General features: G+C 46.9%; 1 protein-coding gene and 1 long non-coding RNA gene across 2 annotated transcripts; one reads left to right on the top strand and one right to left on the bottom strand.

Moving 5' to 3' along the window:
• Positions 1–24,030: 24,030 nt before the first annotated feature.
• Positions 24,031–124,926, top strand: LOC147117422 (D-ribitol-5-phosphate cytidylyltransferase-like). Its single transcript, XM_085988395.1, has 3 exons — positions 24,031–24,418; positions 57,546–57,825; positions 124,843–124,926. Exons 1-3 carry the CDS (start codon positions 24,198–24,200, stop codon positions 124,864–124,866), a joined length of 525 nt encoding a protein of 174 aa, XP_085844521.1. The 5' UTR covers positions 24,031–24,197; the 3' UTR covers positions 124,867–124,926.
• On the bottom strand, positions 124,532–125,773 carry LOC147117421 (uncharacterized). The gene is made up of 2 exons (XR_015078449.1): positions 125,602–125,773; positions 124,532–125,009 (listed from the first exon to the last, which is right to left on the bottom strand). It is a non-coding gene; the product is annotated as an uncharacterized LOC147117421 (long non-coding RNA).
• Between the last annotated feature and the right edge of the window lie 18,406 nt (positions 125,774–144,179).

The raw sequence follows: 144,179 nt of genomic DNA, 5'->3' as shown, positions 1-144,179 counted from the left end.
GTGTGGATCCAGGGTAGTAATTCCACCCAAATTGAAGGATAGAGTGCTCAATGAGCTTCATGAGGGTCATCTGGGAGGGGTAAAAATGAAGAACTTAGCCAGAGCGTTTGTGTGGTGGCCGGGAATCGATAGAGAAATCGAAGAGATAACCAAGAGCTGTACAGGATGCCAGAAGGTCCAAAATGCCCCACCACAAGCCCCTCTACATCCATGGGAGTGGCCCTCATCTCCATGTCAAAGGGTGCACATTGATTTTGCTGGTCCATTTATGGACTCGATGATTTTAATTGTGGTGGATGCACATTCAAAGTGGCCAGAGGTAATAAAAATGTCCTCAACCACCACAGAAAAAACTATCACAGTCTTACGAACCATATTCGCCAGGAATGGGCTGCCTGAACAGATTTGCTCCGACAATGAACCACAGTTTGTGTCTGAAGAGTTCCGGAGTTTCTTAAAGAACAATGGTGTTAAGCATTACACATCCGCCCCATATCATCCAGCCACTAATGGATTGGCCGAGAGGTTCGTTCAAACATTCAAGAAGGCTATTAAGGCAATGTGTAATGAAGATATACCCCTACAACACAAGGTGGATAACTTCTTGTTTGCCTACCGGAATGCGACACATGCGGTTACCAACCAAACTCCAGCCATGATGTTCTTCAATCGAAGACTACGATGCCGCTTGGATTTGGTTAAGCCAAACATCAGAAGAGATGTGGAGAACAGGCAGTTTCAGAATATGAATGAAAGGCCGACCAGGAGTTTTAAGATAGGTCAACCAGTTTTGGCCCGGGACTACCGCACAGAGAAATGGCAGCCAGGAACGATCTGTACACGGCAAGGACCTCTAATGTATACCGTGGACGTTGGAGAGAGCATTGTAAGACGCCATGCTGACCAGGTTCTAGAGTCACTGGAAAACGTCAACTCCACACAACGATCTGCTACACCTGGCGATGAAACCTAAGTACCAATTGCATCTACCGCAGAATCGGTGATATTGGAAGCAGACGAACCAAACAACGACATTGATCCCGACTCAACTTTGCCAGAAGAACCTGATACCCCAAAGAGGCGTTATCCAGACAGAATCAGAAAGCCTCCTCAAAGACTGGACTTATAATTGCTTAACTTCAACCAATGCATCTAGCAACCGTAATTGTAATTGTAATTAGTTACTATTTAGTTGTTAAATGAATGTTATGTACTGTTTATCTAAAAGGGGAGGAATTGTTGTGTCTGTACCTTTAAGGGAATAACTGGTCTTAGACTGCAGTACCGGCAGTGACCACCCCTGTATAAAAGGCCCTAGCAGGCTTCTGTAGTTTCAGTTTCCAGGTTGTCTCCATTCAGTAAAGACTTGTTATAATCAACTCCTGCAGTCCGTGTCTCAATTATACACGGACATAATACTATCATATTATGGTCACTCTTCCCTAAAGGCGTCTTTACTGCAGGGTTATTAATTAACCCTTTCTCGTTGCACAATACTAGGTCTAAAATAGCCTGTTCCCTAGTTGGTTCCTCAACATACTGATCTAGAAAACTATCTTGCATACATTCCATGAATTCGTCCTCCACACTATTACTGCAAATTTGGTTTGCCCAGTCTATATGTAGATTAAAGTCCCCCATGATCACTGTTTTACCCTTGTTACATACACGTCTAATTTCCTGATTTATACTCTGCCCTACAACTACTGTTTGGGGGCCTATAAATAACTCCCACCAATGTTTTCTGCCCTTTGCTGTTTCTTAGCTCCACACATACTGATTCTACTTCTTGATTTTTGGAGCTAAGATTCTTTCTCTCTAGTGTCTTTATCCCATCTTTTATTATCAGGGCTACCCCTCCTCCTTTTCCATTTTGCCTATGCCTTCTAAAAGTTATGTATCCTGGAATATTTAGTTCCCAACCTTGGCCACTTTGCAACCACGTCTCTGTTATGGCTATTAGATCAAACCTCTTAATTTCTATCTGCGCTATTAATTAATCTATTTTGTCGCATGCTTTGCGCATTCATAGTGCCTTTAGCTTTGACTTATTTCTCTTTTGCCCTGATGTCACCTTAGTCACTGATGCTTTAGTACCTTTGTTACTCTCTCTGTTCCTTCCTGACCCAATCTGCTTATTTTTACCCAAAACTCTACTCTGCTCTAGAGCCTTGACATTTCTCTCACTGCTTTTAAATTTACTCTTTCTTGAATCCTTCCGCCACCCCCCTCACCCCCTTCATTAGCTTAAAACCCTGTCTACTGCCCTAGTTATTCGGTTCGCCAGGACATTGGTCTCAGCCTGGTTTAAGTGGAGCCCGTCCCAACAGAACAGCTCCCTCTTTCCCCAGTACTGGTGTCAGTGCCCCATGAACTGAAACCCCTTCCTCCCACACCACTCTTTGAGCCATTCATTTAAACCTCTAATCTGTTTGTCCCTATGCCAATTTGCACGTGGCTCAGGTAACAATCTAGAGATTATTACCTTTGAGGTTCTGCTTTTTAATTTGGACCCTAGCTCCTTAAACTCCCTCAGCAGAACCTCATTCCTAGTTCTACCTATGTTGTTGGTTCCTACATGGAGCATGACAACTGGATCCTCCCTCTCCCACTCCAAGTTCTTCTCCAGCCATGAGGAGATGTCTTTAACCCTGGCATTGGGCAGGCAACACAACCTTCAGAACTCTCGGTCACGGCAGCAGTGAACAGCATCTATCCCCCTGACTATACAGGTAGACTATCCTTTATCCGAAAACCTCGGGACCAGCTGGGTTTCGGATAAAGGAGAATTTCGGATTTCGGAAGGTGGGTTGGCGGGGGTCCGCGGGGGGGTCGGCGGGGGTCCACGGGGGGGTCGGCGGGGGGTCGTGCGCACGACTTACGCTGATGCTCAGCGTAAGTCAGTCGGGGTCGGCGGGGGTCGGGGCCGGTGGGGTACGCGGGGGGGGGTCGGCGGTTGTCGGGGCCGGCGGGGTCCGCGGGGGGGTCGGCGGTTGTCGGGGCCGGCGGGGTCGGCGGTTGTCGGGGCCGGCGGGGTCGGCGGTTGTCGGGGCCGGCGGGGGGGTCGGCGGTTGTCGGGGCTGGCGGGGTCGGCGGTTGTCGGGGCCGGCGGGGTCCGCGGGGGGGTCGGCGGTTGTCGGGGCTGGCGGGGTCGGCGGTTGTCGGGGCCGGCGGGGGGGTCGTGCGCATGACTTACCCTTTATCCGAACTTCCAAAACTGGAACCCTCTAAAAACCGAAGGTTTTTTCGTTCGTACGCACGACTTACGCTGAATGAAAAAACCTTCGGTTTTTAGAGGGTTTCGGTTTTCGGAAGTCCGGATAAAGGGTAGTCTACCTGTACTGTCCCCCACCACAACTATATTCCCTCTCACTCCCCCTACTTGAATGGCCTCCTGCACCATGGTCAGTCTCCTCATCCATCCTACAGGCTTTTCCCTCATCCACACAGGCAGCAAGAACAATATCTATCCCCCTCAAGGGTAAAGGCTGAGGCTCCACCAGCACTTCACCTGGGGTCCCCTTACCTGCCTGATTTGCAGTCACACCCTCCTGTCCCTGACCACTAACCAGGCCTGTACCACTACCTAATCTAAGGGGTGTGACTGCCTCCTGGATCAAAGTGTCCAGGTAACTCTCCCCATCCCTGATGCCCTGCAATATCTGCACCTGACTCCAGCTCAAAAGCTCTGAGCAGAAGTTCCTCAAGATGCAGGCACTTACTGCAAACGTGGTTGTCCGGGATCACAATGCTCTCCACAAACTCCTACATGCTGCAGTTGCGGCACACCGCCTGCACTGCCATCCCTATATGACCTTGATTTATTTAATTAAATTTGTAATTAGGTCATTTAGTTTACAGTGTAGTGTAGGGGGTTTCTCTTGCTCGTTCCGGTCTCCTACCAGGCTTCGTGCAATAATTACCCTTGAGTGGTTCGACCCACTCTCCCCTACGGTTCTAGACCTTGGACTTAGGTGCAGGGAACTGTAGTGCAGAGAAAAACTCAGTAGACCAGGTTGAATAGCACGAAATGGATGCTTTTATTATTAAACAGTTTGCAGCATTAAGAAATACATGACATAAGCACAGATTAATGTAACTACAAGCATGCACATATCTATAAACTTAACTCTATGGAAATGGGGAACACACGGCACATCGTAAAAGGGGAAACACATTACGATTACCCTTACCCCCTCCCTTAGACCTAGACTAAGTTTCGACTTGAGGAACTTGGAATCATGCTCACCACTTTCAGATTCACAAAAGAGGGGGTTCGCAGCCCTTTTGGCACAGCTTTCCGCCGTCACGTGGATTTGGAATCTTCTGGCGCAGCTTGTTTTTCTTTCTCTCAGGCGATGAGGCAGCGGACACAGCCTCGATGAGCGCTCGTCATGACTGAATCCGTTAAAAGTTGTTGAAGAACTGGATGCACATGGGAAAGTCCATTCCTGGAAAGCTGAGAATGGGATGTTGAGGCACGGGAGTGCTCGGCCCAGAGTGTCCTTTTCCTCCGGCCTGGATCGTCGGTTTTCCTGATGGTCTTCCCCGGGACGGGGCGCTGGTACCGAATTGCTTTCTTTATGCCGTCATAATTATCCTTTGAGGCAGCGCTGGAGGGTGTCTTCTCCTTCGGCCTGGGTCGTCGATGATCTCCCGACAAGAGCACCCGGGCCACCCTCGTCGTCTTCCCGTCGTGGCCGAGCCTTGTCTGGCTGAACACCGACCACGTTCCGAAACCGAAGTGCTTAACCGAAGAGTCCGTCCCGAAGTTTTGAATCGCAATTGCTGAATCGTGTTCCCCAAGCGTGAAGCCTGGATCGTGAAGCGAAGCGTCCTGCTGGACTTTTCAATCCATAGTTATACCCTTTTTGGACAGTCTTATCTCCCGCCAAATCATAGTCCAGTCTTTGTAATATTTTTGGCGGGCAGAAATCTCTGCAGGGGCGCTTTGTCTTGTAACGGGAGCTGGTGATAGCTTAACTGGCCTTCCTGGCCGATAATGTCTTTTACTTTGTCACCGTAACTCGGTTCGCATATTGATCAGTCTGGAGATTGCCCTTGATGGCTGTTAAACGGTCTTTCCTTTGTACAGTAAATGGGTTTAAGTGTTCATTCAATTGTCCGCCCATTTCTTGATGGGCCCCATCCTGTTACCTGAAACTGTCTTGTACTTAGAATCCAATTAATATGTATGCTCAGTTCCCTGAGTTTCGGTTTCCCGATACTGGCTTTCGCGGGCTTACTGTCCTCAATCCACAAGCCTGTCTGGCTTGCAGTAACAGAAATCAAATGGTCCCAGAAACTGATCACGAGGTCCGGCGGCCATTTTGTATGCCCCTTTTTATCAAAGGTTTCCCTGTACAAGCTTTCTCTTGGTCAATAAACTGTCTTATCAACCCTGTTTTGTTGCGTGATTGAATTCCGGAAAATTTCAAATCTTACAGTCCTCCCTGTGATACTGATAGCTTGCTTAAAGTATCAATAATCCTTGGTGAGCAAATTTTCCCTGATTCCTCATGTCCAAACATTCCCGAGAATTAAATATCTATGACACCCACGACACATGCAGTTCCCATTTCAGAAAAAATTACCTTGTGTACAGTTGGACAATCATAGGCAGTATCATCTTAAACTATAACACATTCATCTTTCAGATGTGAAGGGGCCAATGCCCCTTGCACCACCTGCATACACCTTTTATTAATCAAACTAAACAAAACTTCACCAACGGCTATAACATTACAGTATTCACACACTTAAATCATGCAGAGGCTGAAATCCAAAAATGGAGGGCCGCTTTAACTTTTAATACTAGCCGCTTACACTGGGGTGTCCTCTTCCCCCACTCGTACATAGCGTTCTCTCCATTCTCCTGTGTTCTCGTGCCTCTGGAGGTGTTTGCCTCTCTTGCAATGCATGAACAATAAAAATATTACAATTAAAACCTGACACACTACTAGGATGTGGGATGCTATTCTAATCCAGGCCGGGATCTCTATATTGGTGAACAGGTCCCACCATGGTGGGGTGACTATGTCCAATATGTCCTTCCCTATCTCTAATGTCTTCTGCTCCAGTGTGTAGAAATGCTTCTGTGAAACTATAACGGCTTTTAAAATCTTGGTGAGGTGTTCGGGAGAGGGGGAATGACATAACCAAAATGCGCGACGAATCGCTGCAAGTCTGTGAAATTCTCTTTTACAGTGAGGTGAATGGTGGAGGGTGCAGGAATGGGGACAATCCGTTGTTGTGCCACTTGAACTTCAGCCCTGGGTTTGAAACAGAAACTGCTGTCACTGACCGGACACCACTCTTGCTGTCCGTGGTGGTAGTGAGGCGCTGCAGTGGTGACACAGTATGTCCCACCTCCGATATATGCCACCTGCGGGGGCACATGGTCCTTTGCCATTGCCTCCATGGTGCAATTTATCGGCTTCGCGCTAGCGGCTCTGAACCCGCACTGTGGTTTCAAAAAGGCATTCATGTGCTGGGGACACAGGATGATTTGTGCTCCCCGGCTACGACACCCCGAGAGGTTGGTGCCTGTCATCGTACGTTCCCATCTGATGACATAAGGTGGGGCCACTGCGTAATGAATGTGCGCACCCCCCTGAATGACTCCAATGTTCTCCACCCTGTATACCGGGGCGGGCTTTGCTGTGGGACCCAACACCGGCATCCTTACCACTATTCCCATGATAGTGTGATTTGAGCGTCCACAGTCCACTGGGACTGGGTATGCCTCTGCAGCTAGTCTGAGCTGGCACGGGCTTAATGCGTTCTCAAAAGGGTGGAGCGCTTGCAAGTGCCTGTTGCTGATCCAGGACGGGACCAAACCTTGTTTTAAATCCTCCAGATTACTGCGGCCCTCGCCCAGTAACCACACCCCGTATAGCACACAGGCCTCATTCTGCGCAGCCTGATCGGACGCGTTCCGATCCTCCTTAATGAGCGCATTTACCGTTCTAGCGTGTTTCTCCAGCTCAGCAATTATTTCCTTTAAGTGTAGTGTCATGGCTTGGTCCTCATGTAGCTCAGAACCCACTACCTTATTCTCGCTTGTCAGTACGTTCCTTAACTGGGCTTTTAAACCATTGATCTGTGTCTGCAGCTCCACGTTGTCTAGAGCGTTGACAACAGACGTTCCGGTATTAAAAGCAGTGAAAATGTCATTTACAATACCCCTTCTTTGCCTTCCTACCCGATCCAAAACTTCCTGTGGTGTGGTGTATAATTTGGCCTTGTCGATGTCGGCATCAAACTCGTAAAATTGTCTGAACATTCGGGTTAACAGTACCTGGTACAACTGTTCCGTCTCCCTGGGACACCACTCCAGCAATCGTACCTCAGTGAGGTTTAAAATCACTGAGGCCACCGCGTAGTGTACCCCTTGGTACAGCACCTGACCGGTTGGTACCAATACTAGACCGTTCCCGGGTCCCTTTGTGGTGGTGGGGCACCCTTCCTTCTGGGCTAGTGCTACCGGAATCGTGGGCAGGGGCTTTTGTGGGCGGGTGGTGAGTTCAGTGGCGTTTACTGGAATCTGGAAGTATGGGGCTCTGCACGCCCGAGTGCTGACATCCCAACTCATCCCCTTTCCTTCATCTTGCCACTGCCTCTGGAAAAAGATGGATACGCCCTTGGGGCAAACGCGTTTCGAACCCCACATACAGACATATATCCCTTCATCTGGTTCCCACCATTTGTCCCAACACACACGTAATTGTCCGTGAGTCCCCGTAATTGTCCGATGGGTATTGTTACCCAGTCGTTCCCACTCGATGGTAGAGTTCTTCATGTCCTTCCCCAGCTTTCGTAACCATCACCATCTACTTAACGGGACGTTCTCATTACACACCAAACAGATCCTCTTTCCCACGGTAACGCTGACTCTGGGTGCAAGGATCCTCACCTGAGGGCACATTAACGAAGTCTCTTGGTAGGCGAAACCGAAATTGCTGGAGTATTCCGTAGAATTCGTTCCCAGCCAACCTGGCCATCTCCCTTGGTGGAAGTATGTGGCGGTTTCCTCAACCTCTCGCTTCCCCGTCCCATCCGTCGCGATGGGGGCTGTGTCCCCGGAACATCCGAACATGATGACGTCCTTGGTGCGGCCCCGGTAGGCCAGCCCACACCCGATCGCCGTGAGTATCACGAGAATCCTCTCCATCGTATCTCTGGTTTCTGTAATCGATAAGATGATGTAGCCAGGCTCCCAATAGGTGCTGGCTTAATTAAACGGACGCTGGGGTCCCCTGACCCCGCTTCCAAACAACCACACATTCTGGGCAGACTCCAAAAACTACCTTTTAAACATCCCCATCATCTTAAACTTTACACACCTTAAACTATCATTACAATTACCTAACTTAACTCATCATTACCTAAACCTATGTACAGCGCCGCCCTCCTCCGGGCGGCCTACCTAATTCCTGTGAGGGCTGCAGCGTGCCGCTCCCTGTGGCGGGGCTGCACTGACCTTTGGCTTTGATCCCCCGCAGCCTGTCGCTGCTGAACGGGAATCGTGCCTTTCTTGGGCTGCTCTGGACCGAGGTTGGGGAAGATAGGGAGAATTTGGCCATTGCTTTCTGGGCTGGGGTGTTCGAGTCGACCTACGAGGGGCTGCCTTGGGTGAGGCTCCCAGGGCTGACGGACCGGGGGTTGGGACTTTCACCGTCACAGCCTGTGGTTCCACCACAGCTGCCGGCTCCGGCTCCCTTCCCTCAGGCTCCGCCCCCCCGGGGCCGGAATCTGTGGCGTCCGACTCCACCTCACCTGTCCCTACAGGTAGTGAGTCTCCGCCCCCAATCCCTACCTCCCCTAAGCTTGAGTCGAGGGCGGGATCTTCGTCCTCTGACTCATCCTCCTCCGTGATCGGGTCAAGGGCGGGGCCGAGCCGTTCGGGCTCCTCCCCGTCCGAATCCCAAATCAGAGGGGAGACCTCCCACTCCAATGGGATGACTCCTCCCTTCACGCAGGCCACTGTTCCAGCCTGTGTGGTCTGTGACTCTGTCGCAGGCTGAGGATTTTTGTCCTCAGACCTGGCCACTGTTGTTGTGTTGGCCCTTGTGCACCTGACTTAAACAGTTTGCATCGCTTCATGCTAAACCACCTTTTGTGTCGGGACACTTCTACTGTACGAGTGTCGCAGACCAGCGGATTTTGCACCGATTCCGGCTCATCCTCCTGGTCTACAGTTCTCTCGCCCGCGCATAGGGTTAGACCCAAGAATTTTACTTCTCGCCGACCAACCCGCGCCTTCGTAGGGGTTTCCTTAACACCTTCTATCTCCCTCACACTCGCACCCTCTCCCCAGAGACAATGATTTCTCAGGTCCACGTGGATCCCATGGGCTACCAAGAAATCAGACCCCAGGACTCCCGTTCCACCTCCCTCTTCCCACTTCATCAGGATACACTTCCACGTGGTGTGGAGTGGCCCTAAATGAATGGAGAGGGGAAGGGAATGTGCGCCAGCCTGTTCTTCGCCTGTGAAGCGCAACAGACGATATGGGACCCCGGTGGACAGGGGCGAGGTGGTGGGGTTATCTGCGTGGATTAGGGTGCACGATGCTCCCGTGTCCAACAGATAAGTTTCCTTCACCTCCTCCACCTCCATCTCTATGAGGGGTCATCTCCATGCATCGTAGCGGAGCGGACACAGGTAGACGGGCTGCGCCGACTCTAGTCACTTGGGTACAGTGATCGGAGTTTCAGGAGCAGCAAGGCCGGTGGTGACAGCTATTTTCCCCTGCGAGGTCATCAGAGACCGCATTGTCTGTATGATTGACTCAATCGCAGCGGGATCCACAACCGCACCATCTCCTGGTGCCGGGGCTGGGGAAGTTTTTCCCTTTAAATCCTTCCAGGGATTTTTACAGTCTCAGCGCCAATGACCCTCCTTTCCACACCCGTAACAACTGCTCTTGGCTTGGGGGGGCGCGATTCCCTTCCTGATGCCATTCCTTTTTAGCAGGAGCTGCAGGCCTCGCCTCATGCACCTTTCCTTTTGAGGAAGGCACATCCCTACTCTTGTTGTTCCTGTAACTTATCGTGAGCTGATCAAGTACTACGTCCTCCGTGGAGCGGGGGTTAGTGGGGTCAAGCTATGCTTTGGCCTGCTCCCTCACCGGTGGCAAGCAATTGGCGACCAGACACCGGAGCCAATGAGCCCTTTGGTCATCATTTAGCGCGTTCCGGTCCGGTCCTCCCGGGCAGCTGCGCCGGTACACTGGCCACAACCTTCCGGCGAAAACCCGTGGGGGTTCTCCCTCTAGCTGTACCGTCCTTTCCAATCAGAGGAACGGAGTTCCGTCACCCTCCCCTATAATCTCCAGGATCTCATCCCGTATCTCCTCGTACGTCTTTCGCCCTCTTTTGCTCTCGTCAGGGAGACACTGGAGGAGCGAGCTGTCCAGGGAGAACAGCAGCATTTTGGACTGTTCAGCCCCGTCGCAGTCATTAACTGCTGCGGTTTGCTCCACGTCCCTAAAATGGACGGAGGGATCTCCTGACTCGGAGAGTTTTGGGATGTGACTTATCATTGCCCTCAGCTGTTGTGCGCTGTGGGGCATTATGATCTGATTCACGAGAGGTCCGTCATCGCCATTGTCTTCGTTCGGACCGAGCCTCCGGTGTCGAGTTGGACACATCGGCGCCGGCCCCGACTCTACTACCTGGTGTTGCTCTACCTCAAGAACCTCTGTGTCTGACTTCTCCGTTTCCTCCCCCGGAGTCCAAGACTCGGTATAGGCGGGAGGTGCTGAGCGCTCGGGGGTTGGTACCCTAACTGCCTCCTGTGGAATTGGTCCTTTTGATTCCTTGGCTAACAGTAGCTGGCTCGCTGGCGGGTTTATGAGACACACCAAGCCGTTTGCCTTTGCTAGGGCCATTCTCAGGTCCTCTAGCTCCCTGTGGCAAGGGCTATGCTCGGTGTTCTCAGACCTATCCTCCATGGCCATCTTATCAGCTGCCCTAGCCCCCAAGATTCTTTCCTCCTGTGTCGCTATCTGCTTAGCTAGGCGGAAACACTTCTCTTTCATTCTACCTTCACTGGCCTTGGCCTCAATGACTTGACATTCCAAATACTCTATCCTGGTCTCATGGTGGTGAGTTATGGATTGGCTTTCCTGATTCAGCGCGATAAGCGATTGAATCAGTTTCTGACCTCCCGCAACCTTTTCCTCTACTTCTGTAAGCAGCCCTTTGATCTGGGCTGTCTGTGCCACAACGACCTGGTCCAAAAGCTGGACTTGCTTCTTGTAACACGTCAGCCAGACCGCCTTTTCTACCGATTTCTTATGCTCTTTACTTTCTGTCCACTTGATGGCTGTGTCTAGCGGGCGCCTATCTCTCAATAGGTCAGATATCCACTGTTTTGTAAGGTTTACCTTCCCAAAAACATAATCCGCTATTCTCTCATCCATCACATTTCGCTTATTCAAACCTTGATCTAACACACTACATTCCTGCTGCCAAGGTCCTGCCACGGTCGCCATCTCTGTAGGGGGTTTCTCTTGCTCGTTCCGGTCTCCTACCAGGCTTCGTGCAATAATTACCCTTGAGTGGTTCGACCCACTCTCCCCTACGGTTCTAGACCTTGGACTTAGGTGCAGGGAACTGTAGTGCAGAGAAAAACTCAGTAGACCAGGTTGAATAGCACGAAATGGATGCTTTTATTATTAAACAGTTTGCAGCATTAAGAAATACATGTCATAAGCACAGATTAATGTAACTACAAGCATACACATATCTATAAACTTAACTCTATGGAAATGGGGAACACACGGCACATCGTAAAAGGGGAAACACATTACGATTACCCTTACCCCCTCCCTTAGACCTAGACTAAGTTTCGACTTGAGGAACTCGGAATCATGCTCACCACTTTCAGATTCGCAAAAGAGGGGGTTCGCAGCCCTTTTGGCACAGCTTTCCGTCGTCACGTGGATTTGGAATCTTCTGGCGCAGCTTGTTTTTCTTTCTCTCAGGCGATGAGGCAGCGGACACAGCCTCGATGAGCGCTCGTCATGACTGAATCCGTTAAAAGTTGTTGAAGAACTGGATGCACATGGGAAAGTCCATTCCTGGAAAGCTGAGAATGGGATGTTGAGGCACGGGAGTGCTCGGCCCGGAGTGTCCTTTTTCTCCGGCCTGGATCGTCGGTTTTCCTGATGGTCTTCCCCGGGACGGGGCGCTGGTACCGAATTGCTTTCTTTATGCCGTCATAATTATCCTTTGAGGCAGCGCTGGAGGGTGTCTTCTCCTTCGGCCTGGGTCGTCGATGATCTCCCGACAAGAGCACCCGGGCCACCCTCGTCGTCTTCCCGTCGTGGCCGAGCCTTGTCTGGCTGAACACCGACCACGTTCCGAAACTGAAGTGCTTAACCGAAGAGTCCGTCCCGAAGTTTTGAATCGCAATTGCTGAATCGTGTTCCCCAAGCGTGAAGCCTGGATCGTGAAGCAAAGCGTCCTGATGGACTTTTCAATCCATAGTTATACCCTTTTTGGACAGTCTTATCACCCGCCAAATCATAGTCCAGTCTTTGTAATATTTTTGGCGGGCAGAAATCTCTGCAGGGGCGCTTTGTCTTGTAACGGGAGCTGGTGATAGCTTAACTGGCCTTCCTGGCCGATAATGTCTTTTACTTTGTCACCGTAACTCGGTTCGCATATTGATTGGTCTGGAGATTGCCCTTGATGGCTGTTAAACGGTCTTTCCTTTGTACAGTAAATGGGTTTAAGTGTTCATTCAATTGTCCACCCATTTCTTGATGGGCCCCATCCTGTTACCTGAAACTGTCTTGTACTTAGAATCCCTGAGTTTCAGTTTCCCGATACTGGCTTTCGCGGGCTTACTGTCCTCAATCCACAAGCCTGTCTGGCTTGCAGTAACAGAAATCAAATGGTCCCAGAAACTGATCACGAGGTCCGGTGGCCATTTTGTATGCCCCTTTTTATCAAAGGTTTTTCTGTACAAGCTTTCTCTTGGTCAATAAACTGTCTTATCAACCCTGTTTTGTTGTGTGATTGAATTCCGGAAAATTTCAAATCTTACAGTAGTTTCCTGAATATTTACTTGATCTCGATTAAGTTAAGGGTAATGAAATTAAATATCTACCTGTAACACAAAGCACTACAAGTAGTGTAAGCAAAAAGCAACAACTCCTTCCCTCTTCCCCAAATTCCCACTCTTTCCAAATTCCCAACCAAAGCATTCTGTTCAAGTCCACTCCGTTTAATCCTGCTCTGTGCAGATTGCTAATGATTTTTTTTTAAATGACCAGAAATTATCCAAATTCCCCCACATATTCATGGCTTTAATATCCATTTTACCATTGAGCTTGGGATTAAAGGTATGGTTTAAGGGTGTGGTGATGAGAAGCACTGGACTTGGAGATCGAGAACATAGAGATGGCTAGTGCATCATACGCTGTTCTGTGTATATTCTTCAATAATGCAAATGTTCATTGTACTGTTAATAAGAAGACTTTGGATGACATCTTCTGTAAGGCATTACCTGGAGTCCAGGTGTGAGAACACTTGTTTATATATCTAGGGTTCTGTGCTTACCATGATTTTGTTGCAGAGAGGCAAACAGATGTTTCTGAAGCTCCATACCACCAACTGATGCAGTATGGTGTGTGCCTATGCTGTAAAGAGGCGAATGGTGGCAATGCACTCTCACATCTTATGGTGAATTTTGCTGCTCACTGTGTCGCTCATAAAGAGTTCCTGGTACCTGCTGGAGTCGAGGTAGTCCCAAGATAACATGCCTGCTGATGAAAGTTTGGAACCAAGCCACCCACTGTGGCAGACTTGGTAATTCAATACATGGACAGGTTGGAGAAGCTGGATTTGTTTTCATTAGAGCAAAGGAGGTTGAGGGGTGATTTGATAGAGGTGTACAAGATTATGACGGGTTTGGATAGGCTAGACGGGGAAAGGCTGTTCCCACTCGTTGATGGTACAGGACTAGGGGACACAGATTTAAGGTTTTGTGTAAGAGATACAGGGGGGATGTGAGGAAAAACTTTTTACGCGGCGAGTGGTGAGGACCTGGAACTCGCTGCCGGTGGAAGCGGAGACACTCAATGTTTTCAAGGGGAGACTGGGTAGGCACTTGAGGGAAATAAACTTGCAGGTTTACGGGGATAGAGCGGGGGAATGGGACTGACTGGATTGCTCGACAGAGAGCTGGCACGGACTAGATGGGCCGAATGGCCTCCTTCTGTACCATTATGACTTTATGACTGTATGAGCCCGGAAGGGCCGCAGTGCTATGAGACACTGATGATGATTGACTGAGCTGGCCTAGCTCACTAAAGGAGCTTGTAGACCTATCACTGTGGCATGGGTTCTTCACCCAGATAACCCTGAAAGCCACTATCATAATGGGTAGGGTAGTCCTAACTGGAAAAAGCAGCAAGACTGTTGGTGTGCTATGCAATTTTAGCTGGTTAAACTCCAACAGTATCTGCGCACACCTGGGTGTCCCTAAGTTTTGGCTCTGTCAACCTGCCCAAGAGATCTCTGGACTTAGATAAGTGGGTATGTTCCTATGGGGAAAGTACACATTCCACACTGGGCAAGCAGAAACTCTACCTGTGTAGATTTCTAAGTAACTTGGTTGAAACATGGTGATAAGTTTTTGCACATCTCAGATATCCAGCTGACCAAAAAAATACATTAGTCTGTGATGTATTTAAATGGCTTTCTTAGACTATGAGAGAAACCAAAAAAGGAACAATTCTATTGTTGGGTCCTTTTCATAATTTTCAAAGAGGTTTACTATTTCACAGTAATTTGTATAAAAAGCTAGCCTAGAGCTATTGTTCTTTGCAGAAAGGTTTATAGGTTTTGCAGATGTTTCCGATATTTTGTCCAGTAGTATCAATATCACTTCTCTGTTCATGGTCTATGTTGAAATTTGTACATACATTTTTCTAAGTGACATCTACAAAATAAAAAGGTTTTGTTCTGACTGTTCAAAAACAGAAATAGAGATTCAGTCCTGGCAATGAAAGATTCTGAGTGGCTGGCACCATTTTAAAGATGCGATGCAACTAAAGGTTTCAAAATAATGTTCTGTGAACAAATTATACTTAGTAGATTCAATCTACAGTTGCATTCCCCATTTTATTCAAAGCAGACATTAAATCCACTGCAACCCAAATTCTAATGTTCTACTCACCCAACATCAAATAAAGTATTATATTGTCTACCACAGGACTATCTGTGGTACAGCATTTTCTTTGATCGGTGTGGGAGAACATCATATTAACCATCATATTGACTGTGAAGTAGCACTCTTTTTGTTTAAACAACAGGTCAAAAAGAAACACACAAGTATCTAAGGTTGCCCTGCCTTTGTTAGATAAGATCACAGTCCATAATAGAACCCCTATGGGGGATATCTGAAAGCAGCTGCCTTCAATTCGGTTTAGCCAGTGATTTAGGGAGAAGAAATCAGTGGCTTTGGAATCAAGGATCCCAAGCTTATTAACAAATTGTGGATAATTGACCATTCAAACTTCGAATAGAGCTGTCCAAATGAAGCAAAGAGCTGGAACAGACACAACAGGATGATCGGCTGCCTTCTGTGCTGTGAGACTTCTATAGTTCTATGGTTCATTGTCTCAGCCACTTTGATACTCGTAATTTTCTGAATAATTCTTCAGAAGTCCCTCTCAATATTTGTGCAGAATGGTTAGCACCCATTTTAGTTAAATTCGATCTCATTCATTCAGCTACCCATCTTACTATATTTAAGATTTTTTTTTTTATATATACAGGTTATATATTTGGGACATCCTGAGGTCGTGAAAGGCGCTGTATAAATGCAAGTCTTTCTTTTCTTTTATCTTACGACTGCATTTCTCACCTTTTTCAGTAGGTACCTATAGATCGAAGTATCTAATCTAATGAATCTTACTATTTCCTTCTCAAGATATAACCATAGCCCATTAAAAATCCCTTTCCCTCACTCCAATACTTAATTTAACTAAAATAAAATGAAAGAGTTTCTGGACTAAACTACATTAAAAAAAATTAAACCAAACTAAATGTTTCATTCAGTTTTAGCCACCGAACAGATGGCAATACATAATTATACTTGGTCCTTCACACCCACAAATCTTTTATTAACCAGCTGAAGATATTCGACTTCTACTCAAAACAAAGCTGGCGTCGGGGGACCCAAATCATTTTCGGGTTCAGACCTCATTTTAATGTAGCCGGCAAGCCACGGACACCAAATGGGAACTCCCTCTACATTTCACTTGCTGTGTGAGGGTGGGAAATCAGCTGGGTCCAAGGCTGAGCTGGCCAGCAGGCCGGGCTTTGATGCTGGTGGGGTGTGGGTATGATCCCAGAGAAGGTTGTGCACAGAAGCAACAGGCAACAGTTTTTTGGGGAGCCATTAAGGACTGCTCGTTAGGTCACTCACTGCCTGATACAAATGGGGAGAATGTGCACGGCTCACGCTCCATTCATTTGATCCTGAAAATTGCAATCGGGGTTGTACAAATGGCGTCGGACCCTGATTTGCATATTAAAGCAGTGTCCTGCCCAAAACAGTTGGGTGTGTTGCTCTCCCATTTACAGGCCCGCCTGAAAATTGCATCAGGCGGGCTTTGGGTGTTAATAGGGTGGCCGAGGTGCCCCGTCAACTTCCCACTGAGAACTAAGGATACGTTTAGGCTTCATCTAATATCTGTACCTCATGAAGCAGAAAACACAGATGCTGCAAATTTCTCCTTTTCAAGTATATATCAAATTCCCTCTTTTAAAGTTACTATTGAATTTGCTTCCACCACCCTTTCAGGCAGTGCATTCCAGATCATATCACTGTGTTAAAACATTTGTATCCTCATCTCCCTTCTGGTTGTTTTTTGAGTATTCCAATGCACTCCTGGCTGGCCTCCCACGTTCTACCCTACGTAAACTTGCGGTCATCTGTTAGATCCGTGATTTTGAGAGTATGATGTTTTTCAATAACACACGGATGCTGCAACTTAACAATCAACAGGTATTTACTGGAGTAGGGTAGTGTCAAGACTGGGGTACAGAGGCATGCTCAAGGCTTATATACAGGTGTGGTCACTGCCAGTACTACAGTATACAGGAGCTGTAAAAGTAGTTCTCTCTTAAAGGTACATACACTACAATTCCTCCCCTTTTAGATTAGTAGTACCCATAATATTCAAATAACAATTAACACTTTAACATGTACATTAAACGACAATAGTCCATTTATAGATTCAGTCTTTGGGGCGGCTTCCTGATCCTTTCGGGATAGCGCCTTTCCTGAGGTTCTTGTTCTTGGTGCGGAGGCAATTCTGGCCCCTTTTCATCGGTTAGTTCATCGGGTTCCACTGCTACTGGTTCGGAGGTAGATGCTACCAGTATGTCGGGTTCATCCCCAGGTACGCAAGATATGGGGTTGATTCGTTCCTGTGACGCTAAGATCTGATCAACATGGCATCTCACAATGTTCTCCCCGACATCCACTGTGTACATTAATGGCCCCTGCTGATATACCTATCAATTCAGTCCATGAAAAGCGACGAGTTAAGGTAGTAACTATAGGTTTTTATTGGCTAAATAACAGAGCCCACCCTCGTGGGTGATCGGTTCCAACAAGGAAGAATACTAGCCAAGTGGTCACCTTTATACCTGGGCAAGCAGGCGGAGCCATGGGTGGAGTCAGCTGAGGTATGCCTAGGTATAACAGCGTGCGTGGCAAGAGGTAACCTTGTGTAGTGATAACAACAGTGTAAACAGTGATAACAACAGTGTAACAATAGTGAACGGTTGTGAACGGTAACAGTGATTTACCACACCTGCCGTGTGCATATCGTTCCGGGTTGCCATTTCTCTGTTCGGTAGTCACGGGCCTAGACTGGTTGTCCTACATTGAAGCTCCTTGTCGGCTTCTCATTGATGTGCTGGAATTATTTATCCTCAACATTTCTTCGCACATTTGGTCTAAGCAAGTCCAGGCGAGATCGCAACCTTCGGTTAAAGAACATCATGGCCGGGGTCTGGTTGGTAACTGCATGTGTCGCGTTTCGGTAGGCTAATAAGAAATTGTCCACCTTATGCTGTAGTGGAATTTCATCATCGCACATGGCCTTTATCGCCTTCTTAAAGGTTTGTGCGAACCTCTCAGCCAATCCATTTGTGGCTGGATGATACGGGGCGGATGTGTAATGCCTATTTGTAAGGAGGGCATCTTTTAACTGGTTTATGGTAATTTACCTGGCCAGCAGCCTTTGCCTCTGAGCTCTGACCAATTCCAACCTTTTACCTGGTTTATCAGCAGCTTTTTGCTGCTGCACTCTAAGCCAATTTACAAACAGCGGTTTCGAATCGCTACCCCTCCTTCAGTTCTGAGTGGAGGAACTTATAATTAATGATATTAAAACGGACAAGTGGTTTGGATGAGAGAAAAATCAAGTTTTATTACCTAAATAAACTACAATCAAAAGAATAAACTATACCACACGAACACAGTAATTACAGTAAAACTATATAACAGGGGGTTGCAGACGGCGAAAACGAGGGATAAAATGGCTCCAATGTTACTTAAACAATCTTAGCAATTACCCTCAAATCACCACCCCCTAACTCCTGCTAGGTTGCCTTGCCGAGGAGTCAGAACACCCTGCTCACCTGTGGTCCAGCAAAGTAAAAAGAGAGTGATAGCTTCTCAGCAGCTATCTTTTACATCTGGTGAGGTCCTGCCGTTCTGCCATGCAAGAGCTGTGTGCAAAATTCCCCGCCCAAAGGGTCCAATACACAAGAGAAAGCTGTGATTGGCTAACTCAGAGTGGTTGGACTGGGTTAATGTGTCTTCCGGAGCTCCCTGGGCTGAAACAAAAGGCAAATACAACTGCTCTATTGTCCAGAATGCTAGGTGATTTAACACCCATTCAGTTCTTAAACGGATCCCATTCAAGATACAAAAGTCTCTTCTGCAGTTTAGATGTATCCACTCGATATACAAACAAATGCTAATAGCATTCAGTTGCTTTGTAAACAAAGCATTGTCCTTTGTCTCCATTGAACCTTACCTCCAGACACAGAAAGCTGCATTCCAAACCTCTTTGTCTTCGGCCATGTGGTGCGACAGCCATTTTTATCCCTGGAAATTTAAAAGCACAACGCCCAGGGATTCTTTAATCAAAAAAATTAATCTTCAGAACTGTAAATTACTGTGAATTCTTACAATGCCTTACCCCATTCCTTCTCATAAATTTTCAAAACTCTTCGGACACAAACTGTGGTCCATTATCAGAGCAAATCTGCTCTGGCAAGCTGTTTCTGGCAAATATGGTCCATAGGACTGCAATCGTTTTCTCTGTAGTGGTTGAGGACATTTTTATCACCTCAGGCCACTTCGAATGAGCATCCACTGCTATTAAGAACATTGAGTCCATGAATGGACCAGCAAAATCAATATGCACCCGTTGCCATGGAGAGGAGGGCCACTCCCATGTGTGTAGAGGGGCATGTGGTGGTGCATTTTGGACCTTCTGGCATCCTGAGCAGCTCTTGGTTAGGTTTTCAATTTGTTGATCGATTCCTGGCCACCACCCATAAGCCCTAGCAAGGCTTTTCATTTTCACTCCCCCCAGATGACCTTCATGTAGCTCATTTAGCACTCTCTCCCTTACATAGAAACATAGAAAATAGGAGCAGGAGCAGGTGGAATCACCACTCTGGATCCACACATCACTGTCCCCTGGCATACTGACAGCTGTTCTCTTCTGGATGAGAATGCTGGCAACAGTGAGTCGCCATGTGTTGGCCATCCCCTCACCGTCAAATCATATACCCGAGACAGCGTCGGATCATTGCGGGTCTCCTTCTCTATATCTGCGTTCGTTACTGGCAATCGTTCAATTATTGACGAATAAAATATCTCGATCGGGTCCACTGCTGGTGCTTCCTCCACAGTAGGCAGTGGCAGGCGCGATAGCCCATCAGCATTTCCATGCTGTTTCGTGCTTTTATATTCTATTTCATATTGATTCGCCCCTAGAAACAGGGACCATCTTTGTAACCATTGTGCCGTCATTACTGGAATGCCCTTCTTAGGATTAAAGATGGAGACAAGTGGTTGGTGGTCAGTCAGCAAGGTGAACTTCTGCCCATGCAGATAGTGGTTGAATTTTTTTACTCCCCATACTAGGCTGAGGGCCTCCCTGTCAATCTGGGCGTAGTTGCGCTCGGCTGAGGTTAGTGACCGAGACGCAAAGGCTACTGGCCTCTCCAACCCGTCTGGGAATTTGTGCGACAGCACCGCTCCAATACCATAGGGTGATGCATCACATGCCAAACGAATTGGTAGTGCTGGGTTGAAATGGGCCAACACCTCTTTTGATGTGATCAATTCTTTACACTTCTGGAAAGCTCGTCTACGTTCGTCATTCCACTTCCATGGTACCCCTGTTTGCAGTAGGGTGTTCAGTGGGTGTAATGCCGTGGACAAATTTGGTAAGAACTTATGGTAGTAGTTTACCAGCCCGAGGAACGACCTCAGTTGTGACACATTTTCCGGTGCTGGAGCCTTGACTACTGCCTCAATCTTTTCAGGGGACTTATGTAACCCCTCTTCATCGATGACGTGGCCACAATACGAGATCTGCTTCTGGAAAAACTCGCACTTGTGGCGATTACCTCGTAGCCCATATTCCTTTAATCTGGTGAGCACCTTCTCCAAGTTGGCGAGGTGATCACTGTCATTTTCGCCCGTGACCAGGATGTCGTCCAAATAACACTGGGTCCCTGGAATCCCTTGCAGGACTTGATCCATCGCCCTTTGCCATATAGCCGGAGCCGATGCTACCCCGAACACCAGCCGGTTGTATTGATAAAGACCTTTATGAGTGTTAATCGTAAGGTATTGTTTCGAGGCTTCTTCTACCTCCATTTGCAAGTACGCCTGGCCTAGATCAATTTTGGTGAAGCGTTTACCTCCAGATAGTGAGGCGAAAATATCCTCAATTCGTGGAAGCGGATATTGTACCGTGTGAAGGACTGGGTTCACTGTCACCTTAAAATCCCCACAGATGCAGACCTTCTTTGGTTCCCCAGGCATATTACTCAACGACCTCTTCATTACAGGAACGATGGGTGTAGCCCACTCGCTCCAGTCTACTTTGGACAGTACTCCTGAACGTTCCAACCCTTCCAGCTCTGCTTCGACAGCTGGTCTGATCGCATAAGGCACTGGTCTGGCCTTAAGAAACTTTGGGCTTGCATTTTCCTCTATTTTAATCGTTGCTGTTATGCCTTTTAGTGTTCGGAGTCCCTCCTGGAACACTTCTTTTGCGCCAGTTAGCATTTTTGACAGTCGTCCAGGTGTGACATCATCATCCTTTTTGGCCTCCACCTTCAGTGCCTGTATGGAATGCCAATCTAATTGTATCTTCCAGATCCATTCACGTCCTAGCAGTGGTGATCCTCCATCTGGCAATACATATATATCCATTTTAGGTATTTCCTGGCCTTTATATATCACTTTCACCCTTATTTTTCCTTTGGGGTCGACTTTTTGCCCCGTGTACGTCTTCAAGACAATCTCTGTAGCTTTCAAGGGTATATGTGAAAATAACCGCTTGTATTCCCTTTGGTTTATGACTGTTAGGGCTGATCCTGTGTCCAATTCCATTTTCACTTGGACTCCGTCTATCTTGAGTGTAACCCAGATAGTCTGGTGATCCTCCATTTTGGTTTACCTTATGTAGTTTCAGACAACCCAGCTCCTTGCTTCCGGAGTCTGTGTCACTTTTCTGTTCGTCTGAACTACTGTCCATCACCTGGTGTACCTTTTTGTACTTCTCCTGTGGAGAATTCTTACTGTTGGTTTTCTTCCCAGACCTGCAGACTTTTGCTATGTGTCCTGCTTTTCCACACTGTCTGCACACTTGGTCCTTGAACCAACAATCCTTTTGGTCATGTGTTGTTCTGCCGCAGCAATAGCACTTCCCTGTTCCATAGGACATTTCATTGGTGCCATATTCTTGCGGTCTCCGTTGTATCTCTGCAGCGCCCCTTGCGGCTGCTTCGTGTGATACTGCCATACTGAAAGCCTTGTCCAGCGTAAGATCCTTTTCTGATAGAAGCCGTTTCTGGGTTCCTTCACTTTGCAGCCCACACACAAACTTGTCCCTTAATGTATGTGCTAGTCCCACTCCAAACTGGCAGTGTTTCGACAGCTTGCGCAGTTCCGTTAGGTACTCAGCATTGCTTTCGTCTTTGTGTTGGTTCCTTTTATGGAACTTAAATCGTTCTGCTATCAGCAGCGGTGTGGGGTTTAAGTGGTCCTGTAGGATTTCTACTATGCTTTTGAAATTCTTGTTCACAGGCTTCTCTGGGGTTATTAGGTTTCGCAGTAACCCATAGGTTTTTGCACCCATGGAATTTAACAAAACCAGTACTTTCCTAGCATCTGGCACTTCATTTGCCCTGCAGTACACCTCAATACGTTCCACATATGTCGCCCAATCTTCGACTTCATAGTCGAACGTAGAGATACTGCCACTCTTCTGCATCCCTGGGTGTGATTTACTGTCAAAAATGGCGTCTCCCGTGCTTCCCCTTCTTCTCCGCTGGCACAAAATGGCGTCTCCCGTGCTTTCCCTTCTTCTCCCCGCGGACACTGTTCAGCCCTTGAGCCCTGGCTGTGCTCTGCGCGATTTTTTTTGTTTTTTGTGTGCCTTTCCCGTTACCGCCGCTCGGTCCTGAACCCGGCTGTTGCTTTACCCTCTCTCTCTCCGTTTTGTTTTTCCTCGACGCCGCTCGGTTTTCAACCCCCGGCTGCGCCCTGTGCACTTCACCCTCTGTCTTACCCCGTCGACGCTGCTCGGCTTTCTCTCTGCCGTCGGTCGGCTCCAGCCGCCGCTGTCCGGGAAGGGTCTGCGCTGTACCTGTCGTCAGTCTATTGCTGATCGTCGTGGCTGGGGAACCAAGCCCGGCTCTCCACAGCCTCCCCTGCGATGTTCACTCTCTGCCGGACGACTGGGCGGTTGCTCGTGGTTGACGCCCGTGTTTCTGGCCTCGACTTTCTTCCACCGCCCTCCCGGAGTGAATCCTCGAAGGGAAATGCAGAGTTGCAGGTAGATTCGAATCGACACTCGTCGCCACTGTTAGATCCGTGATTTTGAGAGTATGTTGTTTTTCAATAACCACACGGATGCTGTAACTTAACAATCAACAGGTATTTACTGGAGTAGGGTAGTCTCAAGACTGGGGTACAGAGGCATGCTCAAGGCTTATATACAGGTGTGGTCACTGCCGGTACTTACAGTATACAGGAGCTGTAAAAGTAGTTCTCTCTTAAAGGTACATACACAACATCATCCAAAACTCGGCTGCCCATGTCCTAATTTGCACCAAGTCCCGTTCACTCAATAATCCCTGTGCTTGCTGACCTACATTGGCTCCCGGTTAAGCAACGCCTCGATTTCAAAATTCTCATCCTTGTTTTCAAATCCCTCCATGGCCTCGCCCCTCCCTATCTCTGTAATCCAGCCCGACAACCCCCGAGATATCTGCGCTCCTCTAATTCTGGCCTCTTGAGCATCCCTGATTATAATCGCTCAACCATTGGTGGGCATGCCTTCTGTTGCCTCGGCCCTAAGATCTGGAATTCCCTGCCTAAACTTCTCCGTCTCTCTATCCTCCTTTAAGACGCTCCTTAAAACCAACATCTTTGACCAAACTTTTGGTCATCTGCCCATATTTCTCCTTATATGGTTCGGTGTCAAATTTTTATCTTATAACTCTCCTGAGAAGCGCCTTGGGACGTTTTACTACATTAAAGGCGATGTATAAATATAAGTTGTTGTTGTGAGCAGTGCAAGGAAATCAACTAACATAAAAATGTTAAAATGTGTGTATTTGTTTGAAAATTAAAGGTTGCATCCTCCGAAATGAGGCTCAGTTGGAAAGTCTGCAGTATTTTTGATTGCCACGATATCTGTGATGGAAAGGAGCCCTGCACCAACATGGTGTCATCGCTTAATCCATAACCTGCGCGCGCCTGCCGCAGCTGGGATCATCCTCACAGGGGCGCGAAATTTTTTTTGAAGGCTCCCGCAGACAGGCCGCGAAAGCTTTGCCAGGTTTTGGTTACAAAGTCGGTGCATCATTTTATACGGGCGGTTTTTTTTGCACTGCGTTTTGATGGCGGAGGCGGCGAGGGAATCGCAACGGCAGCAGCCTTTGGTTTGCAACCTATCCAGTCAGAGCGAACAGGCCGTTGGGGACCGGGGGCTCGATTTTTCTGTGGCAGCAGTGCTGCCGGCGGGCGGTAGCGGGGAGAGAATGGGTACGGTGACTCCAAAGCAATTCTGTCAACTCCTGCAGAGGCCGCTGATCAGCATTACTCTGGAAACCTTCGAGAGGTGAGCGAGACAGAAGGCAGCTAGCCTGGGGATCGCACAACGTTCCATCCTGACGTCACCATGCTTCAGGTCACTGCAAGGCAAAAGCTTGTGTAAAAAAAAGCTTGCATTTCTCTAGCGCCTTTCACTATCTCAGGGCGTCTCAAAGCGCTATACAACCCATTAAGTACTTTTGTAGTCTAGTCACTGTTGTAATGTAGAAAACACGAATTGCTTAATCGGAACTGGATCTATTGCAGAAAGGGTTGCCAACTCTGGTTGGATGTATTCCTGGAGGTGTCATCACATAATCTCCAACTGCCCCGCCGTCACACTCTTGCCATTGCTCGCCAAACTCATGGCACATCGCCTTCCCTCAGCCAATTGGAAGGTGAACAGACTCATTATCTGATTGGATGATTTTTGACAGTCAGTCAAACAGCCTTTTTACCCACGTCTGATATTTTTATAACTATTAAAAAGTGTTAAAAGAAAATTGAAAAAACCCCACAATTGATAACACCCTAATGATTTTTCTCATGGGTTACTTGCAGCAGTGTCCTGGAAATTAATGGCCCAGAAATTCGGGTCCCCACGCGTGAGTCCGCGCAGAGTACTCAAGCGTAGGCCCAACAAAAGGTTTCGTGCATGCACTGCGTATTATGTCCGTGTATAATTGAGACACGGACTGCAGGAGTTGATTATAACAAGTCTTTACTGAATGGAGTCAACCTGGAAACTGAAACTACAGAAGCCTGCTAGGGCCTTTTATACAGGGGTGGTCACTGCCGGTACTGCAGTCTGACACCAGTTATTCCCTTAAAGGTACATACACAACAATTCCTCCCCTTTTAGATAAACAGTACATAACATTCATTTAACAACTAAATAATAACTAATTACAATTACAATTACGGTTGCTAGATACATTGGTTGAAGTTAAGCAATTATAAGTTCAGTCTTTGAGGAGGCTTCCTGATTCTGTCTGGATAACGCCTCTTTGGGATATCAGGTTCTTCTGGCAAGGTTGAGTTGGGATCAATGTCGTTGTTTGGTTCGTCTGTTTCCAATATCACCGATTCTGCGGTAGATGCAATTGGTACTTCGGTTTCATCGCCAGGTGTATCAGATCGTGGTGTGGAGTTGACGTTTTCCAGTGACTCTAGAATCTGGTCAGCATGGCGTCTTACAATGCTCTCTCCAACGTCCACGGTATACATTAGAGGTCCTTGCCGTGTACAGATCGTTCCTGGCTGCCATTTCTCTGTGCGGTAGTCCCGGGCCAAAACTGGTTGACCTATCTTAAAACTCCTGGTCGGCCTTTCATTCATATTCTGAAACTGCCTGTTCTCCACATCTCTTCTGACGTTTGGCTTAACCAAATCCAAGCGGCATTGTAGTCTTCGATTGAAGAACATCATGGCTGGAGTTTGGTTGGTAACTGCATGTGTCGCATTCCGGTAGGCAAACAAGAAGTTATCCACCTTGTGTTGTAGGGGTATATCTTCATTACACATTGCCTTGATAGCCTTCTTGAATGTTTGAACAAACCTCTCGGCCAATCCATTAGTGGCTGGATGATATGGGGCGGATGTGTAATGCTTAACACCATTGTTCTTTAAGAACCTCCGGAACTCTTCAGACACAAACTGTGGTCCATTGTCAGAGCAAATCTGTTCAGGCAGCCCATTCCTGGCGAATATGGTTCGTAAGACTGTGATAGTTTTTTTCTGTGGTGGTTGAGGACATTTTTATTACCTCTGGCCACTTTGAATGTGCATCCACCGCAATTAAAAACATCGAGTCCATAAAGGGACCAGCAAAATCAATGTGCACCCTTTGCCATGGAGATGAGGGCCACTCCCATGGATGTAGAGGGGCTTGTGGTGGGGCGTTTTGGACCTTCTGGCATCCTGTACAGCTCTTGGTCATCTCTTCGATTTCTCTATCGATTCCCGGCCACCACACAAACGCTCTGGCTAAGTTCTTCATTTTTACCCCTCCCAGATGACCCTCATGAAGCTCATTGAGCACTCTATCCTTCAATTTGGGTGGAATTACTACTCTGGATCCACACATCAAGGTTCCTCTGCACACTGACAGCTGTTCTCTTCTCGGCGAGAATGCTGGCAGCAGTGGTTCGCCATGTGCTGGCCATCCCTTCACCGTTAAATCATAGACCCAGGAGAGTGTCGGGTCATTTCGTGTTTCCTTTTCTATGTTTGCATTCGTCACAGGGAGACATTCGACTATAGTCGAGTGGAATAACTCCACTGGATCCACTGCAAGTTCCCCTTCCACCGTCGGCAACGGTAGGTGCGACAATCCATCAGCATTCCCATGCTGTTTAGTTCCTTTGTACTCGATGTCATATTGGTGTGCCCCTAGGAACAGGGACCACCTCTGTAGCCATTGTGCCGTCATTATCGGTACGCCCTTCTGAGGGTTGAAAATGGAGACGAGAGGTTGATGATCAGTTAGTAGAGTAAATTTCTGACCGTGCAGGTAGTGATTGAACTTCTTCACCCCCACACCAGGCTGAGGGCCTCTCTGTCAATCTGGGTGTAGTTACGCTCGGCTGAAGTTAACGAGCGTGACGCAAAAGCTATCGGCCTCTCTGAACCATCAAGGAGTTTATGTGACAGTACCGCCCCAATGCCGTAGGGAGACGCATCACACGCCAGTCTTATCGGTAGTGATGGGTTGTAGTGAGCCAATACTTCTCTTGAAGTGATTAGGTCCTTACTCTTCTGAAAGGCCCGATAACATTCATCGCTCCATTTCCATGCTACTCCCGTTCGTAGTAGGGCGTTCAGTGGATGCGGAATTGTGGACAAATTCGGCAAAAACTTATGGTAGTAATTCACCAATCCGAGGAATGACCTCAGTTGCAACACATTTTCAGGCGCTGGAGCCTTAACTACCGCTTCAATTTTGTCAGGGGACTTATGCAACCCCTCTTCATCAATCACGTGGCCACAATACGATATCTGTTTCTTAAAAAACTCGCACTTGGGGCGATTGGCTCGTAGCCCATGTTCACGTAGTCTAGTGAGCACCTGCTCTAGGTTGGCAAGGTGTTCACTGTCATCTTCACCTGTCACTTGGATGTCGTCCAAGTAACACTGAGTCCCCGGAATCCCTTGCAGGACTTGTTCCATCGCTCTTTGCCATATCGCAGGAGCTGATGCTACTCCGAATACCAGTCGATTATACTGGTAAAGACCTTTGTGAGTGTTTATCGTGAGATACTTCCTAGAGGATTCTTCAACCTCCATCTGCAAATATGCTTGTGCTAGGTCAATTTTTGTAAAACGCTTCCCTCCAGATGGTGAGGCGAAGATATCTTCTATCCTTGGAAAGGATATTGTACTGTGTGAAGGACTGGGTTCACCGTCACCTTGAAGTCCCCACAGATGCGAACCTTCCTTGGCTCCTCAGACTTATTGTTTAACATTTTCTTCATGACAGGAACGATGGGTGTCGCCCACTCGCTCCAGTCTACCTTAGATAACACGCCTGCATTCTCCAGATTCTCCAGCTCTGCCTCGACGGCTGGGCGAATTGCATATGGTACCGGTCTTGCTTTGAAAAACTTGGGAATTGCATTCTCCTCTATTTTTATCGGGGCGGTTACGCCTTTAAGAGTGCCCAGTTCTTGTTGAAATACCTCTTTGGAGTCAGCTAAGATTGTTGACAATCGTCCAGGAGTGACGTCGTCATCCTTTTTACCAGCCACCGTCAGTGCCTGAATGGAGTGCCAGTCTAAACTTATCTTTCTGATCCATTCACGTCCCAATAATGGTGGGCCACCATCTTGCAGAATGTAGAGATACAATTTCCGTATTTTCTTGCCGTTGTATTCGACAGGCACCCTTAATTTTCCTCTGGGGTATACTTTTTGCCCCGTATACGTCCTCAAGACAATGGATGTCTCTCTCAAGGGTATGTGTGAGAATAGCCGCTCGTAGTCTCGTCGATTCATGACGGTTAGAGCTGATCCTGCATCCAATTCCATTTTGACTTGGGACCCTGCTATCGTGAGGGTGACCCAAATGGTTCGGTGATCCTCTTTTGCGATTACGTTGTGAAGTTTGAGACAGCTTAGTCTCTTGTTCCCGGATTCACTATCGATCATCTGGTCTTCGGAACTACTGTCCGTCATCTTTTGTACTTTCCTGTACGGTTCCTTAGTAGCCTTTTTGTTGTTGTTGGTCTTCTTCCCAGACCTGCAAACTCGTGCAATGTGTCCCATCTTTCCGCATTGCCTGCATATTTTGTCCTTGGACCAGCAGTCCTTCTGGTCATGGTTTGTTCTGCCGCAGCGATAACATTTTGCAAATTCCCGTGTCATTTCGTGGGTGCCGTATTCCTGTGGCTTTTGTTGTATTTCCGCAGCTCCCCTTGCTGCTGCTTCGTACGATACTGCCACGCTGTAAGCCTTATCTAGCGTCAGCTCTTTCTCTGAGAGTAACCTCTTCTGGGTTCCTTCGCTCAGGAGTCCACAGACAAATTTGTCCAGTAAGGTATCTGTCAGTCCAGCTCCGAACTGGCAGTGCTTTGATAGCTTGCGTAGTTCCGTAAGGTAATCAGCATTGCTCTCATTTTTATGCTGATTTCTCCTGTGGAATTTAAATCTTTCTGCTATCAGCAGCGGTGTCGGATTTAGGTGTTCCTGTAGGATAGCAACAATTTCGTTAAAACTCTTCGCCTTCGTTTTGGCTGGAGTAATCAGGTCCCGCAATAGGCCGTACGTTCTTGCGCCCATTAAATTTAGCAATACCGATGCCTTTTTCTCATCGGCTATTTCGTTTGCCTCGCAATATACCTCGACTCTTTCCACATACGTGGTCCAGTCTTCTATTGCATTATCGAAGGCAGTGATATCGCCAGTCTTTGGCATCTTGAAAATCTAAGATGGCGCCTCCCGCGCTTTGCCTTCGTCCCCGATGGATCAAAATGGCGCCTCCCGCGCTTTTCCTTCCCCGCCGAGTTAAGATGGCGCCTCCCACGCTTTCCCACCGCTGCCGCTGCTGCCAACGCTGTTGCTGGCGATTATATTTATTTTACTATCCTGTAATGGTGACGCCCTATGGTCTTCGCGCCTCCCCGATCGCTGCTGCCAACGCTGCTGCCAGCGCCGCGGTATTTTTATTTTTCTATCGCGCTTCAATATTTGCTCCGTTAATTGAAGAACCGTTCCCGTCGTGGAGCGGACCCTCTGGGACACTTCCCTCCCTCTTAGGTCCGAACGCTGCCCGGCTTCGAAGCACCGGCCGCGCCCTGTGTGCTCCACCCTCTCTCTGCCTCTTTGCTTCCCGACTCGCTGCCCAGCCCCGTTGCAGAGCCACCCGATCGAGCTCTAGCCCGCCGCAGCCCAGGAAGGATCAGTGCACTACCTGCCACCAGCCCGATTAGCTGGGAAACCACAGACTGGAGAACAAAGCCTGGCTCTCGACAGTCTCTCCTGCACTTTTCAATTCGATGATTTGGAGGGCGGCTGCCCACGGTCGACGCCCGTTTCTCGAGTTTCTTTGGATTTTTTTTTCTTCTGGCTTCGACCTTCAATAACGTCGTCTGAGGTGCTGCCGAGTTGCAGGTAAGTTCGTTTCTTACTCGTCGCCAGTATTATGTCCGTGTATAATTGAGACACGGACTGCAGGAGTTGATTATAACAAGTCTTTACTGAATGGAGTCAACCTGGAAACTGAAACTACAGAAGCCTGCTAGGGCCTTTTATACAGGGGTGGTCACTGCCGGTACTGCAGTCTGAGACTAGTTATTACCTTATAGGTACATACACAACACTGCGCGTGCGCGGGAAACCGGCACTTCCGTTCCCCTGAAAGAAGGGGTTCAGAGGTGGAACGTGTGCGCCGGAGAGGCAGTGCGTGCGCATTGAACTTACATTGTTTTTCCAGCTTTCTCCGGGAGGGTAAGTCCCCAGGAGTTACACATGTAAAAAGCAGGTGCAAGGTCTGCTTTTAACAAGGTAAGTGGTGAATTAATTAAAATTAAAACATTTTTTCCACAGGTTTATTATTTTTAAATACTTTAAAGAAAGGTAAGTTTATTTTTAGCCCCGTTAGAAAATGTAATTAATTTTTTCAAAAATTTAAATTATTGTTTAAAATAGTTATTTTATGTAATTTATAGTTATTTTAAAAATGTGATGGTTTAAAAAAAAAAATTATTTGAAGTTTTAGTGATGTTTTGGGGCTTATAGTATTTATAGGTTTGACAGCTCTTCCTGTCAATCTTATGAATGGGCATTTCCCTGCTACCATTGGCTCTCCATGGCCCACGTGATCCCAGGGGACGCATTGGCTCTCCATGGCCCACGTGATCCCAGGGGACGCATCGAACTAACTGCGCCCCTGGGATACGCAAGCACTGCGCGCCGGCAGTTGGAGGAGGCCCAGGATCGGAATCCCACAGCACAACGGCCGGCGCGCTAGGTAAGTGCAGGTCAGAGGCCCAGAATTTCTGGGCCAATATTTAATTTTGGAGAATCCAGGATAATTCTGGAGAATTGACAACCCTAGGTTACATCGTAGTATTACATCATATTTACAGCACAGAAACAGGCCATTCTGCCCAACAGGTCTATGCTGATGTTTATGCTCCACGCGAGCGTCATCTCACCCTATCAACATATTCTTCTATTCCTTTCTCCCTCATGTATTAATCTAGCTTCCCCTTAAATGTGTCTATGATCAGGTAATGTTCTGACCACATAACATCTGACCATGTGATAGCTGACCACGTGATATCTGATGACGCGACTTCCACAACTGCTGTTGCATTTACCGCATAAAGTTGGGTCCCCTGTAGTTGAGTATTTTTGCTCGTGGTTTCGTGCCAGCAGTTGTGCGAGTAGTTCCAGGAACCAGGAAACAAACCGAGGGTGGGGAACAAAGGAAACCAAAGGTGGAGGAGTGAATTACATAAGATTACATGGCACAGAAACAGGCCATTCGGCCCAACCAGTCCATGCTGGCATTTATGCTCCACTCGAGCCTCCTCCCGTCTTTCCTCATCTAAATCTATCAGCATAATCCGCTATTCCCTTCTCCCTCATGCTTGTCTAGCCTCCCCTTAAATGCATCTATACTTTTCACTTCAACCACTCCCTGTGGTAGCGAGTTCCACATTCTCACCACTCTTTGGGTAAAGAAGTTTCTCCTGAATTCCCTATTGGATTTCTTGGTGACTGTCTTATATCGATGGCCTCTAGTTTTGCTCTTCCCCACAAGTGGAAACATTCTGTATCCACTTTATCAAAACCTTTCATAATTTTAAAGACCTCTATTAGGTCACCCCTCAGCCTTTTTTTCAAGAGAAAAGAGACCCAGCCTGGTCATCCTTTCCTGATTTGTATACCGTCGTATTTCTGGTATCATCTTTGTAAATCTTCTCTGCACCCTCTCTAGTGCCTCCATATCCTTTTTATAATATGGTGACCAGAACTGTACACAATACTCTGTGTGGTCTAACCAAGGATCGATACAGGTTTAGCATAACTTCCCTACTTTTCAATTCTATCCCTCTAGAAATAAACCCTAGTGCTTGGTTTGCTATTTTTATGGCCTTGCTAACTTGTTTCGCAACTTTTAGTGATTTGTGTATTTGTACTCCTAGATCCCTTTGTTCCTCTACCCCACCAAGGCTCGCACCCTCCAAGTAATAAGTGACCTCCCTATTCTTCTGACCAAAATGTAATACCTCACATTTATCTGTGTTTAACTTTATTTGCCAATTATATGCCCATTCTGCAAGTTTATTAATGTCCTCCTGTAATTTGTTGCAGTCCTCCTCAGTATTGACTATCCCTCCCCCCAATTTGGTGTCATCCCATCTGCAAATTTAGAAATTGTGTTTTTGATTCCAAAGTCTAAATCGTTAATATAAATTGTGAACAACAGTGGTCCCAGCACTGATCCTTGTGGAACACCACGACCCACCTTCTGCCACTGAATAGCTACCCTTTACTCCCACTCTCTGCTTTCTGTCTTGATGCCAGCTAGCTATCCATTCTGCTACTTGTCCCCTGACTCTGCATTCTCTGACCTTGTTCATCAGTCTATTATGGGGTACCTTATCGAAGGCCTTTTGAAAATCTAAATAAATTACATTACTGCATTACCATTGTCTACTCTCTCTGTTACCTCTTCAAAAAATTAAATGAGGTTGGTCAAGCAAGACTTTCCCTTTTGAAATCCATGCTGACCATTCATTACTATGTTTTTGGTTTGTAGATGTTCTTCTATTTTCTCCTTTAGTAGGGATTCCATTATTTTTCCTGCTGCCGATGTTAAGCTGACTGGCCTATAATTCCCTGGACATGTTCTATCCCCCTTCTTAAATATAGATATTGTGTTAGCTATCCACCAGTCCTTTGGCACTACACCTTTTTCTAATGAATTATTAAATATGTATAGTAATGCCTCTGCTATCTCTTCCCTAGATTCTTTTAAAATGCATGGATGCAATCCATCCTGTTTTAGTTTGATTAGTTTATTTAATATAGCCCCTTATTTAATATATCCCCTCTTTTTATTTTAAATGCACTTATCTCATTACTAATCTCATCATCCAATGTCATGTCCACCTGTTCTATCTCCCTGGTAAATACTGAAGCAAAATAATTATTTAATATTTCTGCCATCTCTCTATCATTACCTGTGATATTATCCTGTCTATCCCTTAATGGCCCTATTCCCATCCCAACCTTCCTTTTTTATTGATGTGCCTGTAAAATATTTTACTATTTTGTTTTATGTTCCTTGATAATTTAATTTCGTAGTTCCTCTTTGCCTTCCTAATTGATTTTTCACTACTCTCCTAATCTCTTCGTATTCTCCCTTATCATGCACTCCCCTGCTGTCTATGTACTTAATGTATGCCTCTTTCCCTACCCTCAATTTGTCCGTTATAGCTTTATTCATCCATGGAATTTCATTAGTGTTTAGTTTGTTCTTTCCTTTTAGAGGAATATATTGTTCCTGCACTCTGTTGAACACCATTTTAAATGTTTCCCATTGCTGTTTTACATTGTTGTTTGCCAATATTGTTGCCCATTTTATTTTCCCAAGTTCTAATTCTCAGCCTCTCAAAATCAGCTTTTCTCCAATCTATTACCCTGGTTTTCATCATACTTATGTTCTTCTCAATTATCATCTTAAAGCGTATTATATTATGGTCACTATTGCTTAGATGTTCCTCTACATTTAGTTCTCTTATCTGCTCTGGTTCATTCGCCATTACTAGATCCAGTAGCGAATCATCTCTTGTTGGGCTTTTTACATATTGGGTTAGAAAGGAGTCCTGTACACATTGTAGAAACTCCATTCCCTTATCCCCTTTACTTACCTCTTCTGTCCAATTAATATCAGGGTAGTTGAAATTCTCCATGATTAATATTCAATGTTTTTTACTCATTTCCCTAATTTGTCTGCATATTTCTTCCTCCACCTCCCTTCCACTATTATGTGGTCTGTAGACTACACCTATTAGTGTGATTGATCCTTTATTATCTTTTATCTCTATCCATATGGATTCTATTTTTGTCTTGCTGATAGCTGCATCACTTTTTTCTACTGCCATTATGTTATCCCTAATATGTATAGCTACTCCACGTCCCCTTTTTCCCTCTCTATCTTTTCTAAATGTGTATACACTACAATATTTAATTCCCAGTCCTGATTTTTCTGTAGCCATGTCTCAGTAACTCCTACTATGTCTGGCTCCTCGCAACACATGATTGCTCCAGCTCCCCTGTTTTATTAGGCATTGTGTGCATTGCTGTACAGACAGTTTAACTAATTTTTAGTAGGATTTCCTCCCACTTTATGTTTAACCATCTTTTTAGACTCCTGTTCTATAACTCTATTCCCTTGCCATCAATGTCCTCCCTTACTTTATTCTTTCCTCTACTATCTCTTCCTGTTTTGTTTATATTTAAGCTGGTTACGTTTCTTGTAGATCCCTCCCCCCATCTTACTAGTTTAAAGCCTTTGCCATTCCCCTATTTACCCTTTCTGCTAGGACACTGGTCCCATCCCGGTTCAGATGGAGCCCATCCCATCAGTACAGCTCCTTCCTGTCCCAGAACTGGTGCCAGTGTCCCATGAAAAAGAACCCCTCTTTCCCACACCAGCCCTTTAGCCACGTGTTAATTCTCCTGATCTGTCTGCTCCTATGCCAATTTGCACGTGCCTCAGGCAATAATCCAGAGATTATTACCCTCGATGTCCTGCTTTTTAATTTAGATCCTAACTCCTGATACTCTTTCAGCAGGACCTCTTCCCTGTTCCTACCTATGTCGTTTGTTCCAACATGGACCATGACAACTGGATTTACCCCCTTCCTTTTCCAAGTTCCTCTCCAGCCGCCGTGAAAAATCCCTTACCCTGACACCGGGTAGGCAACACACCCTTCGGGATTCTCGTTCTTGGCTGCAGAGGACGCTATCTATCCCCCTAATTATAGAGTCCCCTATCAATACCACATTTCTATTCTGCTCTCTTCCCCTCCCCCCTCCCCCCCTTGGACAGCCTTTTGAGCCATGGTGCCTTGGTCTGCATTGTGGCTGTCCTCCCTGCAGTCTTTCTCTTTGTCCTCACAGGTAGCGAGTACTTCGTACCTGTGGGACAGGACCAGTGTCTGCGGGACCTCCTTCTCAACCTCTCCTAAATCCCTGTTACCTGTCTTCCTAGCAGTCACACCCTCCCCTTCCTGAACCTGTACTTTCCTCTGGGGTATGACTGTATTGTGGATAATACCTCCCCCTCCCTTATGTGTCAGAGTGTCTCCAACTCGCACTTCAGCTCAATGACTCTGAGCCGGAAAGCTTCGAGATGGAGACATCTACTGCTGACGTGTTCGCTCTGGATACTCTCGCTGTCCACAAACTCCCACATACTGCAGTCCAGACACACAACCTGCCCTGCTATACCTCAGTCTAACCTTATTTAATTTATTTAATTAGTTAAAAGTCTTTATTCAATGATTATTTATAGTTATATTAATTAGTGTAACTAGTTAAGCTATAAATTTACAGGAGACTTTGTTATATCCGGCATCGACGGGACCGAGCTGTTGCCGATCTATCAAAACTGCCGGACATACCAGCGTTAATGTTGAAGCATACAGAGATTTGCAGCTCCGTATCTGGCAACAAACACTGTTGCTTAGCAACAGCTTCTAAACAGTCGGCTGTACCTTAGAAGCGTCCCTGTAGCTTAGCAACAGCTTCAGAGAGACTTTGCAAAGCCTGACTGTTGGGGAAAAAAAAGCCACGAGAAGAAAAAAAACCTAACAAAACGGCTCCTGATTTCTGCCGGTAGATCGAGATTTCTGGACATACAACCTCTGGATAAACCAAAGTTTCCTGTAATACAGTACTTTGTAGTTTCGAGAGAAAAGAGAGAAAAAAATCCTTAATACTCACCAACCAATCACCTACCTGCTGTCCTGTGATGTCACGCCTTGTTTTTTTGGAAATCGTCCAAGGGTGACTGTCTGTGTGGAGTTTGCACATTCTCCCCGTGTTTGCGTGGGTTTCCTCCGGGTGCTCCGGTTTCCTCCCACAGTCCAAAGATGTGCGGGTTAGGTTGATTGGCCATGATAAAAAAAAATTGACCCTTAAGTGTTAGGGGGGATTAAATACGTGGGGTTACGGGGATAGGGCTTGGGTGGGATGGCTGTCGGTGTAGGGACCGGGTGCTAGGGTTTGGATGATCAGCCATGATCTCGTTGAATGGCGGAGCAGGCTCGAAGGGCCGAATGGCCTACTCCTGCTCCTATCTTCTATGTTTCTATGTTCTGCCGCCGCTGATACCGCCTCCAATTAGATTTGTAAAGGGGAAACCAGAGTTGGGAGGGACTTCAATTCTACCAGTAACTAATGGTAACTCACTGAAATTGCACTGATAACTAATAGTAATACTGGTAATGCTCAAATTCCCCTCATAACCAACAGTAATACAATAACTCATTGATAGCCTATGTGCAACTGTTAATAATAGGTGTAATGTCCTGATATCCTACCTGTAACTAATAGTAATCCTATAACCCACTAAAATTCACCCTGGAACCATAGCCAGAAGAAGTCCCCTACACAGCACAAGGTGCGGTCAGACTCTCCAGTTGAAGCCACTCTTAATAGGCCCCATCTCTCTCCCTATCTCCTTGGACTCTGGTTTGGACTCAGATTCTGTGTGAAGGTGACTACTCTGAACTAGGAGTTGATCTGTACTTGGGACTTCACACGTCAAAACTTGCCAGTACAGACCAACCTGAACCAAACCGAGAGATTGCACAAAGGACAGTGGGCTCAGTGTTTGGTGCACTTCTCACAGGGCACATTGCACTAAACAGCTCAGCACCAACATTTCTAAACCACTCCCTGGCTCAGTCTCAAGAAAGGAGAATTTCCTTAGAATTGTAGAAATTACAGCACAGGAGGAGGCCATTTGGCCCCTGGTACTGGCACTCTCTCCTGTAACCCCTTTCCTCCTCAGATCCTTTTATATTCCTCCTTTTCAAATATTTATCCCCATATTTTTTAAATTAAGTTTTAGTCTTCCTAAATAGCTGCATGTGGTGAAGGGTCCCACTGTCTAATCGTCCTCAGTTCAAGAACCTTCCTCCTCCCTTCCCCCTTGGTTCTTCCAGTGAGAATTCTTGGTTTCTGTCCCCTAGTTCCCCATTCGCACACCTGTGGAAACAATCTTTCACTATTTACCTACAGTAAAGTCCGAGGGTTACACTTACCCCTTTACTGGCTGCTCCTCTCTCGATGGCGCTCCCACTTACTGCTGCTGCTCCCGGCGCTGTAGAAAATGCTGGTTTCCATTACAAAGTTAAAATATTTAAGATACGCCCTCTGCCTTAGTGGGTAAATACATTATCAGTAACTGCTATATACAATCCAAGAAGTTCCTAAAATTGAACTCGATGCTTTTGGGCTGTAAAGGGGAAAATATCAACCAGACTTCATGCTACTGTTGCCATATTGAGACCCGTGATTGAAAGTGTGTTTGTGTGTTGGGCAGAATTGTGTCATCTGTGATGTTGATGCTCCCTATCCCAGGTAAAATAGTCTGCTGACACTTGGAGGGGGGGGGAATTCTTTGGGGGCTCAGTGGGCGTGTTTGGTGGTGGGTTGGGTGGGAAAAAAATTTCTTCTGACTGCAGATTGGGAACCCGCTGTCATCCCGCTGCTATGCTACTTTCCCAGATGTCGGGTCTGTCAGGGCTGAACAGACCCGACATGCAGCGGCGTGGGAGGCAATTTAAGTCATTATGACCTTGTTAACAGCCCATTAAACAGTATTTTGAGCTCATCATACCATTTTACGAGGTTGCCCACGGGGTCCACAAAGCTTGAGGATCACGTCAGGTAAGGAGGTCGGGAGTTGTATGACCATGGGATCATCTCATTACTTGACAGCTGCAAATGTGCTATAAAAGCTCCTATCTCACAGCTGTTCACTTTCCAAGCTCAGAAGCTGTTGCTTACTGCATTTGGAAGAGAGATTGAGCTTTATGCAGGTTGCAAGTGTTTGGAGCAAACTCTCCATCCAGTGTCACCTCATTGGAACAACCTCTCTCACCATTGACAGATCGCTTCTGTTATCTCAAGTCCACCTGCCATCTATTACATCAGCATCGGTGCCCTTGAAACTATCTCACCTTGGTCCTCAGAATCCCACCACGACCAGCCCCAACAGCAATAGCACCAGGCACACCAGCAGCACCAACAACAACACCAACCTTCTCCGCAATCAACTGATGCTGCACAGGGCATCAGCACCTGACCACATTGCTGCCCGGAATGCCAGGGATGGCCTCACCATGGCCAGATTTACTTCACTTGGTGCTGTAGACCCTGGCTGCCACATGATGTGCCAGGTTGGCACCACCCCACACCAACACCATGAAGCATCCCTACAATGATCAAGCCATTCCTTTCATACTCATCACCATTGCGGGGGGTACCGTTATGTCTCACCGTTCACTGCAACTCACGAAACCACTTCCAAAGGTGCACACAAATCTGTCCAAGCACGCAAAGTGTTGAAAATAATGGTTTCCATATTTGACACCACATTAACAGAAACTTTACATGAACATTGGCTAAAACATCCAAGTGCCTACCCTTGTGTGTTGTTAGTTGTTATGATTGGACTAGGATGAGGGTGAGTGTGTGGGATGGCTAGTGAGATGGGAATGTGATAATGTAGATAGAGATGGGTGGAGGCGCAAGGTAAGTTGGTGTGAGTAAGGATCTGCAGGAGTAGGGTAGGGAAGGCAGAGTGATGGAGATGTGATGAGAGGCACAGCAGGATGAGGTCGAGTGTGGCTTGGCAGGAACATTTCGTGATCTACTGAGATCATTGAAAGGTTTATGCCACTGCACCCAGGTCCTCCTGACGACATCCCTGCATGTGTCCTTCTGTGCAATGTGCAACCAGGCTGCGTTGGTCTCCTGGGGAGGTGTCTTCCGCCCATGGGAAGGGAAGAGGAACTCCCCACGTGCTGTGACTCCCTCCATATGCATATGGAGGGAGTCGTGGGAGAGCCTGCGTGCAGCTGTGCACCTCTGTGCAGTGATTGTCAGTGTTTGCAGCACCTCAGTGCTGTAGAACACTGACGGCACAACCGTCAAAATCAATTTGCACATTGTCCCTTCTAAGGAAACCGGCTGATGACGCGTCATCAAATGACATCATCAGACCTGCTTTCTTCAATTGGCCGGCAAACGTGCTGGGCGAGCTTAACAAACCCAATCAATGGAAAATCATTCTACAGAGTGGGCTGGAGCCGGCAGCGGGGTCAGGACCTGCCACCGACATCGCCCGCCCCAACCCGCCGAGGTTGGGGAAATCACAATCTCAGTGTGTAGTCTCATGTATAAAGAATAGCAACATTGGTGAGCTATTGGGTGACTGCTGGAGCCAGTGGAATTCACCTTCATGAGACACCACCTTCAGCAGTACAGGGGAGAAAAGAGGATAAAATTGGGGGAAAAAATTATCTAGCCAATTTTCTGTCTTTTTCTCCTGGAAGTGTTGTCTCCTCACTGGGTACCATCCATACTTAAGTTGAGACATTGAGTATAGGATTACTACTAGTGACGTTGCAAGCCCAAACAAAATTAACTGTCATAATTTATAGGTGTACATGGATAAATGTTTCAAAAGCTAATTGAGATTTTGAAGAAGAATGGTTGAGGTTGTATAGAAAGAAAGAAAAGAACTTACATTTATATAACGCCTTTCACAACCTCAGGACTTCCCAAAGCCCTTTACAGCCAATGAAATACTTTTGAAGTGTAATCACTGTTGTAATATAGGATAATCTTATGGACTAGGGAGGTAATGGCTGAATTCAGCTCAAGATATATGGTATGTAAGACAGGATTGAGTGAAAGATGTAACGGTGCAGCACAATCTATAACCTGATATGACTAGAAGCATAGTTATACTGTGCATTGTTTAGCCTGGTTCTTTGTCCTAGCACATTTTGGTTAAATGTCTTGGTGTGGCACTCCTGGGTTAGGCACATGAGCATTACACCTTTAATTGTACACTGATTGTAATTACAACTAGATATGGCTATTGTAACTTTTGAAGTTCTATTCATGGCCCATTATTCATAGAAACATAGAAGATAGGAGCAGGAGTAGGCCATTCGGCCCCTCGAGCCTGCTCCGCCATCCCTTTAGCCTTAAGAAATATATCCAACTCCTTCTTGAATATATTTAATGTATTGGCCTCTACTGCCTTCTGGAGTAGAGAATTCCACAGGTTCACCACTCTCTGGGTGAAGAAATTCCTCCTCATTTCTGTCCTAAGTGGCCTACCCCTTATCCTTAGACTGTGACCCCTGGTTCTGGACTCCCCGACCATCGAGAACATCCTTCCTGCATCTAGTCTGTCCAGTCCTGTCAGAATTTTATAAGTTTCAATGAGATCCCCTCTCATTCTTCTAAACTCCAGCGAATACAAGCCCAATCGTCCCCATCTCTCCTCATACGTCATTCCTGCCATCCCAGGTATCAGCCTGGTGAATCTTCGCTGAACTCCTTCAATGGCAAGAACATCCTTCCTCGGATAAGGTGACCAAAACTGCACACAATACTCAAGGCGTGGTCTCACCAAGGCCCTGTACAACTGCAGCAAGACATCCTTGTTCCTGTACTCAAACCCTCTCGCTACGAAGGCCAACATACCATTTGCCGCCTTAACCGCCTGCGGCACCTGCATGCTTACCTTCAGCGACTGGTGCACAAGGACACCCAGGCCTCGTTGCACTTCCCCTTTTCCCAATCTGTTGCCATTCAGATAATAATCTGCCTTCCTGCTTTTGCCACCAAAGTGGATAACCTCACATTTATCCACATTATATTGCATCTGCCATGCTTCTGCCCAATCACCCAACCTGTCCAAATCATCCTGTAGTTTCTCGGCATCCTCCTCACAGCACACACGCCCACCCAGCTTTGTGTCGTCTGCAAATTTGGAGATATTACATCTAGTTCCCTTGTCTAGATCATTAATATATATTGTGAATAGCTGGGGTCCAAGGACCGATCCCTGCAGTACCCCACTAGTCACTGCCTGCCATTCGGAAAAAGACCCGTTTATTCCAACTCTTTGCTTTCTGTCTGCCAATCAGTTCTCTATCCAAGTCAATACCTTACCCCCAATCCCATGCGCCTTAACTTTACACGCTAATCTCTTATGCAGGACCTTATCGAAAGCCTTCTGAAAGTCCAAATACACCACATCCACTGGTTCTCCCTTATCTATTTTACTAGTTACATCCTCAAAAAATTCCAGTAGATTCAATGCCGATTATACATCCTGCTTTGCCAATGATATTGCTACTGAGAGAATTTTTTCTTGTTGTAGTAGATATGGTTTTGGACGGTTTGGTAAGAGGAAGGATTATCAAGGGGCAACGTTTCCATTGCAGACACCAAGAAAAATCAGAACAACGATGCATAATTTTTGCTGTGGTGGTGTTGTACGCAAGCTACACATTGATGCTTTTGTGATACAGCGTTGTGTTTTGCATCACACAATTGAGTGATTGACAACTGCCACCTTTATGTAAATATATTTAGAGAGTGTTGCAGCACTTGAAATAGCCTACAATGCCTATTGTAAAAATTGCAGTGGGATTTACCGGTTTTCAGTTCTGTATATTTGAGCCAGGTGGTAATAACCAGGCTAATTCCTTTTTTTTTACAATTGTCTCCCTCCTCTCCTGATGGTGGTGACTTATACAGGGATATGTTCCCTCAAGTGTCGGCAATCAGTATCGACCCCCAAGTGGCCAAGCCCAAACTTAACTCCACTTGTCATCTACACGTGCACTTTCCAGCAGGTTTCATTGGATAACATTTAGAAGCAGGAACTCTGATTGATTTCTCTTATTTTTCTCCTCCTCCTTAGACCAGGGTTGCTGTGGCCAATTGCAGTGCCCTAGGTTATCCGCTTACTCTGTACAGCACCAGTGTGAATTTCTGCCGCAACAGTCTCTAACCGGAAGAAGAAATAAGAAATGTAAAAAAAAATTATGGGGAAGGATTGAAAAAAGAATTATGGGGGAAGATTGATTAATATAAAAAGGATCATTAAAAAAAATAATGTAAAGTAGATAAAATTTAAATGATTTACAGAGTAGGTGAAACCTTCCATGTGAGGACAGTTTTGCCACATTTCAAATGAGGATGACACATGTGACAAGGGTCATCTAGTTTTCACTTTTAAAGCTATTTTCAGTTTTCATGATACTTTTGGTGACTTTCATTGATCAATATAAAACTCTCCTGAAGAGCTGTTTCACCTGCTTTAGACATTTGCATAGATGACTTGCCGTGCGTATGGTTAATATATTGTCGCAGAAATTCGGGTCGGGGGCTTCCCGTGGGCGCAAGCCCCCGACCTGCACTTACCTTGCGCGCCAGCTGTTGAGCTGTGGGCCCGCGTGGGATTCCGATCCTGGGCCTGCTCCAACTGCCGGCGCGCAGTGCTTGCGTATCCCATGGGCGCAGTTAGCTCGATGCGTCCCCCGGGATCACGTGGGCCTTGGGGAGCCAATCGGAGCAGGGAATGCTCCGTTCATAAGATTGACAGGAAGACCTGTCAAAAGTTATAAATACTACGTTCCAAAACAGCACTAAATCTTCAAGTACATTTTTAAAAAATCACTTTTTTAAAATAAACTATAAATTACATGAAATAACTATTTTAAACAATAATTAAAATTTTTGAAAAAATTAATTTTATTTTCTAACGGGGCTAAAAATAAACTTACCTTGCTTTAAAGTATTTAAAAATAATAAACCTGTGGAAAAAATGTTTTAATTTTAATTAATTCACCACTTACCTTGTAAAAAGCAGGCCTTACGCCTGCTTTTTACATGTCTAACTTCTGGAGACTTACCCTCCCGGGAAAACCTGCAAAAAAATCCGAAGTTCGATGCGCACGTGCAGCCTCTCCTGTGCACGTGTTCGACCTCTGAACCTCTTCGTTCAGGGGACCGGAAGTGCCGGTTTCCCGCGCATGCGCAGTGCATGCAGGAAACCGGCACTTCCATTGGGCTTACGGGTGAGTACCCCATGCGTACTCACCCGTGGAGACCCGAATTTCTGGGCCAATGTATTAGATTGAACTTGCAGCACAGAAACCGGTCATTCGGCTCAACTAGTCTATGACAGTGTTTATACTCCGCACGAGTCTCCTCCCACGCAAATGATCTCTCCACCCTATCACAATATCCCTCTATTCACTTCTCCCTCGTCAAGCCTCATCATAAATGTGTCAGTGTTATCTGCGTCAACCACTTCACATGGCAGCGAGTTCCACATTCTTACGACGTTCGATGCAAAGAAATGTCTTCTAAATTCTTTATTTAATCTGTTCGTGCCTATCTTATATTTATGCCCCATGTTCTGGATTCTGTGATTACTGCTATTTTTCCGAATACATACAACATGCAGGTATATCTAAATAATACAATGGGACATGGTTCTCAATTATAGATTATGCACAAATGTAAACAAAGGGGGAAAAATTGAGTCACGTCCCCTTTGGGGCGCTAAAAAATTAGCGTCCCCGTGACTGAAATTCATCAGTAGCGCCCCAAGAGGGAAGTGGAGCGCTACTGGAAGCGCCCCGCCTCCCTCTTGGGGTTCTGCGAGGGAATATCACTCTGCGGCACGTCGCGCCAAAGTACTGCAGGCCTTCCTCCCCTTTTTAAAGGGGCGGGGCCTTGCGTAGCGCGACCCGGGGCCCAGCTGGGCCACCAGGGATCGGAGTGCCGGCAAAAGAGCCCGGCACTCAAGAAAAGCGCCGGGCTCACGGAGCGCAGCTGGCACTCCGCGGGGAGGGGGGGCTTCAGCGGAGGCTGGGGACGGCAGAGGGGGCAGGTGCTGGCAGGAGGCAACAAAAATGGTTGCCTGGCACCTCGCCTTTAATTAGCACCGCCCTTGCCGCAGGTAGGCCCCCCTAACCCTGTTGGACATAGCGTCTGGTGGTAAGTCAGGGGGCACTACCGAAGATTGTGAGTGGGGTGCTCGCTGGCGGTGCAGCGCTGCAGGGCACTAATGGTTACCACTGCCGCTAACCTCCCGCTGAATTTTACGGGAGGCGTTGGCGGCGCCGCGCCCAGGTGCTAGTTGCTTTGCGTCCTGTTAGCGCCCTCTTAGGGCGCAAAGCAACCAAATTTTTCCCCCAATGTCTCTTGTCTAGAAATCAGCTTTTAATGAAATAGGTGGAAATAATTTGCAACAACTTATTCTTTTTCTCAAATTCAGTTTCTGTCTATCCCAGTGTATATTTGGCTCTCTCAAGCCACTCTTTGATGTACTTTTGCTGACAGGTGCCTACCCTCCTTGAATTTTTGTCTGCAGGTTATCTGTTTTTATCTGCAACTCAGCACATAACTCATCTATTTTGCTTCTTAGGTGATATGATTTTGTCTTCAGGATATAAATGCGTGCCTCAACACCTTTAATATGCTTTTTTATTTACCTAATTTGGCACTAATCTCCACTTACATTTGTTCCACCGTTTTCCTCTGGACACTGTCCTATATTTATTTTTTGAGTCTGCCTTGGCTTATTGAGTCAGCCTGGGCTTGTTATATGTGCTGTTGAGACTTAATCTGGGATCATTTTGTCAGATTGAAATACTGGAGTCTAGGCTTGTTGTCTCTTTTTTAGATTCTCAGATAGATCTCTTTATATTTGCTGCAGGATCTTAGACTGAGGTTATTGGACCGGTTATATTTGAAAGAAAGACCTGCATTTATATAGCATCTTTCACAACCAGCAGGCGTCCCAAAGTGCTTTACAGCCAATGAGGTACTTTTTGAAGTATAGTCACTGTTGTAATGTAGGAAACGTGACCCATGAACAGCAGTGTGATAATGACCAGATAATCTGTTTTAGTGATGTGGATTGAGGGGTGTTAGCTATTAAATATTAGCTAGGACACTGGGTGCCATAGGATCTTTTACGTCCACCTGAGAGGGCAGACTCATTTAATGTCTCATTCAAAAGACGGCCCCTCCAACAGTGTAGCACTCCCTCAGCACTGCACTGGAGTGTCAGCCTAGATTTTTGTGCTCAAGTCTCTGGAGTGGGACTTGAACCCACAACCTTCTGACTCAAAGGCAAGAGTGCTACCCACTGAGCCACAGCTGAATCTGCACATGAGTTTATTGAATTGAGTGTTGAACCTCAGTTTTCAAGTCTCTTGACATCCAATGAAAAGCATAAGATGAGGGTCCTAGTGGGGCAGGGCTGGGTGACTTTAGAAATACCTGTATGTTTTTTGCATCACCAAAAGTAATATGTGCTAACTGCAGTAATTGCCGCTCACAGTTGGACTTTACTCTGCCACAGCGATGTACAGTTTGCTCTTCTTTATCCATTTTACTAAATGAATTTCACTGACACATACTGCGTACTGACCAAAATCACAATTCTGACAAAATTATGATATGCTTAAATGTACAATGAAGTATTCTTTCAGCAGGTCAACAGTATCCTAACTTGCACCAAGTCCTGTTCACCCATCACCCCTTGCTTGCTGATCTACATTGGTTCCCGGTCTGGAAATGCCTCAATTTTAAAATTCTCATCCTGTTTTTTCAAATCCCTCCATGGCATCATCCCTTCCTATCTCTGTAACCTCCTCCAGCCTGATAACCCTCTAAGATCTCTGCGCTTCTCCAATTCTGGCCTCTTGTGCATCCCCGATTTTCATAGCTCCACCATTGACGGTCGTGCCTTTAGCTATCTCGGCCCTAAATTCTGGAATTCCCTCCCTAAACCTCTCCTCCTTTAACGCTTCTTAAACATGATCTCTGGCCAAGCTTTTGGTTCCCTGTCCTAATATTTCCTTATGTGGCTTGGTGTCAAATTTTGTTTGATAACGTTCTTGTGAAGCGAATGTTTACTGTATTAAAGGCGTAATATATAAATGCAAGTTATCATTATAAGAGGGCAGTCAGAGAAGAGATGTGAACTATAAAAGATACACCGGTTAGAAACACAAGACTGTTAATATTCAGAATGATTATTTTTTTCAAGTATTCACAGGAAGATGTGAGCAATGTGACCTCCCCAGGCAGAGATGACCGAAGAGGAATTGATGACTTGCATCTAAATGAGATGGCAGGTTAAAGAGCGCAAAACAACTAAATCTCCGGGGATAGATGATATTTGTCCTAGAGTATTAAGAGAGACAAAGGAGGAGATTGTGAGGCATTGACAGTCATTGAGGGACTCACTGTACACCAGGGAGGTAGCAATAGATTTGAAACATACATAGTGCCCATATTTAAAAACAGACACCGGCAACTACATACTTCAATATCACATAAAATAATGACAGTGATCATCAGGAGTAAATTTGAGGATTATCTATACAATAATAATCTAGTAAACAGGAGGCAGCATGAATTCAAAGGGAAGATCCTGCCTGACCAATCGCCATAACTTTGTTGAGGACGTGACATTCAAGTGGACTATGAGAAGCCCTACGATGTGGTGTCTCCAGACTTCCAAAAGGCATTTGATAAAAGGTTATCAATTAAGATCAAAGCTGTCCGGATTCAGAATAAATCTTGGGAATGGATAAGAAATTGTCTGGAGGGTAGAAAACAACGAGTAAGTGTTAGAGTTATATTGGGGTGGGGAAGTACTGAGTGTGGTGCCACAGAGCTTGGTGTTGGGACCACTACAGTTTCTAATTGACATCAACAACTTGAATTCAGAAACTAAATGTTAAATCAGCAAATTTGCAGATGATACCAAATGAGGAGGGACAGTGCATTCACAGGAGACAGCTCAGAAATTACAAAATGAGTTGGACAAAATATATAATTGGTAGAACAATAGCTGATGTAATTTCATGTAGACTGATATAAAGTACTGCACATAGGAAGAAAAACAAGCAACACGTGTACTCCATGAGTGATGTTGAAGTAACTAAGGATGAAGCTGAAAGAGACCTAGGAGTTTTCATAGACTTGACTTGTTAGCTGACATTGTTAATGGTTCGCTCTACTCAGGTACTGTCCCCTCTCCTTCAAATCTGCCATCATCACCCCTCTCCTCAAAAAACCAACCCTGACCCCCTCCGTCCTTGCAAACTACCTCCCCATCTCCAAAGTCCTTGAACGTGTTGTTGCCTCCCAAATCCGTGCCCCTCTCTCCCGCAACTCCATGTTTAAATCCCTCCAATCCGGTTTCCGCCCTTGCCACAGTACCGAAACGGCTCTCATCAAAGTCACAAATGACATCTTTTGTGACTGTGACAAAGGTAAACTATCCCTCCTCATCCTTCTCGATCTGCCTGCAGCCTTTGACGCGGTTGTCCACTCCATCCTCCGCCAACACCTCTCCACCATTGTCCAGCTGAGTGGGACTGCACTCGCCTGGTTCCATTCTTACCTATCTAGTCGTAGTCAGAAAATCACCTGCAATGGCTTCTCGTCCCACTCCCGCATCGTTACCTCTGGGGTCCCCCAAGGATCTATACTTGGCCTCCTCCTATTTCTCATCTATATGCTGCTCCTTGGTGACATCATCCGAAAACTCGATGTCAATTTCCACATGTACGCTGACGACACCCAGCTCTACCTCAGCACCACTTCTCTCGACCCCTCCACGGTCTCTAAATTGTCAGACTGCTTGTCCGACATCCAGTACTGGATGAGCAGAAATTTTCTCCAATTAAATATTGGGAAGAGCGAAGCCATTGTCTTCCGGCCCTGCCACAAACTCCGTTCCTGAGCCACCGACTCCATCCCTCTCCCTAGCACCTGTCTGAGGCTGAACCAGACTGTTCACAACCTTGGTGTCATATTTGACCCTGAAATGAGCTTCCGACCACATATCCGTGGCATTACTAAGACCGTCTATTTCCACCTCTGTAACATCTGCTGCTGAAACCCTCATCCATGCCTTTGTTACCTCTAGACTTGACTATTCCAATGCACTGCTGACTGGTCTCCCACATTCTACCCAACGTAAACTTGAGGTCATCCAAAACTCGGCTGCCCGTGTCCTAACCCGTTCACCCATCACCCCTGTGCTCGCTGACCTACATTGGCTCCCAGTTAAGCAACGCCTTGATTTCAAAATTGTCATCCTTATTTTCAAATTCTTCCATAGGCTAATTCCTATCTCTGTAATCTCTTTCAACCCCACAACCCCCCGAGATATCTGCGCTCCTCTAATTCTACCCTCTTGAGCATCCCTGATTATAATCGTTCAACCATAGGTGACCGTGCCTTCAGCTGCATAGGCCCTAAGCTCTGGAACTCCCTCCCTAAACCTCTCCGCCTCTCTACATCGCGTTCCTCCTTTAAAACCTACCTCTTTGGCCAAATTTTGGTCACCTGCCCTAATTTCTTATGTGGCTTGCTGTCAAATTTTTTGTCTTAAATATTCCTGTGAAGCACCTTGAGACGTTTTACTACGTTAAAGGTGCTATAAAAATACAAGTTGTTGTTGTCCCACCATTACAAAGCAGGACTCAACAAAGTAAATGGAATACTGAAGTGAAATTGCCAAAACAATCGGGTACAAATCAAAGGAAGTCATGCTCCAACTGCACAATACTCTGGTCAGACTCCACTGGTCAGTGAAACATTCAAATGCTGTAGACATTACTGATACTTAGGGGGTGAAATTCAGTTGCTTTGCGCCTCCTGTTAGCGCCCCCAGGGGTGCTAACGGGGCGCAAAGCTCCTAGCACCCTGGCGAAGCACCGCAAACGCCTCCTGAGAAATTCAGTGGGAGGTTAGCAGCGGCGGTAGCCGGTAGCGCCCCGTGGCGCTGTGCTGCCGCTGATTATGTCATTGCCGTGCGCAGCGCCCCGCTCACTTCGGTTGCGCCCCCTGACCTATCGCTGGCCGATATGTCTGATGGGTTCAGGGTGGCGTTTTTGTAGCAGCGGCGGTGCAAGTTAAAGGGCAGGTGTCGGGTGGCCATATTTTTTGGGTCGACTGCCAGCACCTGCCCCCTTCCCCTTTTTACTTCGGGGTGCCGGCCGCGATCGTTCAGCCTGGCACTCCTCTAAAAGTAGCACCCCGGCAAAGTTAGCGCCCCAAAGGGGGCGCCATCGAATTTCTGTCCCTTAGTGTTAGAGATCTGAATTATGAAGAAAGATGGGAGAATTCTTTTTAGCCTGAAAAGGAGGTGCTAAGAGGTTATTTTATAGATGTGTTTAAGAAAGAAGGAAAGGACTTGGATTTATATAGCCCTTTCACGTCTTCTGGATATCCCAAAGTGCTTCACAGCCAATTAAGTACATATGAGGTGTCGTCACCATTGTAATATCGGCATTTGTGGCACTCAATTTACGTACAGCAAGGTCCCACAAACAACAATAAAATAAATGACCAGATAATCTGTTTCAGTAGTGTTGGTTGAGGGATAAATGTTGCCAGAACACCGGTAGAACTCTTGTTTGAATAATATCGTGGAATCTTTTATGTTTACCTGAGAGGGTAGACAGGGCCTTGGTTTAACGTCTCATTTGAAAGACAACGGCCCAGAAATTCTGTTTGCAGGCCTCCCGCAGGCGGAGGGCTGCGATCTGGAAAAATCTGCGCCAAGACCGGAGGGCTCCCGGGAAGTGCAGAGTTCCGTTGCTGGGCCTCTCCAAACTGCTGGTGCGCAGGGCACACGTATCCCAGAGGCGCAGGCGGTTCGCAGCGTCCCTGGGATCACGTGGGCCATGGGGAGCCAATCAGAGCAGGGAATCTCCATTCGTAGATTTGACAGGAAGACCTGTCAAATATATGAATAGAGATCACCCCCAAAACATAGTAAAACTTCAAATACTTTTTTTTTAAATCACATTTTTAAAATGACTATATATTACATAATTTAAAAAAATAATTAAAGTTTTTAACAGGGCTAAAAATAAACTTGCCTTTCTTTAAAGTTTTTAAATGATAAATCAGTGGAATTTAAAAAAAAAACTTTTTCAACTCCTGCTTTTACCAGGCGCAAGAATTGTAAGTGTTTTCTGCGGGCGGAGGGTCTCCAGAAAGCGGAACTCTCCACCCGCAGAGGCCCTGCTCCAGGGCAGCTGGAGGATCTGTCAAGAGCTTTCTTGACAGATCGGAAATGCCGGTTTCCAGCGCATGCGCAGTGCATGCCTGAAACCGGCATTTCCGATGTCCCTACGGGTGAGCACACAGCGCGTACTCACCTGTAGGGACCGGAATATCCGGCCCAACATCTTTGACAGTGCAACATTCAGTCAGTGCTACACTGAAATGTCAGCCCAGATTATGTGCTCAAGTCCCTGGAGTGGGGCTTGAACGCTTGACTTTCTGACTCAAAAGTGAAAATGCTACCACTGAGCCAAGGCTGATACCTATGACATTTTTGCAGATGCAAAAGGTAAATCTGGAAAATTACCTCAGATGTAATTGTGAGAATAATACAAGGGACACTGTCTCAAATCAGCAAATGGTAAATTTACAACTGATAACAGGAAGTCCCTTTTCACAGAAAGAGTGATCAGTACATTTAGTGGATTTCAGGATAGTGTAGTGGCTGCGAAAGCCCTAGAACCAATAAAGAAACAATTGGATGCTGCAATGGGATGACTTTTTAGGGTCTTTTTGGATGGATGAACTAATCTGGAAATATCTTATGATTTTGAAAGTACCTCATTGCTGCTGTCAGTGGAGTCTATGCTTGTTACGATTGCCACTGTAATTTTAAAGGTGATCAAAGGGTGATCACTCACGGTTATGTGTGATCAGAACTGGCACTGGTTCATGCATAATGTAGAGTAAATATTGCAGGTCAGTTGAGCAAGCAAAGAGTTGGAGTAGTGACATTTTGTAAAGCTCATTGGATATAAGGTAGTACTAGATGACTGGAAGATTAAGTTGTTTAATTTCTTAGAAAGGCCACATGCATGATCTTGATCATTTATGACCCTTTTATCTTGACATTTGTAGTGGATGAAATTAGAGACTGTTTGTTTTGAACTGTGTTAGTTTTACAAGATTTAGATGTAGGCTGAGAAGAACAGTAATAAGGATGATTTGGGGTTTTACATCAGTGAGCTATGAAAGAGATTAAGGGAACTAAATCAGTTTTTATTAGAAAATAGATTAAGTGGGTCACTAACCTGTTTGCCCCAATTGTTGTCATCAATTCATTGGCAAATGGCACTTTCATGGTCAGCTAAGGATTCATTCGATTGACACTTTGAAGACCGACTTTGATGCAACTAATCTATGATAGGCGGTCAGACATGGGCAACAGATCATACCACAAGGAAAACGACTGTTGTAGTTTTTTCCATAACACCTGACCAAGCTGAAACAGGGTGAAAGAGAAGTTGGGAAGGGAAATGATCCAAGTTACAAAATTATCAAAGTAAATGGATGTGGACAAGTTATTTATGCCAAGCTAAGAGAAATAAGCAATTTAGTTATGAGCTAAGGAAATGTTGAGCTAAATGCAAGATAGCTCACACGTGCGTTGTTAATTGATGAACAGATTGCTGTAACAGGCAGACTTGGTTCAAGCACTTGCCGGGGGGGGGGTGCGGGGGGCAGAAATGGAACAATTCCTGAATTAAAGTGTGAGTAGACAGATATGAGCTTTGTGCAAAGGGAAACAGTAATGGGTTGAGTGAGAGATCTAACAAGCTAGGTGGGCTGACTAGTTTGTCAAAAGTACAATGAGGAGGTGAAATATTTTAGTTCTAAATCTCAGATCTGGCTTTTAAATGGTGAGACACAAAGTCAATACTTAAGTCTAATAACCAAGTGCAGTTGTAAATCAGGTGATTTTAATAAACGAGATGCACAAAATGTAAGACAGAGCATGAGCGGTGTAATGTATATATACCTTTAAGGGAGAGAACTACTTTTTACAGCTCCTGTATACTGTAGTACCGGCAGTGACCACACCTGTATATAAACCCTGAGTAGTGATCTGCATAGTTAGTTCTAGAGTAACCCTCATTCAGTAAACACCTGTTGAATCGTTCCCTGCAGTCTGTTGTCTGATTATTCAAGGACACAACATTAAGATACACGGATATAACATTGGCGACGAGGCAGATTCGAACCTACCTGCAACTCTGCATCACCTCCCAGGGATTCGCTCCTGGAGAACAGTGGAAGAAGGTCGAGTCCAGAAGCACGGGCGTCGATCACGGGCAACCGCCCAGTCATCCAGCGGAGATTTGAGCATCGCAGGGGAGGCTGTTGAGAGCCAGGCTTGGCTTTCCAGTCACGGTGGTCCAGCGAAATGGGCTGGCAACAGGTACTGCGCAGACCCTTCCCAGACAGTGGCGGGCTAGAGCCCGACCGAGCGGCACAGAAAAAGGCCGAGCAGCGTCGACGGGGGAGAGAGAGAGGGCAGAGTGCACAGGGCGCAGCCGATGTTCAGGACCGAGCGGCGTCAACGGGGGAGAGAGACGAGAGAGAGCAGAGCGCAGCCGGTGTTCAAGGGCCAAGCAGCGTCAACGGGGGAGAGAGGCGTGCAGGAAAACGCGAGGCGCTGCCATTGCCACGAGGACCACAGAGAGCGGCGTTGGCAGCAGCGCAGGAGCAGCGCGCAAAACCCACAGGGCGTCGCCATTTGCCACGAGGACTGCCAAGAGCGGCGTTGGCAGCAGCGCGGGAGACGCCATTTTAAGCCGCAGCAGGGAAGAAAGGAAAGCGCAGGAGACGCCATTTTAAGCCGGTCTAACCACACCCAAAAATGCCGAAGAGTGGCAGTATCACAGCGTTCGACAATGAAGTCGAAGATTGGACGACATATGTCGAATGCATAGAAGTATACTGCAAGGCGAATGAAGTGCCAGATGACAAGAAAGCGCTGGTATTGTTGAATTCAATGGGTGCAAAAACGTATGGCTTACTACGAAACCTAGTAACCCCAGAGAAGCCAGTAGAAAAGGATTTTGAAAACATAGTGTCAATCCTACAGGACCACTTAAACCCCACACCGCTGCTGATAGCAGAAAGATTTAAGTTTCACAAAAGGAACCAGCATAAAGATGAAAGTAATGCTGAGTATTTAATGGAACTGCGCAAGCTATCGAACCACTGCCAGTTTGGAACGGGACCAGCAGATACTTTAAGGGACAAGTTTGTGTGTGGGCTTCAAAGTGAAGGAACCCAGAAACGGCTTCTATCAGAAAAGGATCTTACGCTGGACAAGGCTTTCAGCATTGCAGTATCACACGAAGCAGCAGCACGGGGCGCTGCAGAGATACAACGGAGACCGCAAGAATATGGCACAAATGAAATGTCATATGGAACAGTGAAGTGCTATCGCTGCGGCAGAACAACACACGACCATAATGCTTGCTGGTTCAAGGACAAAGTGTGCAGACAGTGTGGAAAGGTAGGACACATAGCAAGAGTCTGCAGGTCGGGAAAGAAAACCAGCAGCAAGAAATCTCCACAGGAGAAGTACAAGAAGGTACATAAGGTGACGGAGAGTAGTTCAGACGAACAGAAGAGTGATACAGACTCCGGAAGCAAGGAGCTGGGTTGTCTGAAACTACATAATGTGATCAAAACGGAGGATCACCAAACTATCTGGGTCACGCTCAAGATAGCAGGAGTCCAAGTGAAAATGGAATTGGACACAGGATCAGCCCTAACAGTCATAAACCGAAGGGACTACAAGCGGCTATTCTCACATATACCCTTGAGAGATACAAAGATTGTCTTGAAGACGTACACGGGGGCAAAAAGTCTACCCCAAAGGAAAAATAAGGGTGAACGTTATATATCACGGCAAGGAAACACCAAAAATGGACCTATATGTATTGCCAGATGGACCACCACTACTAGGACGTGAATGGATCCAGAAGATACAGCTAGATTGGCATTCCATACAAGCACTGACTGTAGATGCCAAAAAGGATGTCGACGTCACACCTGGATGACTGTCAAAAATGCTAACTGACGCACAAGAAGTGTTCCAGCAGGGACTCGGAACACTAAAAGGCATAACAGCGACGATCAAAATAGAGGAAAATGCAAGCCCAAAGCTTTTTAAGGCCAGACCGGTACCTTATGCGATCCGCCCAGCCGTCGAAGCAGAGCTGGAAGGTTTGGAATGTTCAGGAGTACTGTCCAAAGTGGACTGGAGTGAGTGGGCTACACCCATCGTTCCTGTAATGAAGAGGTCGTTGAGTAATACGCCTGGGGAACCAAAGAAGGTTCGCATCTGTGGGGACTTTAAGGTGACAGTCAACCCAATCCTTCACACTGTACAATATCCGCTTCTGCGGATTGAAGATATTTTCGCCTCGCTATCTGGAGGGAAACGCTTCACTAAGATTGATCTGGCCCAGGCGTACCTGCAAATGGAGGTTGAAGAAGCCTCGAAACAGTACCTCACGATCAACACTCATAAAGGCCTCTACCAATACAACCGGCTGGTGTTCGGGGTAGCATCAGCTCCGGCTATTTAGCAAAGGGCAATGGAACAAGTCCTGCAAGGGATTCCAGGGACCCAGTGTTATTTGGACGACATCCTGGTCACGGGCGAAAATGACAGTGATCACCTCGCCAACCTGGAGCAGGTGCTCACTAGATTGAAGGAATATGGGCTCCGAGCCAATCGCCACAAATGCGAGTTTTTCCAGAAGCAGATCTCGTATTGTGGCCACGTTATTGATAAAGAGGGGTTACATAAGTCCCCAGAGAAGATTGAGGCAGTAGTCAAGGCTCCAGCACCGGAAAATGTGTCACAACTGAGGTCGTTCCTCGGGCTGGTGAACTACTACCATAAGTTCTTGCCGAATTTGTCTACAGTACTACACCCACTGAACACCCTACTGCAAACGGGGGTACCATGGAAGTGGAGTGACGAATGTAAACAAGCTTTCCAGAAGAGCAAAGCATTGATCACATCAAAAGAGGTGTTGGCTCATTTCAACCCAGCACTACCAATTCGGTTGGCGTGTGATGCATCACCCTATGGCATTGGAGCGGTGCTGTCGCACAAATTCCCGGACGGCTCGGAGAGGCCAGTAGCCTTTGCGTCTCGGTCACTAACCTCAGCCGAGCGTAACTACGCCCAGATTGACAGGGCGGCCCTCAGCCTAGTGTGTGGAGTGAAAAAGTTCAATCACTATCTGCACGGGCAGAAGTTCACCTTGCTGACTGACCACCAATCACTTGTCTCCATCTTTAATCCAAAGAAGGGCGTTCCGGTGATGACTACGCAACGGCTGCAAAGATGGTCCCTTTTTCTAGGGGCGCACCAATATGAAATCGAGTATAAGGGCACGAAACAGCATGGAAACGCTGATGGGCTATCACGCCTGCCACTGCCTACTGTGGAAGAAGCACCAGCAATGGATCCTGTCGAAATATTTCATTCGACTATAATTGAATGCTTGCCAGTAACTAACGCTGGTATAGAGAAGGAGACCCGAAATGACCTGACACTGTCTCGGGTATATGATTTGACGGTGAAGGGATGGCCAGCACATGGCGACTCACTGTTGCCAGCATTCTCATCCAGAAGAGAACAGCTGTCAGTATGCCAGGGGACCTTGATGTGTGGATCCCGAGTGGTAATTCCACCCAAGTTAAGGGAGAGAGTGCTCAATGAGCTTCACGAAGGTCATCTGGGAGGGGTGAAAATGAAAAGCCTTGCTAGGGCTTATGTGTGGTGGCCAGGGATCAATCAGCAAATCGAGGACCTGACAAAGAGCTGCTCAGTATGCCAGAAGGTCCAAAATGCACCACCACATGCCCCTCTACACCCATGGGAGTGGCCCTCATCTCCATGGCAACGGGTGCGTATTGATTTTGCTGGTCCATTCATGGACTCAATGTTTTTAATAGCTGTGGATGCGCACTCAAAATGGCCTGAGGTGATCAAAATGTCCTCCACCACCACGGAGAAAACTATTGCAGTCCTACGGACCATTTTTGCCAGGAATGGCTTGCCAGAGCAGGTTTGCTCTGATAACGGACCACAGTTTGTGTCCGAAGAGTTTTGAAGATTTATGAAAAGGAATGGGGTAAGGCATTACACATCCGCCCCGTATCATCCAGCCACAAATGGATTGGCTGAGAGGTTCGTACAAACCTTTAAAAAAGCAGTAAAGGCCATGTGCGATGACGACATTCCACTGCAGCATTAGGTGGACAATTTCCTGTTAGCCTACAGAAATGCGACACATGCAGTCACCAACCAGGCCCCGGCCATGATGTTCTTTAACCGAAGGTTGAGATCTCGTCTGGATTTGCTCAGACCAAATGTACGAAGAGATGTTGAGAGTAAGCAATTCCAGCACATCAATGAGAAGCCAACAAGGAGCTTCAATGTAGGGCAACCAGTCTTGGCCCGCGACTACCGAACAGAGAAATGGCAACCAGGAACGATATGCACACGGCAGGGGCCACTATTGCACACAGTGGATGTTGGGGAGAACATTGTGAGACGCCATGCTGACCAGATCCTAGAGTCACAGGAACGAGTCAACCCCATGTCTCGGCCATACGTACCTGGTGAGGAACCCGACGTACAGGTCGCATCTACCTCAGAAACAATAGCATTGGAAGCTGATGAATCAACTGACGACAGGGTGCTAGAATCGCCTCCGCACCAAGAGCGAGACACTCGGGAAAGGCGTTATCCAGAAAGAATCAGGAAGCCTCCCCAGAGACTGAATATATGAATGGACTATTTTCATATAACATTGTATAATAAAAATGTTAATTGTTAAATGAGTGTTATGGTACTGTTAATCTAAAAGGGGAGGAATTGTAATGTATGTAATGTATATATACCTTAAGGGAGAGAACTACTTTTTACAGCTCCTGTATACTGTAGTACCGATAGTGACCACACCTGTATATAAACCCTGAGTAGTGATCTGCATAGTTAGTTCTAGAGTACCCCTCATTCAGTAAACACCTGTTGAATCGTTCCCTGCAGTCTATTGTCTGATTATTGAAGGACACAACATTAATATACACGGAAATAACAAGTGGGATGCTGAGTGAGAAAGTAAAGGAGCCAGTGGGTCAATGGGCAGTGAATGTATGCAGACCCTCATTAGCATGTGTTCCAATTAGGTTTAGCTTTTATTTCCCAGTTTCGTACACCTGTGATTTTGACTTCTGAATTTTATGCAGTTTTTAGAGACAGAGATAATCTTGAAATTGTTCCATTGCTGCATGTATTGACATTTACATTTTAATGTACAATATAGCTAAGATATAGCTGAAGTGTTTTGCTATATCAATAGACTTTGAACACCATTAGTAAGACTCACCGGGATGACATATTTGGAATTATGGATTTTCTGATGTCTGGAAGTAAGCAGATGTTGTGAGCCTCAAGCAACATGCTATGGCAATCTCAGAAACAGTAACTATTGCCAAAAGTGGTTATTTTTGATCTCTACATAAATGTCGCAATAATTGTTGAAAAAAATTGCTTCAAACTTTTTACAAAATTAACCTAGAGTGAACATTGTGGTTGACTTGCGTGATGAGGATTTTTGTGTCCGTGATAATATTAATTTGCTTTATGTTTTTGTGAAATATCTTTGCAGTTTCTTATAAATAAATCTTATTTTTCTTTTGCAGAGTTCACTGGATAAAAGAAATAGTGGTGGTGGTGTCAAAAGAAAACTTTGAATTGATGAATTCTATTATAGACCGTTATGGTTACTCAAAGACAACAGTTGTCGAAGGAGCACTCACTCGTCACCAGTCCATTTTCAATGGGCTAAAAGCATTTGTAGAAGATCGACCGCGTAGGTCATGGCTGGAGAAGCCTGAAGTGGTGATCATCCATGATGCAGTGAGACCCTTTGTGGAGGAAGACATCCTGTTCAGCGTGGCCACTGCAGCGAAGGAATATGGGGTATGTAAAAGTACTGTGATGCCACTGATGGAATATAGGAAGGAACATAGGAACAGGAGTAGGCCATTCAGCCATTCAAATAGATCATGGCTGATCTGTATCTTAACTCCATCCACCCGCCTTGGTTCTGTAATGCTTAATACCCTTGCCTAACAAAAATCTATCAATCTCAGTTTTGTCATTTTCAATTGTCCTAGCCTCTGTAGCTTTCTGGGGTAAGAGAGTTCCAGATTTCCACCACTGTTTGTGTGAAGAAGTGCTTCCTGACATCACTCTTGAATGAGCTAGCTCTAATTCTGCTCCCTTGTTCTGGACTCGCCCACCAGAAGAAATAATTTCTCTATCTACGCTATAAACTCTTTTGCAAAGATCTGTACTAATGGAAAGGTCTGTTCTGTGAAGCACATTGGTACTTTTCCCTCCCTAGATTTCTGCTTTTCTCTCCCGACTGCAGTGACTTGTGTTGGGGTGCAATTCCAGGGTACTGGAAGCCCTCCAGGAGTTCATCCAACTAGCCATTCTTCACATGTGAGCACAAACCTTGAATATTAACAGATTATTTGGCTATGTGAGTCATTACAGCGAAGCTAGATTCTATCCTCGCCCAACATCCACACTTTCCATCATGATCTCAAGGCAGTGACCATGAGCCAAAACCTTCAATGACTCCCCCCTCCCTCCTGAACCATGGGCAGTGAGGCCAACTTTAGCACTTGATGTGCCTTCAATAACCACAAAACTAGAAGTTATAGACTTTAACAAGTTGGCTTTTAATCACTAAGATCAGAGCTAACATCTCAACACACCGACTGGCTCACAGGAATGAGTCATACAGATCCTGGGATCTTTAAGTAAGAGAAGTCAGGGGCGGAGCCAAGAGCCAAGACCTGGAACCTTCCAGGTTAGTCAGGAAAGAGGAAGTGAAACTATACACCGTGTGGGGGAGGGTAATATACATGAGTGCAAAACGAATACAGGTAAGACAAACAGATTTCATTACATTCACCCCTTCTTTAGATTTAGTCCATCGGGGTGATGTTTCTTAAAAGTTGGTATAAGTGAGTCTGTCAGGAGGTTTTGCGGTTCTCAGTGATCGGCGCAAAGCCGGTTGGGGTGCCTCTAGGGGAGTGGATTCTGGTTCCTCCGCTGTCCGGGCCTCCGCAGTGTCTTCCAGGTTATCTGCAGTGTCCTCCAGGTTAAAGTTGGGTATTGATTCCTCTGGGCGTCCTGTCTCTTTTTGGTGTAGGTCTTCCTCGGGTAGTCTCTCATCGTTCTCTCCGCTCCCCGAGGGAGCGAGGTCTTTTATGGAAACAGTGTCCTCTCGCCCATCAGAGTATTCGATATAGGCGTACTGAGGGTTTGCATGGAGGAGCTGTACCTTTTCCACAAGGGGGTCCGTTTTATGGCCTCTCACGTGCTTCCGCAATAGTACTGTCCCCGGAGACGTCAGCCACGCGGGTAGAGATATGCCCGAGGTGGATTTCCGGGGGGAAACGAACATCTTTTCGTGAGGGGTAGCGTTAGTGGCTGTACATAACAGAGACCTTATGGAGTGGAGCACGTCTGGGAGGACTTCCTGCCAGCGGGAGGTCGGAAGGCCTTTTGGCTTTAAGGCTAACGTGACAGCCTTCCAAACAGTAGCATTCTCCCTTTCCACTTGCCCGTTACCCCGGGGGTTGTAGCTAGTGGTTCTGCTAGTGGCTATCCCCTTTGAGAGCAAGAACTGGCGCAGTTCGTCACTCATAAATGACGTCCCCCTATCGCTGTGTATGTAGTTCGGCATGCCAAACATGCAGAATAGATTACAGAGACACTTGATGACCGTGGCACTGGTCATGTCTGGGCAGGGAATGGCAAAGGGGAAGCGGGAATATTCATCGATGATATTGAGGAAGTATACGTTACGGTCGGCAGAGGGAAGGGGTCCCTTGAAGTCCAGACTTAGGCGCTCGAATGGCCGTGTGGCTTTGATAAGGTGTGCACGGTCAGGCCTGTAGAAACGAGGCTTGCATTCCGCACAGATGCGGCAGGCTCTGGTCATTGCCCTGACCTCCTCGATGGAGTGGGGCAGATTGCGGGACTTTATAAAATGGTATAGTCGGGTGACCCCTGGGTGACAGAGGTCGTTGTGGAGACCCTGTAATTTGTCCGTATGAATGCTGGCACACATTCCCCGCGATAGGGCATCTGGGGGTTCATTAAGGGCTCCCGGCCTGTACATAATATCATAGTCGAACGTGGATAGTTCGATCCTCCACCTGAGTATTTTGTCATTCTTGATTTTCCCCCTTTGTTTGTTATTAAACATGAAAGCCACCGACCGCTGGTCGGTGAGCAGGGTGAAACGTTTGCCGGCTAGGTAGTGTCTCCAGTGCCGCACTGCCTCCACTATAGCCTGTGCCTCCTTCTCGACAGAAGAGTGCCTGATTTCAGGTCCCTTAAGGGTTCGGGAGAAGAAGGCCACAGGTCTCCCAGCCTGATTGAGGGTCGCAGCTAAGGCAAAGTCTGACGCATCGCTTTCGACTTGAAAGGGAATGCTTTCGTCCACTGCACACAGTGCAGCCCTTTCAATGTCCTGTTTGATACTGGTGAAAGCCTCCCGAGCTTCAGCTGATAGTGGGAAGGACGTCGATTTAATGAGGGGTCGGGCCTTATCAGAGTAATTGGGCACCCATTGGGCATAATACGAAAAAAATCCCAGGCACCTTTTTAAAGCTTTGGGATTGTGTGGCAGGGGCAGTTCCTTTAGGGGGCGTAATCGGTCAGGGTCCGGTCCAAATACCCCATCTTCCACCACACAGCCGAGGATACAGAGACGGGTTGTGTTGAAGACACATTTGTCTTCGTTGTAGGTTAGATTCAGCTTTAGGGCAGTTTTTAAAAATCTCGCAAGATTTAGATCGTGGTCTTGTTGGTTGTGCCCGCAGATAGTGACATTGTCCAGATAGGGGTAGGTAGCTTGTAGTTTATTCTCGTCAACCATGCGGTCCATCTCACGTTGGAAGACCGAGACCCCATTTGTTACCCCGAAGGGCACTCTGAGAAAATGGTAGAGGTGTCCGTTCGCCTCAAAGGCGGTGTATGGGCGGTCCTCCGTTCTAATGGGGAGCTGGTGATACGCGGATTTGAGGTCGATAGTCGAGAAGACTCGGTATTGCGCAATCTGGTTGACCATTTCTGATATGTGGGGTAAAGGGTAGGCGTCCAGCTGGGTATAAATATTAACAGTCTGGCTGTAGTCAATTACCATCCGTTTCTTTTCGCTATTTTTAACTATGACTACTTGGGCACGCCACGGACTGGGACTGCATTCAATAATGCCTTCCCGCAGGAGTCTGTCCACTTCCGCCTTGATAAAGTGTCTGTCTTCCAGACTGTACCGTCTACTTTTGGTCGCTATGGGCCTACAGTTCGGAGCGAGATTAGCGAATAAAGAGGGCGGGCTGATTTTTAAGGTTGATAGGCCACAGACTGTGAGTGGCGGCTGGGACCCGCCATATGCTAGCGTGACACTTTCGTGGTGGCACTGGAAGTCCAGGCCCAAGATTACATTAACACAGAGTTCTGGCATCACGAGGAGTTTAAAATCCTTGTAGTCCGTGCCTTTTACAGTCAGTGTTACCACACAGTAGCCCAAAATGTCCGAAGTGTGGGGCTTAGCAGCCATAGCAATTCTGCTCCGTGTAGGGGTTACCGTTAATGAGTGCCGCCGTACCAGGCTAGGGTGGATAAAACTCTCGGTACTCCCACAGTCAATTAAACATTTCGTTAAATTCCCGTTTACCTGTATGACCATCATAGATTTTGTCAGTGGGTGTGGCCTGGATTGATCCACCGTGATCGAAGCCACTGTTGGGCCATGGGCGGCCGTTGAGTCGGGAAAAGATGGCGGATCCCAAGATGGCGGCCTCCACGGCACGCACGAGGCGGTGACGGAGTTGGAAATCGGATTCCCCCTGCAGACTTTGCTAAAATGCCCCTTTTTCTTACATTTGAAGCATGTAGCGTCCTTCGCTGGGCATCGTTGTCTGGGGTGCTTGGCCTGGCCGCAGAAGTAGCATTTCGGGCCTCGAGACATTGCCGCTATAGTAGGACTCCTGGGTGAACTTCTGTGTGGGGACTACGGTGGTGTAGAGCTGGTCTGAGACCTGGATGGGGAAGATGGCTGATTCCAAGATGGCGGCCCGCTCGGCGCGCACGAGGCGGTGAGGGCCGCATGGCCGGAAGAATAAGAGTCAGAGTTTTTCTGGGCCACGTCCAGCGATCGCGCAGTGGCCACTGCCTTTTTTAAGTCCAGGACCTCCTTCTCCAGCAGTCTCTGCCGGATATAATTCGATTTGAGGCCCGTGATGAAGGAATCGCGGACCAATTCGTCAGAGTACACGTTGGCTGTCACGGCCTTACAGTTACAGTCCCGGACCAAGTCCTTTAGGCCCTGTAAGAAATCGTCCATTGATTCCTCAGCTCGCTGCCTGCGTGTAGCCAGCAGATGTCTGGCGTACACTTCGTTTACTGGCCTCTGGTATTGGGCCTTCAGGATAGTGATGGCCTCCGTGTAAGAGGTGACGTCCCGGATGAATGAATAAATCCGATGACTAACGCGAGTAGTCAGTAGACTCAGTTTATCTACCTCGCTAGCGGATGAGGCCCTCGCGAAGAGTTCGAAGCATTTGAGCCAGTGTCCAAATTGATTTGATGCTTCAGCAGAACGTGGATCCAAGTTCAGACGCTCTTTTTTTAGGAGTCGATCCATCCTAGTATTCTTTAGTGATTAAAATTGATGTGCCTTCAATAACCACAAAACTAGAAGTTATAGACTTTAACAAGTTGGCTTTTAATCACTAAGATCAGAGCTAACATCTCAACACACCGACTGGCTCACAGGAATGAGTCATACGGATCCTGGGATCTTTAAGTAAGAGAAGTCAGGGGCGGAGCCAAGAGCCAAGACCTGGAACCTTCCAGGTTAGTCAGGAAAGAGGAAGTGAAACTATACACCGTGTGGGGGAGGGTAATATACATGAGTGCAAAACGAATGCAGGTAAGACAAACAGATTTCATTACAGCACTCTTGTTGCAAACCTGGGATGAGGTCAACTAAATTAGCACAGACAAAGGGATTAAGTCTCAGACCTTCCTGACTTGTATGGCTCAGTACAACACTATGATGTCTGTTCATCTGCTAATTTGGGGAGTTACTGTCCTCTTTTGATACAAAAAAACCCAGCCATTCTGTAGTTAATGGCTAGAAAATCAAGGTAAGCACTGAAACTGACCTATAAAGAAGGCTTATAATATGTAAAAATTGCAATAGCTGAAAGAGGTGATGCATTAAATACAATGGCCCTGAATTTCTGTGAGACTTGTCCCGATCTCCATCTTTAAATTTGGTGGGAGATCTGTGAAATCCTGGGAGAAATAGTGTAAAACGGCCATTTATGCTATTTCTCAGAGGGTTCTGTTGAAGTTTTAGTGGACTGGGTTAGGGAGGGTAAAACTGGCCAGAATTCCCACACTAGTGTTCTATCTAGTGATCCTTGATAGAAATGGCTTTATTTGGAGGTCAGGTGCATTTTGAGCTGGACAGCACTAACATGAAGTGCCGATGATCACAGATAAGCCACTGGTACTGATAGTGGTGGATCTATTTGGAGGTAATGATTGAAATGATCACATAAAGAAAACTGCACAACATTCAGGTACGTTGCTTTAAGTGAAAACTGGTGGAGTATTTTACCAATTCACTCATTGGGGTCTTCTGTAGATACTTTCTCTGGTTCAGTCACATTGCCCTATATCTACTTGTATGACAGAGTAGCACGGGGATGTAGCAAAAGCATCCCTTTGTGATCTGGACCGGATAATCATGTATTTTGCATATGTAGGCTCGTGTGAAGCATAAAAATACAGGTCTAGAGCAGTTGGGCCGAATGGCCTGTTTCTGTGCTGTAGACTCTATGTAATTCTTTGAATTACCTGAGCCACGAGCAAATTTGGCTAGGACAAATAAAATTAGAGAGTTAAATGCGTGGCTCAAAGACTGGTGTGGGAGAAATGGGTTTTGCTTCCTGGGACACTGGCACCAGTACTGGGGCAGGAGGGAGCTGTTCCATTGGGACGGGCTTCACTTGGCCAGTGCTAGGACTAGAGTCCTGGCGGATCATATAACTAGGGCTGTAGAGAGGGCTTTAAACTAACTAGTGGGGGGGAGGTTCCTAGAGAGCAAATAATAAAAATGACAACAGAGAAGGTCATAGACTTAGGTAGCAGTGGGGAAATTAAAAAGCAGAGCGTGTCAGGAAGGGGCAGAAGGTATGGAGTAAAAGGTAAAGTTATAAAAAGGGCAGAAGCAGGAACTAAGTGTCACAAAACATCTTTGAAAGTTCTCTATCTGAATGCACATAGCATTCGTAACAAAATAGACGAGTTAATGGCACAAATAACTACATATGGGTATGATCTTGTGGCCATTACAGAAACATGGCTGCAGGGTGATAATGCCTGGGAATTAAACATACCAGGTTATTTAACGATCAGGAAGGACAGGCAGGAAGGAAGGGGAGGTGGGGTGGCTATGTTAATAAAGGAAGGGATCACTGTAATACAGAGAAATGATATTAGAGTCATAGAGCCATAGGCCTAGAAATTCATTGACGCCACTTTTGGGGCGCTAAAGTGGGGCGTCCGCTAAAGTTTGTGGCCGCCGCCAAATCTAGGCCACTTCTCCGATATTCATTAGCTTCGCCCTACTAGTTCGGGCGAGCGCTAAAACTGCTGCTGGACGCCTCTCTTTGGGCGCTAAGCCGGAGGTGGTGATCGATAGCGCCGAGGCCGGGCACAGCGCAGGTGCGGCCATCTCGTGATTGACAGCAGACACCCTGGCGCCAGCCAGCTCTTAAGGGGGAAGGGTTGACTGTGTCTGCTGCCACGCCCTGGATAGTGGAGCCCTCCAGCTAGGCCTGAACACTGCTGCTGGACCCCAATAGCGCCTGAAGACATGGAGAAGGCCCGTGAACGTGCGCAGCGCTTCTCAGAGCGTGATCTGAGTGTGCTGCTTGCTGCTGTGGAGAAGAGGCGCCATGTTTTGTACCCGGACAATGGCAAGAAGGCGACGGTCCGCGTCTACAGGAGAGCCTGGAGGCATGTCGCCAGCAAGCTGTCAGCCAACAGCGACGTCCCCAGGACCGGTGCCCAATGCCGCAAAAAGTTAAATGACCTCACACGCATTGTCAGGGTGAGTACCCTTTCCAATGACCTCCTCATCCTTGCATGTGCACCTCACATTATGGACAAAGGGACCTGAAAGCTCTAATGGCCAGCCCTCATCCAGCAGCTATGGCACAGGCATGAGCATCAATTGCACATTCTGCACTGAACACACTGGCCAAGCTATTCCACCATGGGAGGCAGTGCACACCAGATCATGGCGACACACTGGCCAGGCTATTCCACCATGGGAGGCAGTGCACACCAGATCATGGCGACACACTGGCCAGGCTATTCCACCATGGGAGGCAGTGCACACCAGATCATGGCGACACACTGGCCAGGCTATTCCACCATGGGAGGCAGTGCACACCAGATCATGGCGACACACTGGCCAGGCTATTCCACCATGGGAGGCAGTACACACAAGATCACGGCGACACACTGTACTTAGAGGCCGTCCTTTCTCTTGCAGGCCAAGCTGGCGAATAATCGCAAGAGCCGGACTGCGACCGGGGGAGGACGACCCCATATCCAGCCACTCACCGACCTGCAACATCGCGTGGAGCGCCTCATGGGTGGCCGGGTGATTGGGCCCGTTGGGCCCGTTGCATGTGGAGATGCCGACCCTGTTCTGGGCAGCAATGGTAAGGACATCACCTTTTGCACCTCGTCCCACTTGCGCATCAGATCTACATCCTTTGCCACTGTCCGACCAATGCGCTGAATGCCACCACTCATGCATCCCGCACTGACGCCCTCTCCTCACTCTAAAGCTACTCTTGTGCCTTCCTGCTTTCAGATGGTCAAGAGGAGGTCCCTCAACTTGCCAGTGACAGACCCTCCGAGGAGGAGCAGGAGGAGGAGCAAGAGGAAGGCGGCCCATCAGGGGAACCCTCAACCGTGGTCACCCAGGCCAATGTAGGGGACACGTCTTCCGTGGAGGGCAGCGTGGTGGAAGTGTCGAAGGGGAGGGGAGCTCCTGGGACCTGCGTGCTGCAGAAAGGCGGGAGGGGGGTGGAAGCTCGGCGGCCTTCTCCCCAGAGGGGGAGTACGGCCTCCAGTCAGGAGATGCTCTTCGCCGAGGAGATGGAACGCCTCGAAGACTTGTCCGCGGACTCGGAGCGCCGGCACACGGAGCTCATGGCGGCAGTGGCACGGTTGCCTGAGTCCATCGATTCCCTCTCTCGGAGTGTGGCCGAGTTCGGGCCCTTAGAGGCCACCAGTCGGGCGGAATACCGGGCAGATCTGTCAGCGACTGGCCAGGTGATTAGTGGTGCCGTCCAGTCACTGGCTGCTCTGCTGCGGTCAGTGAACAGGTCAACACGGGCACTCACTGCTGCCACACTCGCTGTGTCAGCCAGGCATCGCCAGGGCACCCGGCGCGCTGCAGCAGCACAGCGGTCTGTCCCTCGGCAGATTGGTGCGCATGCTGCAGTGCTGGCCCGGGCGAGTGCCAGTGTCTCAGGCGACCAGCGAGCGCCTGCCATCCGCCAGCTTGCCGCCATTCCTCCAGCCGCCACTGCCACTCCCCCAGTGGAGCTGCCAGGAGCTGCTGCAGCGACTGATGCTGGCCAGCCACAGCTGCAGCAATCAACAGCCGCCCGCTCGACGGCCAGACCTCGACTAGGCCGACCCCCAAGGGCATCTGCCGTCACGACATGTGCCCCTCAGGAGCCTGCCCCCAGCCTTGCAGCAGCCAATGGCCTTACTTTGAGGCGGAGCAGCAGGGCGGGCAGGGGCCACCCAAAGATGGCCAAGGCATCGCCCTAGCGGGCCAAATAGTCGAATGTGTGGCCATTTGTGTTTGTTTCTTGAGGCCGAGAATTGGATGTTTGTTTTTTGAAGGCCGATGATGTGATGTTTGTTTTTGACGAAGGCCGAGAATGACGGCCATTTTAGTTGCCCTATTTTGTTAATCCTCTCCAGGTTGTGGGAGCGAGTAATGTGTTTGAGTGTTTTTTGGGGGTTTCGTCTGTTTTTGGTTTTCATGTGGGAAGGGCCCAGAGTTTGTACAATAAAGCATTTTATTTATTCACATTGTGCATGTTTGATCTTTGAAGTGTTTGTTGCCTTAACCGACTGAGGGCTTGCGGAGCGGCTGCAATCATGTTCTATCATTGGCCCAAGCCGTTCCCTGACAGGGGGCCTAGAAGTGACGTTCAATAAGCCGCCGACGGGCGGCCCTTGGACCTTGTGCGTCCCTCCTGGGCTGGTACTCCTCCTCGTCGTCCTCATGCTCCTCCTGCTCCTCCTCCTGAGGTGGTGGTCCAACGTGAGGTGGCAGTGCCTGAGTCCTGCGGATAGCCAGGTTGTGCAGCATGCAGCAAACGACGACGAATTGGGAGACTCGATCCTGCGAATACTGGAGGGCTCCCCCGGAGCGATCGAGATAGCGGAACCGTTGCTTGAGCACGCCGATTGTTTGTTCTATGAGGTTCCTCGTCGCTTGATGGCTCTCGTCGTATGCCTCTTCAGCAGGGGTCGTGGGCGCGCGGAGCGGGGTCATGAGCCAGGTACACAAAGGATAGCCTTTGTCCCCGATAAGCCATCCTCTTGGGGGAGGCTGTGCCTGGAACATGTCAGCCACAGTTGTCTGTCGCAGGATAAAGGCATCGTGGCTGCTGCCTGGAAAGCGGGCATTGACAGCTAGGATGCGCTGCCTGTGGTCACACACCAGCTGTACATTGAGGGAATGGTAGCCCTTCCGGTTGCGGTACTCCTCGGCATGCTCAAGAGGTGCCCGCAAAGCCACATGCGTGCAGTCAATGGCGCCCTGCACCATGGGGAAGCCCGCTATTCTTGCAAACCCCACTGCACGCTGCTGCTGCTTGTCCAGGGTCATGGGGAAGGAGATGAATTGATGTCTCCTTCTGAAAAGGGCTTCGGCCACCTGGCGGATGCAGCAATGCACGGCGAACTGGGAGATGTTAGCGATGTCCCCAGTAGCGGATTGGAAGGAGCCGGAGGCATAGAAGTTGAGAGCCACCGTCACCTTCACTGCCACCGACAGAGACGTCCTGCGCATCAGCTGTGGCTGCAGATCTCTCTGAAGCAGCCGGCAGATGTCTGCAACCACCTCCCTTCGGAATCGCAGCCTCCTAACACACATCGTGGTAGACATGGTCAGATAGGAGGTCTGCTGGCGGTATACCCTGCGTGGGTAAGGCCTCAGTTGGCGACGCCTGTTGCCCCCTCTGCGTCTAGCCAGGGCTGCCACTCTCTCACGGCGTCTGTAAGCCCTTCTGGCATAAGGCTGAAATTCTGCGTTGCCACCCAATGCAGCCCCCATTATATGCTGGCAAACACTGAGCTCTGAATGAGGCAAAGATAATTGGTAAGCTCTGGCCTGAGCCAAAAATACCTGTCCAAGTGTTGGTCCAAACCAGTAAACTCTCCTCCTTGGTCTCTGTCCAAAAAACCGTTGCTCAAGAGTGAATGCTGCAAAATGGCTGGCCTTTATACTGCTGGGTAAGTGCCCTTTAATTTGCACTCCCCGCGGCCCGGCTGGCCTGTGTACCGTTCCACTTCACAGTCGCTCGGGCCGCCCGGCGCACAATGGGCCGGCGCGAGTGAAGTTCCGGTTTGGGGCGCACAAAGGGCGTTGCACTATTAAATGACGTCATGATCTGCGCGCGCAGCAGGGCGCGCGCTAAGACTTTGCGCCGGCGCTAAATGTGTCCTGAAGTTGGGGAGAGGCGCAGATCGCGCTGCGCCCGGGCGATAAGCGCATAGCGCTCGAGATCTACTCCCCCCTAAGGCGCTAACGGCTGGCGCGCCCAACTGAATTTCTAGGCCATAGAGTTATACAGCACGGATAGAGGCCCTTCGGCCCATCGTGTCCGTGCCGGCCATCAAGCCCTGTCTAATCTAATCCCATATTCCAGCATTTGGTCCGTAGCCTTGTATGTTATGGCATTTCAAGTGCTCATCCAAATGCTTCTTCAAAGTTGTGAGGGTTCCTGCCTCCACAACCCTTTCAGGCAGTGAGTTCCAGACTCCAACCACCCTCTGGGTGAAAAAGTTCTTTCTCAAATCCCCTCTAAACCTCCCGCCCTTTACCTTGAATCTATGCCCCCTAGTTATTGACCCTTCTACTAAGGGAAAAAGCTCCTCAGTATCCATCCTATCTATGCCCCTCATAATTTTGTACACCTCAATCATGTCCCCCCTCAGCCTCCTCTGCTCCAAGGAAAACAAACCCAATCTGCCCAGTCTTTCTTCATAGCTGAAGCGCTCCAGCCCTGGTAACATCCTGGTGAATCTCCTCTGCACCCTCTCCAAAGCGATCACATCCTTCCTGTAGTGGCGACCAGAACTGCACACAGTATTCCAGCTGTGGCCTAACCAGTATTTTATACAGCTCCATCATAACCTCCTTGCTCTTATATTCTATGCCTCGGCTAATGAAGGCAAGTATCCCATATGCCTTTTTTACCACCTTATCCACCTGTTCCGCCGCCTTCAGGGATCTGTGTACTTGCACACCCAGATCCCTCTGCACCTCCGTCTTGCCTAGGGTCTTACCATTCATTGTGTATTCCCTTGCCTTGTTAGTCCCCCTAAAGTGCATCACCTCGCACTTTTCCGGGTTAAATTCCATTTGCCACTGTTCCGCCCATCTGACCAACCCATCTATATCGTCCTGCAGACTGAGGCTACCCTCCTCGCTATTTACCACCCTACCAATTTTTGTATCATCCGCGAACTTACTGATCATACCTTTTACATTCATATCCAAGTCATTAATGTAGACCACAAACAGCAAGGGACCCAGCACCGATCCCTGTGGCACCCCACTGGCCACAGGCTTCCAGTCACAAAAACAACCTTCGACCATCACCCTCTGCCTTCTGCCACTAAGCCAGTTTTGTATCCAATGTGCCAAGGCACCCTGGATTCCATGGGCTCTTACCTTCTTGACCAGTCTCCTGTGCGGGACTTTATCGAAGGCCTTACTGAAATCCATGTATACCACATCCACTGCGTTACCCTCATCCACACACCTGGTCACCCCCTCAAAAAATTCAATCAAATTAGTCAGACATGATCTTCCCTTGACAAAGCCATGCTGACTATCCCTGATTAATCCTTTTCTCTCCAAGTGGAGACTAATTTTGTCCCTCAGAATTTTTTCCAATAATTTTCCGACCACTGATGTTAGGCTCACTGGCCTGTAGTTCCCCGGTTTTTCCCTACTTCCCTTCTTGAATAATGGTACTACATTAGCGGTTCTCCAGTCCTCTGGCACATCCCCTGTGGCCAGAGAGGTCCTGAATATATGTGTTAGAGCCCCCGCAATCTCTTCCTTTGCCTCACACAGCAGCCTGGGATACATTTCATCCGGGCCTGGGGATTTATCCATTTTTAGGCCTGCTAAAACCGCCAATACCTCCTCCCTCTCGATGTTAATATGGTCGAGCATATCACAGTCCCCCCGCTCTATTTCTATGTCTACATCGTCCTCCTCCATAGTGAAAACAGATGCAAAAAATTCATTGGGTCAAAAGATCAGGATAATGAAACAGTTTGGGTGGAGGTAAGGAATAATAAGGGGAAAAAAACACTAGTGGGCGTAGTCTATAGGCCTCCGAACAGTGGCAACTCTGTTGGACGGAGTATCAATCAGGAAATAGTTGAGGCTTGTAATAAGGGAACATCTATAATTATGGGGGATTTTAACTATCATATTAATTGGACAAATCAAATTGGGCAGGGCTGCCTTGAGGATGAGTTCATTGAGTGTATTAGGGATGGGTTTCTTGAGCAGTATGTAACTGAACCGACCAGGGGGCAAGCAACCTTAGATCTGGTCCTTTGTAACGAGACAGGATTAATTAAAAATGTCCTAGTAAAGGATCCCCTTGGAATGAGTGACCATAACATGGTTGAATTCCATATTCAATTAGAGGGTGAGAAGGTTGGATCTCAAACAAGCGTGCTAAGCTTGAATAAAGGAGACTATGAAGGTATGAGAGCGGAATTGCGTAGAGTGGATTGGGAAAATAGATTAAAGGGTAAGACGCTACATGATCAGTGGTGTACATTTAAGGAGTTATTCTACAACTTCCAAAAAATATATATTCTACTGAGAAGAAAAGGGTGTAAAAGAAAAGACAGCCATCCGTGGCTAAGTAAAGAAATTAAGGATAGTATTCGACTAAAAACAAGGGCATATAGGGTAGCCAAATCTAGTGGGAGGATAGAGGATTGGGAAAACTTTAAAAGACAGCAAAAAATAACAAAAAGATTGATTAAGAAAGGGAAGATAGATTATGAAAGTAAATTAGCAAAAAACATAAAAACAGATAGTAAGAGTTTTTATAGTTATATAAAAAGTAAAAGGGTGGCTAAAGTAAATGTTGGTCACTTTGAGGATGAGACCGGGAAATTAATGGTGGGAAATATGGAGATGGCAAAAACACTGAATGAATATTTTATATCAGTCTTTACAGTAGAAGACACTAAGAATATCCCAACACTGGACAAACAGGGGGCTAAAGGGGGAGAGGAGCTAAACACGATCAAAATCACTAAGGAAGTGGTACTCGGTAAAATAATGGGACTCAAGGCGGATAAATCACCTGGACCTGATGGCTTACATCCTAGGGTCTTGAGGGAAGTGGCGGTAGGGATTGTGGATGCATTGGTAATAATCTTCCAAAACTCCCTGGACTCGGCAAAGGTCCCGGCAGACTGGAAAACTGCTAATGTAACACCCTTATTTAAAAAGGGCAGTAGACAGAAGGCTGGAAACTATAGACCGGCTAGCCTAACATCTGTGGTAGGTAAAATTTGGAGTCCATTATTAAGGAGACAGTAACAGGACATTTGGATAATCATAATTTAATAGGACAAAGTCAGCATGGTTTTATGAAGGGGAAGTCATGTTTGACAAATTTGCTGGTGAGGAAGTAACATATAGGGTGGATAAAGGGGAACCAGTGGACGTAGTGTATTTAGACTTCCAAAAGGCATTTGACAAGGTGCCACACAAAAGATTATTGCTTAAGATAAAAAATCACGGGATTGGGGGTAATATTCTGGCATGGATGGAGGATTGGCTATCTAACAGAAGGCAGAGAGTTGGGATAAATGGTTCATTCTCAGACTGGCAAATCAGTAACTAGCGGTGTTCCGCAGGGGTCAGTGCTGGGTCCCCAACTCTTTACAATCTATATTAACGATTTGGAGGAGGGGACCGAGTGTAACATATCAAAGTTTACAGATGATACTAAGATGGGAGGGAAAGTAGTGAGTGAGGAGGACATAAAAAACCTGCAAGGGGACATGGACAGGCTAAGTAAGTGGGCAGAGATTTGGCAGATGGAATACAATACTAGAAAGTGTGAGGTTATGCACTTTGGCAGGAAAAATTGTAGAGCAAGTTATTATCTTAATGGCAAGAAACTGGAAAATACTGAAGTACAAAGGGATCTGGGGGTCCTGGTGCACAAAACTCAAAAGGTTAGTATGCAGGTGCAGCAAGTGATTAAGAAGGCCAATGGAATGTTGGCTTTCATTGCTAGGGGGATAGAATATAAAAATAGGGAGGTATTGCTTCAGTTGTACAAGGTATTGGTGAGACCGCACCTGGAATACTGCGTACAGTTTTGGTGTCCATACTTAAGAAAGGACATACTTGCTCTCGAGTCAGTACAAAGAAGGTTCACTCGGTTAATCCCGGGGATGAGGGGATGGACATATGAGGAGAGGTTGAGTAGATTGGGACTCTACTCATTGGAGTTCAGAAGAATGAGAGGCGATCTTATTGAAACATATAAGATTGTGAAGGGGTTGGATCGGGTGGATGCGGGGAGGATGTTCCCGATGATGGGTGAAACTAGAACTAGGGTGCATAGTCTTAGAATAAGGGGCTGCTATTTCACAACTGAGATGAGGAGGAACTACTTCACTCAGAGGGTGGTAGGTCCATGGAATATGCTGCCCCAAAAAGCTGTAGAAGCTACATCATTACATAAATTTAAAACAGAAATAGACAGTTTCCTGGAAGTAAAGGGAATTAAGGGTTACGGGGAGCGGGCAGGAATTTGGACATGAGTCTAGGCTCGGATCGGTCATGGCCCTGTGGGAAGCGGAGCGGGCCCAGGGGCCGTGTAGCCTGATCCTGCTCCTATTTCGTGTGTCTAATTCTGTTAGATTCAGGAGATGGTTCTGTGATAGTGGATTGGCGGTTAGGATCAGATCAGCCATGATCTTATTGAATGGCGGAGCAGGCTCGAGGGGCCGATTGGCCTACTCCTGCTCCTATTTCTTATGTTCTTATGTTCTTATAAAAGGTGACCACGGGAAGTGGTGTCACTGCTGTCTCTCACTATCAAGGCTCACACATAACTAATTGTCTGTTGAATGATATTCTGCGGGGTGCATGGTACGCTTGAAACTACTCCACAGGCCCTCAATTCTTCAGAAGGGAAGATGACCGCTGAGAATTAAAAAAAAGAGCAATGAAGCAGTACATATTGACTAACAGGGCTGGGGGAAAATGCAAGTTGTTCTATCGATCACGTTAGTATCTATATACTATAAATGATTCTGCATTAATTTTATACTACAAATTTTTCTGTATATAAATGTTTTCCATTGTTAGTGTTGTTGGAATGTGATTACTTCAGATGCTTTGGACTGATATCAGGGACTTGCAGGGTGAGTTATTGATGTTAGCTGTGTTATATGGACGTGCCAAATAGAAGGAGAAAATTGGAGGGCAAGTCACATGTTCTTCTGCAGCTAAAATTTGCACAGTCAGAATCTTGGAAGTAGATCACCTAGCTGGTTTCTTGGCTGTGGATGTTGCTTGGCGCAAGGAAAGCAGAGAAATGGGAAGGGAAGAAAAAAATATCAAAAAAACAATTTGGACATTCTTGGCTGGGAATGTGGTATATGCGGTGCTACAATTACCCACAATGAGGAGAAGATTTTATCTCTGCACTTTGTGTAACAAAACCCATTCTTTTTAAATGGGTTTATGATTTTGTTACACACAGTGCCCAGAGAAAATCTGTTCCAGTATCCCAAGGCCGTGAATGAAAAGTAAGTCAGCAAAGGTTCCTGCTCTTACCAGGGATGGGGGATTTAAGGTATGTAGAGAGAGTAGCAAAGCTGGGATTGTTCTCCTTCGAGCACAAAAGATTAAAGTCAACCAACTCCATTAAAACAGATTATCTGCTCATTATCACATTGCTGTTGGTGGGTCATTGGCTGCTACGCTTCCTACATTACAACAGTGACTACACTTCAGAAGTACTTCATTAGCAGTGAAGCGCTTTGGGAAGTATTGAGATCGTCAAAGGTGCTATATAAATGGAAGTCTTTTCTTTTAAGGGAAGATTTAATAAGAGATGTTCAAAATTGAGAGGTTTTGATAGAGTAAGTAAGGAGAAACTGTATCTACTGGCAAGAGTGTTGGTAAGCTGAGAACACAGATTTAAGATAATTGGCAAAGAATCAGGGAGAAATGAGGAGATTTTTTTGAGTTGTTTTGCCATGAAATACACTGCCTGAAAGGGTGGTGGAAGCAGATGCATTAGTACCTTGTACCTTTCCAAAGGGAATGGGATATATAGTTGAAAAGGAAAAAATTGCAGGGCTATGGTGAAAGATCAAGGCGGTGGGACTAATTGGATAGCCCTTTTAAGGAGCTGGCACAGGCACGATGGGCTGAACGGCCTCCTGTGCTGCTATGATTCTTGGTTGCTAACCAGTGACCTTTTCTGAAAATCCATGTGTGGATATTAAGCTAGCAGGAGTTTGGGTTTGGCTGTCCCTGTCCTCTGCCCTTGGTGGGCTAATACTGCATTTAGAAAATAGTCTAGCTTGAGACACTTACTTCAGCAGAGAAAGGGTCATGAAAAATTTGAAGGAAGTACAACAAATGAAGTAGGTTAGAGAGATATATGTGGAGAGACTGGAGAAGCTGAGGTTGTTCTCCTTATCAAATAAGTAGGTGAACAGATACCTAAACTATCCTAACTGAACCCCAGCTCTTATTTTGCTTCACAAATTCACACATATTAGCGTTTATCAAGCACCGCTCTCCAGCTGTCAAACAACAAAAACACAGATTGCCACAATGAAAAGAGTACACAGATAGGCTCTACCAAAAAGACTTCTCCAGATTGATCAAACACTCCATTCATGATTTTGAACACCTCTACCAAATCTCCTCGTAACCTTCACTGTGCCTCCAGCACAGGCACATTGGGCCGAATGTGCTGTATCATTCTATGATTCTATGATTTGGAACAAATCATATTTTAAAAATTATATTCTTTGAATAAACTAAAAAGGGATTAATCTTGTTACATTGCTCATTTAGGTACACAATTGCTACTGTAGTCTTAAAATTATAGTTTGAATGCTACAAATGTTCTGTCTATTGCTAGTTTGTTGTGCCACGGAGTGTTTGATCAATCTGGAGAAGACTTTTTGGTCATTTGAAAATCCATTCATACACCATCCACTGCATTCCCTTAATTTATGCATGCTGTGATTTCCTCAAAAAATTGCAATTAATTTGATTAAGCATGACCTGCCTTAACAAATCATTACTGACTGACCTTGATTAGGTCAAGCCTTTCTAGGTGTTCATTAATTTCATCCCATTTCAACCTTTACAGGTTTATCCACAACCGAGGTAAAAATTACTGGTCTTTTCATTTCATTTCTTAACCTTTTCCCCTTTCTTCAATAAGGGCTAACACTTGTCATCCTCCAGGCCTTTGGTACAATTTCCATTTCCAAAGAATTTCAGAAAATATTGGCCTGGATTTTGATGTACTAATAATGGTAAGGCTGTCAGTGCTCGCCGTTATTACAGGGTAAAACTGACAGCAACTTTTGCCGTCTGCACATGCGCAGTTAAACGCAGAAATCCAGAAGTTGCTGTCAGTGATACCCTCCTCCACAGGCTGCGCTGTTGCAGTCTTTTCTGATGGAATCTGCACAGACATCACTGTAATGACGTGAACTTAGGCTAATTACCCATATCCCCGTTCCAAAGACAGACGAAAATGTTAGGGCTTGTACAATAAGAAGTAACTGAGTTTTTAACGGTGTAATACGTGATAATTACTGCTGAACAACCTTTCTATCCCTGTCTGTATTGAAATGTAATAAAAGTGTGGAGTCTCATTCCCTCAAAAGAAAATTAATGTTGCAGATTTTTAAAAAAATTATTATTTTCTTAATAGTTTTTCTGTTTTTCTCTTATGTCTCTCTCGTAATCCCATGCATATGTCCCAATCTTTATTTTGCTTCCTGTACAATGATTTAAATGTAATTTATATTTCCTGTTTTTTACTTCCTGCTTTGCACTCTGCGTGGCTCAGTGAGGATTCCTCAATCTGATTGGTTGAGGAACCTCCCTGTTCCTTGGCCTGCTCATAGATGCCACAGGTCTCCTGTAGAGGGCACTGCACTGGATCAGACAGCAGATGACTGGAAGTCTCCGCTGACAAGCCCGTGAGAAATCTCTGGGCAACTGTACACGAGGTGAATGCCGAAAGCCGATCCTTCGCCGCTTACAGCAAAATCTGGACCTTTGCTCATTTACTCCCCTAGTCCTTCAAAACTTGGCCAGCGGTGGTTCTACCGAGCTACTCGGTGATGGACATTGAAATTCTTCATTTAGAGTACATTCTGTACCCTTGCATTTGTTACAGCTTCCTCCAAGTGATGTTTAATATGGAGGAGCGCTGATTCGTCCGTTGAGAGGCGGGTGGTGATTAGCAAGAGGGTTCCTTGACCTTGTTTGACCTGAATTTCAGTGTCCAGAGCAATGTTCCGTGTAATTTTTTTTTGGCGCTGCGCGGGCCACTCAAATAACTGCACACATTCAAAAGCCGGCAAGCCAGCTGCGCGGGATCCCTGGAGTGCCCACGCAGCTTACAGAGAACATTGGTCCAGAGTCAATGTTGAAGACTCCAAGTGCCACTCACACCTGACCTCTGATGGGACATGACCAGGGATGTTGATGGAGGAGTCTGGTGCGTTAGCTGATGGATATGAATCTGTGAGTATGACAATGTCAGGCTATTGCTTGTCTACTCTGTGGGACAGCTCTCCCATCTTGGGCGTTAGCCACCGAATGTCCATGAGGAGAACTTTGCAGGGTTGACTGTGCTCAGATTGCCTTAGTCATATCCTGGTACCATGCCTGGGAAGTTGTTCATCAGTCCATCCGATCGTCTTTTGTCATTGAACATGTTTACAACGGGGTGACTTTATTTGCCACATCAGATGGTATTAACTATCAACCGTGTAGTGTAGGACTGGAGTCACACTTAGACCTGACCAGGTAGTGGTGGCAGGCTCCCTTCCCTGATGAACATTGGTAAACCAGTCGGGTTTTATGCTTTTTCTAGTGCTAGGCCATAAATTACTAAATTATTGACTTCAGTTTCACAAATTACTGTGGTGGGATTTGAACTCTCAATCCCTGGGGTTTCTAGTCCAGTGCCATAACCACTGGGCTACTATACATGTTGAGTGCACCAGATGACTCCTCAATTGATTTGAGAAACTCACAGGCACTTTAGTTCGGTGCATAACTTTATTGCTCCAAAGTCCACCTGAATGTAGCTAAGCATTACATTCATAGATAGATCTTAATGCTCTGACACTTATTCTATTATAAGCCAGAAGTAAGTACATACTCACGATTCAACACTCCTTATCACAGCATTTTTGGGTGTTTGACATGTTCTGGCCATCTAGCATTGCAATGGCAGCAGAGGGAGCTGCTTAAATTTTCAACGACCTCAAAAGCCTATGCGATCACCCACAGGGCAATTGATTGCATATGCTAGGATACTTTTTAAAAATAAATATAAAACTCTTTGCACCCAGCCTCAAGGCCTCTGGGTGCAAAATATAATACTGCAGAAGGTGACCCAGGTCTGTGGCAGCCATTCTCCAACAGCTCTCTGGTGGACAACTTAGGGGGGGCTGGTGAGGACGACTAAAATCTGAAAAGTGCCCTGACCCTGGTTAATCGGCTGAGTTCAGAGATGCACCATTGTGGTAGATGGATCCAATGACACAACCAACATTTAGGGAGTGTGAGGGCTGCATGGTCGAATAGTTAAGTGAATGTGACCATAGAGAGAGGGAATGGGTAAGGGTGCAGGGATGTAAGGGTCAAGTGGGATGTGGAGGAAGAGGTTGGCAAAGCAGAGTGCTGGTGATGAGAGGCGATGGGGATCAGATTGAGGGTGATGGGAATGTTATACTCACTTTTCCTGTGCGGAGAAGGTCATGAAACCTCTTCCTGAACTGCAGCCAGGTTCTGCTGCATATAGAAATTGCGTTTACCTCTTGGGCCACTTGCAGCCGCACAGCTTTAGTCTGCTGGGGAGGCTTTTTCCTCCCTGAGGAAGGGAAGAGCACCTCCTTATTTGCTCTTGTTCCCTCCACTAGAGCTTGGAGGGAGCCCTCATCGAATCTTGGAGCACACTTTGGTCTACTGGTGGACATAATTGCTGAATGAAGCGATCACAACAATGGGCATAAAGTTTAAAGGCTGCTTGCAGGCCTTAAATCCAGCAGCATTGATGACGTCATCGGAGGCGACTTTCTGTATGAAAAGGCTCATTGGGCCAGGGGTTTCCACACGCTGGAAATCAAGTGCCCAATTAGGGCAAAATCGCACTTTTGTCCCACTTCACATCGGAGTCGGGGTCCTGACACGACGACCACCTGACACGCCCCCAGCCCGCCCCCAATGGCAAAATCGAGCCCAATGTGTCCGTGCATGGTACCCGGCCCAATCAGTGGTTTCGGGTCTGCTGCTCGCCTCTGTTGACGTCTGTCAGCCAGCTGTATTTAAGGGGCTCATGCAGCTTTGTTTCAAATCCTTCCTTTCCTGCTGCTTCTCCTTTTGAAATTGTTGCCACGACTTCTGCAAGAGCTAAGTCCTCTCCTCGCTTTGATGATGACTCCCTCCATGCTCTTGTCTAGGGAGTGAGAGGGCGCCAGGAGGTACTCTTCCCCTCATCCGGACAGAGGAAGCCTCCTCAGCAAAGCAAAGCAGCCTGGCTGCAAATTGCTGAGGAGGTGAGCTCCAGATCTTTGTGTGGTCGCTCCTGGGTGCAGTGCAGAAAAAGGTTTAATGACCTGGTACACTCAGCAAAAGTGAGCATAACATCACACTTGCCTTCAATCTGCTCCCCATCTCCTCTCAACACCAGCACTCTGCATTGTCAACCTACTCCTCCACATCCCACTTTACCCTTGCACCCTTAACCATCCCCCTCTATGTACAGAATCACTTCACTATTCTACTATGCACCCCTCACACTCGCTATCACTGTTATGCAATGACAACAACTAACAACACACAGGGTATTGGCACCTCACTCCATCTTTGTCTCCCTCTAAGCATCTATGCTATGGATTCTCTACACTCACTCCAACTCCACTTGTGTCCCTCATTGCAGGAAAAGTGATCCCACAATAAGAGGGAGAGGGCCAGGACAGGAGGAGGGCCACCTTCCATTGCCCAGCTGACCACCGCTGAGGAGGCTGCTCTGGAGACCATAGGAGGTGCTGAGGATCTGGAAGTGGGAGACGGTCGTAGTAGAGCAAGCTGGTGACAGAATAGATTTGCAGCCCTCTCAGTTACATTGCATGAGTGACTGATATGGCATCTGATGCTCATACAGATTGAGTTATGATCATCGGCACAATTTGATTTGCATGATACGTTAATATCACATGTCTAACTCCTGCCTTTACTCCCCCACAGGACCATCGAGAGCCCCCCTCCTCACTGTCCAGGAGGAAGAGCCGGAAGACTCCTCAGGAAGATGCAACCTCTGAGGGTGCATCATCAGCAGAATTAAGCGCACCCAGCATCATCGCAGATACGCACACCTCGGTGGGTCCTTCGCGAGATACAGTCGTGTTGTCACCTGGTGTATCACAGCTCACAAGTGATCATCAGCAGATGGTGGAGACAGGGACAGCAGTGGAGAGTCCTCGTCGGAGGCCGCAGAGCGCTCCTAGCTCTGCTCAGCTGCATGTGGACCCTGTGCCTCTGGGGCCATCCAGAAAGAGAGCGGTGCTGGAACTCCAGGAGCAGGAGCAGGAGTCTCTGGTAGGTTTTGCATCCAGGGTAACTGCGAGTGTGGAGAGGATGGAGGAGTCCATCTCTAACATGAGCATTGCCTTTGTGGAGGCAATGGCGCATGAACGCACCACCACGGAAAGGATGGCAACCTCCGTGGAAAGGCTGGCTACGGTCATGGAGGAAATAAGTCACCAGAGTCAGGAAAACATGGTGAATGTTCAGAATAGAATGACATCTCTGGAGGAGCGATGGGCAGCTATTGAGCAGAGAGATCAGAACTTCTTTTAAGGAGGACTGCCAGTGCAGATATGGGCTCTCATGGCCACACTGATGTGCAGCAAGGTGCTGTCCAGCCACGTGCTAGCACTGAAGTGCGGTGACCCATGAGAGGGATGTTGGTGGCAGGCAACAAGGAAGTGTGGGCTCCTCTCCAAGTGCTCACACGACCATGCCACTGTGGAGCCCTCGGTCAGAGCCCCACCAGAGTCCTCACCCAACTGAGATGGCCGTCTCAGCCCCTGCACAGCCGCAGGAGGAGCAGACTGTTGTCGAGCCCTCTCAGGCTCGCAAACCCAGAGGATGCCCGCCAAAGGTGTCGAAGCAGGAGCAGCATGAAAGTGAGCAAGGTGCCTCCACATCTGCAGAAGCCACAGGGGAAGCATCACGTAGAAGCACACGAAAGAGAAAGATGAAGCACCTGTAGTCACAGGGTAGTCACTTGGGTGTTTTGATGTAATACATCTTTAATATAATAGAAACATAGAAGATAGCAGCAGGAGTAGGCCATTCGGCCCCTCGAGCCTGCTCCGCCATTCAATGAGATCATGGCTGATCATCCAAATTCAGTACCCTGTCCCTGCCTTCTCCCCATATCCCTTGATCCCTTTAGCCTTAAGAAATATATCCAACTCCTTCTTGAATATATTTAATGAATTGGCCTTTACTGCCTTCTGTGGTAGAGAATTCCACAGGTTCACCACTCTCTGGGTGAAGAAATTCCTCCTCAGTCCTAAATGGCTTACCCCTTATCCTTAGACTATGACCCCTGGTTCTGGACTCCCCGGCCATCGGAAACATCCTTCCTGCATCTAGTCTGTCCAGGTCTGACAGAATTTTATAGGTTTCGATGAGATCCCCTCTCAATCTTCTAAACTCCAGTGAGTATAAGCCCAATCGACACAATCTCTCCTCATACGTCATTCCTGCCATCCCAGGTATCAGCCTGGTGAATCTTCGCTGCACTCCTTCCATGGCAAGAACGCCCTTCCTCAGATAAGGCGACCAAAACTGCATGCATAATCATCGTCATTTCAATGTCAATGAAGAAATGTGATGGCAAACATTCAAAGAGTTGGCCTATGTGTGCCCAGAAATGGAAGTGTCACAGTGAGGTGTCAGGGCGCCTTTCATCTGTAATGATGGTGGTGAGAGTGATAGGAACCCACATTTTATTGTACATTGTGTATAGTGTGTTAAGAAGGTGGCAGCCACATGTGTTTGCTTCGTCAACTTAAGCGAAACTGGCACCGATTAGTGCATCCCTTGCATCACGGGCAGCAATATGCTCGCGTGCTGGTGGAACTGGCGCATCCACCTCCGCAAGTCCTCCTCCTCCTCTTCTTCCTCATCCTCCTCTGAGGAGGAGGCTGTGCGCTGAGCCACTTGTTCCTCAGGCAGCGGTAAGCCACGCTGCTGTGCGATGTTGTGCAGTGCACAGCAGACCCCGATGATCCTGGAGACCCTGGCTGGTGAGAACTGTAGGGCTCCACCTGATCTGTTGAGGCAACTGAATCGCATTTTGAGCAAGCCGATGGTTTGCTCGATGATGGCTCTGGTGGAAATGTGGCTGGCTTTGTAGCGCTCCTCTGCTTCGTTTGATGGCCTCCTTAACGGCGTCATTAGCCATGTCTTCAGAGGATAGCCCTTGTCTCCAAGTAGCCATCTGGAAAGTTGGGGTGGTGGATTGAAGAGCTGAGGCACGGTAGACTGGCGCAGAATGAACGAGAAATGGCAACTGCCAGGGTACTTTGTGCAAACATGCATAATGTTCTTCTTGTGGTTACACACCAGCTGGACATTAAGGGAGTGGAAGCCCTTGCGGTTGACAAATACAGCTGGGTTGTGATGGGGTGCCCTAATAGCCACATGTGTGCAGTCTACGACGCCCAGCACCCTTGGCAAGCCTACCATATTTGCAAAGTCAACCGCACGCGCGGTTACACTTGCTTGATCCGTGGAGAAGTGGATGTAATTGTGCGCTTTGCAAAGAGGCCATCGGTTACCTGCGTGATACAAGTGTGTGCGACTGACTGGGAGATTCTGCTCAGGTCTGCTGATGATCCCTGGAAGGACCCTGAAGCAAAAAAATTGAGGGCGGTGGTGACTTTGACAACCACTGGTAAGGGGTGTCCACCCGCTCCTCTGGGCTCCAGGTGTTGGTGCAGCATTGCATAGATGTCAGCAACTACCTTTCGCAAAAGCCTCAGCCTCCTTTGGCACTGCTGCTCACTCATGTTGAGAAAGCTCATCCTCGGCCTGTAAACCCTGTGTTGGGGGTATCTCCTGCGGCCAGGTGCAGCCCTGGGCTGACGCCCTCTGCCCTGTGCAGCATCAGGTGGGTGAGGAGGAGGTTGCTGCTGCTGTTGTGCCCGGTTCTGCTGCCGCAGCTGCTCTTCCTTCAAATCTGAGGACCAGGATGACGGTATAAATAGTTCCCAATCTGCTGGTATATATGTCAGTTGAGGACTAGATGTTATAAGCGCTCAGTCAATGTGGGGAGAGGGTTTTCCCAGGAGGTCACAGTGGAGATGGATCTCAGCTTCAGCACTTACAAGATCAGTAGACCTGCAAAAAGTGTTCCAACACCTGAAAAGCAAAGTTCTGTCATTTGTAAGTGAGCCATGTTGGAGCTCCGTTTTTATGCTGGAGCTGCAGCTGTCAGGAAGTCAGGCACTTGCTGAACCCGGCACAATCAGCTGGCGTGGTTTGTGAAAGGCGTGGAACACGCTGAAAATGTAATAAAATTGAAATACCCTGTTAAAATCGGCTTATCCAGGCAGTTAACAAGCTGTTAACTGCCTTAGGTGCCTCTTCCGCCGCTTGGTGGCGGGACCGATCGAAACTCCCAAAGTTGGCAAAATGGCATGGAGGTGGGTTGACGGCGGGATCGCAACCCGCTGTCAATCAAAACGATTTTAACCTTTGACCCTCCTCCAAACCCGCCCTCTCAGTGCCAATAAAATCGCGGCCTTCATGTGGGCAAATAGTCTTAATCACATTTACCCACCTTATTCCCAAATTCATTCAACCCCTTTACTTTCATCCACCTAGCCAATCTAATCTTGAACCTTGTCATTGTTTGCATGCGGCAAAAAGACCTGACCTCGGCAACGTGAGGCCCGAAAGCTTTTAACTTAATCGTTTTTTTGCCCAAAACTGGCGGAAAACAACAGCTGGCCAGCAGGCAGGGGTGCAATATTGGGCAGCAGGAGGCTACCACCAGGGACGGAACGAATGGTACCAGGCACACAAGTAAGGTGCGGGGAGGGCCTGCTTCCCCTGGCCCCACAAGGAAAGTAGGAAAAAGTAAGGAGACTTACTTTTTTGGGCTTCTTCTGGCCTCAACTCCTGCTAGGTGTACTTAGTGGTAAAGCAAGAAAGACTTTAGCACCTTTCACAACCTCAGAACGTCCCAAAGCACTTTGCAGCCAGTACTTTTGAAGTGTAGTCACTGTTCTAATATAGGAAACGCGGCAGCCAATTTACGTACAGCATGCTCCCACAAACAGCAATGTGTTAGTAACCAGATAATCTGTTTTAGTGATGTTGATTGAGGGATAAATATTGGCCTAGACACCGGGGATAACTCCCCTGCTCTTCTTCTTAATAGTGCCATGGGATCTTTTATGTCCACCTGAGAGAGCAGACGGGTCCTCGGTTTAACGTCTCATCCGAAAGATGGCACCTCCAACAGTGCAGCACTCCCTCAGTGCTGCACTGAAGTGTCAGCCTAAATATTTGTGCTCAAGTCTCTGGAGTGGGACTTAAACCCACAACCTTCTGACATCAGAGGCGAGAGTGCTACCCAATGAGCCACGGCTGACACGAGTGACTTCATGGCTGAAAGATGCAACAACTTCCCGCTCAGGCCTATGGTTAAAATAGCTTCTAATATTGTCTTCAGTAAGAAATATATCCATAGTTAAATTAACTATTAATGGTGTGACTTGTTAGAAGAATAAATATTAGTGTGCACGAAAGCTTTAGATTTTTAGATCAAATGCAATATTCTGAGTATGAAAAGAATGCTTAATAATTGTGCATTCCAAGCGCACAGGATATGTAAAATATTAAATCAACAGTAACATTGATCGACTAATGACTTTAGTGAATGTTTCAGCATGTTTTAATGATTAAGCATAGACCCTCAAGCTAATGAAGGAACAATGCATAGCTGAGTACTTTGATCAGCTCTCTAGCTTCTTCCAGGATAAAACAAGTAAGAACATTCATTGCAGCTATATTGAATTCTGCATTACAGAATATATGGCACTATACAGATTAAAGGTGAGGAATTAATTTGATACTATTGTATAATTTAAAAAGTGCTCACAACATTCTATTATGGTTGCTATTCACTTGGATTTTGCATGACAACTTTTAACCTGGTGTAAATTGCTACAAACATTCAGCAAAGAACCTATAAACTTGCTTGAAAGTGTTGAATGTTTGTATTCCTTGGCTGTTTGCAAAGTGTCATTTTGTGGCAATTCTATGCTGTGCTTTAATTTGTGGACTACCAGTACAGTACTTATTTGAATAATGCTCATATTGTAAATAAAACACTTAAACGAACTATATCATAATGTAATATAGCATTTGCAATTTGTAAATAAAAACTCTTAGCTGCATAGTTTTTAAATGAATAAAACACTTAAATATTCCAGCTCCCTGTTCATCTTGCAGTTAGGGATAAAAAGGCATAGTTAATAGTTATCAATTGCCATAGTTAACACACTGTTCAAACTGCTGAGATAGGGCGAGCAAAAATTAATTGCAAAGCAAGAGCCTGAGCTATGGAGCAGCTGAGCTGCATCAGAAAAAGCCTGAGCACTGAAATACCTTTCTACAGCTGCTTTTATATTGGTGCCATTTTAATCTGGATTCTGGCTCACTGTGTTTACACAGCTATATCCACCTTTCTTATCCTGGCAGAAGATTATAAACCCATTTAAAAAAAATCTCTTGTACAAAAGCAAAATACTGCAGATGCTGGAAATCTAAAATAAAAACAGAAAATGCTCAGCCGGTCAGGCAGCATCTGTGGAGAGAGAAACAGAATTAACGTTTCAGGTCGATGACCTTTCATGATGCAACACCTGCCCTTTTACCTCCTCCATTCCTACCGCCCAGGGCCCCAAACACTCCTTCCAGGTGAAATAGCGATTTACGTGGTACATTCAGTTGTAGTATTTGAACCCATGTGTTTCACTTCAATCCACTTTGAGTGACTAACAAGTACCAGGAAATAATCATTTGCTTTCTCACAGAAGTCTACATGTAGGCCCTGATTTTCTGGCCGTCGTCAGACGGCTTTTCATGCGGCCGGGGGCCGAAAATCGGTGAAAAAGCGGGTCGGGACCCGCCCCGCCTGATTCCCCGCCCCGTCCGACTTTCGGACTGCCGTTTCCCCGTGCCCCACTTCAGTCCCGGCTGCCGCTGGCGGGACTGGTCGTCGGAGCACTAACAAGCAATTATCTGCTTGTTGAAGTTGATTTTCCCGTGCAGTTGCGACTTTGGGGCTTTCCCCACCTGAAACCCGCCTGCGGGGAACCCCGCTGCTGAGACCTGGCGTGAAGCTTGCTAGCTGTCAGCTGCAGGTAAGGAGAAGCTGCGATTTAAAGGGCCAGCACTTGTATGTTGAAGGACCTTGTTGTTGCAGGTTTGGGGCTACTTCTTCAAGGCTTAGGCACAGCCGTGGAAGGTTGGAGCCTCACACACTTCTCCAATGCAATCTCCTGGGAAGCCCCTCTCGCCACCCTCACTCAGCGCTTCCTCAACGGAGGCATCTACGAGAAGCGTTGGACGCCTTTTTTTCCTTCCCTTCTTGCCATTAGAGGATCTCCAGCAGCAGAGGTGGCAGCAGCAGAACCAGGAACAGCATGATGAGCACCAGGCTGCTGCTCACTCACCTGAAGCTGCACAGGCCAGAAGGGGCCAGCGCTTGGAAGTGGCTTGAGAGCACCTTGCTGCGCTTTAGGGGGCCATGGGGACCCGTATCTGCACTGGCAGTCCTACTCAGAAGGACTTCCATGAGGATCTGGTTTCTCTGTTCAACAGATGGCCAACGCTCCTCAAGAGATGTCATTCTCTTATGTGCACTCACCATGTTTTCCGTACCCTGGCGAGTTATCTCCTCCATGGAGGTTGCCAACCTTTCCATGGTGATGCGTTCTTGCGCCAATAACTCCACAAAGGCTCTGCTCATGGTCGCTTGGGACTCCTCCATTCGCTCCACACTCGCAGCGACCGTGGAGACAAAACCTGCCAGAGACTCCTGCACCTGTGCATGGAGATCCATCACCTCTTCTCTTGCGGATGGACCCAGAGGCAGAGTGTCGACATGCAGCGCAGCTGAGCTGAGCTGGCAGAGTCCTGCGCCCTCCGACGAGCACTCTCCACTGTTGTCCCTGTCGCCAGAATCTGCTGAGGCTCACTTGTGAGCTGTGAAACACCATGTGACAACACTACTCTATGTCCCGAAGATCCCCCCGAGGTGTGAGTGTCTGCACTGGTGCTGGGTGCGCTTACTTCTGCTGACGCTGCGCCCTCAGAGGTTGGAGCTTCCTCTGAGGAGTCTGGCTGCACAGCCTCTTCCTCCTCCACAGTGAGAACGGGGGCTCTGGATGGTACTGTGGGGGAGTAACGGAAGGAGTTAGAGATGTAATGCCAAGGTTCTTCTGGTGACTCCCAGCGAGTTGGCATCTGCTGACAGCTGCATCCATGCAGCATTGGTCTCAGTGGGAGGCCTCTTCCTCCCTGACCTAGGGAAGAGGACCTCCCTGTGGGCCCTAACCCCATCAAATAATGCCTGCAGTGAAGCCTCGTCGAATTTGGAGGCAGCTTGGGGTCTGGCACTGGCCACAGCTGCTGCAGGCTCCTCTGCCATCCTGTGTGGTTCATTTGGAAGCCTTCAGAGGATGCAGTGCTTGCTATGGACCTTGAAAGCACCACAAATGATGACATCATTCTGTGGGGATTTCTGACTCGATTTAGACAATTAGCAAGGCTTCCCACATGCTGGGAATTAATTGGCCAATTGAGGGAAAATTGCGTGGAGCTGGCTGACACTTTTTTACGTGTGTCAGAAACCCCACATTCGGGGAAACCCGACCATTTCCCACACAAGCCGAAAATTGGGGCCGTAATCTCTGCAACGGTCTACTTGGCCATGACCAGGGTTGTAGTGGAGTTTTGGGTGGTTTGTTTCTGCAATTTTGGCAAACGCTGCATTTGCTGACAAGTGATTCAAGATCACTGTCCAATCCAGGCCAGTAAACAAAGCTTCTTGCAATTGATTTCATACTGACGCTCCCTGGATGTTCAGTATGAAGTTCGGCCAGAATTCTATCTCTTAAAGAAGTAGGTACCACCTTTCTGTTTCCCCACTTGATAAAACCTTGCTCACAGGATAATTCAGTATGATGGTTATGGAATGGTTTCAACTCTTGTGTCCAGACACTGATCAGTCCATCCATTCAAGGTGTTTTCATACAGTCCTTTTGAGTCTCGTTTGCAATCTCAGTTGCATTCACGGGAAAGTCTTTGTCAACTGCACCTAGCGTGAAAATCTCACCTTCACTCCTAACACAAGTCTTCATGTGGCAACCTGGACAAGGCATCTGCGATTGCGTTTTGCTTTGAAGTGTGCTATTCAGTCGTGTAGTTATATTGTGACAACAACACTGCCCAATGATGCATTCTTGATGCGGCCATTGCAGGGATGGCAGATTTGGGCCCCAATATTGCTAGGAGCGGTTTGTGATCAGTTATCAGGGTAAACCTTCTGCTGATCAGGAACTGTTGGAATTTGGGTTCTGGCAGAAGATTATAAACCCATTTTAAAAACATTTCTTGATTCTAAACACTATGGTGAGTGCTTCCTTTTCAATTTGCGTGTAGTTTCTTTTGCTCTTTGCGATGTGAATGCGATTGTTTCTCTTCGCCGTCATCCATTATGTGGCTTATGACAGCTCTCACACCATTGCTAGAAGCATCACATGCTAACTTAAGCTCACGCTCTGTGTCATAGTGCACAAGTAGAGCTTCGCTAGACAGACTTCTCTTACAAGCATCGTAAGCAACAACTTCCTGTTGCGCTTTTGTCCACTTCCACTGGACATCCTTCTGAAGGAGCTCGTGCAATGGAGCTAACATGGTTGCTAACCAGGTAAGAAACGCGCGTAGTACTGGACCATTCCAAGGAAAGATCTTAATTCAGACACATTCTGTGGCTTTGGAGCATTGATGACAGCATCAACCTTTTCCTTAACTGGTTGCAAGCTATTTGCATCAACTTTCAGACCAAGGTTCACAACCCTGGGCTGCACAAAAGCACATTTGCTTCTTTTCAATTTGACATTGTGGGCATTCAACCTTTGAAGCACTAAATCTAACACTTCTAAATTTTCTTCCTCGCTGCTTGTTGCGATCAGCACATCGTCTTGATTACATAAGCAATTTGGAATTTCTTGCATAATCTTAACCATCGTAGCCTGGAAGATTTTGGGGGAGGACTTTACACCATATGGCAACTTGGTATATGAGTACAGTCCCTTGTGTGTGTTGATGGTGAGATACTGTTGACTCTCTTTGTCAACATTCACTGAGCACAAGCGGCAACAGGTCAAGCTTCGAGGAAACCTTTGACCCAGAGAGTGCTGCATACAAATCTTGCAATGTAGGTAACGGGTATTGCTCGTCAACTGCTTGGTTGATAGTAACTTTGTAGTCACCGCACAAGCGTACAGTTTTGTCTGCTTTGGGCACTACCACAACCGGGGAAGCCCATTCACTTTTGTCAGTTTTTACTAGCACTCCGTTCTCTCTCAGTTTCTCTAGCTCTTCCTCCACCTGACTTTTCAACGCATAGGGGACCGGCCTTACCTTACAATAGACAGGCTTCGTGTTGGACTTGATGCGGATATGCGCGTCATACCCAGTGATGCCCTCATAACAGTCTGAGAACATGCTTTTATACTTTATACTGTATTCGCTGCTCATGATGTGGTCTCCTCTACATTGGGGAGACCAAACGCAGATCCAGGTAAAACAGCGATTTACTTGTAGTTCTTGCAATTTAGTATACTGTATTCGCTGCTCACGATGCGGTCTCTACATTGGGGAGACCAAACGCAGATCCAGGTAAAACAGCGATTTACTTGTACTTCTTGCAATTTAGTATACTGTATTTGCTGCTCACGATGCGGTCTCTACATTGGGGAGACCAAACGCAGATTGGGTGACTGCTTTGTGGAACACCTCTGTTCAGTCCGTAAGGGTGCCCCCGAGCTTCTGGTCGCCTGTCACTTTAATTCTCCCCTCCACTCCCACTCTGACCTCTCTGTCCTCAGCCTCTTACACTATTCCAATGAAGCTCAACGTAAGCTCGAGGAACAGCACCTCATCTTTCGATTAGGCACTTTACAGCCTTCTGGACTCAACATTGAGTTCAACAATTTCAGACTATAACCCCCCCATTTTTTCAGGCGGCAGCGGTTGATGATTCTGCCATCCCCATTTGCAACATTTTATCTCCCCTCAGTTCAATCCTAGCGCTGATTGTGCCTTTTGTTCTTTCCTCCCCTCCCCCCTTTCCCTGCCTCTGCACTTGCTTAAAACCTGTTACATCTCCAACTTTTTCCAGTTCTGACGAAGGGTCATCGACCTGAAACGTTAACTCTGTTTCTCTCTCCACGGATGCTGCCTGACCTGCTGAGTGTTTCCAGCATTTTCTGTTGTTATTTCATGCTTTTGTACTTGTTCAGCATTGTGTCAAGTCGCTTCTTTGAAGCATCTACACTGAAGATGTTTTTCCAGTCTAGTTTTAACTTTCTCAACCAGTCTTTGCCCATGAGAGTTGGCTTGTTGTTGTAGCTCGCTACAGTAATAGGCAGCTTTACTAACTGGCCATTGTGCTGAACTGTACATTCCATTTGTCCACATGTCTTTAGGATTTCTCCAGAGTAGGTTTTTACCTCTACGGTACTCTTTGTAAGTGGTATTTGATTAAACTTACTCTCATATGTGTCCCTACTCATAAGAGAACAGTCCGCTGCTGTGTCGATACACATATCAAGATATTGGTCATTGATCAAAAGTTTTGTATGGAAGTCTTTCTCACGACTGATGGTGTTGTCACTAGTGGCATAGGTACTGTAGATGCCTAGTTCTTCAACATCAGGTGAGTTCACTTCAATATTGTGAACTCCCTTTTGTTGTCGCTGCTTTGCATTGCCACTAGAATGGTTCTTACTTCCTGTTTTCAATCTAGCTCTGCAAGCTGTTGAAATATGGCCTTGCTTCTGGCAGTGAAAACACTTTGCATTTCTGTATTGGCAGGACTGTGGTGAGTAATTTCCATTGCAGCGATAACAATTCACTGAAATGCTCTCATGTGTGTGGTCAACTTTGCCTCTGACTCCCTGAGCGGTTCGAATCGCTCACACTCCCTTGGTTCTAGACTTTGGACTTATTTGGGGGTTGTAATGAAATTGCAACAGGCAACTGAGTTGGTCAAAAGAACTTGGATTTTTATTTGAGGCAGGAAAATATACAATAAAATAATTTTATTACTCTAAAAGGGGGAACACTTTGGATTTATGTGAGGGAGAATGACAATAGACAAAATACCTTACCCCTCCCAATCCCACTATACTAACTAGGTTAAATTCCAGAGGACCAGGAAATGCTCACCAAACGACTTTCTTGACAGTTGTAGAGGTTCGCGATTTCGGGGTTCTCCTTAGGTGTGGCAGTTGGGGCCTGTCATACCCCGGACGTGGTGGAAGACTTCACCTGTGTTGGCTTTTCAGTCTTCGCGTGTCCGCTGATGCGGTCGGGTGCGTATTTGGATTTATCGGGTAAGTACCCAATTTCCTTTGGTTAGGTATAGGTTTTAGAATCTTTTACATTAAATCTTACCCAGGGGTAAGTCAGGCTCGCTTGTAGAGTGGAAACAAACTTGCGAATCTTCGGTTTCTTCCAGGTTGGTTTCTTGTTGGTCGCGGTGGCCCAATATTATCTAGTTGTTGGTAATATTGTTAGTTGTTGGTTTCTTGGGGCCCTTGGTTGCCGTGATTCCTTTCTCCTTTCGTTTCGTTCTTCTTTCCTCAAGTCTCTGACTCTCCGACTGTGTGCGGTGATGATGATGATGAGTAGTACTCTTCTGAATCGAACTGAACTGAACTCCACTCCTTCTGAACTGTACCTTTTGAACTGCTCTCCTTTCAACTGAACTGCTTTCTGTGTAAAAGCAGGCCTCAATTATACTGTTTTGAGGCCTTGCTTATCTGTCCGCCAAATCTTCTCTGGCTCTTTGTTAATTTTGGCGGGCTCGTTAACTATAATAGTTTTAAATTCTTTATCGAGTTTCGGGCTGGTCCCATCTATTTTTAATTGACCTTTAACTAGTTTTGGGATTGCTTCAAAATCAGTTTAAGTGTACGAAGTGGTTTTGGATGTTTCTCAGAGTGGTTAATCTGTTGTTCGATTGTCTTCTCCTGCTGGGGTCAGGGTCTCTTTTGTTGATTAGTGGCATGTACTGTATTATTCATGTTCTGGATGGCCCTGTAGGTTTTGGCAGGAGATGCTTTTTAGGGCCAATAACATTATTGAGACCGAAGGTGCAGATGAGAATATTCAAGCTCAAAATAAAGTAATTCCTGAACGTAAAAAAGCATTTCTCTAACAGAGATCGGGAACTGTCCTTCTGTAGGCCTATTGCCTTTATGTGGAATGACTGAGACGGTCCAGAACATTCCCAGACAATCTGGCCCATTCCAATACTCAAACTGTTTGTTTTACAGTGCCCAACCCAACTCCTTTTGTTGCAGCCTTCCACAGGCCTGGACATGCCTTTTAAAATAGCCAAAAATCCTGGGGTTTTGATTTTATGCCCCTTTTGGCCCAATATTCTTTTAAACAGTCCATAATCTCTCCTTTTCTTGGTTTTGTGGGAATCTGTAGAATTTTGCAAGCCTTACAACATGCTTTTGACTTGGTGTCACAACTTTAGGTTTGGCGGTGGCTTTGTGACTAGACCTCAGCTGCACTAGTCACTTGAATTGGACAGAGCTCCCTCGCATTCTTAGACACCATCTCCATAGATAGGGGAGTTTTGCAAGCTATGTCAAACGTTAGGTTCGGAGTGCTCAGTAACTTGGACTGTGTACGTCAGCCACCAGACCACACACAAACTTATCTCGCAACGCACAATCGAAAAATGTGCCGAAGTTACAATGCAAAGACAAGTTTTTCAGAGCTACAATGTACACACAGATGGTTCACTTTGTATTTGGTTTCTGGTACCAAACTTATAGCTCTCTGCTATTTCTAATGGCTTTGGGTCGAAATAGTCCTTGAGTTTCTCAGCATTGCCTTCAAACACGCATCCTTCACTTTCCCTGGCGAGAGTAGGCTTGTCAATGATCTGTAGACATTTGGCCCGATCTCTGTTAGAAAAATTGCTTTTTTACGTTCAGGAATTACTTTATTTTGAGCTTGAATATTCTCATCTGTACCTTCGGTCTCAATAATGTTATTGGCCCTAAAAAGCATCTCCGTCCTCTTAATGTCTCTTCACTTCTTTTGTTCTGTCCCAGCCCTGCCTTTCGATCTATTTCATTTCATTTCCTTTCCAGTTTTGAAAAAGGGTTAGACCCGAAACGTCGACTCTAATTTCTCTCCACGGATGTTGCCTGGCCTGCTGAGTTTTTCCAGCATTTTCTGTTGTTAATATAAATACAAGTTGTTGTTGTGTACATACAGAATCAGGTCTCTCTGGTCCTGCACCCCCTTTTAAAATTGTACCATTTAGTTCATATTACCTCTCCTCATTCTTCCTACCAAAATGCATCACTTCACATTTCTCTATGTTAAATTTCATCTGCCACGTGTCAGTCCATTTCACCAGTCGGTCTATGTTCTCCTGAAGTCTGTTACTTTCCGCCTCATTGTTTACTACATTCTCGAGTTTTGTATCAACTGCAAACTTTGAAATTCTGCCCTGTGCATCCAAGTCCAGGTCATTAATATACATCAAAAAGAGCAGTGGTCCTACTACTGACCCCTGGGGAACACCACTGTATAGTTTCCCCCACCCACCCCCCCATCTGAAAAGCAACCGTTCTCCACTACTCTCTGCTTTCTATCCCTTAGCCAGTTTTGTATCCAGGCTGCCACTTTCCCTTTAATCCCATGGGCTTTAATTTTGCTAACAAGTCTATTATGTGGTACTTTGTCAAACTCCTTTGAAAGTCCATATATACAATATATCAACTGCATTACAACAACAACAACTTGTATTTATATAGCACCTTTAACGTAGTAAAATGTACCAAGGCGCTGCACTGGAGTATTTTAAGACAACAAATTTGACACCGATCCACATGAGGATAAATTAGGGCAGGTGACCAAAAGCTTGTTCAAAGAGGTAGGTTTTAAGGAGCGTCTTAAAGGAGGAAAGAGAGGCAGTGAGGCGGACAGGTTTAGGCAGGGAGTTCCAGAGCTTAGGCATTTGGCAGCTGAAGGCACGGCCACTAATGATTGAACAATTAAAATCAGGGATGCTCAAGAGGGCTGAAGGAGATTACAGAGATAGGGAGGGGCAAGGCTATGGATGGATTTGAAAACAAGGATGAGAATTTTGAAATTGAGGCGCTGCTTAACCGGGAGCCGATGTAGGACAGTGAGCACAGGAGTGATGAGCGAATGGGACTTGGTGCGAGTTAAGACATGGGCAGCCGAGTTTTGGATGACTTCAAGTTTACGTAGGGTGGAATGTGGGAGGCCAGCCAGGAGTGTGTTGAAATAGTCAAGTCTAGAGGTAACATAGGCATGGATGAGGGTTTCAGCAGCGGATGAGCTGAGGCAAGGGCGGAGACGGGCGATGTTACGGAGGTGGAAGTAGGCAGTCTTTGTTATGCTGCAGATATGTGGTCAGAAGCTCATTTCAGGATCAAATATGACACCAAGGTTGCGAACAGTGTGGTTCAGCCTCAGACAGATGTTAGGGAGAGGGATGGAGTCAGGGGCTAGGGAACGGAGTTTGTGGCGGGGACCGAAAACAATGGCTTCGGTCTTCCCAATATTTAATCGGAGAACATTTTTGCTCATCCAGAACTGTATGTCGGACAAGCATTCTGACAATTTAGACACTGTGGAGGGGTCGAGAGAAGAGGTAGTGAGGTAGAGCTGGGTGTCGTCAGCGTACATGTGGAAACTGGCGCTGTGTTTTTGGATGATGTCGCCAAAGGGCAACATGTAGATGAGAAATAGGAGAGGGCCAAGGATAGATCCTTGGAGGACATCCAATGATGTCCCGCCACTTTGTGTTGTGTTGCACTTTACCCTGCTGTTTAACAACTTTCTTTTATGTAATGCAGTAACGATGCGAGAGCAGGAAGCGAAGCCGTTGCAGGTGATTCTCTGGTTACGATTAGATAGATAAGAATGGAACCAGGTGAGTGCAGTGCCACCTGGTGGAGAGGCGTTGGAGAAGGATGGAGTAGTCAACCGTGTCAAAGGCTGCTGACAAGTCAAGAAGGACGAGGAGGGATAGTTTACCTTTGTCACAGTTACCCTCATCAACCCTCTATGTTAGTTCATCAAAGAACTTGATCAATTTAGTGAAACACAATTTGCTGTTAACAAATCTCTGCTGACTTTCAGTTATTACCCCATTGCTTTCCAAATGCCAATTAATTTTGCCCCAGATTATTGTGTGTAAAAGTTCCCCCACCATTGACGTTAGGCTGACTGGCTTATAGTTGCTGGGTTTATTCCTCTCCCTTTTTTGAACAGGGTTATAACATTTGCAATCCTCCAGTCCTCTGGCACTACCCCATATCCAAGGAGGATTGGAAGATTGAGGACAGAAGCTCTGCAATTTCCACCTCTACTTCCCTCAATAACCTAGGATGCATCCCATCTGGACCAGGTGACTTTTCTACTTTGAGGACTGCCACCCTTTTAAGTACACCCTCTTTATCTATTTTTATCCTATCCAATATCATTACTGCCTCCTCCTTTGGCAGCATGTTCTTCTCTAGTGAAGACAGATGCAATGTACTTATTTGGTACCTCAGCCATGCCCTCTGCCTCCACAAGAATATCTCCTTTTTGGTTCCTAATCTGCCCCACCCTTCCTTTGACTACCTTTTTACTATTTATGTGTTTATAAAAAACTTTTGGTTTCCCTTTTATGTTGGCCGCTAATTTATTCTCATACTCTTTGCCTCTATTAATCTCTTTTTTAGATTGCCTTTGTACTTTTTATATTCAGTTTGGTTCTCTACTGTATTATGAGCCTTGCAATTGTGATAAACAACCTTTTTCTGTCTCATTTTAACCACTAATATCTTTACTCATCCAGTGAGCTCGAGCTTTGGATGCCTTTCCTTTCCCTTTCATAGGAATGGGTCTACACTGTACCTGAACCATCTCTTCTTTGAAGGTGTTCAGTTACTGTTTTGCCTACCAACCTTTGATTTCAATCCACCTGCACCAGATCCCTTTTCAACTCAATGAAGTTAGCCCTCCTCCAGTTAAGTATTATATTCCTTGTCCTTTTCCATAACTATTCTAATCCTGATGATATGATCACTGTTCCCAAAATCTTCCCTTCTTCTTCTTAGGCAGTCCCTCGGAACCGAGGATGACGTGCTTCCACATTAAAAATGAGTTCGCAGGTGACTAATTAGTCCAATGCGGGACCTACAGTCTTTGTCACAGGTGGGGCAGACGGTGGTTGAAGGGGCGGGTGGGTGGGGTGTTTGGGTTGACATGCGCTCCTTACGCTGCCTGCACTTGGCTTCCACTTGCTCCCGGCGAAGAGACTCGAGGTGTTCGGTGCCTTCCCGGATGCTTCTCCTCCATGTTGTGCAGTCTTGGGCCAGGGATTCCCAGGCGTCGGTGGGGATGTTACACTTGTTCAAGGAGGCTTTGAAGCGTTTCCTCTGCCCACTTGGGGCTCTCTTGCCGTGCCGGAGCTCCGAGTAGAGCGCTTGTTTTGGGAGTCTCGTATCGGGCATGCGGACAATGTGACCCGTCCATCGGAGCTGATTGAGCGTGGTCAAAGCTTCGATGCTGGGGATGTTGGCCTGAGCAAGAACGCTGACGGTGCGCCTATCCTGCCAATGGATTTGCAGGATCTTGCGGAGGCAGCATTGGTGGTACCTCTCCAGTGCTTTGAGGTGCCTGCTGTACATGGTCCATGTCTCTGAGGCATACAGGAGGGCGGGTATCACTGCTGCTCTGTAGACCATGAGCTTAGTGCCGGGTTTGAGGTCCTGGTCTTCAAACACTCTCTTCCTCAGGCAACCGAAGGCTGCACTGGCACACTGAAGGCGGTGTTGGATTTTGTTGTCAACGTCTGCCCTTGTTGACAGTAGGCTCCCCAAAATACTCTCCCACTGAAACATGCTCTACTTCCCCCAATTCATTCCCTAGAACTAGATCCAACACCACTTCCTGCTTTGTTGGACTGGGAACATGCTGATCAAGCGAGTGCTCTTGTACACATTTCAGGAATTCCTCCCCTTCTTTGCCCTTTACACTGTTACTATCCCAGTCTTTTTTAGGATAATTGAAGTCCCCCATTATCAGTACTTTGTAGTTCTTGCATCTTTCTGTAATTCGCCTGCAAATGTATTCTTCTATCTCCTTCCCAATATTTGGTGGCCTATAATATACACCCAGTAGCGTAATAGATTCTCTTAATTCTAACCAAATAGACTCTGTCCTTGGCCCTCAACTACATCAACTCTCTCCAGTGCTATAATAGTTGCTTTGTTCAATACTGCCACCCCTCCTTTTTTTTCTTTCCCTATCTTTCCTGAATACTTTGCAGCCAGCAATATTATGTTCCCAATCATCCCCTTCTTTAAGCCAGGCCTCTGTTATTGCTACTATATCATAGTCCCATGAAGCGCCTTGTGCCTGCACTTCATCAACCTTATTTACCACGCCACGTGCATTTATGCACATGCACTCCAAACCCATTTTAGACTGCTTTGCATTTGCTCCCTCTCTGATCTCTCGTATTTCTGAACTATTCTTTTCTCTACGGCTACTTGCCTCTCTCAGTCCCCTGTGCACCTTGTTTCTCCTCTCTAATGTTTCATCCTGGTGCCCATACCCCTGCCAAATTAGTTTAAACCCTCCCCCACAGTACTAGTTAACCTTCCCACAAGAATATTTGTCCCAGCTCTGTTGAGGTGCAACTCGTCCACCTTGAACAGGTCCCTTCTGCCCCAGAACTGGTCCCAATGCCCACGAATCTGAAGCCGTCCCTCCCACACCATTTCTTCAGCCATGCATTAACCTTTTTTATCCTACTATTCCTATACTCTCTATATTCACTAGCATGTGTCACTGGGAGTAATCCAGAGATTACTCCTTTGGGGGCCCTGCTTTTTAATTTGCTCCCTAGCTCCAGAAACTCTGACTGCAGGACTTCAACCCTTTTGTTTCCTAGATCATTGGTTCCCACATGGACCACGACTTCTGGCTGTTCCCCATCCCCCTCAAAATGTTCTGCACCCTCTCAGTGATGTCCTTTACACTGGCACCAGGGAGGCAACACACCATGCGGGACTCATGTCGTTGGTTGCAGATACGACTGACTGTACCCCTGATTATTGAAACCCCTATGATCACTGCATTGCTACACTTTGCTGTGTCTCCCTGTGCAGTCATTTGCCCCACAGTGCCGTGGATGTGCTCTAGATTGCACTCCCCCAAGGTGTCGTCATCCTCACTGGTACTCAGCACTGAACAGGTTTTAGAGTGCCTCACTCCCAGAGGATTCCTGCACTACCTGCCTTTTCCTACCCTGCCGGATGGCCACCCACTTACTATTCTCCTGAACTCTTTGTAGCTACGGGGTGATCACATCCTGAAACGTGAGCTCCAGGAAATTCTCAGCCTCTTGTAAGCCCTGCAGTGACTCCAGCCGCTCCTCAAGCTCAGAAGACATGAGCTCGAGTTAGTGCAACTGGAGGCGCTTCCTGCACATATGGTTATCCAGGACACATGAAGCGTCCTGCAGTTCCCACATAGCACAGGAATTGCAGGCAACAGGTCTCGGCTGTACCATCATTTTGCTTAAGAAAAAACCCCTTTAGATCCAATTAATTACTCTGAATATTTATATATTTACTGTTGTCCCTTGGTTTTAATTACTTAGCATCTCCTTCCCCCTTTGCACTGATTTCCTGCTCACCAAATTCCCGTTGCCACTCTGTTTAGCAAGCCAGTCACAACAAGTTTTCTGTATTTGAAATATCTGTACCAATACTTGCTGTCAGAAGGAAGGATCTCTGCCCCTTTGTATTGAACTGGGATTTTCAGGGCTTCCCCCAAGTGGGTGGAGCACATGTGTCTGGAGCAGGTGAGCTCATGCAGTGAGGTGAAATGGGCCCAATGGTATCTACCACCTCATTTTCTATTCGCTTTTAGCCAGGCGGGTACCCATTAGGAAGGATGCCAGAAGAATTGGCATTGGGTCCTGCATCCAGCCATGCAGTGATTGGAGAATTTGAGGGGTAGGCAGCAAGGCCAATGAAGCCGATAAAGGGTCAGTGTCATGTCTTTGACAAGGCTAGCAGGAACACTTCTGGCTGCTGTTTTTGGACATTAACTCTCAGGCCTGCAGCAGCGGCTGGATTTCTGCCCTGATTCTGGGTGTAGGCCCCTGCCATTGGGTGGGCTTACTCTCAGGGCATGTTGGGGTCCTGCTAATGACCTGAACACTGAAATACAGATAGATGCACTCCACCTGACTAGCACCCAGATGGAGGGAACAGAAATATCAGGGCCATAATGTTTTGCTTACTGTGCTGGCGGTGTAAAAGGAAACATGCCTTAACAAAAAATAATCTGTTGAATTGAACAGTGTGAATGGGACTTTAGAGTTATTAACTTATTGTTCATGCAAGAAGCACATCCAACAACTTGGCATCAGTCAAGCTAAAGGTCAGGATGATTTAAAAAAACGGCCTAGTTGCCAAGTCCTCTGGAGACAATGCCTCTGCCTAGCTTACTAATCTAATTTTTCACCACATCTTGTTCGCTTTACTTAAAATTGTTAGTTTCACTATGCTGAATAATAATATCACCTACAGCAATCTTGTTAAACAAGGTGCGATCTTTTCAATTTGATGCACACTTTCCAGTGTTCTGATTATAATGTGCCACTTAGGGAATGCTTTCTTCATGTGAATGTGTTTGATCATCTTAATAGTTTTGCCTTTTTAATTAACACAAAGGAATTATTGCTGGATAAAAAGTTTGAAGCTTGTTCCTGTGGATGATGAAAAAGCATTTAATTTCATAGTAGATGTAAGGACTGATTCACCAATTGGATGCTCTCAGCAAGGAGCAGTGCCCACAGGGAGGGCTTCTGAGCACTCACAAGCCTGCAGTCTCTGATTTTCTGTGCATTAATTCAGTGGCCTGAAAATCAAGGTCTGCAGGCCCACAATTTTTCTGACCAGTGATCCTACCATTTGTCACTGGGAGTGCTTGATTGGGGAATCAGAAAGAAAGAGAGAATTAAATAAGAAAGCCTTGCATTTATATTGCGCCTTTGACGATCTTAGTACGATCCTATCATTATCTGGCCATGATCACATTGCTGTTTGTGGGTGCTTACTGTGCGCAAATTGGCTGCCGCGTATCCTACAACAGTGCTTACACTTCAAAAAAAGCACTTTACAGTCTCAAAGCATTTTACAGCCAATTAAGTGTAATCGTTGTTGTAGGAAATGTGTCATGCAATTTGCACACAGCAAGGTCTCACAAACAGAAATGCGATACATGAGCTAAATCTGTTTTTAGGCGTTGATTGAGAGATAAATATTGGCCAGGACATCAGGAGGACTTCCCTGCTCTTCTTTGAATAGTGTCATGGGACATTACCTGAGAGGCCTTGGTTTAACGTTGTATTCAAAAGACAGCACCTCTGACAGTATAGCGCGCCATCAGTACGACACAGAAGTGCCAGCCTAGATTATGTGCTCAAGTCTCTGGAGTGGGGCTTGAACCCATAGCCTTCTGACTTAGAGGCAAGAGTGCTACCACTGAGCCAAGGCTGACATCTCAGCTATTTTGTGTAAAAACGACTCCCTTCTATAGTTATGACTGTGGTCAATCTTTATTTATTTTACCCAAAGAATTGTCAAAGCTGATGCATTTCTCTTTGTTATTCATTCTCATACTGTTTAGTGCTATTTTTCATTGATTTACACTGTGAATCCCTAATGGCACTGAAAGTAGAAAATATTTGCATACCACTGTGATTCCACTGGTTTGTATTAGGAGTGCAACCACTGAGCCAAGGCTATGGCTATAGCCTTGCTATTTTATAAAATAGCTATACTATTTTATAGTTAGAGTATATGAAATTATACAATCTGGCCACCAGGTTTTCACAAACCACTATAATGCTTTCTGAAAATAGTTTTCATCCACCATTTTTCTCACAAACTGAAATATCTAATATCCAAAATTACATACTTCACAATAAAATATGTAATTTTGTAATCCCCAGGGTCCCCCCCCCCCCATTCAAGTCCTCAATGCCTGACTCTCTCTAACTTTTTGCCTTCTCTACTCATATACTGTCCAAGCTTATTTTGCTCCTCTGATTCATGAGATCTAACTCCTGCTCCCGCAACCCAGTTGCCATAAACTGCTGTTTACCCAACTTCCTTTTCAGCCCTTATGCTAAGTGACAATGTAAATTATTCCCCCTCCTCAAGTACTGTCCCCAACCCTTTCAAAACTGCCATCATCACCCCGCTCCCCAAAAAAACCCACCCTTGACCAGTCTGCCATTGCAAACTACTGTCCCATCTCCAACCTTTTTATCTTCAAAGTCCTGGATCATGTTGTCACCTCCCAAATCTCCACCCAGCTTTCCTGCAATCAGGTTTCCGTCTCTTCCAAGCACCAAAACTGCCCTAACCAAAGTCACTAACAGCATTTTCTGTGACTGTGACCATGGTGCATTACCCCTTCTTGACCTCTCTGCAGCCTTTGAAATTCTCATCCAACACCTGTTCTCTGTTGTTCACCTCGGTGGGGCTGCCTTTCTTTGGTTCCACGGTTACCTATCTAATCAATAGGTGCAGTATGCCTAATTGTCCAAGATGCCTCAGTACAGTTCAGTCAGCTCTACTGATGGGATGCATCTTTTTAACATCCTAGCCCTTTCTGCACAGTAGCTTTTCTTCAAATAATTTTGAAAATCAAGAGGACAAATGTCAAATGTTTTACAGAAATAAAATTTATATTGAGTGTATAAATTAGAATCATAGAAATTTATGGCACAGAAGGAGGCCATTTGGCCCATAATGTCGAAGGTAAATGTCGGTCCTTTACAGTCAGAGATGGGAGAATTTATAATGGGGAATGAGGAAATGGCAGAGAAATTAAATAAATACTTTGTTTCTGTCTTCACAGAGGAAGACACAAAAAACCTCCCAGAGATACGAGAAAACCAAGGGTGTGACGAGAATGAGGAACTTAAAGAAATTATTATTAGTAAAAAAACAGTACTAGCAAAATTAATAGGACTAAAAGTCGACAAATCCCAAGGACCGGATGACCTACATCCTAGGGTTTTGAAAGAGGTGGTCATTGGAATAGTGAATGCATTGGTTGTCATCTTCCAAAATTCTATAGATTCTGCAATGGTTCCTGCAGATTGGAGGATAGCAAATGTAACCCTGCTATTTAAGAAAGAAGGGAAGAGAGAAAACGGGGAACTACAGACCTGTTAGCCACACATCAGTAGTTGGGAAAATGCTGGAATCTATTATAAAGGATGCAATAACTGGGCGCTTAGAAACTAATAGTAAGATTGGACAGAGTCAACATGGATATATGAAAGGGAAATCCTGTTTGACAAACCTATTGGAGTTCTTTGAGGATGTAACTAGTGGAGTAGACAAAGGGGAACCGGTAGATGTGGTGTATCTGGATTTTCAGAAGGCCTTCGATAAGGTCCCACACAAGAGGTTGGTGAATGAAATTGGGGTACATGGAATTGGGGGTAATACACTAGCATGGATTGAGAATTGGTTAACAGACAGAAAACAAAGAGTAGGGATAAATGGGTCTTTTTCAGGATGGCTGGCTGACTAGTGGGGTACTGCAAGGATCGGTGCTTGGGCCCCAGCTATTCACAATCTATATCAGTGATTTGGATGAGGGGACTAAATGTAACATTTTCAAATTTGCTGATGATACAAAGCTAGGTGGCAGTGTCAGTTGCGAAGAGGGTGTGAAGAGGCTTCAAGGGGATCTCGACAGGCTCAGTGAGTGGGCGAGAACATGGCAGATGGAATATAATGTGGATAAATGTGAAGTTATCCACTTTGGTAGAAAAAACAGAAAGGCAGAGTATTTCCTAAATGGTGAAAGATTGGGGAATGCAGATGTTCAACGGAACCTGGGTGTCCTTGTACATGAGTCACTGAAAGTGAATGTGCAGGTGCAGCAAGCCATTAGGAAGGCAAATGGTATGCTGGCCTTCATTACAAGAGGATTTGAGTACAGGTGTAAAGAACTCTTACTCCAATTATATAGGGCCTTGGTGAGACCACACCTGGAGTACTGTGTACAATTTTGGTCTCCTTAACTAAGGAAGGATATACTTGCCATAGAGGGAGTGCAACGAAGGTTCATAAGATTGATCCCTGGGATGGCGGGACTGTCATATGAGAAGAGATTGAGTAAACTAGGCCTGTATGCTCTTCAATTCAGAAGAATGAGTGGGGATCTCATTGAAGCATACAAAATTATTACAGGGCTTGATAGGCTGGATGCTGGGAGAATGTTTCCCTTAGCTGGGGAGTCGAGAACCAGGGGGCCACAGCCTCAAGATAAAGGGTAGGCCATTCAGGACTGAGAGGAGAAGAAATTTCTTCACACAGAGGGTGGTGAATCTTTGGAATTCTCTACCCCAGAGGGCTGTGGAGGCTCAGTCATTGGGTGTATTCAAAACAGAAGTCGATAGATTTCTGACTAGTAAGGGCCTCAAGGGATATGGCGATAGGGCCGGTGAATGGATTTGAGGCAGAAGATCAGTCACGGTCTCATTGAATGGCGGAGCAGGCTCGAAGGGCTGAACGGCCTGCTCCTGCTCCTATTTCTTATGTTATGTGTCTGTGCTGACCGAAAAAGAGCTATCCAGCCTAAATCCACTTTCCAGCTCTTGGTCCGTAGCCTTGTAAGTTGTGGCACTACAAGTGCATATGCAAGCACTTTTTAAATGTGATGAGGTTTTCTGCCTCTACCACCCTTTCAGGCAGTGAGTTCCAGACCCCCATCACCCTCTGGATGAAAAAAGTTCTCTTCAACTCCCCTCTAATTCTTCTACCAATTGCTTTAAATCTATGCACCCTAGTAATTGACTGCTCTGCTAAGGGAAATATGTCCTTCCTATCCACTCTATCTAGGCCTCTCATAATTTTATACACCTCAATCAAACCTCCTCTGTTCCAAAGAAAACAACCGCAGCCTATCCAATCTTTCCTCGGAACTAAAATTCTCCATTCTTGGCAACATCTTCGTAAATCTCCTCTGCACCCTCTCTAGTGCAATTGCATCTTTCCTGTAATGTGGTGAACAGACTGTACGCAGTACTCTATTTGTGGCCTAACTAGTGTTTTATACAGTTCAAGCATAACCTCCCTGTTCTTATATTTTATGCCTTGGCTAATAAAAGAAAGTATCCCAATACAAAAGCAAAATACTGCAGATGCTGGAAATCTGAAATAAAAATAGAAAATGCTGGAAGTGCTCAGCAGGCCAGGCAGCATCCATGGCGAGAGAAACAGAATTAACATTTCAGCTCGATGACCTTTCGTCAGAACTAGAAAAAGTTAGAGATCTAACAGATATAACAGATTATAAGCAAGTGCATGGGGCATGGAAAGTGGGGGAGGGGAGAACGAACCAAAGGGAAGGTTTGTGATGGGGTGGAAGGCAGGAGAGATTAAATAACAAAAGGTATGATAGTACAAAGCAAAAGGAGATGGTAACGGCACAAGTAAAGAAAGTATCCTATATGCCTTCGTAACCACCTTATCTACCTGTCCAGCTACCTTCAGGGATCTGTGGACATGCACGCCAAGGTCCCTCTGTTCCTCTACGCTTCTCAGTATCCGACCATTTATTGTGTATTCCCATGTCTTGTTATCCCTCCCCAAATGCATTACCTTACACTTCTTCGGATTGAATTCCATTTTCCACTTTTCTGCCCACCTGACCAGTCCATTGATACCTTCCTGTAGTTTACAGTTTTCTTCCTCAACCATCAACCACATAGCCAATTTTTGTATCATCTGCAAACGTCTTAATCATGTCCCCTACATTGAAGTCTAAATCATTGATATATACCACAAAAAGCAAGGGACCTAGTACAAGAAACTCTCGTTTAAACGGCACCTAAATATCCGGAATTCTCTATTAACTGGCAAAATTCTCACTCCGAAAACAACACCTCAATAACCAGCAATGTTGCCGAGTCCGAGTCTCCCGCGGTGGCCGAGTTAGTCAGTGGGGGCAATTCTCCAAACTGCCACTACTCGGCTTCTTGGCGCTGTCGGAAGTCCGAACACCTCAATAACAGGAGTCTGACTCTTTGTTTGTTAAAAATAGCCTCGGTAGATAACCCTCTCCGTCATCCGGAATTTTTAATCAACCGGCACCATCCCGGTCCCGTCGGTACCGGATACCAAAGAGTTTCCTGTACTGAGCCCTGCGGAACCCCACTGGAAACAGCCTTCCAGTCACAAAAATACCCGTAGACCATTACCCTTTGCTTCCTGCCATCGAGCCAATTTTGGATCTGAGTTGCCACTTGCCCCTGGATCCCATGGGCTTTTACTTTTCTGACCAGTCTGTCATGTGGGACCTTGTCAAAAGTCTTGCTTAAATCCATGTAGACTACATCAAATGTGCTACCCTCATCAACCCTCCTCAAAAAATTCAATCAAGTTAGTCAGACACGACCCTCCCTTAACAAATCTTGATTAATCCGTGCCTTTCTAAGTGACGATTTATACTGTCCCTCATAATTTTTTCCAATAATTTGTCCAAAAATTGAGATAAATTAGTGTTCTGATTACACACCTGTTGGAGCTTTTGTTTTATATATTGTAAATATTAAAAATGTATTAAACTAAGAGAGAGAGAGAAAGTGGGCATATGTACTTTCTTTAGTTAATTTTATTTCAATTTGTAAATAACACCAGTTGAATTTTGAAGCCAACTAGTTATCTCCATCTGACAGAAGAGGTCATTGTTAAATACGTACACCTGTGAGATAGAGATTCTAATTTCTAACATCTAAGAGAGAGAGAGAAAGGTAGATAGGCAGTTCTTTTCCTCATTCTAATTTGATTTATTTTTATGAAAGAAAGGCACAATTTGAAAGCAAACATAGGCTCTTTGAAGGAAACATATAAGAAGAAAGGGAAACTGGTTGAGGGAAAGTATGGAGGGGAATAGGAAGAGAGCTGCCAAGGATCACATTTTTCCTGCAACCACCTATCCCAAATGCAGCTTGCATTCATTGATAACTCCTTTCCCCACCATACCATGCCATACCACCCACAACCTCTCATCCAAAAGGAAAGAAGGAAAGAAAAAGAGAGAGAGAAGCAGAAGAGGAGAGAGAGAGACGCAAAAAGTTAAGGGAAGGAAAGAAAGAGGCGGAAGAGGAGAGACAGAAACAGTAACATGAAGATATCAGAGACAGGTAAGAGATGATGTCTTCATGTTGCTGTTTCTCTCTCTCTCCAACTTGCATGTTGAATGGCACAGGAGTTTGACTAGTGCATTTTTATTTCTTTGAGTATTTTTAGATGTTGATACCATATATAAATTGTTTCAACATTGCTATTAAAAGGTGTAACATTGCTTTTTACTTTGTGCTTACAGTGTTGCAAAATTATCTTAAATTACTTTATTGTGATTAGAATAATAGTTGAACATCTTTTTAACAACAAGAAACACTGTGTTGCTGTCTTAATTAAGAAATTGGAACAAATAATTATTTAATTTGATTTTCTTTTCTGTCGAGCACATTAATCACTCTGTTACGGCATGCTTATTCTTGGCTAGAATTTTTAAAATGTATCTCTGGCACTTTGTGTAGCAACAGAGACAGCTGTGTAATGTTTCTTCAGTGTTGTGTTTTTCAAGACACACTTGTGCAGTTTAAGGAAGAGTGAAGCCTGCGTAGTACATGTAAGGAACCGGCACTTCCATCGGGTCCACGCGTGAGTACCCCGTGCGTACTCACGCGTTGGGACCCGAATTTCTGGGCCATAATCTTATGTTGCCTCTTGCAGTGCATTGTCCAAAGCCAGGATGCTATTTGTAGTATAGTGACCAGTATTGTACACAGCACTCCAGAGCAGTGCTTTGTGCAAGTTCCTTATCACTTCCTGGAACTTGTGTTCTATCCTTTAACCTAAGATCCTGTTTTGTTTATTGTTGCTGCATACCGTGCTGGTAGTTTCGGTGAGCTGTTCATGAGTACATGCAGACTCTTCTCCTATGTTGGTCTGCCTGTTCTCAGTTATTTGCAAAGCCCCTCCGTTCCCTGAAATTTGGTTTCAACCGCAAATTTAGAGAGCTTCTATATTATTTACGTACATTGCAAACAAAAATAGCAAAAGCACTAATCCCCAAGACACTACACTAGTCAGTAGTAGAGCTCCATGTATAACTATCCTCTGTTTCCTCTGAATTAACTATTTTCTGATACACTTCAGGAATTCTCCACCATTCTATCCCTTTCAAACTTTTGGATCAATTTCTTGTGTAGCACTGTATCAAAAGCTTTTTCTAAAATTTAAAATATATAATATCCACTGAGTTCCCCATGTCTTATGTTCTTATGTCTGTTTCTTCAAAGAATGCCAGTAGATTTGTCATGCATGACCATACTCCCTGATTCCTCCTTCTTATTCCTAATTTCTCCAGGTGCTTCATTATTCCTGCATTCAGGATTCCATCTGTTGTTCTACTGGCTCCAGGTTTGTAGTTCCCAAGGTTATCTCAATGCCACTCACTTCCACTAGGAATCCTTGTATAACGGAAGCCGTAGCTGATTTTGGTGTCAGCCGTGGCTCAGTTGGTAGCCTCTGAGTCAGAAGATTGTGGGCTCAAGTCCCACGCCAGAGACTTGAGCACAAAAATCTAAGCTGACACTCCAGTGCAGTGCTGAGGGAGTGCTACACTGTCAGAGGTGCTGTCTTTCAGATGAGACGTTAACAGCTCTCTCAGGTGGACGTAAAAGATCCCATGGCACTATTCCGAAGAAGAGCAGAGGAGTTATCCCCGGTGTTTTGGCCAATATTTATCCCTCAAGCAACATAACCAAGAAACAGATTATCTGGTCATTATCACATTGCTGTTTGTGGGAGCTTTCTGTGCGCAAATTGGCTGCCGCATTTCCTACATTACAACAGTGACTACACTTTAAAAAGTACTTAATTGGCTGTAAAGTGCTTTGGGACATCCAGTGATCGTGAAAGATGCTATATAAATGCAAGTCTTTCTTTTCTTTCGTTTAACCCCTATCATGCATTTTTACCACAATGAAATAAAAGAATGTAGATGCAGCACTGATGTGAGTAACTAAGTTAAGAATGAGTTACATTGTTAACAGGTGCAAGCTTGGCTTTGGTTGAGAGTTATTCACTAGTGACTAATGTAATAAAAAGTTTAATTTTTTTTTTGTACAGCCACAGGAAGATATGATGGATTACATTTTCTGTGTGGTAGTTTTCAGACTTAGTTTAATTATCAACAGAGCTTGTACTATAATACATCCTTTAGAAATCTCTCATTAGTTTGGGTTGGGCTGGCAAGCTTGTACAATCTATGGTGTTCACTTGAATGGGTTATTATTAGGAATTTTGCAATAGTTTTGCTTCTCACATACAGAATTACCTTTTCTTCTGTGCTGAATTTGTGAATGAATTGTGACTGCTGACAGATGAAATGAGAAAGGAAACCACTGATCCATTAAGGACAAAACCATGGGGTTGGGGGTAGGGGGAGGAGGAGGAAACATTATTCTATTCATGTCATTTGTTGGAACCACGTGTTTAGAGACTGAAATAGAAAAATAGGCTGTCTTGCATAGCCCTGAACAAACTTAGGCTAGTTTTATTTTAATGTATGATCTAGGCAAACGAGAAATATAAAGTAATGGCCCAGAAATTCGGGCCGGGGGCTTCCCGCGGGTGCAAGCCCCTGATCTGCACTTACCTTGCGCGCCGGCCGTTGAGCTCTGGGCCCCCGTGGAATTCCGATCCGGGGCCTGCTCCAGCTGCCGGCACGCAGTATCTCAGGGGCGCAGTTAGTTCGAAGTGTCCCTTGGGATCACGTGGGCCATGGAGAGCCAATCGGAGCAGGGAATGCTCCATTCATAAATCTGACAGGAAGTGCTGTCAAGACTGATAAATACTACGGCCCCAAAACAGCACTAAATCTTCAAATACATTTTTTAAAATCACATTTTTTAAATAAACTATAAATTACATGAAATAACTATTTTAAACAATAATTTAAATTTTTGAAAAAAATAATTTTATTTTCTAACGGGGCTAAAAATAAACTTACCTTGCTTTAAAGTATTTAAAAATAATAAACCTGTGGAAAAAATGTTTTAATTTTAATTAATTCACCACTTACCTTGTAAAAAGAAGGCTTTACACCTGCTTTTTACATTTCTAACTTCTGCAGACTTACCCTCCTGGGAAAACCTGTAAAAAAAAACGAAGTTCGATGCGCACACGCAGCCCCTCCCTCGTACGTGTTCAACCTCTGAACCCCTTTGTTCAGCGGAACAGAAGTGCCAATTTCCCGCGCATGCGCAGTGCATGCAAGAAACCGGCACTTCCATTGGGCCTACGGGTGAGTACCCCATGCATACTCACCCGTGGAGACCCGAATTTCAATATTTTTATGCAGGAAGGACTTTGGTGAAATGACGGCTAGAGCAAGTGATTTGGTGCAGTGCGATGCTCTACAAATTCTACATTTACCTCGTCTGACATGATTTGCTGCTCAAGTTCCGCATTTTGATAAAAAGTCCAAGAGGTAATGGGTCTGAATGATAATAAATCATCTGCCACAATACATCCCACGTTCTCAATACATCAGGTGAAACTAATATAATTTGAGTTGCTTAAAATCTACAGGCTTCTTAAGGTCAAGCTGGCATCACATAACCACTGTTTCTTGATTTGCCTCCCTAATTTTCCCTCCTACTCTCTTCAGTTTTTATGGTGCCCATAGGCTTACTACTGTGGTTTCTCAGAAAAATATGGTGAAATTATCCTTGGGATAAATCCTGAACGCAGACTGGATAATATTTTCACAATGTGACTTATCCATCCCATGTGAAGACAGAGTATAAAGTGACATTTTAATATCTTGTCTAACAGCAGTTCATGCAGGTGTATTGATTAATCTTCATATGGAAAACAATATATTGTCCAAGACCTTGTAAGTACATTTAGAATAAAAGGACAGGGAAGGAGTGTCATCAAATATGTTGACCTGCACATTCTATTGGAAATGTGCTCTCTGCCCCGAAAACTGACACTGTACATGTTAATGCCTGTTATCTTTGCATTCCATTGTTAGATCTTTGACTGAATGTTGGCAACGTCCTTAACACTGTCTGAATTGTTCCGCCCTATAAGTAATTTAGTTAATTAGTTGCCAGCAGCTTGGCAGAATTATATACTAGGTACAAAGCTTAGTTCATTGGGGGATTTATTCCCTTCAACAACTGCACACTGCCCCTCCCCATATATTAAGCATGAGGTAGTTTTCTTTCTCCTTTTCAAATGCTTTCCTTACTGGCCTCCCTGCTGCCACCTTTCATAAACTTCAGCTTCTATGAGTTGATCTAATGGCGTGGTATGTTCTGGCTTTCGAAAGAGGTAAATGTGTTGGGCATCCTGTAAGAACACTGGGTTTAGGTATCCTGACATACATATGCCAAAGAACGTAAGTCTTCACAAAAGAATTGTCTGGGGTTTACCACCCAGCTTCGCTCTGGGATTGAATGATGCCTAAATTTGGCTTGCCAAACTGTCTTTCATCATTCAGTTTAGATTGAATATGAAATTACCTCATCATCCCTCAATTAGGGCACCCACAAGCTACTGAGTGAATGATTTTTGCCAAAGCATCAAAGAAGTCAGCCAACAAGTCATGTGCTAACAACTATTTATTGACTATAAGATCATAATAATCTCTACTTAAATTCAATCATTGAGTATACAAACAATGAATAGTTATTATAAATAATTATAGACCGGTTTATCTAACAATTTGAATAACAAATTATTAATAGACAGTTACTTAATAAAATGAATAACAGGTTGTAAAGATAATTCAGTAGTGTCACCCTAATGCAGCATCAACTGGATCACTGATCATCACATTATACTTGAGATCAGTGTCTGAGACTGATATAAATTGGTGAGATTAACCTATGATTGAACTCTGTGGATACCTGACAAATTAACAAGATTAAATAGCCAGTCTGTTGGATAGATTAAACTATATTTGCTAATGGTTAGCAATGTTTCTAGAGCTTATACAACCTCATTCTTATGAGCAATGTGTTGAGTCGATCTTCTTTCTTCCCTGACATGATGGTGTTAGCTTCTGGAAAGTCGAATTAATGTGCTCCTTTCGGTGGCAGGGTTATTTCATCTATCTATCTATCTATATATATACTAGCTGGGGGGGCCCGGCGTTGCCAAGGCTTTTTTGTAAAACAGCAGTTTACAGGGCCGCGCGGTTTACGGCCGGCCGCTGCCGCTCCCCCGCTCTGTGTCTCGGGCCGAGCGGTTGTGAGGCCCGGTCCAAGTGACCCCAACTCTGAGGGGGAGAGAGAGAGACTGGGGGGGAGAGAGAGAGACGGGGGAGAGAGAGTAGAGAGACTGGGGGGAGAGAGAGGAGAGAGACTGGGGAGAGAGAGAGAGAGAGAGAGAATGGGGGGAGAGAGAGAGAGAGAGACTGAGGGGGAGAGAGAGAGAGACTGGAGGAGGGAGTGACTGGAGGAGAGAGAGATGGAGAGAGAGAGAGACTGTAAGAGAGAGACTGGAGGAGGGAGAGTCTGGAGGAGAGAGAGACTGGGAGACTGGGGGAGAGAGACTGGGAGAGAGAGAGAGAGCGCGAGACTGAGGGGTGAGAGAGAGAGAGACGGAGAGAGAGAAACTGGGGGAGAGAGAGAGAGTGACTGGGGGAAGAGATAGAGAGACTGGGAGACAGAGAGAGAGAGACTGGGAGACAGAGAGAGATAAAGAGACGGGGAGAGAGAGAGATTGGGGGGAGAGAGAGGGAGAGGGCTAGAAATTCGGTATCACCCCATTTGGAGAGGGAAGGAGAGAGAGACAGAGAGAGAGAGGGAAGGAGAGAGAGAGAGATCAATGTCTGGCTGGCGAGGTTGAAACAGAAATGCATTTCCTCCTAAAATGCGAAAAATTCAACACATCAAGAAACATATTATTCAACAAGCTAAGCCAAACAACCCCAGATTTCAAGGAATTGGATGATCTGTCAAAATTGAGATTAGTCCTAGGAGAAGGAGACAGACCATACCTTGGGGCCAAATATGTAACAACATGTCACAACCTGAGGACTGTTTAAAATTAAGACTGTTTAAAATTAATATTGAACGTACCAAATGAAGTACAAAGACTGTTTAAAATTAATATTGTTTAAAAGTAATATTGTATGTACCCAACAAATGTCAAATCGATTGACACCTACAGAATGTTGGAAAACTGTACCTTTTTGCTATGTAAGCTTTGGCAATATGGTTCTCTGTAAACTTTCATGCCAATAAAGCATTTTAATTGGAATTGGAATTGGAATTGGAGAAGGAGAGAGAGAGAGGGAAGGAGCGAGAGACAGAGAGAGGGAAGGAGAGAGAGACAGAGAGAGAGAGGGAAGGAGAGAGAGACAGAGAGAGAGACTGGGGGAGAGAGAGAGAGACGGGAGAGAGAAAGAGTAGAGAGACAGTGGAGAGAGGGAGAGAGAGAGATGGGGAGATAGAGAGAGAGAGAGACTGGGGAGATAGAGAGAGAGACTGAGGGGGGAGAGAGAGAGACTGAGGGGGGAGAGAGAGAGCGATTGAGGGGGAGAGAGAGACTGGGGTAGAGAGAGACTGGGGAGAGAGATACTGGGGGAGAGAGAGAGAGACAGACCAGGGGGGAGAGAGGGAGAGAGAGAGACTGGGGGAGAGAGAGACGGGGAGAGAGAGAGAGAGGGAGAGACTGGGGGGGGGGAGAGAGAGAGAGAGACTGGGGAGATAGAGAGAGACTGAGGGGGAGAGAGAGAGCGACTGAGGGAGAGAGACGGGGAGAGAGAGAGAGAGAGTAGAGAGATGGGGGAGAGAGAGGAGAGAGACTGGGGAGAGAGAGAGAGAATGGGGAGATAGAGAGAGAGAGAGAGAGACTGAGGGGAGAGAGAGAGAGACTTGGGGGGAGAGGGAGAGAGTTGGGGAGAGAGAGAGAGACTGGGGGGAGAGGGAGAGAGTTGGGGAGAGAGAGAGAGACTGGGGGGAGAGAGAGACTGGGGGGAGAGAGACTGGGGGGAGAGAGAGAGACGGGGGGAGAGAGACTGGGGGGAGCGAGAGAGACTGGGGGGAGAGAGAGAGACGGGGGGGAGAGAGAGAGACGGGGGGAGAGAGAGAGAGAGACTGGGGGGAGCGAGAGAGACTGGGGGGGAGAGAGAGAGACTGGGGGGAGAGAGAGAGACGGGGGGAGAGAGAGACGGGGGAGAGAGAGACTGGGGAGAGAGACAGACTGGGGGGAGAGAGACAGACTGGGGGGAGAGAGAGACGGGGAGAGAGAGACGGGGGAGAGAGAGAGACTGGGAGAGAGAGAGAAACTGGGGGGAGAGAGAGAAACTGGGGGGAGAGAGAGTGCGACTGAGGGGGGAGAGAGAGAGACGGGGAGAGAGAGAGAGAGACGGGAGAGAGAGAGTAGAGAGACTGGGGGGAGAGAGAGGAGAGAGACGGGAGAGAGAGAGAGACTGGGGGAGAGAGAGAGAGAGACTGGGGGGGAGAGAGAGAGACTGGGGGAGAGAGACTGGGGGAGAGAGAGAGACTGGGGGAGAGAGACGGGGAGAGAGAGAGAGAGAGACTGGGAGACAGAGAGAGATAGGGAGACGGGGAGCGAGAGAGCGATTGGGGGGAGAGAGAGAGAGACTGGAGGAGGGAGAGACTGGAGGAGAGAGAGAGACGGAGAGAGAAGAAATAGAGAAGAGAGGAAGAGGCCCGGCCCGAGTCACCCCAGCTGAGTAGGCTGGGCACAGTGAAAGCATTGATTTCTTTATGACAGCACAAAAACTGCTCTGACATCATAGCAGCTCTTCGACATCATAGTCACTCAATGATAATGAGCGGAATTTTGAACGTTTTTTTGGATACCATCGGCACAAATTTTGTCTCACCGAAACGTAAATACGCTTATGACCGCTCTGGAATGGTAAGCTTTCTTTTGATGTAACACACGTGTAGGTACGCTGTATAACTTTTGTGTATATAGAGAACGGACAGACAGACAGACAGAAGAGGTCTTTTATATATATATAGACTTGCTGGGGGTGCCCGGCGGTGCCGAGGCTTTTTTGAGGACATGTTGTTGGAAGAGAGAGCGGGAGCGACTGGGGGGAAGAGAGAGAGGGAAGGAGAGAGAGAGAGAGGGAAGGAGAGAGAGAGAGAGGGAAGGAGAGAGAGAGAGAGAGATGGAAGGAGAGAGAGAGAGAGGGAAGGAGAGAGAGACTGGGCGTGTGAGAGAGAGATTGGGAGAGTGAGAGAGAGATTGGGAGTGAGAGAGAGATTGGGAGTGTGAGAGAGAGAGATTGGGAGTGAGAGAGATTGGCAATGTGAGAGAGACTGGGAGTGTGAGAGAGAGAGATTGGGAGTGTGAGAGAGAGAGAGACTGGGAGTGTGAGAGAGATTGGGAGTGTGAGAGAGAGAGATTGGTAGTGTGGGAGAGAGAGATTGGGAGTGTGAGAGAGACTGGGAGTGAGAGTGATTAGGAGTGTGAGAGAGAGAGATTGGGAGTGAGAGAGACTGGGAGTGTGAGAGAGTGAGACTGGGAGTGTGAGAGAGAGATTGTGAGTGTGAGAGAGAGAGATTGGGAGTGTGAGAGAGATTGGGAGAGAAAGAGAGATTGGGAGTGTGAGAGATTGGGAGAGAAAGAGATTGGGAGTGAGAGAGATTGGGAGTGAGAGAGAGATTGGGAGTGAGAGAGAGAGATTGGGAGTGAGAGAGAGAGATTGGGAGTGTGAGAGAGAGAGAGATTGGGAGTGTGAGAGAGAGATTGGGAGAGGGAGAGATATTGGGAGTGTGAGAGAGAGAGATTGGGAGTGAGAGAGAGAGAGATTGGGAGTGTGAGAGAGAGAGAGATTGGGAGTGTGAGAGAGAGAGAGATTGGGAGTGTGGGAGAGAGAGAGATTGGGAGTGTGAGAGAGAGAGATTGGGAGTGTGAGAGAGAGAGATTGGGAGTGTGAGAGAGATTGGGCGTGTGAGAGAGAGATTGGGAGTGAGAGAGAGAGAGATTGGGAGTGAGAGAGAGAGAGATTGGGAGTGTGAGAGAGAGAGATTGGGAGTGTGAGAGAGAGAGATTGGGAGTGTGAGAGAGATTGGGCGTGAGAGAGAGAGATTGGGAGTGAGAGAGAGAGAGAGATTGGGAGTGTGAGAGAGAGAGAGATTGGGAGTGTGAGAGAGAGATTGGGAGTGTGAGAGAGAGAGATTGGGAGTGTGAGAGAGATTGGGCGTGTGAGAGAGAGAGAGATTGGGAGTGTGAGAGAGAGAGAGATTGGGAGTGTGAGAGAGAGAGAGATTGGGAGTGTGAGAGAGATTGGGCGTGTGAGAGAGAGAGATTGGGAGTGTGAGAGAGATTGGGAGTGTGAGAGAGAGAGATTGGGAGCGTGAGAGAGAGAGAGAGACTGGGAGTGTGAGAGAGAGAGATTGGGAGAGGGAGAGATATTGGGAGTGTGAGAGAGAGAGATTGGGAGTGAGAGAGAGAGAGAGACTGGGAGTGTGAGAGAGAGATTGGGAGTGTGACAGAGAGAGAGATTGGGAGTGTGAGAGAGAGAGATTGGGAGTGTGTGAGAGAGAGAGATTGGGAGTGTGAGAGAGAGAGATTGGGAGCGTGAGAGAGAGAGATTGGGAGTGTGAGAGAGAGAGAGACTGGGAGTGTGAGAGAGAGAGATTGGGAGTGTGACAGAGAGAGAGATTGGGAGTGTGAGAGAGAGAGAGATTGGGAGTGTGAGAGAGAGAGATTGGGAGCGTGAGAGAGAGAGATTGGGAGTGTGAGAGAGAGAGAGATTGGGAGTGTGAGAGAGAGAGATTGGGAGTGTGAGAGAGAGAGATTGGGAGTGTGAGAGAGAGAGAGAGACTGGGAGTGTGAGAGAGAGAGAGAGAGATTGGGAGTGTGAGAGAGAGAGATTGGGAGTGTGAGAGAGAGAGAGAGACTGGGCCGCAGCGGCCGCTCACCTGATGGCTTTGTGTCGGGCTCTGGTGCGGGGCTGTTGACGCCGCGGGGAAGTTTTGTGCGCGCGGGCTCCCGGTGCGGCCAGTGACCTGGTGGCTTTGGGTCGGGCTCTGGGGCGGGGCTGTTGACGCTGCAGGGATATTTTGTGCGCGGCGGCTCCCGGCACGGCCCGCAACTGAAGGCCCAGGTTTTCCGGGCTGCTAGGCTGCGCCCGGCACCGGCACAGCCGCTCGAAATGGCAGTCAAAGCAGGCGAGCCTCCGGGCAAAGGGCAGGGGATCATTTCATTTCCTACTGTTGCTAAATACAATTTAAAACTCAAATAAATTGTTATTTTCCTTAGTTCCCTAACACATAGAAAGTGTGGGAAAAAAATCGTGAAGAATCAAGATGGCGGCCATTCACCTCGGTTCAGAATGATAAGGCCCGCCCACACATGCACCGATTGGTCAACCGTCAGGTCACTGAACTGTAGGATTGGTCAATCGTCAAGTCACTCAACTGTAGGATGGCCCGCCCGCACGCGCAATGAACCCACTCCCGTGACGCAGCGATTGGTCAACCGTCGGTCAACTGTCAGGTCGCTTGACCGCACGATTGGTCAACCTTCACGTCACGCAATGCAAACGAGCGGAACTTTTCCCATTTAATGAGCGGAATTTTGAACGTTTTTGGGATACCGTTTGCACGATTTTTGTCTGACGGAAAAGTAAATACGCCTATGACCGGTCCGTAATCGTAAGCTTTCTTTTGATGTGACACGCGTGTAGGTACGCTCTATAACTTTCGAACGTATGGAGAATGGACAGACAGAAGAGGTCTTTTATATATATATAGACTAGCTGGGGGTGCCCGGCGGTGCCGAGGGTTTTTTGAGGGCATGTTGTTGTTGGAAGAGAGAGAGGGAGCGACTGGGGGGAAGAGAGAGAGGGAAGGAGAGAGAGAGAGAGATGGAAGGAGAGTGAGGGAAGGAGAGAGAGATGGAAGGAGAGAGAGGGAAGGAGAGAGAGAGAGAGATGGAGAGAGAGAGAGATGGAAGGAGAGAGAGGGAAGGAGAGAGAGAGGGAAGGAGAGAGAGAGAGAAGGAGAGAGAGGGAAGGAGAGGGAGAGAGGGAAAGAGAGGGGGAAGGAGAGAGAGACGGGGTGAGAGAGAGAGAGACTGGAATGTACCAAATGAAGTACAAAGACTGTTTAAAATTAATATTGTTTAAAAGTAATATTGTATGTACCCAACAAATGTCAAATCGATTGACACCTACAAAATGTTGAAAATGTACCTTTTTGCTATGTAAGCTTTGGCAATATGGTTCTCTGTAAACTTTCATGCCAATAAAGCATTTGAATTTGAATTTGACTGGGGAGAGAGAGAGAGAGACTGGGGGGAGAAGAGAGAAAGACTGGGAATGAGAGAGAGAGAGAGACTGGAAGTGTGTGAGAGAGAGACTGGGAGTGTGAGAGAGATTGGGAGTGTGAGAGAGATTGGGAGTGAGAGAGAGAGATTGGGAGTGTGAGAGAGAGAGATTGGGAGTGTGAGAGAGAGATTGGGAGTGTGAGAGAGAGAGATTGGGAGTGTGAGAGAGAGAGATTGGGAGTGTGCGAGAGAGAGAGAGATTGGGAGTGTGCGAGAGAGAGAGATTGGGAGTGTGAGAGAGAGAGATTGGGAGTGAGAGAGAGAGAGATTGGGAGTGTGAGAGAGAGAGATTGGGAGTGTGAGAGAGAGAGATTGGGAGTGTGTGAGAGAGAGAGATTGGGAGTGTGCGAGAGAGAGAGATTGGGAGTGTGAGAGAGAGAGAGATTGGGAGTGTGAGAGAGATAGATTGGGAGTGAGAGAGAGAGACTGGGAGTGAGAGAGAGAGATTGGGAGTGTGAGAGAGAGAGATTGGGAGTGTGAGAGACTGGGAGTGAGAGAGAGAGAGATTGGGAGTGTGAGAGAGAGATTGGGAGTGTGAGAGAGATTGGGAGTGTGAGAGAGAGAGATTGGGAGTGTGAGAGAGAGAGAGACTGGGAGTGTGAGAGAGAGAGAGACTGGGAGTGAGAGAGAGAGAGATTGGGAGTGTGAGAGAGAGATTGGGAGTGTGAGAGAGAGACGGAGTGAGAGAGAGATTGGGAGTGTGAGAGAGAGAGAGATTGGGAGTGTGAGAGAGAGAGATTGGGAGTGTGAGAGAGAGATTGGGAGTGTGCGAGAGAGATTGGGAGTGTGCGAGAGAGAGAGATTGGGAGTGTGAGAGAGAGAGAGATTGGGAGTGTGAGAGAGATAGATTGGGAGTGAGAGAGAGAGACTGGTTCTGCTGTCTCCCACAGAACAGGGATTACAGCAACAACTAGACCTACTCGACAAATACTGCCAAAATTGGGCTCTAACAGTAAATCTAAAGAAAACCAACATCATGATTTTTCAGAAAAGACCCAGATGTCAGGAAAACAAATACCAGTTTACCCTCAGTGATACCACTATAGGACACACTATGAGCTACACCTACCTTGGTCTAACTATTACAGCATCAGGGAGCTTCAGCATAGCAGTGAATGCACTAAAAGGAAAAGCCCGAAGAGCCCTATATGCAATAAAAAGAAAATTCTACAACATCCAAATCCCAATCAAAATCTGGCTCAAAATTTTTGACAGCATAATCCTGCCCATTGCACTGTACGGTAGTGAAGTATGGGGCCCGCTAAATCACCAAAGCTACACTAAATGGGAAAAACACACAATAGAAGCCCTACATGCAGAATTCTGCCGAAGCATCCTTCGCACCCAAAGAAAAACGCCAACAAATGCATGCAGAGCCGAACTAGGCAGATACCCACTGATAATAAACATCCAAAAACGAGCACTAAACTTCCTAAATCACCTCAAATCTAGCTCCCCAGACACCCTTCATTTCAAAGCCTTTCAGACCCAAGAGCTAAACCCAGAAAAGAGTCCCCTGAGTCAGCTGCTACTGAAACTAAGTACTCAGCCGGACCCTGACCAGCCCCAGACCAACACAGCCGTCCAAACACCAATCCGAGTGAACCAAATCATTAAAAAATGCAAAGAAACCTACCTGGAACATTGGAACAAAATAACCGAAAGCCAAAGCAGATTAGAATGTTACCGGGCCCTAAAAAGAGAATATAAACTGGCAGACTACCTCACGACCATCAGAGACACAAAACAGAGACAGACCCTCACCAGGTACAGACTAAGCGACCACCAACTGGAAATTGAAAAAGGCAGATACAAGAAATCCTGGCAGCCTAGAGAGAATAGAATATGCGATCAATGTCTGGCTGGCGAGGTTGAAACAGAAATGCATTTCCTCCTAAAATGCGAAAAATTCAACACATCAAGAAACATATTATTCAACAAGCTAAGCCAAACAACCCCAGATTTCAAGGAATTGGATGATCTGTCAAAATTGAGATTAGTCCTAGGAGAAGGAGACAGACCATACCTTGGGGCTAAATATGTAACAACATGTCACAACCTGAGGACTGTTTAAAAGCAAGACTGTTTAAAATTAATATTGAACGTACCAAATGAAGTAGAAAGACTGTTTAAAATTAATATTGTTTAAAAGTAATATTGTATATACCCAACAAATGTCAAATCGATTGACACCTACAGAATGTTGGAAAACTGTACCTTTTTGCAATGTAAGCTTTGGCAATATGGTTCTCTGTAAACTTTCATGCCAATAAAGCATTTGAACTGACTGGGAGTGTGAGAGAGAGAGATTGGGAGTGTGAGAGAGAGACTGGGAGTGAGAGAGAGAGAGATTGGGAGTGTGAGAGAGAGATTGGGAGTGTGAGAGAGATTGGGAGTGTGAGAGAGAGAGACTGGGAGTGTGAGAGAGAGAGAGACTGGGAGTGAGAGAGAGAGAGATTGGGAGTGTGAGAGAGAGATTGGGAGTGTGAGAGAGAGACTGGGAGTGAGAGAGAGATTGGGAGTGTGAGAGAGAGAGATTGGGAGTGTGAGAGAGAGAGATTGGGAGTGTGAGAGATTGGGAGTGTGAGAGATTGGGAGTATGGGAGAGATTGGGAGTGAGAGAGAGAGATTGGGAGTGAGAGAGAGAGATTGGGAGTGAGAGAGAGATTGGGAGTGAGAGACAGAGAGATTGGGAGTGTGAGAGAGATTGGGAGTGTGAGAGAGAGAGAGACTGGGAGTGTGAGAGAGAGAGACTGGGAGTGTGAGAGAGAGAGATTGGGAGTGTGAGAGAGAGAGATTGGGAGTGAGAGAGAGATTGGGAGTGTGCGAGACAGAGAGAGATTGGGAGTGTGAGAGAGAGAGAGATTGGGAGTGAGAGAGAGATTGGGAGTGAGAGAGAGATTGGGAGTGTGAGAGAGAGAGACTGGGAGTGTGAGAGAGAGAGAGACTGGGAGTGTGAGAGAGAGATTGGGAGTGAGAGAGATTGGGAGTGTGAGAGAGAGAGAGACTGGGAGTGAGAGTGAGAGATTGGGAGTGTGAGAGAGAGAGAGAGAGAGATTGGGAGTGTGAGAGAGAGATTGGGTGTGTGAGAGAGAGAGAGATTGGGAGTGTGTGAGAGATTGGGAGTGTGAGAGACAGATTTTGGGAGTGAGAGAGAGATTGGGAGTGTGAGAGAGAGAGAGATTGGGAGTGTGTGAGAGAGTGAGATTGGGAGTGAGAGAGAGAGAGATTGGGAGTGTAAGAGAGAGAGACGGGGGAGAGGGAGAGAGTGGGGGAGAGAGAGAGACTGGGGGGAGAGAGAGACTGGGGAGAGAGAGACTGGAGGGGAGTGAGAGAGAGACTGGGGGGAGAGAGAGACTGGGGGAGAGAGAGACTGGGGGAGAGAGAGAGAGACTGGGGGGGAGAGAGAGAGACGGGGGGTAGAGAGAGACGGGGAGAGAGAGAGAGAGAAACTGGGGGGAGAGAGAGCGACTGAGGGGGGAGAGAGAGAGACGGAGAGAGAGAGAGACGGGGGAGATAGAGAGACTGAGGGGGGAGAGAGAGAGCGACTGGGGGAGTGAGAGCGAGACGGGAGAGAGAGAGAGAGAAAGTAGAGAGACTGGGGGGAGAGAGGAGAGAGACGAGAGAGAGAGAGAGACGGGGAGAGAGAGCGAGAGTAGAGAGACGGAGGAGAGAGAGGAGAGAGAATGGGGAGAGAGAGAGAGAATGGGGAGATAGAGAGAGAGAGAGACTGAGGGGGAGAGAGAATGACTGAGGGGGGAGAGAGACGGGGAGAGAGAGAGGGAGGGACTGGGGGAGAGAGAGAGATGGGAGATAGATAGAGAGAGACTGAGGGGGGAGAGAGAGCGACTGAGGGAGAGAGAGACGGGGAATCCAAGGTTAAATTCCTCCTCTATGCAGATGACCTGGTTCTGCTGTCACCAACTAAGGAGGGTCTACAGCAGAACCTGGATCTGCTGGAATCAGTCTGTCAGACCTGGGCCCTGACAATAAACCTCCAAAAAACCAAAGTCCTCGTGTTCCAACAAAGATCCAGACATCAGGGACCCAAAATAAATCTCACACTAGGAACAACTAAAATCGAACAAACCACTAACTACACATACTTGGGCATAAAAATCAGCTCTACGGGAAATTTCAAACTGGCTGTGAATGAACTGAAAGAGAAAGCAAGAAGGGCTTTCTACGCCATTAAAAGATCAATCCAAATAGAAATCCCAATTAGCATTTGGCTCAAAATTTTCAAATCAGTAATTGAACCAATTGCACTCTATGGCAGTGAAGTGTGGGGACCGCTAACACAACAAGAATTTGCAAAATGGGACAAACACCCAATTGAGATCCTACATGCAGACTTCTGTAAAAGTATCCTCCGGACTCAAAGGAAAACCGTAAACAATGCATGCAGGGCAGAACTAGGCCAATTTCCACTAATAATTACTATCCAAAAAAGAGCCACCAAATTTTGGAAACACCTAAAAATGAGCAACCCCCACTGCTATCATTACGAAGCCTTGAAATGCGAAGAGAGGACCATAAAAAATAACTCCTTCAGTCAACTAGTCCTGGGACTCAGTGAAGCAACCACTAACACTACTAACAATAACGAGCCCCAGGACAGTGACATCGTAGCAGAGAGAATTTGACCCAACACAATTGTCACTAAACAAAAGGAAAAATACCTGTCATATTGGGCAGAAACAACAAAAACCCAAAGCAAACTCAATTGCTACTTGGCCCTAAACAGACAATACAACATGGCTGAGTACCTGACCATGGTAAAGGATAACAAACTGAGAAAAACCTTGACAAGGTACAGACTTAGCGAACATAGCCTAGCGATCGAAAAAGGCAGACACAGGCAGACCAGGCTGCCAAGAGAGGACAGGATATGCTCTCACTGCAGTCAGAGAGTAGTGGAGACAGAGCTGCACTTCCTCACAGCCTGTGGAAAATATCAGGGCATCAGGGAGAATTTCTACCAAAAATTCTCACAAATATGCCCTGAATTCAGAAATCTGAATGACGACCAAAAACTCCCATACCTACTGGGGGAGGAGAGAAGCTGTGTAGCACTGGCGGCACACTATGTTACAGCTTGCCATGAACAGAGGGACAACCAGTAAACCTAAGAAAAGAGTATATATAAATAATGCGAATGTATATTTATACACTCAGGGATATACCTGTTTATACACTGTATGAATAGAACTGCGTTTATGTGTTCAACCATAAATGTATTTTGATGCTTTGGCAACATAAGATGTACCTTATCATGCCAATAAAGCGATTTGAATTGAATTGAATTGAGTAGAGAGACTGGGGGGAGAGAGAGGAGAGAGACTGGGGAGAGAGAGAAAGAATGGGGAGATAGAGAGAGAGAGAGACTGAGGGGGAGAGAGAGAGAGACTGGGGGAGCGAGACAGGGAGAGAGAGAGAGACTGGGGGAGAGAGAGAGATGTGGGAAGGGAGAGAGAGACTTGGGAGAGAGAGAGAGACTGGGGAGAGAGAGAGAGACTGGGGTGAGAGAGAGAGAGCAAGCGAGAGAGAGACTGGGGGGGAGAGAGAGACCGGGGGGGGAGCTGGGGGGGGAGAGAGAGAGGCATTGAGGGGAGAGAGAGAGAGATGGGGAGAGAGAGAGAGAGAGAGAGACTTGGGGGGAGAGGGAGAGAGTAGAGGAAGAGAGAGAGAGAGAGAGACTGGGGGGAGAGAGAGACTGGGGGGAGAGAGAGACTGGGGGGAGAGAGAGACTGGGGGAGAGAGAGACTGGAGGAGAGAGAGAGACGGGGAGAGAGAGACTGGGGGGGAGAGAGAGAAACTGCGGGGAGGGAGAGAGAGAGACGGGGAGAGAGAGAGAGAGACGGGGAGAGAGAGAGAGAGACGGGGAGAGCGAGAGAGAGAGAGACTGGGGGGAGAGAGACTGGGGGAGAGAGAGACTGGAGGAGAGAGATAGAGACGAGGAGAGAGAGACTGGGGGGAGAGAGAGAAACTGCAGGGAAGGAGAGTGAGAGACGGGGAGAGAGAGAGAGAGAGAGAGACGGGGAGAGCGATAGAGAGAGAGAGACCTGAGGGGGGAGAGAGAGAGCGACTCGGGGAGAGAGAGAGACGGGAGAGAGAGTAGAGAGACTGGGGGGAGAGAGAGGAGAGAGACTGGGGGGAGAGAGAGAGACGGGGAGAGAGAGAGGGGGGAAGGGAGAGAGAGGCTGGGGAGAGAGAGAGATAGAGAGACTGGGAGACAGATAGAGAGACGGGGAGCGAGAGAGATTGGGGGGAGAGAGAGACTGGAGGAGGGAGAGTCTGGAGGCGAGAGAAAGACTGGGGGAGAGAGAGAGACTGGGAGATAGAGAGAGAGAGAGAGACTGAGGGGGAGAGAGAGAGAGACAGGGAGAGAGAGAGAAATTGGGAGAGAGAGAGAAACTGGGGGAGAGAGAGAGAGACTGGGAGACAGAGAGAGAGATAAAGAGACGGAGAGAGAGAGAGGAAGAGGCCCGACCCGAGTCACCCCAGCTGAGTAGGCTGGGCACAGTGAAAGCATTGATTTCATTATGACAGCACAAAAACTGCTCTGACATCATAGCAGCTCTTCGACATCATAGTCACTCAATGCTAATGAGCGGAATTTTGAACGTTTTTTGCATACCGTCGGCACAATTTTTGTCTCACCGAAAAGTAAATACGCTTATGACCGTTCCGGAATCGTAAGCTTTCTTTTGATGGAACACACGTGTAGGTACGCTCTATAACTTTTGCGTGTATAGAGAACGGACAGACAGACAGACAGACAGAAGAGCTCTTTTATAGATATATACTAGCTGGGGGAGTCCGGCGGTGCCGAGGCTTTTTAAGGGCATGTTGTTGTTGGAAGAGAGAGAGGGAGCGAGTTGGGGGGAAGAGAGAGAGAGCGTGAGTTAGGGGGAAGAGAGAGAGCAGGGGAGGCAGGGAGGGGGGGTGCGGGAAGCAGAGAAAGGGATGGGGGGGAAAGCGGTTTGGGAGGGAGGGGGAACTCAAGAACCCTGTGCCATGTTTATAAAGCTGTTTATAAAACTGTTGGGATTGAAGAACTCTTCCCAAGCACCAGGAGTGATATTACATTATTCACAAAGATTCAGTGAATGAGTTGAATAGTGAAATAAAAGATACAATCGCAGACATTTCCAGGTCAGTTTAGAAATCAACAGTGAACATTTATTTCAATAATGTAGAACAATAGAACATTTTACAATATGCTGGAGTTACAACCAAAGACTAAGTGAATACTCCTTCTGGTAAAAGTTTGAAAACCTAATAGGTTTGGTATTGTACAGAGTGTACAGAGTGATTTTATAATCAATAAGAGTTCTGTTGAGTGCTTCAAGTGCCCTCTTGTGGGCCTTTGTACTCATCCCACACAATGAGCTTAAACTTTTGAAGCAGCTAAGCAGCACCAGTTCCTTTGCTAATGTTACACACTGGGTGTTGTTGTCTTGTCAGATCCAGAGGGAGAGCAAAGCTTGAGTGGGCAGTGTGACCTCCTTGGAGAAAAGTTGCAGCGGTTCCTGATGAGGCAACAGCCAGTGCAATGAATCTTGTCAGATCCAGAGGGAGAGCAAAGGTTGAGTGGGCGGTGCGACCACCTTGGAGCAGAGTTGCAGCGATTCCTGATGAGGCAACATTGAATGTTTGATTAAGCAAGGAGAAAATCATACACAAAAAGGGGAAAAATACTTTTAAGGCAGTGAAATTACTTGGTGGGATATATTGGTGTTATTTTACACCTTTCTCTTTAGTTAAAGTTGAGATTAACCGTGCTGGTGTGTGTTAAAGTATATTATCTGCTATATAGCATGCTGTAAAGGATAACACTGCATCTTACCTGAAAGCATTCAGCTTTCTATTTGAGTGGGCAGCGCGACCTCCTTGGAGAAGAGTTGCAGCGATTCCTGATGAGGCAACATTGAATGTTTGATTAAGCAAGGAGAAAATCATACACAAAAAGGGGAAAAATACTTTTAAGGCAGTGAAATTACTTTGTAGGATATTTGTGTACAAACAATTAGTGAGTTTGAGGAATTAGGCTATTTATTTTAAATGGGCTAAGGCATAATTTCAGGTCCCAAAAGTCTACTCTGCGATAATTGGTGTTATTTTTCACCTTTCTCTTTAATTAAAGTTCAGATTAACCATGCTGGTGTGTGTTAAGGTATATTATCTGCTATATAGCATGCTGTACAGAATAACACTGCATCTTACCTGAAAGCATTCAGCTTTCTACTTGAGTGGGCAGTGCGACCTCCTTGGAGAAGAGTTGCAGCGGTTCCTGATGAGGCAACAGCCAGTGCAATGAATCTTGTCAGATCCAGAGGGAGAGCAAAGGTTGAGTGGGCAGTGCAACCTCCTTGGAGAAGAGTTGCAGCGATTTCTGATGAGGAAACATTGAATGTTTGATTAAGGAAGGAGAAAATCATACACAAAAAGGAGAAAAATACTTTTAAGGCAGTGAAATTACTTGGTGGATATATTGGTGTTATTTTACAACTTTCTCTTTAGTTAAAGTTGAGATTAACCGTGCTGGTGTGTGTTAAAGTATATTATCTGCTATATAGCATGCTGTAAAGGATAACACTGCATCTTACCTGAAAGCATCCAGCTTTCTATTTGAGTGGGCAGCGCGACCTCCTTGGAGAAGAGTTGCAGCGATTCCTGATGAGGCAACATTGAATGTTAGATTAAGCAAGGAGAAAATCATATACAAAAAGGGGAAAAATACTTTTAAGGCAGTGAAATTACTTTGTAGGATATTTGTGTACAAACAATTAGTGAGTTTGAGGAATTAGGCTATTTATTTTAAATGGGCTAAGGCATAATTTCAGGTCCCAAAAGTCTACCGAAAGACCACATGCAGTATGTAATAATAAATTACCAGTGACTGAGAATTGGTGTTATTTTTCACCTTTCTCTTTAATTAAAGTTCAGATTAACCGTGCTGGTGTGTGTTAAGGTATATTATCTGCTATATAGCATGCTGTACAGCATAACACTGCATCTTACCTGAAAGCATTCAGCTTTCTACTTGAGGAGAGAGAGCGACTGAGGGGGAGAGAGGGAGACTTGGGGAGAGAGAGAGAGATGGGGAGATAGAGAGAGAGAGAGAGACTGGGGAGATAGAGAGAGAGACTGAGGGGGGAGAGAGAGAGACTGAGGGGGGAGAGAGAGCGACTGAGGTGGAGAGAGACTGGGGTAGAGGGAGACGGGGAGAGAGAGAGAGTAGAGAGACTGGGGGGGGGGGGGGGGGGGGGGGGGGGGGGGGGGGGGGGGGGGAGAGGGAGAGAGTTGGGGAGAGAGAGAGACGGGGGAGAGAGAGACGGGGGAGAGAGAGACTGGGGGGGAGAGAGAGAGAGAGACAGAGAGACTGGGGGGGAGAGAGAGAGAGACTGGGGGGGAGAGAGAGAGAGAGAGCGACTGAGGGGGGAGAGAGACGGGGAGCGAGAGAGAGAGACACTGGGGAGATAGAGATAGAGAGACTGAGGGGGGAGAGAGAGAGCGACTCGGGGAGAGAGCGAGACGGGAGAGAGAGAGAGAGACTGGGGGGGAGAGAGAGAGAGAGACGGGGGGGAGAGAGAGAGAGACTGGGGGAGAGAGAGAGAGAAACACTGGGGAGATAGAGATAGAGTGACTGAGGGGGAGAGAGAGACTGGGGGAGAGAGAGAGAGTAGAGAGACTGGGGGGAGAGAGAGGAGAGAGACTGGGGAGAGAGAGAGAGAATGGGGAGATAGAGAGAGAGAGAGACGGGGAGAGGGAGAGAGTTGGGGAGAGAGAGAGAGACTGGGGGGAGAGGGAGAGAGTTGGGGAGAGAGAGAGAGACTGGGGGGAGAGAGAGATTGGGGGGAGAGAGAGACTGGGGGAGAGAGAGACTGGCGGAGAGAGAGAGACTGGGGGAGAGAGAGAGACTGGGAGAGAGAGCGACTGGGGGGGAGAGAGATAGACGGGGAGAGAGAGAGAGACACTGGGGAGATAGAGATAGAGAGACTGAGGGGGGAGAGAGACTGGGGAGAGAGAGAGAGACTGGGGAGAGAGAGAGAGACTGGGGGGAAGAGAGAGCGACTGGGGGAGGGGGGGAGGGAGGGAGAGGAGAGTGGGGGGGGAGGGAGGGAGAGAGAGGGATGGGGAGATAGAGAGAGAGGGACTGGGGAGATAGAGAGCGACTGAGGGGGGAGAGAGAGAGAGAGGGAGAGACTGAGGGAGAGAGAGACTGAGGAGATAGAGAGAGACTGAGGGGAAGAGAGAGAGCGACTGGGGGGGAAGAAAGAGAGCGACTGGGGGGGAAGAGAGAGAGCGACTGGGGGGAAGAGAGAGCGACTGGGGGGGAAGAGAGAGAGCGACTGGGGGGGAAGAGAGAGAGCGACTGGGGGTGTAGAGAGAGAGCGACTGGGGGGGGAAGAGAGAGAGCGACTGGGGGGGAAGAGACGGGAGAGAGAGAGAGAGAAAGAGTAGAGAGACTGGAGGGAGAGAGAAATAAATAAAAGCGGTAGGGAGGTAGTGCAACTCTGCCGAGCCTTAGGCCTGTACATAGTTAATGGTAGGTTCAGAGGGGACTCCCTAGGGAGACTCACATACTCCTCAACTCTTGGGTCTAGTGTGGTGGACTATACAATCACTGACCTGGACCCCTGCGATATCAACGCATTCACTGTCAGGCAGCAATCCCCCTCTCAGACCATAACCAAATAAATGTGTACCTTAAACTTTCTGCCCAAACTACAGACACAAAAAAGGAACACAGTAAGCTACATAAAATAAACCAGACATACAGATGGGCCCCAGACAGTGGAGATAAATTCATCACAGCACTAAATTCACCTGATCTCACAAGTAAAATTTCAAAATTTAAAGAAAATCTATATGAGATCACCAGAGATGGTGTAAAGACGGCCATAGAGGATATAAATATGATCTTCCATGAGGCAGCTGTAAAAGCCGACCTCGTGAAACAGAAGAGGAAGCATCACAAAAGACAAAATAAAAATATGAAATGGTTTGACCACGAATGCAAAAATGCCAGAAAAGACCTGAGAAAAATATCAAACCAAAAGCATCGGCAACCAAACAATCCGGACCTACGTACTAGATACAATGAAACCCTCAAAAGATATAAACACACCATTAGGAACAAAACACAAAACTATACCCACAAAATACTCGAAGAAATTGAAAACTCCACCAATCCAAAACAATTCTGGGAAATGTGGAATAACCTGAGTACAACACAATTGCAAGCATTACCAATCCAAGATGGCGACATCTGGAGAACACATTTTGAAAACCTCTACAAAGACATCCCAAAAAACAAAACAAACCCAAGTCAACATCAGGTCACAGAAAAACTCCACACATTAGAAGCAACAATTAAAGACAACCAAAACCCTCTAGACTCCCCAATCACATGGAAAGAACTGGCCACAAAAACAAAATCTCTCCACCTAAAGAAAGCCTGTGGCCCAGACAACATCAAAAATGAAATGCTAAAGTTCAGCAATATGGAGATGCAGGGTGCGATACTCAAACTATTCAACATCATATTACGCTCAGGCTGTTTTCCCGATATCTGGTGCCAAGGACTAATCTCCCCCATATATAAAAGTGGAAACAAATCAGACCCAAATAACTACCGCGGCATCTGTGTCAACAGTTGTCTAGGGAAGTTATTCTGCAGTATTCTAAATAGTAGATTACTTGATTTTCTTAACAAACATAATATCCTCAGAAAAAAACAAATAGGCTTTCTTCCAAAACACCGCACCGCCGACCATATCTATACCCTTCACACCCTCATTGAAAAACATAAACACCAAACAAAAAATGGGAAAATATTCGCCTGTTTCATCGACTTCAAGAAAGCCTTTGACTCTATATGGCACGAAGGGCTCTATTATAAACTTCTTCAGTGTGGAATAGGGGGCAAAGTCTATGACCTTATTAAATCAATGTATCTGAAAAACAAATGCGGGGTCAAAATTGGAGACAAACGCACCGATTTCTTCACCCAGAGAAGAGGCGTCCGGCAGGGCTGCAATTTGAGCCCGACCCTGTTCAACATATACATAAATGAATTAGCAGACATGCTGGAGCAAAGCGAGTCACCAGGTCTCCGTCTCCTGGATGGAGAAGTGAAGTCCCTGTTCTATGCGGACGACCTGGTTCTGCTGTCTCCCACAGAACAGGGATTACAGCAACAACTAGACCTACTCGACAAATACTGCCAAAATTGGGCTCTAACAGTAAATCTAAAGAAAACCAACATCATGATTTTTCAGAAAAGACCCAGATGTCAGGAAAACAAATACCAGTTTACCCTCAGTGATACCACTATAGGACACACTATGAGCTACACCTACCTTGGTCTAACTATTACAGCATCAGGGAGCTTCAGCATAGCAGTGAATGCACTAAAAGAAAAAGCCCGAAGAGCCCTATATGCAATAAAAAGAAAATTCTACAACATCCAAATCCCAATCAAAATCTGGCTCAAAATTTTTGACAGCATAATCCTGCCCATTGCACTGTACGGTAGTGAAGTATGGGGCCTGCTAAATCACCAAAGCTACACTAAATGGGAAAAACACACAATAGAAGCCCTACATGCAGAATTCTGCCGAAGCATCCTTCGCACCCAAAGAAAAACGCCAACAAATGCATGCAGAGCCGAACTAGGCAGATACCCACTGATAATAAACATCCAAAAACGAGCACTAAACTTCCTAAATCACCTCAAATCTAGCTCCCCAGACACCCTTCATTTCAAAGCCTTTCAGACCCAAGAGCTAAACCCAGAAAAGAGTCCCCTGAGTCAGCTGCTACTGAAACTAAGTACTCAGCCGGACCCTGACCAGCCCCAGACCAACACAGCCGTCCAAACACCAATCCGAGTGAACCAAATCATTAAAAAATGCAAAGAAACCTACCTGGAACATTGGAACAAAATAACCGAAAGCCAAAGCAGATTAGAATGTTACCGGGCCCTAAAAAGAGAATATAAACTGGCAGACTACCTCACGACCATCAGAGACACAAAACAGAGACAGACCCTCACCAGGTACAGACTAAGCGACCACCAACTGGAAATTGAAAAAGGCAGATACAAGAAATCCTGGCAGCCTAGAGAGAATAGAATATGCGATCAATGTCTGGCTGGCGAGGTTGAAACAGAAATGCATTTCCTCCTAAAATGCGAAAAATTCAACACATCAAGAAACATATTATTCAACAAGCTAAGCCAAACAACCCCAGATTTCAAGGAATTGGATGATCTGTCAAAATTGAGATTAGTCCTAGGAGAAGGAGACAGACCATACCTTGGGGCTAAATATGTAACAACATGTCACAACCTGAGGACTGTTTAAAAGTAAGACTGTTTAAAATTAATATTGAACGTACCAAATGAAGTAGAAAGACTGTTTAAAATTAATATTGTTTAAAAGTAATATTGTATATACCCAACAAATGTCAAATCGATTGACACCTACAGAATGTTGGAAAACTGTACCTTTTTGCTATGTAAGCTTTGGCAATATGGTTCTCTGTAAACTTTCATGCCAATAAAGCATTTGAACTGAACTGAACTGAACTGAGAGAGACTGAGGGGGCAGAGAGAGAGCGACTGAGGGGGGAGAGAGAGAGACTGGGGTAGAGAGAGAGAGAGACTGGGGGGAGAGAGAGAGAATGGGGAGAGAGAGAGAGAGAGACTGAGGGGGAGAGAGAGAGCGACTGAGGGGGGAGAGAGAGAGACAGGGAGAGAGAGAGCGGGAGAGACTGGGGGAGAGAGAGACTGAGGAGATAGAGAGAGAGACTGAGGGGGAGAGAGAGAGTGACTGAGGGGGAGAGAGAGACTGGGGGAGAGAGAGTGACGGGGGAGAGAGAGAGTAGAGAGACTGGGGGGAGAGAGACTGGGGAGAGAGAGAGAGAGAATGGGGAGATAGAGAGAGAGCGAGACTGAGGGGGAGAGAGAGAGAGACTGGGGGAGAGAGACGGGGAGAGAGAGAGAGAGAGACGGGGAAGGGAGAGAGAGACTGGGGAGAGAGAGAGAGACGGGAGATAGAGAGAGAGAGAGAGAGAGAGAGACCGGGGGGGTGGGCGGGGAGAGAGAGAGAGACTGGGAGAGAGAGAGAGCGACTGAGGGGGGAGAGAGAGAGAGACACTGGGGAGATAGAGATAGAGAGACTAAGATTAGTCCTGGGAGAAGGAGACAGACCATACCTTGGTGCCAAATATGTAACAACATGTCACAACCTGAGGACTGTTTAAAATTAATACTGAATGTACCCAACGATGTTCAACGACTGTTTAAATTAATATTGTTTAAACTAATATTGTATGTACCCAACGAAGGTCAAAATTGTTTGACACCTACAGAATGTTGGAAAACTGTACTTTTTGTTATGTAAGCTTTGGCAATATGGTTCCCTGTAAACTTTCATGCCAATAAAGCATTTGAATTGAATTGAATTGAATTGAATTGAGAGAGAGGGAAGGAGAGAGAGACAGAGAGAGAGGGAAGGAGAGAGAGAGAAGGAAGGAGAGAAAGACAGACAGAGACAGAGAGGGAAGGAGAGAGAGAGACTGGGGGGAGAGAGAGACGGGGAGAGTGAAAGAGTAGGGAGACTGGGGGGAGAGAGACTGAGGGGGCAGAGAGAGAGCGACTGAGGGGGGAGAGAGAGAGACTGGGGTAGAGAGAGAGAGACAGGGGAGAGAGAGAGAGACTGGGGGAGAGAGAGAGAGACTGGGGGAGAGAGAAGAGAGACTGGGGAGAGAGAAGAGAGAGACTGGGGGGAGAGAGAGAATGGGGAGATAGAGAGAGAGAGACTGAGGGGGAGAGAGAGAGCGACTGAGGGGGAGAGAGAGAGACAGGGAGAGAGGGAGAGACTGGGGGAGAGAGAGACTGAGGAGATAGAGAGAGAGAGACTGAGGGGGAGAGAGAGACTGGGGAGAGACGGGGGAGAGAGAGGAGAGAGACTGGGGAGGGAGAGAGAGAATGGGGAGATAGAGAGAGAGAGAGACTGAGGGGGAGAGAGAGAGAGAGACTGGGGGGGAGAGAGAGAGAGACGGGGAAGGGAGAGAGAGACTGGGGAGAGAGAGAGAGCGACTGAGGGGGGAGAGAGAGAGACGGGGAGAGAGAGAGAGAGACAGACAGAGACAGAGAGGGAAGGAGAGCGAGAGAGACGGGGAGAGAGAAAGAGTAGAGAGACTGGGGGGAGAGAGGGAGAGACAGAGAGATGGGGAGATAGAGAGAGACTGAGGGGAGAGAGAGAGAGACTGAGGGGGGAGAGAGAGAGCGACTGAGGGGGAGAGAGAGAGACTGGGGTAGAGAGAGAGAGACTGGGGGGAGAGAGAAGAGAGAGACTGGGGGGAGAGAGAAGAGAGAGACTGGGGAGAGAGAAGAGAGAGACTGGGGGGAGAGAGAGAGAATGGGGAGGTAGAGAGAGAGAGAGACTGAGGGGGAGAGAGAGAGCTACTGAGGGGGGAGAGAGAGAGAGACGGGGAGAGAGGGAGAGACTGGGGGAGAGAGAGAGACTGAGGAGATAGAGAGAGAGAGACTGGGGGGAGAGAGAGCGACTGAGGGAGGAGAGCGAGCGACTGAGGGGGAGAGAGAGAGACTGGGGGAGAGAGAGAGAGAGGAGAGAGACTGGGGAGAGAGAGAGAATGGGGAGATAGAGAGAGAGAGAGAGAGAGACTGGGGGAGAGAGAGAGAGACGGGGGAAGGGAGAGAGAGACTGGGGAGAGAGAGAGAGACTGGGGAGATAGATAGAGAGAGAGAGACCGGGGGGGGGGCGGTGGGGGGGGGGGAGAGAGAGAGAGATGGGGAGAGAGAGAGAGACGGGGAGAGGGAGAGAGTTGGGGAGAGAGAGAGAGACTGGGGGGGAGAGAGAGATTGGGGGGAGAGAGTGACTGGGGGAGAGAGAGACTGGCGGAGAGAGAGAGACTGGGGGAGAGAGAGAGACTGGGAGAGAGAGAGCGACTGGGGGGGAGAGAGATAGACGGGGAGAGAGAGAGAGAGACACTGGGGAGATAGAGATAGAGAGACTGAGGGGGAGAGAGACTGGGGAGAGAGAGAGAGACTGGGGAGAGAGAGACTGGGGGGAAGAGAGAGCGACTGGGGGAGGGAGGGAGAGGAGAGTGGGGGGGAGGGAGGGAGAGGAGAGTGGGGGGGAGGGAGGGAGAGAGAGAGGGATGGGGAGATAGAGAGAGAGAGACTGGGGAGATAGAGAGCGACTGAGGGGGGAGAGAGAGAGACAGGGAGAGAGAGGGAGAGACTGGGGGAGAGAGAGACTGAGGAGATAGAGAGAGAGAGACTGAGGGGAAGAGAGAGAGCGACTGGGGGGGAAGAAAGAGAGCGACGGGGGGGAAGAGAGAGAGCGACTAGGGGGGAAGAGAGAGCGACGGGGGGAAGAGAGAGAGAGCGACTGGGGGGGAAGAGAGAGAGCGACTGGGGGTGAAGAGAGAGAGCGACTGGGGGGGGGAAGAGACGGGAGAGAGAGAGAGAGAAAGAGTAGAGAGACTGGAGGGAGAGAGAGAGAGAGACTGAGGGGAAGAGAGAGAGAAAGATTGGGAGTGTGAGAGAGCCAGCGACAGAGAGAAACAGCGAGAGAGAGACAGTGAAAGAGAGAGAAACAGCAAGAGAGAGAAACAGCGAGAGAGAGAGACAGAGACAGAGACAGAGAGAGAGAGACCCCGCGAGCAGAGAGAGAGAAACCGGGAACAGAGAGAGAAAACCCGGGAACAGAGAGAGAGAACCCGGGAACAGAGAGAGAGAAACCGGGAACAGAGAGAGAGAACTCCAAAACAGGGAGAGAGAGAGAGCAGAGCCCGAGCAGCAACCGGAGCACGGAGCCTGAAGCCGGAGAAAGGCCCGAGGAACCGGGCCGAGCGAGGCACCGGAGAGAAGGAGAGCGAGCAGCAACAGGAGTAGACCCAGACCGGGAGGAGCGGCCCGAGCCAGTCAAAGAGGCGAGTGGAGAGGTAGGGGTGCCGGATCGGGTCGGGCCTGGAGAGCGAGCAAGCCCGGGGCCTGAAACCCGAGAAACTCCGGGGTCGGAGAAACTCGGACAAACACCGGGCCGGGACAGCACAGCCGAGCCGAGAGGCTGGGGCCAGGGCAGAAGCCCGGAGAGAGCGTTGGGAGCTGAGAGCTGAGAGCGCGAAATTTGAACGAAGGGAAACGGCTGAAAGGAGAAAAGGAGCAAAGAGAGGTAACTGCACCTAGAGAGAGAGAGACGGAGCGAGAGAGCGTGAGAGAGAGAGAGGAGAGGAAACACCAGCTGGAGAGAAAAAGCCAGAGAAATAAGTTTTACCTAACTCTACCTAAGTTTCATTTTAGTTAAAGTTAGTTCGGAAAAAGTTTAATTTTATTTAAATTTAGCTCGAAAAAAAAAAACCTGAAAAAAGAACAACAAACCCGCGAGGAAAAGGAATAGAAACCCGAGAGAAACGATAAACTACCCGAACCAAGAGCCTGTGAGAAAAAGAGAAAGATAAACCTTTAAGAGCAGCTATATCAAAGATGAACCCCTGAAAAACTCCCAATTTTGGACCTAAAAGTGGGCTAAGGTGGAACACGACACAAAAAAGAGAAAAAAAAAGTTATCTATCTGAGACAAAAAACAAACGACTACAATGAGCAGGGAAATGATATATCCTGAGCAATGCACAAAAAATAAAGCAAAGGAAAAATACAAGTACACAACACTAAAAAATAACCCAGAAATCCTCTACGTGGACTATACCACACACAAAGGGACTAAGCTGAAGAACAACCTCATATTCTACACCAAATACGTCACCTCCTGGAAGGAGACTTTACAAAAACACTACACATACGTCTCCAGTGAAGGTATTGGCAGTGGAGGCAGACTGAAAATATGTAAAGATGGAAACCTAGATAAAGATGACCCCCTGCTAACCATAAGCTACTACAACAAAAATAGAAAGATCATGATACAGGGGAATGTGGAAAATCTGGACACCTTCGAAAAGGAATTCCCCCAGTTGAAAACTAAGGCAGACACAAAGAGGACCAATGGACAGGAAGCAAAAGAGAGTCGAACAGAGGATGAGGAGAGCCAAGTGGAGGAAGAAGAAGAGAGACCAGCAGAGGAAAACACCTCCCTGTACATCTCCACCCCCCCCACACCTCTCAACGAAAACAAAATGATGAAAGAGAATCTGGCCAAACTAGAACTTGATTTCAACGAATACAGAGAAACACTGGCCAAGAATTTGAAGGAGGAATTCAAACAGCTAAAAACGGAACACGAGTCCACCATCCACAAACTGAGAAAGACCATAGAGGAGCAAAGAAATGAGATCAAAGAACTCCGTACTCAACTAAACAAAACGAAGGAGACCGTAGAAAGGCTCAGCAGGCAACACAAACCTCTTAAGGTCCAAAAACCTGAGGACACAAAAACAACACACACAAGGACACAGAACCCGCCGGATGCCACCCCATACGAAGACACACCAAAAGCCACAAACCCCGCTCCAACCAGCCCTCAGTCGAGTCATGCCCAGACTACTGCTACCCAGTCCTCACACACAGGAACACAAAAACCGACAGATACCCCCCCAAACGAGGACACACCGAAAGCCCCAAACCCCGCTCCTGCCACACAACATATCCCAGAAACCCAGCCAACAACCAGCCACCAGGCGAGTCCTACCCAGACTACTGTTACCCAGTCTGAAAAACCAGCCCCTCAGGCGGTCCTGCTGACCGACTCCAACGGAAAGTTTCTGGACCCCCAGAGGCTGTTCCCAGACCATCAAGTCCTGAAAAAATGGTGCAGCAACACAGGCCAAGCAATGAAGATCCTGAACAAAGAATCCCTTGGAAGCCCCAAATGGATTGTGATCCACACAGGCACGAACGACCTACGCACCCTACAGGAAGGCACGGCTTGGGCGGTGAGCAGGATGGCAGAAAAGGCCAGCAGGGAATTCCCCGAGGCGCGGATCGTGATCTCCACACTACTGCCCAGAAAGGACACCCCAGCCTATATAATCCACAACACCAACAGGGAGATCGACACGAGATGTTCTGTCCTCCCCAACGTCTCCCTGGCCCATCATCCAAACATCAACACAAGGGACCTCTATGACGAAATACATCTACTCAAACAGCGGATGTGGGTCTTCGCAAGAAACCTCATAAACACTGCCAAAAGACGCAGCCCTCCCACCCCCTCTACCATTGGGAGCCCAAACAGGACCACCAATGTCCCCCACCCCCCTTTACAAAACCGACAACAGAACCGTGCTTTTATACCTGACCCAAGACCCCCCTCTAGACCACAGACTGTAGACCAAGAACTGAGAAAGATCATGACGATGCTGAACAGCCTGATAGAAAGCCGGAGAAATTATTAATATTGTTATTTATCATTATCATTATTGTTATCTTATCAGTATTATTACTATTATTAGATAGATATATGTGCATGCCTCATGAAATTTATACTAAATCATCACTTAGCATTATAGAAAATAGTGTTTCCACACTCATCCCACAAAATAGGTCCATTTTATTTCGTTTTATTGAACTATATAAATGCGTTCTTTCCACATAAGCTGCTGGAATATCCAGGGCCTCCGCTCCTCAACTTTTGGGAGGAAGAGTACAGACCCTGAATTCCTAAAAGCTATAAAAGACATTGATATAATTGTGTTAACAGAAACATGGTGCCAAAAGGACATGCCGACCCACTGTCCTCCAATGTACCATGAAATCATTGTGCCCTCAGTAAAGAACACTAAAACACGCAAGGGCAGAACCTCCGGGGGAATATTGGTGTGGTATAAGGGAGAACTGGACAAACACATCTCACCGGTAAAACAGGGGAAATCACACGTATGGCTAAAACTAGATAAAAATATAGGAATAGCAAAAAAAGATGTTTACTTATGTGCGATCTACATACCTCCAATAGATTCGCCATATTTCGAAGAGGAGTTATTTGATACTCTCCACATGGAAATCAGCCATTTCCAGGCCCAAGGAAAGGTGATAATATGTGGGGACCTAAATGCAAGGACCGGTTGTGAACCTGACTTCATAGACCCACAGGGAAACAACCATGTGTTTGGCCAGACCCCTTTAGATGTCACACCAGCCATCGCAAATCGGAACAACCTTGATCGTGAAATAAATAAAAGCGGTAGGGAGGTAGTGCAACTCTGCCGAGCCTTAGGCCTGTACATAGTTAATGGTAGGTTCAGAGGGGACTCCCTAGGGAGACTCACATACTCCTCAACTCTTGGGTCTAGTGTGGTGGACTATACAATCACTGACCTGGACCCCTGCGATATCAACGCATTCACTGTCAGGCAGCAATCCCCCCTCTCAGACCATAACCAAATAAATGTGTACCTTAAACTTTCTGCCCAAACTACAGACACAAAAAAGGAACACAGTAAGCTACATAAAATAAACCAGACATACAGATGGGCCCCAGACAGTGGAGATAAATTCATCACAGCACTAAATTCACCTGATCTCACAAGTAAAATTTCAAAATTTAAAGAAAATCTATATGAGATCACCAGAGATGGTGTAAACACGGCCATAGAGGATATAAATATGATCTTCCATGAGGCAGCTGTAAAAGCCGACCTCGTGAAACAGAAGAGGAAGCATCACAAAAGACAAAATAAAAATATGAAATGGTTTGACCACGAATGCAAAAATGCCAGAAAAGACCTGAGAAAAATATCAAACCAAAAGCATCGGCAACCAAACAATCCGGACCTACGTACTAGATACAATGAAACCCTCAAAAGATATAAACACACCATTAGGAACAAAACACAAAACTATACCCACAAAATACTGGAAGAAATTGAAAACTCCACCAATCCAAAACAATTCTGGGAAATGTGGAATAACCTGAGTACAACACAATTGCAAGCATTACCAATCCAAGATGGCGACATCTGGAGAACACATTTTGAAAACCTCTACAAAGACATCCCAATAAACAAAACAAACCCAAGTCAACATCAGGTCACAGAAAAACTCCACACATTAGAAGCAACAATTAAAGACAACCAAAACCCTCTAGACTCCCCAATCACATGGAAAGAACTGGCCACAAAAACAAAATCTCTCCACCTAAAGAAAGCCTGTGGCCCAGACAACATCAAAAATGAAATGCTAAAGTTCAGCAATATGGAGATGCAGGGTGCGATACTCAAACTATTCAACATCATATTACGCTCAGGCTGTTTTCCCGATATCTGGTGCCAAGGACTAATCTCCCCCATATATAAAAGTGGAAACAAATCAGACCCAAATAACTACCGCGGCATCTGTGTCAACAGTTGTCTAGGGAAGTTATTCTGCAGTATTCTAAATAGTAGATTACTTGATTTTCTTAACAAACATAATATCCTCAGAAAAAACCAAATAGGCTTTCTTCCAAAACACCGCACCGCCGACCATATCTATACCCTTCACACCCTCATCGAAAAACATAAACACCAAACAAAAAATGGGAAAATATTCGCCTGTTTCATCGACTTCAAGAAAGCCTTTGACTCTATATGGCACGAAGGGCTCTATTATAAACTTCTTCAGTGTGGAATAGGGGGCAAAGTCTATGACCTTATTAAATCAATGTATCTGAAAAACAAATGCGGGGTCAAAATTGGAGACAAACGCACCGATTTCTTCACCCAGAGAAGAGGCGTCCGGCAGGGCTGCAATTTGAGCCCAACCCTGTTCAACATATACATAAATGAATTAGCAGACATGCTGGAGCAAAGCGAGTCACCAGGTCTCCGTCTCCTGGATGGAGAAGTGAAGTCCCTGTTCTATGCGGACGACCTGGTTCTGCTGTCTCCCACAGAACAGGGATTACAGCAACAACTAGACCTACTCGACAAATACTGCCAAAATTGGGCTCTAACAGTAAATCTAAAGAAAACCAACATCATGATTTTTCAGAAAAGACCCAGATGTCAGGAAAACAAATACCAGTTTACCCTCAGTGATACCACTATAGGACACACTATGAGCTACACCTACCTTGGTCTAACTATTACAGCTTCAGGGAGCTTCAGCATAGCAGTGAATGCACTAAAAGAAAAAGCCCGAAGAGCCCTATATGCAATAAAAAGAAAATTCTACAACATCCAAATCTCAATCAAAATCTGGCTCAAAATTTTTGACAGCATAATCCTGCCCATTGCACTGTACGGTAGTGAAGTATGGGGCCCGCTAAATCACCAAAGCTACACTAAATGGGAAAAACACACAATAGAAGCCCTACATGCAGAATTCTGCCGAAGCATCCTTCGCACCCAAAGAAAAACGCCAACAAATGCATGCAGAGCCGAACTAGGCAGATACCCACTGATAATAAACATCCAAAAACGAGCACTAAACTTCCTAAATCACCTCAAATCTAGCTCCCCAGACACCCTTCATTTCAAAGCCTTTCAGACCCAAGAGCTAAACCCAGAAAAGAGTCCCCTGAGTCAGCTGCTACTGAAACTAAGTACTCAGCCGGACCCTGACCAGCCCCAGACCAACACAGCCGTCCAAACACCAATCCGAGTGAACCAAATCATTAAAAAATGCAAAGAAACCTACCTGGAACATTGGAACAAAATAACCGAAAGCCAAAGCAGATTAGAATGTTACCGGGCCCTAAAAAGAGAATATAAACTGGCAGACTACCTCACGACCATCAGAGACACAAAACAGAGACAGACCCTCACCAGGTACAGACTAAGCGACCACCAACTGGAAATTGAAAAAGGCAGATACAAGAAATCCTGGCAGCCTAGAGAGAATAGAATATGCGATCAATGTCTGGCTGGCGAGGTTGAAACAGAAATGCATTTCCTCCTAAAATGCGAAAAATTCAACACATCAAGAAACATATTATTCAACAAGCTAAGCCAAACAACCCCAGATTTCAAGGAATTGGATGATCTGTCAAAATTGAGATTAGTCCTAGGAGAAGGAGACAGACCATACCTTGGGGCTAAATATGTAACAACATGTCACAACCTGAGGACTGTTTAAAAGTAAGACTGTTTAAAATTAATATTGAACGTACCAAATGAAGTAGAAAGACTGTTTAAAATTAATATTGTTTAAAAGTAATATTGTATATACCCAACAAATGTCAAATCGATTGACACCTACAGAATGTTGGAAAACTGTACCTTTTTGCTATGTAAGCTTTGGCAATATGGTTCTCTGTAAACTTTCATGCCAATAAAGCATTTGAACTGAACTGAACTGACTGAGGGGGCAGAGAGAGAGCGACTGAGGGGGGAGAGAGAGAGACTGGGGTAGAGAGAGAGACGGGAGAGAGAGAGAGACTGGGGGGAGAGAGAGAGAATGGGGAGAGAGAGAGAGAGAGACTGAGGGGGAGAGAGAGAGCGACTGAGGGGGGAGAGAGAGAGACAGGGAGAGAGAGAGTGGGAGAGACTGGGGGAGAGAGAGACTGAGGAGATAGAGAGAGAGACTGAGGGGGAGAGAGAGAGTGACTGAGGGGGGAGAGAGAGACTGGGGGAGAGAGAGAGTGACGGGGAGAGAGAGAGTAGAGAGACTGGGGGGAGAGAGAGGAGAGAGACTGGGGAGAGAGAGAGAGAGAATGGGGAGATAGAGAGAGAGCGAGACTGAGGGGGAGAGAGAGAGAGACTGGGGGAGAGAGACGGGGAGAGAGAGAGAGAGAGAGACGGGGAAGGGAGAGAGAGACTGGGGAGAGAGAGAGAGACGGGAGATAGAGAGAGAGAGAGAGAGAGAGAGACCGGGGGGGTGGGGGGGGGAGAGAGAGAGAGACTGGGAGAGAGAGAGAGCGACTGAGGGGGGGAGAGAGAGAGACGGGGAGAGAGAGAGAGAGAGACACTGGGGAGATAGAGATAGAGAGACTAAGATTAGTCCTGGGAGAAGGAGACAGACCATACCTTGGTGCCAAATATGTAACAACATGTCACAACCTGAGGACTGTTTAAAATTAATACTGAATGTACCCAACGATGTTCAACGACTGTTTAAATTAATATTGTTTAAACTAATATTGTATGTACCCAACGAAGGTCAAAATTGTTTGACACCTACAGAATGTTGGAAAACTGTACTTTTTGTTATGTAAGCTTTGGCAATATGGTTCCCTGTAAACTTTCATGCCAATAAAGCATTTGAATTGAATTGAATTGAATTGAATTGAGAGAGAGGGAAGGAGAGAGAGACAGAGAGAGAGGGAAGGAGAGAGAGAGAAGGAAGGAGAGAAAGACAGACAGAGACAGAGAGGGAAGGAGAGAGAGAGACTGGGGGGAGAGAGAGACGGGGAGAGCGAAAGAGTAGGGAGACTGGGGGGAGAGAGACTGAGGGGGCAGAGAGAGAGCGACTGAGGGGGGAGAGAGAGAGACTGGGGTAGAGAGAGAGAGACAGGGGAGAGAGAGAGAGACTGGGGGGAGAGAGAGAGAGAGACTGGGGGGAGAGAGAAGAGAGACTGGGGGAGAGAGAAGAGAGAGACTGGGGGGAGAGAGAGAATGGGGAGATAGAGAGAGAGAGACTGAGGGGGAGAGAGAGCGACTGAGGGGGAGAGAGAGAGACAGGGAGAGAGGGAGAGACTGGGGGAGAGAGAGACTGAGGAGATAGAGAGAGAGAGACTGAGGGGGAGAGAGAGACTGGGGGAGAGAGTAGAGAGACTGGGGGGAGAGAGAGGAGAGAGACTGGGGAGGGAGAGAGAGAATGGGGAGATAGAGAGAGAGAGAGACTGAGGGGGAGAGAGAGAGAGAGACTGGGGGGAGAGAGAGAGAGACGGGGAAGGGAGAGAGAGACTGGGGAGAGAGAGAGAGCGACTGAGGGGGGAGAGAGAGAGACGGGGAGAGAGAGAGAGAGACAGACAGAGACAGAGAGGGAAGGAGAGCGAGAGAGACGGGGAGAGAGAAAGAGTAGAGAGACTGGGGGGAGAGAGGGAGAGACAGAGAGATGGGGAGATAGAGAGAGACTGAGGGGAGAGAGAGAGAGACTGAGGGGGGAGAGAGAGAGACTGGGGTAGAGAGAGAGAGACTGGGGGGAGAGAGAAGAGAGAGACTGGGGGGAGAGAGAAGAGAGAGACTGGGGAGAGAGAAGAGAGAGACTGGGGGGAGAGAGAGAGAATGGGGAGGTAGAGAGAGAGAGAGACTGAGGGGGAGAGAGAGAGCTACTGAGGGGGGAGAGAGAGAGAGACGGGGAGAGAGGGAGAGACTGGGGGAGAGAGAGAGACTGAGGAGATAGAGAGAGAGAGACTGGGGGGAGAGAGAGCGACTGAGGGAGGAGAGCGAGTGACTGAGGGGGAGAGAGAGAGACTGGGGGAGAGAGAGAGGAGAGAGACTGGGGAGAGAGAGAGAATGGGGAGATAGAGAGAGAGAGAGAGAGAGACTGGGGGAGAGAGAGAGAGATGGGGGAAGGGAGAGAGAGACTGGGGAGAGAGAGAGAGACTGGGGAGATAGATAGAGAGAGAGAGAGACCGGGGGGGGGGGGAGAGAGAGAGAGATGGGGAGAGAGAGAGAGGGAGACTTGGGGGGAGAGGGAGAGAGTGGAGGGAGAGGGAGAGAGTGGGGGGAGAGAGAGAGAGACTGGGGGGAGAGGGAGAGAGTGGGGGAAGAGAGAGAGACTGGGGGGAGAGAGAGACTGGGGGAGAGAGGCTGGAGGGGAGAGAGAGAGAGACTGGGGGGAGAGAGAGACTGGGGGGAGAGAGAGAGACTGGGGGGAGAGAGAGAGACTGGGGGAGAGAGAGAGACTGGTGGGGAGAGAGAGAGAGACTGGGGAGAGAGAGAGCGACTGAGGGGGAGAGAGAGACTGGGGAGGTAGAGAGAGAGAGACTGAGGGGGAGAGAGAGAGCGACTCGGGGAGAGAGAGAGAATGGGGAGAGAGACGGGAGAGAGAGATAGAGAGTAGAGAGACTGGGGGGAGAGAGAGGAGAGAGACTGGGGAGAGAGAGGAGAGAGACTGGGGAGAGAGAGAGAGAGATTGGGGGAGAGAGACTGGGGGAGAGAGAGACTGGGGGAGAGAGACGGGGGAGAGAGAGAGAGAGACGGGGAGAGAGAGAGAAACTGGGGGAGAGACAGAGAGAGAGAGACTCGGGGAAGAGATAGAGAGACTGGGAGACAGAGAGAGAGAGACTGGGAGACAGAGGGAGAGATAAAGAGACGGGGAGAGAGAGAGAGATTGGGGGGAGAGAGAGGGAGAGGGCTAGAAATTCGGTATTGCCCCGTTTGGAGAGGGAAGGAGAGAGAGATAGAGAGAGAGAGAGGGAAACTTCAAACTGGCTGTGAATGAACTGAAAGAGAAAGCAAGAAGGGCTTTCTATGCCATTAAAAAATCAATCCAAATAGAAATCCCAATTAGCATTTGGCTAAAAAATTTCAAATCAGTAATTGCACCAATTGCACTCTATGGCAGTGAGGTATGGGGACCGCTAACACAACAAGAATTTGCAAAATGGGACAAACACCCAATTGAGATCCTACATGCAGAATTCTGTAAAAGTATCCTCCGGACTCAAAGGAAAACAGTAAACAATGCATGCAGGGCGGAACTAGGCCAATATCCATTAATAATCACTATCCAAAAAAGAGCCACCAAATTTTGGAATCACCTACAAATGAGCAACCCCCAATGCTATCACTACGACGCCCTGAAATGCCAAGAGCTGACCATAAAGAAGAATACCCTCAGTCAACTAGTCCTGGGACTCAGTGAAGTAACTACTAACACTACTAACAAGAACCAGCCACAGGACAGTGACAGCGTAACACAAAGAAGTCGACCCAACACA

This window comes from Somniosus microcephalus, chromosome 5, assembly GCF_052327205.1.
Source record: "Somniosus microcephalus isolate GS21.2 chromosome 5, FLI_Smic_1.0, whole genome shotgun sequence".
Lineage (NCBI taxonomy): Eukaryota > Metazoa > Chordata > Chondrichthyes > Squaliformes > Somniosidae > Somniosus > Somniosus microcephalus.
The sequence above is the reverse complement of the archived record's forward strand: the minus strand, read 5'-3'. Positions and strand labels throughout refer to the sequence as shown.

Coding starts and splice junctions, on each gene's coding strand:
- LOC147117422 (XM_085988395.1), top strand. CDS start 24,198: ATGGCGGAGGCGGCGAGGGAATCGCAACGGCAGCAGCCTTTGGTTTGC. Junction 24,419..57,545: donor ACTCTGGAAACCTTCGAGAG/GTGAGCGAGACA, acceptor TTTCTTTTGCAG/AGTTCACTGGATAAAAGAAA. Junction 57,826..124,842: donor CTGCAGCGAAGGAATATGGG/GTATGTAAAAGT, acceptor TTGTCTTGTCAG/ATCCAGAGGGAGAGCAAAGC.